At 37.0% G+C, this 144,179-nt stretch overlaps 1 protein-coding gene across 1 annotated transcript; it reads right to left on the reverse strand.

The window, feature by feature from the left end:
- Positions 1-14,511: 14,511 nt before the first annotated feature.
- On the reverse strand, positions 14,512-78,399 carry LOC145984063 (uncharacterized). Its single transcript, XM_083117441.1, has 7 exons — positions 77,804-78,399; positions 66,490-66,628; positions 52,493-52,626; positions 39,561-39,738; positions 33,273-33,423; positions 27,846-28,009; positions 14,512-18,148 (listed from the first exon to the last, which is right to left on the reverse strand). The coding sequence occupies exons 1-7, from the start codon at positions 78,004-78,006 to the stop codon at positions 17,831-17,833; spliced, it is 1,287 nt and encodes a 428-aa protein (XP_082973567.1). The 5' UTR covers positions 78,007-78,399; the 3' UTR covers positions 14,512-17,830.
- Between the last annotated feature and the right edge of the window lie 65,780 nt (positions 78,400-144,179).

The following is a 144,179-nucleotide window of genomic DNA, read 5'->3' on the forward strand; positions in this document are numbered from 1 at the left end:
ACTAAAGATGATTTTTATACAGAGTTAGAACAGGTCTTTGATAAATTTTCTCAGTATGATATGAAAATTCTGTTAGGTTACTGTAATGCACAGATTGGCAAAGAAGAGACATTTAAACCCACGATTGGTAAAGAAAGTCTTCATGAATTAAGTAACGATAATGGTATAAGATTAATTACTTTTGCAACCTCAAAGAATTTAATTGTGAAAAGTACCACTTTTAAACATAAAGATATCCATAAATATACCTGGTCTTCTCCAGATGGTAAAACTCATAATCAGATAGATCATATTCTCATTGATAAGAGAAGGCATACTAGTATAATTGACGTTCGTACACATAGAGGTGCTGACTGTGCCAGTGACCATTATTTAGTAATTGCTAAATTAAGAGAAAGACTCTCAGTGATAAATCATAAGCAATAAAATCTAAAAGTTATAAAATTTGATACAGGAAAGTTTACTGATGAAAGAATTAAGAAAGATTACCAAATTAAACTGTCAAATAGATTTGATGTTTTGCAGGATTTAAATGATGATGAAAATATAAATGAAACAGACGTAAATAAGAATTGGGAGCACATACGTAATGCAATAGAATCATCAGCTAAAGAAAGTATAGGATACCATAAACCGAGAAAAAGTAAGCCATGGTTTGATAATGAATGTCATAATCTAATAGAAATAAGAAATCGGGCTAGACTTAGGTGGTTAAATAACTCTGATGATACAAATCTAAACAATTATAATAAAATAAAGCGAGAAGTTAACTGCACGTTTAGAAGTAAAAAAAGAGATTACTTGAAAAGCAAAATTAATGAAATTGAAACAAACAGCAAAAATAAAAATATCAGAGATTTATATAAAGGTGTAAATGAGTTTAGAAAGAGGTGGCAACCTAAAGTAAACTTGATAAAAGATAAAGATGGTGATTTTCTAGCTGACCCAAGCGATATTCTAAATAGATGGAAGAACTACTTTAATGACCTTTTAAATGTCCATGTAGGAGATAAATCAGAAGTAAATGAAGTACACACAGCAGAACCTTTAGTTCCAGAACCTAACTTGACTGAAGTTAAAGATGCTATTAAAAGGCTAAAGAATAACAAAGCACCTGGCATTGATTTAATACCAGCTGAGTTAATTAAATATGAAATTCATTAATATGTCAAATTCATAAATTAATTTGTTTAATATGGAATAAAGAAAAAAAAACCTCAACAGTGGAAAGAATCCATAATTGTTCCTGTGTTTAAAAAAGGTGATAAAATGAACTGCAATAGTTACCATGGAATTTCTCTACTCTCAACAACATACAAAATATTATCTAACATTCTTTTAAGAAGACTAACCCCATATGCTAATGAAATTATAGGTGATTATCAATGTGGATTTAAACGCAACAGATCAACTACAGATCAATTTTTTCACATCAGACAGACACTTGAAAAAAAGTGGGAATATAATCAAAATGTCCATCAGCTATTCATTGATTTCAAAAAGCATATGATTCGGTCAAAAGAGATAAATTGTATAATATATTAGTAGAGTTTGGAATACCTAAGAAGCTTGTTAGTATGATAAAAATATGCACCAGTGAAACCGAAAGTAAAATTCGTGTGGGTATTAATATGTCTGACAAATTTACAATTCATGATGGGTTAAAACAAGGAGATGCATTATCTCCATTGCTCTTTAATTTTGCCTTAGAATATGCTGTTAGGAAGGTAAAAGGAACTAAAGAAGGACTAAAATTAAATGTTGTGACTCAGTTGTTAGCATATGCAGATGATGTAGACTTACTGGGGGATGATGTGAATACAATTAAGAATAATGCTAAAATATTTTTCAAAACTGCTAAATTGATAGGTTTGGAAGTTAACAAAGAGAAAACTAAATATATGCTTACAGGCCGAAACCAAGTGTTAGGTAATAATCAAAATCTAATTATTGATAACAACTCGTTTGAACCAGTTTCAAAATTCAAATACTTAGGAGTAATATTAACAAATGAAAATTATATTAAAGAGGAAATAAAAAGTAGGCTTAATTCAGGAAACAAAAGTTAAAATATACAAAACAGTAATTTTGCCTGTAGTATTATATGGATGTGAAACTTGGTCCCTTACATTGAAAGAGGAACATAAATTGAGAGTATTTGAAAATAAGATCCTTAGGAAAATCTTTGGACCTAAAAGGGATGAGGTGACAGGTGAGTGGAGGTTACATAATTTAGAATTACATAATTTGTATTCATGTCCAGATATTATTAGAATAATTAAATCAAGAAAACTTAGGTGGGCAGGCCATGTGGCACGAATGGGAGAGGAAAGAGGAGTTTACAGGATTCTTGTTGGGAAACCTGATGGTAAGAGACCTGTAGGAAGGCCAAGACGAAGATGGAGGGACAACGTTGAGATGGACCTAAGGGAAATCGGTAGGGATGGAAAAGAGTATATAGAACTTGCTCAAGATAGGGAAAGATGGAAGGCCTGTGTTGCTGCAGCCATGAACCTTCGGGTTTAAGAAGGCTAGGGAGTTAGTTAGTTAAATTAATTAAAAGATTCTTATCAATGTCTAAATTCAAAATATTTCTTTCAATATGTCGAAAACTATTGTTCTTCATTTAAAACTTACTTGTAGGTCTGCATACATTTTGCAATTAATGCAATTGATATCCCATGGCATATTCACCAAAATGATTCCCTAGAAGCAAGATTATACAGGGGTCATTGTACACCACCAACAAACTTTCAAATAATGTAGAAGAGGGCATCAAGGCAATTTACTTTTCAGTAACAGATGATTTTAAAATTTGACTGTTTGCAGCCACTATGTATTTTTAGCTTTTCTCTAATTGTATATAAGATTATAAGGTAATAAATACTTAGTTTTGTCAACTTACATCAATTACCGTAATACATATAATATCAGTAAGTTCAACAGCTTTTTCATCATCATACTTGTAAAGAAGTTGACTGTTTTTGTAATGTTGGCCTTTTGTGTAACACAGTTCAACCCAGTGCCGGATCTACAAATCTTGCCCCCACCCCCTTCCCCTGCAAAATATTAGCAAAGACCCCCTCTGCCTACCTACCTTCACACACACACACATTGTATGTGTGTGCGTCTCTCATTATATATATATATATATATATATATTACACCGCACGAGGCACCTAAAAGTACCACGAAGAAACCAGAAACAGTAGCGATGTGAGGTTTGCGGGAAACAATAATATCAAATGGGGCTCGTAAATCGGAGGTATGGGGTGGGTCGAAAAATATCGACAAATGGGGCATCTGGAGCAAAGTCATATTTTTTTAAATGGAACGATATACAATAACATGCATAATATAAAAGAGCACACGCAGAGAAACACAACGCCGTTGGTCTCATGCATCTACTGCACATAGGAACGAAGATATGGCCATGTGAAAATATGTAAACAAACTAACAAGTGGCCCACTTGACCATCAGTACCACTATTCATGAAGTTGTGAGTGGGTTAGGGTACAGAATGTTGTGTGCACGCTGGGTCCCAAATCTGACGAACACAAAACCAAACGACTGGGATATGCACTGGAGTTTCTTACTCGCTACGCAGAAGAGGGAGATGCATTCCTGGACTCCATTGTGACAGGTGATGAAACATGGGTGTTCCACCATATGCCTGAATCCAAGCAGCAGTCACTGCAGTGGCACCATACCCATTCTCCAAAAGCCAAAAATATTCAAAAAGTCAATTTCAACCCGCAAGCTGATGGCAACCATTTTCTGGGATCACCATGGCATCCTGCTGGTGGAATTCATGCCGCCTGGAAGAATGATTAATGCTGAAACCTACTGCCAGACTTTGAAACATGTTCAACGTGCAATTCAAAACAAACTGAGAAGCATGTTAAGTGGAATCTGCTTTATTCATGACAACACCCGCCCCCATGCAAGGAATGTCACTAAGGATCTGCTTGCACAGTTTCAATGGGTGGCCCAGGGCCTCCCCGATGGCACAGTGGTAGCATCATCGCCTTGTAATCAAGGGGTCCCGGGTTCAATACCCAGTGGAGGCACAAGTGGTTCAGATCCCACTTTAAACTGTAGGTCCAGTCCCGATTAGCCTTACTGTGCATAACGTGGACACCAAATCAAATCAAATCAATGGGAGGTCTTAACCATCCGCCATACAGCCCCAACCTTGCACCCAGCGACTACCACCTGTTCCTGTACCTCAAGAAAAATCTTGGTGGAAAACACTTTCACAATGAAGTCAGGGAAGAAGTCGCAACTTGGTTCCAGATGCAGGCGGCAGATTTCTACGATTCAGGGATACAAAAACCTGTTCCGCGTCTGAACAAATGTTTGGACAATGGAGGCACTTATGTGGAGAAATAGCCTCTGTATCAGTGTATCAAGTGTAACTTTAGTTGCGAGCAATACATTTCTTTTATATCTTATTTTTGGTTTGTATCTTTACTTTCTGGACAAGCCTCGTACAAAAGAAAATGTCTCAGCTGCGACAAATTTTTCTCCTCAGAATTAATGCCAAGTACCGCCTCTCTTTGCCACTCATCTTTCTCACAACTCGAAACTGACCACCGCCATGCCCGCCTATCCTGTTTCATATTTGAACCTCGCCTTTTGTGTTTGTAACAACAAGAAATTTATACTTCTGTGATATTGTAACATGTTATGGAAATTAGTACGAATAACAACGAATTATGTATAAATGTATTAACCCATCCACATACCCAGTCGTCGAATCAACGGCCTGTCTGGACGTTCACTTGCCGTACCTAGTCGTCGAATCGACGGGTTCCCGATTTTCTTTTTCATTCAATAGATGGCAGAGGTTGTATGATCTTTCGAATCTATGACGTGTATGTTTGTGCTGCTAAGTTTTTCATACCATTTCAAGCGTGTTTTGTTCAGTAATTTCTCATGTAAACAAACCTTCATTTGTTACGTCTTGCAAACATGTTGCGTAAGAATGTTGTAGAAGATTCTGCGATTGAAAAGTTGGTTTTCAATAGCGATAAAGAGGAAAAGTGGAGATTTGGAAGTGGAGATGAACACAGGGATTCATTTTGTGTTAGTGAAATTGAAGAATGTGGTGAAACAGAGGAAGAGGTGGCTCTGGCAGGAAAATAATAAAAGGTTGAGGAATGGAAATGGAATGCAAAGGATGTGTGTGATGAAAATTATTAGGCGAGTTTCTATTTATGTTTCAAGTAAACTGCATATGTGCATACTTATTACTGTAATTCCACTTCAATATATACAATTTTCACGTAAATCGCTTCAATAGTTTTCACAATATTTGACATCTTGTCTTGCTGTGCAACCTTCACGGGAGATAGCCAAATTTAAATGGTATTTCATGACAAAAAATTTGGCATTTAAATGGTATGCGGATGGGTTAAGTACAAATAAGGTTTAATTAACACGTTTTTTAATTATATTTTGCGGGGACCTACAGTAATTTACATATAAAACAGAATTACGCAGAACTGAGTTATGTATAAAGCAGTCTCAACTGTATGTTCCATCTTATGTATTAGCACAGTATTTGTGTTGACTCTTCTGAACTTCCTTTTACTCAACTCCCACCCTCAAGAAAACAAGTCGGATAGATGAAAAATGGGAAGATATGATTATTAAATACATGAAACCATATCCCCCTCCCCTTTTCAAAATTTCTGGCCACCCTACTGGCAGGGCATGCCCGTCATGATCTTCAGGAATTAAGAACTGGATATACTACCATAAAACTGCAATGCATATTATGTGCTATAAAAACAAATAACAAAATTGTGAAATTATAATATATATACTAACAGGAAACATTCAATATCCCTGTTGGGAAAATTATTTATTTTATGTTCCTTTTTCAAACTGAACCCAATTGTTCCAGAAATAATATTTGGCTTAAACTTTTCCTCATTACTACTACGCCTGGCCTTTAATGGGTGTTGTGAACAGAACTATTGTGTTCTGCACATGCTCACCAAAAACTACTTGCAGTACAAAAATAATAACATGTAGAAGATCAAATTCTGCTAAGTTTTTGCACATAAATGACTGAATTAAGACAACCTGGATACATTTGGCAACTTTAAATTCACATGTGATTTATGTGATCTATTACCCCTAGTAACTGTGGATCCTTCCTGGTTCACAATAAAGTCGATGACTTATATTTCAAACTTAAAGACCCAAGTAATCAAGGGGTCCACATACTGTGTGGAGCCACATACTGATTTGGATTCCACTTTAAACTATAGGTTGAGTTCCAATTAGCTTCTGTGCTTAATATGGACTTAAAACAAATTTTGACAAATTTATTAAAGATAAAGAGTATAGTATTACACTCCTAATGGATCCAGAACAACTACCAAAAGTTTGTCAAATTACATTTTTATGATCAGATAGGCTAATCAAGACTGTTTTAAGTGGGATCCAAGTCACTGTACGTTGTGCCTCAACTGCAGACCAAAACTGGGATCCCTTGATTACAAGGTGACAGTGTTACAAGTGCCATTGGAGGTCCAGTACAACTATCATTTAAGATGAAAAGATTCTCTCAGGCTATCAGCCTAGTGAGTTGTGGAAAAGAAGTAGAAGTCTACCCTGAAGATGAGAGTAATGTTAGCTCTCGAAAGCTTGGAATCTTTTCCACAACTCACCTGGTTGATAGCCCGAGAAGATCTTTTCATCATTCATCACCAGGAAAGAACATACCATATTTGCTGGCATATAGGATGGACTTTTTTCATTTCAAAATAGATTTGAAAAACAGGGTGTCTCTTATACGTCAATACTCAGTTATTGATTACCTTCAATCACACCATCAGGAAGAATGAAGAGGTCTAGCATTTCATTAGTTTTGTGAATGGGTCAAAGCTTGAGGAGATGCTATGAAAACTAAGACAGTGGTTACATTGTTTAAGAAGTGTGGCATTAGTAATGTACTGGATGCTACAGAGGACAATTTGTGGCACGAGGTTCTGATTTAGAAGAGGTTTCAAGTGATTCTTCGTTTACCTCTGGAGATGAATGTTTTGGTTTTGATGAAGATTAAAATGTATTCTTTCCTAGTTAGATTAGGTAAGTTATTTGTTCAAGTACACCTTATATGCTGGCAAATATGGTAATTCAAATTACAAGATTCATACAATTCAAAACAAAGAAATATCCTAATATCTTACCTGCTCAACGTTTATTTGACACATGATAAACATGTACTAACGGGTGTCCCACTAGCTTTCGAAACCGAAAAAAAACATTATCATTTCCGAACAAACATACCTAGGAAAATAAAATTCACAATACACGTACCTTGTTTCATGCTGAACACGAGGCAGGGTTGAACATAAGCACGCGCATCAAAACAAAGACGGTAGGTGGTGCCAGGGCAAGTGCTGCTTGGCATGGTGCATGTGGGTTAGTGTGACGTGAGTCCCTGCATCGCGAGGATGGATCGGTACACCGTACCAGAACGCGTGTTCATTGTAAATAAATATTAGACATCGAGATCGTTATTAGAACATTCAACATGAATTTGGATGCCGTAAAGGACCACGGAAATCATCAATACATCATTTGGTGAACAAGTTCGAAACAACAGGAACGTTGCTTATGGGACATGGAGGCGCGCATCCACAGATGTCTGAGGAGACAATACAGAATGTGCCGCAACGTCTTTTGCAGTCTCCTAAGAGCAGCCTGCATCGATTATCACAGGAGGCAGGGATGTCAAAGTCAACTGTGCAAAGAGCCGCCAAAAAAGCAAAGCTGTATCCCTATCAAGTTACAGTCGTCCAGGAGTTGAAGGCTACAGATTGGGAAAAGCGTGTGACGTATTGTTGTTGGTTGCAAGCTTTGCTGCATGACAATCCAGGAATCCTAGATTTTACTTGGTTCAACGATGAAGCTTGGTTCCATCTCTCTGGATATGTGAACTCTCAGAATACCCTGGTGTGGGCCGCCAAAAATCTGCATGTGTACCACGAGACTTCACCTCATCCCTTGAAGGTGGGAGTTTGGTGTGCAATTTCCCGACAGCGTATCATTGGACCAATCTTCTTTGAAGATACAGTAAACACACAAGTTTACTTACACATCTTCAGTACATTTGTGAATCAGCTGCATGATTAAGACCTGCGTAAGCTCCAAGTCGGAGCAACAATACTTCCATGTCCATGGTAGAAATCGAGTCCTTTTTTGGTGACAGAATCATCTCCAAAGGATTGTGGTCACCAAGACCCCCAGATTTGCCACCTCCAGATTTCTTTTTATGGGGTTTCCTTAAAGGTTGTGTCTACAGATACAAACCATGATCACTGCAAGAGTTTTGAAACAACCTCAAGAATGCGATTCATGAGACCACACCAGAGACTCTACATCGGACTTTTCACAATATGGAACACCGTGTACAAACATGTCTGGACATCCAGGGAAGACACTTGCAGCACCTGCTGTGATGATCATGTATTCAGCATGAAACAAGGTACGTAACTCGATTAGATAGGGCAGTTAGTATTCCCGTTCCATGGAGTGTGGCAATTCATCTAAATACTTTAATTCCTGTATTGTGAATTTCATTTCCCTACGTATGTTTGTTCGGAAATTATAACATTTTTTTCGGGTTCGAAAGCTAGTGGGACATACTGTATATTCGGAGTAGTTGATAAAACCAGAATATAAAAGAATTTTGACTTAGCTTCTAAGTCCATTTTATGCACAGATAGGCTAATTGGGACTAGACTTACAGTTTAAAGTGGGATCTAAACCACTATTTGCCTCCACCAGGTATTGAACCAAGGATCCCTTGATTACAAGGAAATGACATTACCACTATGCCACTGGGGAGGCCCAGAATATAAGAAGTGTACTAGAATGAAAAGAGGATGATGTGGCACAATTTCACACACAATTTAGGCAAATAAATGAAGAATAAATTACTGCCAGATGAAAACAACAAAACTTTACAAACACACAAAATAAAGAGAAATGAATAATCATGGTAAAAGTCACAAAATAGTTTTAATTGACATGAATCAATCATATTATGATCTGGTTGATAAAGACCAAATGCTCTCCAGTAGAAAACTATAGAAACAGGATCATATTACAATATTTTACAGCAAGTGTATATATAGTCCAAATAGTAATCACTACCAGTTAAATGTAATATACAAAAACCCTGAAAGTACAACACAAAGGCTTTTCACTAGGGATGAACTGATACCACTTTCACCAGATACCAGTACTCTAATATTAACAGCAGCTAATACTCTTAGCAATTCTGACACCATTGCTTGAAAATTGAAACAATTACAATTGTTCAAAATTATTCATTTATATTAATATGTATATATTCCACTGCAATTGTATGCATCAATTTACCACAGTTTCACACAAAACCGGTGCAAAATAAATGAAAACTTTCAATTTTTCATAATTTCCAGGATATTAAGACTCCACAAAAGTGTGCCATGGCATTTCCATGGACTCCACAAAAGGAACCGACTGGCATCAGCTGATAATGATGCACTGGCATTGTTAATGGCTCAGCTCTACTTTTCACACTATCTTTTTACTTTAATAGACAAATCATGGTTAGTATTTATTTGACAGAGACTGAGTGATTTGCTCTCTGTATCAGTTCCCTGTTTGACTTCTATCATGACGCACACTGTTGAAACATTTGTTTTAAGAGGTAGTCGAGAGTGACATGAATAATTCTGTGGAGGGGCATTGCTAGTGTGAACGACATGACCAATTGTGAAATAAATAAATTAATTAATTAAATGATTAAATTTATCATTCAAACAACACTTTTTATGAAAACTATTTATTTTAATGAGTTTGTTTTTAGGCATTTTTGTTAAGAGTTGTTTCTAAAAGAGTTCATTTTTCAGTCTGTGTTCATTCACAATGGTCTTCCTAAATACAGGGTGTCCAGACTAGAGGTATACAAAAATAACTGCTTATAAAGTGACAACTACTACTTATATTGTCTCATAGTGAAGTTCAGTCGATGGACCATCGATCCCAGATTTCAGTAGTTCACTTGTATGATCAATTGTGCTGTTGAGTCACGCATGAGCAGAAACTGCCTGGCCACCAAGATCCCCAGATTTGACACCATTAGACTTTTTTGCATGGAGCTTCATTCAAGATGTTGTGTACAAGAGGAAAGTTCACGATTTGGGTGATTTGAGACAATGTATCACTGCATTAATAAAGCCTCAAATGCTGGTCAACACTTGGCACAAGCTTGAGTATTGTTTGGATATCTGTCAAGCTACAAAAGGTGCCTACATTGAGGTGTACCAGCGTGCATAAAAACTTTCAGAGTTACTTTGTACAAAACCGGGACAAGAAAGTTAATAAACTTTACAGATGCTAAAATATATGTGTATTGTGGTGAATCGGGACTTGTTTATCCCATTTTGCCACATTCTTCGGCCCACCCTGCATAGAGGAATTAGACCCGATGCGTGGGATTGTCACTTCGCTGAGAAACTTCGTTTGTTTCCCAAGAAACTCACATGGGGGCGACGAGACTGCCACCTAGCGGGCTTCTCGGGGTAGATGTTTTCCTTGTTGGGCGAGCCAGTGTTCTCTCCCAGCCGACCCCGATAACATCAACTCCAGCAACGGCGCTCCACGACGTGATAGCCGCTGAGTCAATGTGGGCGTGACTCAACTCTTATCTTCCCGTACACCTGGGACGTCGACTAGAACGTGGAACCTTTGCGGACATGGAGTTAAGTATTTTTACTAAAAGGGTTTAGTTTACCGCGTTACTTTAATTGATAATTTTGAATCTTTCACCTCCCTTTCCCCCCTTTTTTACTTAAAAGTCTAGAAAAGATCGTGACTTCAGTTGCAAATAATTTTCCTATCGCCGGGGCTAATTCCTGCAAAATACATAAGTAGTTAAAAGAAGGAATGATTATGGACATAGTTTTTTTGTAAGCACAAGTGTGGTAAGAGATAGTGGAACAAAAAAAAAAATGAATGGTCGACGTTGATCGTCATTGTAAAGGTTTTTTGTGAAAATCTGTCAAAGGGGGTAATTGCTAACAGATTTCTGTGTGAAGCGACTTATTTATAGAGAACATGTTGTTACTATTGTTGTTGTAAGAAATGAAAAAAAAAACTGCACTTGTTAAGGAAATAAAAAGCTATTGAGAAAATACCCAATCTTACTGTTCACGTAATTAAGCAGAGCGCTGGGCGCAGTTTAGGATAAGTTCACCCTTCCCCCGTATAATTTCTTGGGTAGCAGATATATTTTTTTTTTTTTTTTTTTTTTTTTTTTTGGAAGGGCCCCAAAAAAAGCAGTTGCAGGTTTTCAGTCATATACATGTTAGTTCGTCGGGAGTGGGACTAGACGAGCCCGCTACAAAACTCCGGACCAGCTGGTGGTATATGCGAGAAGGCTTGGAGCGACGCACTATTTAATACCTTAAAAAAAAAAAACTGGGATTTAGTAGTTTGACTTTTGCCCATTTTGATTGTCTGATCCTTGGTTTTCTCCCTACAGCACGCAAACCACCTGTGATAGAGAAACTAAACATACAGGGAGGTTATTGCAGCATGACACCGCAAGAGCATCGGCCGCTTGCCGGCCCAGTCATGCAACAGGTGCCGGCAAATTGCGTAACAGATAGCCCGTTACACAAACCGCTTGTTTTGTAATGTTTCCACTTTTCACAATTATAGTTACAATTACAACTTAAATAAGCACGTACCTTGTCGTAAGGATGCTGGAAAAGGTGTCCTCTAAAATACAAATATTTCTGGCACTTTATTTTTGACATGTAATCTTTCTTAGACACCGCGAGAGCGTCGGCCGCTTACCGGCCTTGTCATGCATCAGGTGCCGGCAAATTGCGTAACAGATAGCCCGTTACATAAACCGCTTGTTTTGTAATGTTTCCACTTTTCACAATTATAGTTACAATTACAACTTAAATAAGCACGTACCTTGCCGCAAGGATGCTGGAAAAGGTGTCCTCTAAAATACAAATATTTCTGGCACTTTATTTCTGCCCATATCGCTTCTGACAGCAATGACTCATCCAACATAAAGGATTCAATTTTTCATTCTTGTCTTGCCTTCGAATAAACAAAACCGTGACTCTTATTTTGCAGATAACACAAGATTAATCCTTTTGAACACTAGAGTCAGTGGCGTGCCCAAGATTTTCGAGGGGGGAGGTTACATATACATTATTATGCAAAACGAAAGCGTAGATAAACGAATTATTTAACAGTGTCACTTAATTTTAACGTGTGAATATTTTTGAAGTAAAGTAGCGATCATACACTGTGTGCGTTTTTCTTTCTGAGAGCGCCATTTGAAATAAGCACTTTTCCCCTTTTGCTACTATGGGATAAACTGAATATAAAAGGCTATAACTGCTCAACAACTGCATCTTTTTAAGAAATTTAAATTCTAAATGTAAGAATGAACAAAAAGCAACATTTTATGTAAATTCCGACAATTGTGAGTCCAGGGGGAAACGGGGGCCAAATCCCAAAGTTCTATTTTCCCCGTAATTACGCAAAATTTCTGAACGTCGTAATTTCCATATTTTTTTTTTTCAAAGTTGCGGCAGGAGCATTACATATCCTCATAGAGTAGTCTTTTGTTGTGCTTCCCTCAAAATTTGGTCCATCCAGTGTCTATAGAGCCGACGCTAGAAGCGAAATTCCTCAGATGTCGCAAGAGCGTCAGCGGCTTATCGGAGTAGTGGTAAGCCGCGAGAAGCCTCTCGATACTACGCGAATGCGACAGCTGTCGGCTACCAGTTGTTTAGACGTGTTCACTTCGGTTTGCGTTTATCAGTACTCGTGTTGTTTATACTGTGTTATTGAGTTTGTGTGCTATTCAGTGCTAGTGCTTTATCGTGTGTTAATTGTTATTCATTCATTAGTTATGCCGCCAAACAAATATAGTCTTGAACAAAGAGTTTTTATGTACGATACTTACGTGAAAACGAACTCTTGCAGAAAAGTAGTCAGGCGATTCGCAAGAAAATTTCCTGGCAATCCTGTTCCGGACAGACATACTGTTTACAACCTCGTTAAAAGATTATGAGAGACAGGATCTCTTGAACCTAAGAAACGTGTTTCCAGACGACGTGTTCTTACGGAAGAAAAGCTAAACGAAATTGGTGAACGACTTGAACATACTCCAAAAAAATCCCTCCGTCGGCTTGCTCAGGAAACAGGCATTTCAAAATCCTCAGCACGAAATGCCACTAAATTACTTAGATTAAAACCCTACAAAATTACAGTGGTTCATGAATTGCAACCGCGCGATCACGCGACTAGAGTTCGATTCTGTAACTGGATGCTGGATAATATTGTTGCTGGCAGAGTAAATCCAGAATTAATCATATTTTCAGACGAAGCTTGGTTCGAATTGAATGGCCGAGTTATTTCACAAAACAATCGCTATTGGAGCTCAGAAAAACCTGACCTTGTGCATGAAGTTCCGCTCCATCCTGCAAAAATTGGTGTGTGGTGTGGTTTGAATGCGCACAGAATAATAGGGCCTATTTTTTATGAAGGTACTATCAATGGTGAAAGGTATCGAAGAGACATACTACAACCTTTTTTTGAACAATTAACGGACATTGAATGCCAGCAGTCATTTTTTCAGCAGGACTCTGCTACTGCTCACACTGCTTATGAATCACTTAATTTTATTGCCGAGATTTTTGAGGACAGAATTATCAGTACTGAGTTGTGGCCCTCTCGTAGCCCCGATCTTACTCCTTGTGATTATTATTTATGGGGAACATTAAAAAACAAAGTGTATCAGAATAACCCGCGTACAATAGAGGATTTAAAAGAAAATATAAGAAGAGAAATTGCCAGAATCACACCTGAGGAGCTTATGGATGTTCAGAGGAATTTCATACGCAGATGCCGGAAATGTATTGGTGTTGAAGGAGGTCATTTTCAACATCATTTATAACACAGAAGGTTAGTGATCATCATTATTATTAGTTTTAAATATAATTTTACACTTTCGGTTTGCTTTATGCGCCGCGATGCTGTCTTCCCTTTCTGTCAACCGAGGATAAAGTAGAGATGTCTAAGAAAGATTAGATGTCTGAAATAAGGTTGTAATTGTAACTGTAATTGTGAAAAGTGGAAACATTACAAAACAAGCGGTTTCTGTTACGGACTATCTGTTACGCAATTTGGCGGCACCTGATGCATGACAAGGCCGGTAAGCGGCCGACGCTCTCGCGGTGTCTAAGAAAGATTACATGTCAAAAATAAAGTGCCAGAAATATTTGTATTTTAGAGGACATCTTTTCCAGCATCCTTACGACAAGGTACGTGCTTATTTAAGTTGTAATTGTAACTATAATTGTGAAAAGTGGAAACATTACAAAACAAGCGGTTTGTGTAACGGGCTATCTGTTACGCAATTTGCCGGCACCTGTTGCATGACTGGGCCGGCAAGCGGCCGACGCTCTTGCGGTGTCATGCTGCAATAACCTCCCTGTATATATATATATATACACACATGTATGTTTTTTTGGGGGGGTGTGTTGTTTTTATTTTTTTTATTACAGGGAGATAACCAAGGAAACGCACGTACTTCCAAAATAATAAAAAAATGGGTTGTGACGGATTGTCAAGAACAAAATCGAATTTGAACAAGACGTCACAGTATTTTTGTATACCTCTAGCCTGGAAACCCTGTATGTGCATATTTATTGACTATATGGAAATATTAAAATTTAACGATAAACCAAAATTCTCTTTCACTGACAATTTTCCCATATCTTACTCTCAACAATGTTGCATTTCCAGCAGTTGGTAGCCGATTGACTGTTATTTAGTTTCTTCAGTGTATTTCTCCTTTGTATTTCTTTCCACCTCTTGCTGACAGTATACACAGAAAAATTCTGCAAAGTAAGATGATCTGAAATTTTCAACCCTTTTTTTTTTAATACATCGTGAGAGTAAGGCATAACACATCATTTTGAGCATATTTTAAACACACATTCCACAACTTCTTTCCAAATGATATTCACAGTTAAGCAGAACACAGAGTATGAAAGAGCACAAACTGAATACATACTTATGCAACATGAAAGGTAATCAGGTATACTATATGAGCATATGCAATAATAATAATAATAATAATAATAATTAAATTTCCAAAATGCTGCTAAGAGGGCAAGTGAACAGGAAGGTTTGAAAAAGTAAACTTTAAATAGCCAAATGGTCACAGTGCATAAGTTATTGGAAAGGCATACTAAACGATTTGGATATGTCAATTCACCATCCTGCTCTGACCTTCCTCCTATAGATATTCCCTTTGAAGTTACTGCAAAAGTATTGTATACACTAGGAAACCTGCCACAATGAACAATCATACCTGATTGTTCCAACAGGCAACGTTAATCATTTCAAAATTGAGTTAGCACTGTGTGAATCCTTTGAAAACATGATGATTAAAAGAATTTTAAAAGTTTTAAGAGCAAACTATTTCTACTCAAGGCAAATCTATCTTGCATGTAAATCATTCGTGCAGCAGTAAAAACTCTTGATAACAAGTGGGTGCCTATTTTAATTAAATTTTGAAAAAGTCCAGCATTTCTACTCAAAACCTTCAAAATTTGAAACATTAACTAATTGAAGCAGGTCCTGTTTATATTTCTTGAATTTTAATTACAAACATTATGCAAGAAAATGAGTATAAAGAACATCAGTTAATACAATTACATTTTCATACAAAGTTATGGAGTTCTACATAGTATACAGAGTAAAGACTAGCATATATAGCACCAACCTAAGGCAGCATTCTTGCATTCAGATATGTACCTTATAACCAAATTTTTAAATAGATGGTTCCTACACTATCAAAGATGAGAGCCAACTGTAAAATATATAAGCCAAAAATTCATGTAAATAACTATGTATTTCGCTAATTTTATGTACAGTGTGTTATTTTATAACTCACAAGGAGAACACAACTGTTCCACATGAGTGAGGTGAACTATAAATACATGAAAACTTTAAGGGAAGATGTTTTCTTGAGCCTATCATTATAAATGATGATAACTTTCCTTTCTACTTATCTCTACATACATTCTAATTTTAAAAAGCAGAAAAAAAGCACGTTTGGTTACTGCATGAAAAAAAAAGTACAATTCAACACCTTCTCCAATTGTTAGAATGAACTTTAAAGTTCATATATGAGGGTTGACAGATAATAATCCGGACTTTTTATTTCAGAGCCATGATTGCAGTCAGGCAACTGATACTGACATATAGTGGTCTGTATGGTGTCGCCATCCAGTGGAGGAAGTTGTAACCGTCAGCCTCAATTTCCCGCCAAAATATGCAAGATGGCGGAGAAGGAGATCTCAGTGTCAGTGGAACAGCATATAATCATGAAATTTCTTGTGAAAGAGGGTGCAACCACCTCAGACATTTATCGACGACTCGTGGCGATCTTTAAAGATGACACAATGGCATGTTCATCAGTGTTTGAATGGTGTAAACACTTTCGGGAAGGCCTTGAAGACTAGACGCCTCCACCCAAAAAGTTCAGAACACAGCCATCCGCAGGAAAGGTCACGGCATCTGTTTTCTGGGACTACCTTGGCATCGTTCATGTTGATTTCCTACACAAGGGACAAACTGTTAATGCTGCATACTACTTTAACTTGCTTTGTGGCAGTGTTCGCCATGATATTCACAAGAAGAGATCTGGACTGTACACCAAAGGAGTCATTCTGCAACATGAAAATGCACACGGCCACACACCGCCAATCTGACCATCTTCACCATCACAAAACTGGGCTGGGACATACTTCCTCATCCTGCCTAGAGTCCTGACCTCGCACCTAGTGACTTTCATCTGTTTGGCCCCCTGAAGGAGCATTTGGGAGGACAACATTTTGAGGGTGATTATGAGGTTCAGAGTGCAGTTCTCGAGTGGTTCAGGACCCAGTCCAAAGATTTCTTTACTGAGGGAATACGAAAACTCATGGACCATTGGAAGAAATGTGTGGAAGTGTTGGGGGACTATGTTGAAAAATGAAATGCCGACCATTGAAATACATGCCTTCATTGTGGAGAAATAATATCTGTCCGGATTATTATCTTTCAACCCTCGTATTTACACACACACACACACATATTACATATACCAAATCCTAAATGATGATGATGATGATAATAATAATAATATAAAAATAAATTATTTTTTCATGACTAGTTTCTCTTGGAAATAACTTTGCAATGAAAAAAAGAAGTGTTGCATTTCATCATCATATACAAAGTCACTTAAAACAAGTGCAAAAAATTTTAACTGCGATGTGTCTATGCCAGAGAAGCACAATAAAGTTGTACTTTGAAAATAATTCAAAATTCTTCACCCATAATCTTCACATGCAAATTTCTATAACAGCACATATTACTTTTATTATCTTCCACAATCAACAAACACTATGTAATTTTTTTTTACCATGGCATAAAAATGGAAATGATCCATGGATAATGCAAAAGTATTGTGGTATCAGCACGAAGATAGAAATGTGAACTATGAAGATAATACGTACCCACAATCTTGCAGTGCTATGTATCTGCAAATACTTGGGATATCAACTATTTGATATCATTAATTAGCACAATAAAACAGCATGTACACAATCTTAACGCAATAAATTCATATAAACATCACTGTTATCTTACCTGAACTCTTCAGTGACTGAAGTCGACAGTCAACTTCATGTACCAAATGCTTTTTCATCCAATTACAACTATAATTTCTAATCCTCACGTGTATGGGACTCTAACAAATGTAAAATTGTCTAAACACCTATAATCATAGTCTTTATAGTGCATAAGGTTGCCTGCTCTCGAAATGCAAACATCATTATATATTTTCCTTGTAACATCCGTTAAAGGTTCAATTTCAGCTTCTTTACATAAGCTGTCAAAATAGTCCCATTGTAAAGATGCTAATCTGTGTGCATATCTTTTGGGCATGTTCATTTCTAACTTCTTGTGGAAGTCCTTGGCTTCAGCATCTTTCATCTCTCTCTGACTTGGCAATTTGAAGGATTTCTCCAAACTTTTCAGGAAATATTTCACCTGCAAAAGTCATGAAACATTCATAAATGTAAATTTATATAAAGGCGACATAGAGGCAACATGCAGGGTGTCTTCCATTTCATAGAAACAAAATTCCCTGACATTTCCAGGTTTTCCAGAACAAGAACCAAAATTTTCCAGACAATGCCATTAGGGCAGTTCTTGTATTTAAACGTATGTGTATGAAGGTCACTATATTTTAACTAAACATCACACACAGAATCCCACTTAACTAAGTTGTTAGAATATTCACTTCAGATGTTAAAAGTAATAACAAGAAGGGAAACTGAACTGTCTTGTGTGTATCAAGGGTATGTAATACTTGCTACATATTGCAAAGATTCTTGTTATATAAAAAAATCATAACAATATAACATAATAATACATAAAAATATAGTAATACATATATATAATGGGCATTTCATAAATACTTGAGGGGTTACAAATATTTATTGTAAGTAAAGTATTGAACTTACGTTAATGAAACCAGTCCAAAACGAACAAGAAACTCAGGTTTTTTTAACATCTACAATTGTTCAATGTATGCACCACGGGTGACGCAGCATGCATCAACACAACAGTCTACTTCTTGCAACACTCATATCAACATGGGCCTGTTGATAGTGTCCATTGCTGCAATGATATGCTCCCTTAGGACTGCGATATCACGCATCATCAGTGAGACGAATACTCCATCATTCATGAAACCCCACAAAAAAAAAAAAGTCGCACAGTGTCAGGTCCCGTGATCTTGAGGACCAAAACATTGCACAAAACACTGAGTGATATGGGTGATTTGAGTGTCACCTAGCGGCAGGGACATGAACTCTCAGCTTCATGAAACATGCACGCACAAACTGTATGCATTCCTATCATGTTGATGTGTGCTGTGTCACCAATACATTGAACATTTGTAGGTGTTAAAAGAAAATGTTTGAGTTCCCCTACATTCTGGACTGGTTTCATTAACAAAAGTTCAACAGTTTACTTGCAATAAATTTTTGTAACCCCTCAATAATTTATGAAACACCTCACCTAATATTTCCAAACACAACCCAAAAACTGTAACAAAAAAGTGATTAAGCCCCAATAGTGGATTCCTATTAGTTATAAACATAAGCCCTTTCCTAGAGTATTTACTACAAGTATAAAATTTCCACTGTAACTACCGGTAATACACAATATATCAAACTGAAGTATGGGTTGTCCACAATCAAGTTAAAATTTCTTGCTTGACCTATTTTTCTTTGTTCAGAAACCTACTCTTAGTGCACTCCTACAAAAATGTTTGATTTTTCCAGAGAAACAATATATTTCCCTGACATTTCCAGAAAAAGTAAATTCCCTGAATTTTCCAGTATTTCCAGACTGGTAAATATTCTGAACATGTTAAATCAGGCAAGAGTTGACCCTCATGGTAATTGACTTTGATGATATTTTAGAACACAGCTTAGCTATGTTCCAAAACAAACACACGTGAAAGGATTTTGCTGAAATCTGATTATTATGCATTGTGTGAGGGTTGTATAAAAACTAATTTTGGAACATGTTGTCCCAAAAATTCAAATTTCAAGTTTGAACAGCCAAAAAAACATTCCTCAATCAATTTTTTCTCATCTTTGAATATTTTTAACTGAGAAAGTCTTATCATTGTTTTTTCCACATAAGTAAGAAAAGTGAGATTGAAATTTGTGATGCACCAGCAATGAATTAAACTGTAGTGAGCCTGTGATGACACTTCTCATTTGTGTCATGCCAAAGGAAGTAAATACTTACTGTACAGGGTCAACATGATGTTCCACTTGATTATTGACTTATTTATATTATGTTATTATTATTACTAATGTATACATTGCTGTATCCATATTTTTAGCTAGGCTCTTGTGGTGTGAGATACTTGTTTGTGAAAAATGAGTTTATGAACAACCTTCACAAAATATGCAATAATCACATTTTAGCAAAATCTTTTCACATGTGTCTGTTTTGAAGCAAAGCAAAGCTGTGTACCAAATATCATCAAAATTGGTGAGTATGAAGATCAGTTCTGGCCAGATTTAACTATGACTATGTACAGTCTAAGCAAGAAGTATTTGAATTTGATAGCAGCTATACATATACACTACGTGGAAGAAAGTCATTGGACACACCGGTTTCAACTCTGAAACGAACTCCTTGTGGAAAAGAGAGTATATATGGGTATATATACGGCAGCAGGAGGCTTCTCAGATCATTCGCTGATAAAATGACTGACAGGAAAGAGGGATCATAGTAGGCTGCTCCATAGGAGGCATGGGTATACGTAGCATAGCTGATGCCAGACACGTCCCTAAATCAACTGTAGCTTTTGTCATCAAGCAGTGAAAGGAAAAGGGACACTGCAGCAATGCACCACAAAGTGGAAGACCCACGAAATTGGATGACTCTGACAGGAGAGTGCTGAAGAGGGAGATTCAGAAAAACAGGATCCATCCGATGCATTCGATTGCAGAAGAGTTTCATAGTACGACCAATTTGACTGTTTCGACCAAGGAGGTCCATGCACTTGGTTATGGTCGAGCCCTGCCCACAAACCCCTGATAACAAAAAACGTGGTGGGGGCATCATGTTCTGGGGTTGTTTCAGCTGGCATGGCATGGGTCCACTGGTACCGGTGTATGGCTACATGACGTCTGCATCCTACCGAGATATTCTCGACAACTCCATGCTCCCCACTTTGTGGAGTTTCTATGGAAATGAAGAATGTGTGTTCCAGGACAATAATGCGACTTGTCATGTTTCCAGGGCTACCATGGAGTGGTATGCAGAAAATAATGTCACCCAACTGGATTGGCTTGCTCAGAGTCCTGATCTCAACCCTATCAAACATATATGGGACGAACTGGAGTGCCGATTGAGGTCGCGATCGCCTCGCCCTTCTACACTTCCAGGGTTGGTGACTGTACTGCAGGAGGAATGGCAGAATATCTCACTCTGTGTACTACATGACCTTGTGGCCAGTTTACCACGACCAGTGGCTGCTGTTATCACTGCAACAGGTGGACCAACCTCCTATGATTGCAAGAAAACTCATGGTATCCCCTGACACGTTGTGTCCAATGACTTTCTTCCACATAGAATGATAACAGAATGCATGGCATATGCATACAGTATATGCTGGATAAAAGTACAACAGAGTGAAAGAGATATGTGTATCCATACATACATGGTATAGAAGTTTCATATTACTATGTAAGCAAATTTTACACTTTATTTTCTTCATTGAGAAAAGGCAAAAGCAATTTACACAGTTAAAAAAAATATAAACTGAACAATTCATCATGAGCACTTAAAAGTCACAGTGAGCATTCATTCATCACCGTTATTAATTGAGACTGGATCTACAAAGCCACCATGCAATGTGCCTAAACCAGGGATTGATTACAAGGTGAGGTTGTTACTACTATGCCACCAAGGAGGACCAAGACTTCAAATTTATATGAAAACTGGACAAGTTGCTCGTTCAAGTCCTCTTACCATGAATTCTTATAAGGCAAAGACTGTAATTGGAGATAAACTTACAAGCCACTTTTTTTGACCTGTTCAAGGAAGCAACAGGTATAGGACTTCTCCTTCCTCCAATTAACACATCTTCTACAACCTTAAAACACAGTTCCACTACAAACGAAGTGGCATCAAATATTGGATGACTGTGTGCTTCTGCAGTTTGGCAACACCCTTGACCTTGGCTCCCAGTCTACCATCCTGGAACAGTCCAGGAACTATGTTTGTTTAGCCATTATTTGAAATATATTCATTGTTGACTTTTTATTAAATCTCATATTTCAGTAAAGCACAATAGTTATCCTTATCCATGCAACCATTAATGGGAATGTTTTTGGTTACATAGTACATTGAAATCTCAGTTATACGTTTTATGGGGGGGGGGGGGGGACAGAAGCGTTTGTGTATAATGCGCACCCAGGTTTTTGATGGGGAAAAGCAACAAAAATTTTTATCTCGTGTATAATGCGCAGTATAATCCAGGTTCAAGAAATGGCTTTGTTAGTTGTAGGTCATAAAGCTGTTGCTATGCCAATCAAGAGCTAGTGACATCATACCTATTCAATGAGTCACCTATCGCTATGGGGACCAAGAGGAGAATATCCTCTTGTGTAAACAGTAAGTCACCAACCCAAGCCACACCCCCTGTCTCCCTCCTCTGTGTTCAGCACCCGAAAGCTTTCACTCTTTAACCATTATATTTATTCTGTAATAGTAGAAAAGGAGATCAAAATTACATTATGGATTTGCAGTGCTCAGGAAGTTATTTTCTGTTATTTCTCACCCAACAAATACCGCTGATACACATCCCATGTGATGGGAGGTGCATACTCGAATTCTGAACATTACATTACAAAGTGAAAAATCGTGGAAGATGGCCTTTAAACTTTTATGCATGGTTTTGCTTATTTTCTCTTTACTTTTTCTGAAAAAACCTTCAAAATGTATACTTTTTCCATGCCTCTCGTAACATTTATAAGAGGCCTATTCAGGACCCTCAAACTAGCAGTTAGCAGAACAAGAGTTCTTTCATTAAGGCATTTACAAACTCCATACATGTCATATTATTTGGCCAGTATTACATTTTAATTATTATTTTCATTCTCCTTATCTTTTCTTTCATCCAAAGTACCACAAAAATCAGAACGTTCCTTCATTTTGTGATGACCTTTTTTTCAACTGCATTGCACATTACTATTCCCACTTTGATTGGAATACTGTTGCCATATTCAGAAACTACAGAATTCAAGCTTTACAATGATATATAACATGATAGGCTTTCGTAAACATGAAAAAAATTATTCCGAGCACCACAGTTTTTGGGTGCAAAAATTTTCGAAAAAAGTACGCATTATACATGAGTAAATACGGTAACTGAGAAAAACGTATTATTGAAATATAATTAAAATGGTAAAATTAAGTACACAAAGAAAGAAAAGGAGTACTACATATACACCTAAGTTTGCTGTATTGCAAATTTCGGAAAAATTCGAACTTGGGATTTTGCCCGATTCCCCCCTGGACCCTTTAATTGTCGGAAGTTACATAAAATGTTGCTTTTTGTTCATTCTTTCATTTAGAATTTAAATTTTTCAATAAGATGCAGTGGTTGAGCAGTTATAGCCTATTATCTTCAATTTATCCCATAGTAACAGAGGGGAAAAGTGCTTATTTCCAATGGCGCTTGCAGAAAGAAAAAGGCACACAGTGTATGATCGCTGCTTTACTTCAAAACCATTCACACATTAAAAATAAGTCACAGTATCCAATAATTCATTTATCTGCTATTTTATTTTGCATAATAAAAAGTACTGCAACTTCTATCTTCACCAACCGTATTATTTTTAAATATGACAGTAATAAGACCCAGTGGAACTGGCCCCTGCAGGCCACTGTTGACTCCCCCTCCCTTTCTTCAGCTTGTTTGTAATGTTTAAGACAGGATGGGAAGTGTGGTGCCAGTGACCTGTCTGACAGTTTGAAAGATATCAATCTCCGATCTGCTTCAGGAAGATATGACTTGCCGAAGGCAATGCAAAGAACAAAAGCAGGATTATTTAGCACAGGCCAATCTTGTTCAAGGGTGCATAACTACTCCCCTTCTCTCCGATGCAAGGGACAAAAATAGACTTCCAAGTCGAGGGTCTGGTCCCATGGTTGCAGCTGATAAGAAAACCTATATGAAATGGGTAGCAGATGTTATCAGCACGAAAATCTTGAACTCCAAGAGCAGCATTCTTTCGAGCAAGTAGAAACTTATAACTGAAGATCGTATATCGTGAAACGTATAATTGCAATTTCACTGTACTTCTATATATCAGCAGCGCGCATTTTGGGCATGCAAGGTACGAAATGTGTACCCACAGCACAGTAAGAAAAAATGAACCATTTCCTTTCGCCTTCACCGAACATGAAAATTCGACAATTATCGCTCCGAAGCCTTTTTTGCTGCAAGAAATTCCCTTTCCATATGAACACGCTGCTGCCTGCTTTGTGTCGTCTGCCCTCCTGGACGCAGTCCTGAATTATCCCGTTTGTAACTTCGGTGCTGTCTACACTCACCTGATCTGCGTGTCTGCTGATTTCCGTGAGCAAAAGCTGCCGCTTCTCTCTGGTACCCAAGAAATTCGGAAGGCAACCTCATTGGCTCAGATCAGCCCCGACCATGTGTTTGTGTCTGCCCACGCTCGCCCCATCCTACGTTTCCCTGTTCAAACCATAGAGGTCTGGGAAGCCAGGGTACCAAAGATTTTGACAGCATCTTTATTGTTGGCAGTAGTCAATATATATTTTTTTCTGGAATGTTTAGCTTACTCACATTTAGTAGTCACGCGTATATAGACCACTGTGCTGGGTTGTAATAAAAACACATTATAAAAAATGATTGGATGGGTGTTGACTGTTCACCCGACAATATGAATAAATAACAAAACAAGAAACATAAGTAAACACAATGCTACTAATCTTACAAAAGTAAGATTCTAATAAGATATGTATTTTTATGATTGTAGAAAACTTCTTACATCACGTGCCGGCAACATATTTGTTAAAACACTAAAATCACACACTAACAGCATGATAAAAAACACTTCGGAGTTCTTCCAAGCTTTCGACTCCTTCACGCAGTCATCTTCAGGGCTGGTCGAGGACAGACGGAGTAGACGCGGTTGTCGTTGCACTGACGTTACTTCCTGTGTCTGTCGGCAGATGTCCTTGTGGTCTTGCAGTGTTGGTAAGTCTTGTTGAGTTTGGAATGTTGGTTGGAGGAGATGGATTTTTGAGTTTTACTGTGTTGTACCAAGAAGAATAAAGATTTCCGCATAAATTGTCATTGAGATTATTAGTGTTTTTGATCATGTGTACCCCTTCCTTAACGTCCCGTTCTATTTTTCCTTTTGCATGTGCGATAAAGGAAAGGCAATCCTGTGGAAGTTGATGGTTGGTTTCTAAGACGTGTTTGGATAATCTCGAAGAACTTTCTTTTCTGCGTATATATCCTAGGTGGTAGGCGAACCAGTCTTTGATGGGTCTTTTACATCGTCTTATGTATTTTCGGTTGCATGCACATTTGATTCTGTAGATGCCAGAGTTTGTTAAGGGGTCTTTGTCGTACGTTTTGAAGCCTGATAAGTTTTGTCCTATGGATTTTCTGGGTTTATGTTACGTTTTTCCAAGATGCGTCTGAGTTTGGTGGAAAGACCTGGTATAAATGGTATCCCTAACCATACTCGTGGATACTCTTCTTCATTTGTGGGAAGGTGGTTTTTGGTTATTTTCCCGGTTTTTTCTTCTTTTTTCAGGTTCTGGTCAATTACACTGGGGCTGTATCCATTAAGGGAGGCATGTTGTCTTAGGATGTCCAATTTTTCTTGCAGCACTTGGTTGTTGGAACTTAAGTGCATATACGCAGAAAAGAAATTTCTTCGGGATTATCCAAACACGTTTTAGAAACCAACCATCAACTTCCACAGGATTGCCTTTCCTTTATCGCACATGCAAAAGGAAAAATAGAACGGGACGTTAAGGAAGGGGTACACATGATCAAAAACACTAATAATCTCAATGACAATTTATGCGGAAATCTTTATTCTTCTTGGTACAACACAGTAAAACTCAAAAATCCATCTCCTCCAACCAAAATTCCAAACTCAACAAGACTTACCAACACTGCAAGACCACAAGGACATCTGCTGACGGACACAGGAAGTAACGTCAGTGCAACGACAACCGCATCTACTCCGTCTGTCCTCGACCAGCCCTGAAGATGACTCTGTGAAGGAGTCGAAAGCTTGGAAGAACTCCGAAGTGTTTTTTATCGTGCTGTTAGTGTGTGATTTTAGTGTTTTAACAAATATGTATTTTTGTTTGGTCTCATCCCATCCAAATGTAATGCACTAGATTTAGAATTTCCTCCCTACTGTAATGTGTTGATTTTTTTTGTTAAGTAAACCTGAATACTTCAAAAAATACATATTTATGTATGAAGCTGAAATCAGTTTATTTTTGTATTATCTTTGCACATCATGGCATCTAGACTCGAAAAATTCTGTTTTTATTTTCCATATTTGTACATATATTAGGTTTTGGCTCATATTTTACTTATTTTTACATATTATTTCTATATTTCAGGACATTTCTCAACATATACTTCATATTCACACAATAACTCACAAAGTCTGAAGCTCACAAAATCTGAAGCAACATTAAAGAAATGAAAGTTTACAACCTTTTTTATACCCTCCCATTGTGTTGATTACAAGTTTTCTGTCATCTGAACAATAATGTTTTGTTTTTTTTACCTCCCAACTGTTTGCTTTTCCATTTGGAAGAAACTTGAAATTCCTGTTTATTTACAATTGTTGTCAACAGTAGAGAATGAGGGCTCAAGCATCGGCTCCTGCTTGTTACACATGTTATTTTGGCAATGTTGGAAGAGTCTCTCCAGTCAAGCAGCCCATTGCTAACCCCACCCTCGCTACTTAGTTACATGCCTGACAACAGTGCCAGAAGCAACAATTTTGACATGTATGGGATTCGTTTCTGGTTTTTCTTCAAGGCAACCATAGTAATAGTCACAATGCAGAGACTGCATTATATGTAGATTGTGTATTGTATTATATTATTAGAAAGTAGGGATGGGCCGATATGAAATTTTGGCTGATACCGATAAAGTACAGATATAAAATTTACCGATACCGATATTCTACCAATCCGATATAAAATTAGAAATGGTCCTTGAAGAACCTGAAAGGTTCATTGACCTCCTTAATAAATGTGTGTTTCAAGGTGATTGCAGTGCAAAAGAAATTGCATATTTAGATATTTACTTTTTTTAGAAAGTAGGGCATGGAGATTATCCATAAAAATTACAACAAAACGGCAGAATTTTGCACTAAATTATCAGATATTTATCAATATATCAGATCGGTAAAATAATCAATAATTTTACCGATACACAGATATGCCTATAAGGCAGATACCGACAGAGTACCCTTTTAAAAAGTAAATTTTTACAATTTTAAAGTCCATATTTAACTCCTTATTTTGGTGAAAATAACTAAATATGTATATACATATTTAACACATTTTTATTGCATATAAAACCATTCCCTGATGATGAGGACTCAATCATATCAGTTGACCTTGATGACATAAATGGGGTGAAAGATGATACTTGTGCAATCTCTGATGATCTCGCAGGAGGGATAATAAATGAAGCCCATAATGATACCATCACTAGAAATCATTACAAATATTCTTGTCAACTGCTGGAACCAACTGTTGAGCTAGTGCTCTTTCTTACTCTTAAAGAAACTAAAGAATAATTTACGATCATCTATGTTGAAAGATTGACTGACAAGTTTTGGTGTCATTGAAGTTTGACATTACCCAGAACAAAGAAGAATGAATTTCCAACAAAGAAAGCACTCCTTGCCTGACTAGTACTTTGTGATTTCAATATATATGCATGTATTATTATTATCAATGCAGTTAGTTGATAGTAAAATAAATTCATTTAGAAACAAGAGGCAGCAAAGTTTTCACCACTGCTGTCATAATATAAGAATGTCAAAATGAGTATGATATTAGGCACAATTCTCTGTACAGTAATATCTATACACATAAAAAATTAATTTTAAGTTAAATCATACATTACCTGTAAGTGGAATAGTGGAAAAGGGAGAACAGTTGTTGGTATTCCTACAAAGCAGAGAGTTGGAAATTCAATATGGACTAAATGTTGGTACAAAGGTGTTATTCGGCGATCCTCTATTTTCAGACGACAATCTTCTGACAGGAATGAAAAGTTATAATTGTAACCTGTACAGTGAAGAAAACAAACATAAAATTTTACCTTCTTATCAAAAATATTAAAGAAGAAATTAAATTTTACATGAAATTACAAGTATCCCACGAAACTTGCAATAAATTTTATGTTATACAAAATTGTTGCATTTACTATATAAACATTTTATACCTGGGCATTTTTGATTTATGCAAGGCTATTATGCAAATAAAAACTTTCTCTATCATGCGATGAAATAACGTTCTCTTTTTGTAGAATAACAAAAATTCCAGCAGTTCTAGGGTATCGTTCACGCTAATTTTTTTATAATAAAAACTTTGCAATATAATGCATAATTTCAGAGATGTATAACTAAGGGTTCAAAATGGGGCAAAGTCACCAATTTTGTGACAATGATAACTGTAGCAACAGTAGAAGTTTTAAGCTGAAATTCATGTAGCAACTATACCTTGGACAAGTGATCTACTATTGCATTCGAATAAAATCAGTAAAAGCATTTCAAATTCTAATATTTTAAAATCTCCATTTAGTCTATATTTTCAGAGATTAAAAAGTGTGTCCTGCAGCAATTTTAGGACATCACTTAAGCATTACTTTGATAATGTAAATCCTTTAACTGTGGTGTATTGTTGGGGAGGATCAAATGGCCACAGTACAAAGGCAAATCACCAATGTTCTGACCACACCAAATTCTCTAAATTTAGATATTTTGATCTTAAATTTTAATAGCAGCCAAATACTTGGAAGGACTGTTCTGAAAATCATCAAGGCAATTAAATATGGTAAACTTATAACCTATCATAACAAAACTTTGAATGGCATGGTTGATGCATGAAGAATTATTTTTAAAAAGATTTGAAGGTAGTTGATTGAGAAAATAAACAATTACATGAAATCTAACCATCAATAACTGGATTGAAAATGACCTGAAATATATGTGAATATTATTGGTGTTATAATGCTGGTAGACAATCCAAAATAAGAACAAACAAACAAACAAATACACCGACAAAAAGAGACTGTTCAGAAAAAATAGAGAAACTTGTAGCTATGTATATGACAAAGCTAAAGATCAATTACAAAACTAAGCATAGCATTACTTGCACATATATCATCCAAACCACATCCTATTGTCTACTTTATGTTCAAATGTAGGACATATTGAGATTGAGATCTCGTATAAATATAGAAGGTAAAAAAGAGATAATTTTGTTAAGGGATTCTCATGGCAATGAGAATTAATGTGTTGCTCCTCATCATATATATTATCAGAGGAGATATTGCTTCCCATCATTAGGTATATATGTGGCCATGTTCCTTCTTGGTTCCCCTCAACATACAACCTGCTCCACAGTTTCCTATATTCACAATCAGTTCAGAAGCTTAAGCCTGAATCACAAGGAACTGGATCTCCAGTAGGAATGCTCTAGTTGGCGCTGGACTAGCTACCCATTTGCTACTTTTCGCCTCACATGATACTTGCTATCGTACTTGTCGATAGACGAGTGAACATGTAATGGTGGCTGTGTGAGATGTAAACAATGTATCACTTCACATTTTTAAAAGCCGATAACTATTGAACCGAGAGGAATAACGTCTCATATAAAACGTTATTAGGTATAAAACAATGGCACTGCTAAAATACATACTTGATAATGGTTACTGTACACATATGGAACAATATTTTACTTGTTTCAATTGTAAACAAATACCCTGCACTCAGCATAGATGGTGTAATTCATAGCATTTATGCTAGCAAAAATGTTAAAAGGAAATGCTTTCGTCTAAAGCTGGCTTAAAGATGGACGATCAATTTGAAGAATGTTGTGCTTTTATCAAAAATTAAAAAAAGAAAAGTATGGACTAGAGATTGGCTCAGAAAAAAAAAACCGGGTATGCACATCAATATTCATACATGAGATTCCCAGAATTCATTCCCAAATTAAAAAAACCAACAAAAAAACAATAATTTAATACACTTGTAATAATAAGGATTTTCATTTTCAGCTAATTTTATACAAATGCACTGCATGTTATCATCTCGTTGCTAACAAAAACAGCCAACACTCGGGAAAGCACAGACAAACAACTCCCTTTTGCAAAGTCACAGATTATCTTCACATGCCCAAACTTGGCTCCGATTGGCTGTTCAACAGTATCTAGTCGAGGAAAGCTAGTAGCAAGTAGAACATGTCCTATTCCTCAAAACCAGTCAAGCAGTCTGCAAGGCGGCCATGATTTCTACCTAGAAAGTCAGTTCAGCGCCAACAAGGTCATTCCTACTAGAAATCCAGTTCCGTGTGATAGGGGCTTTACTTTACAAATTTAAGTTCTTATCAATTTAGATTCGATTTGAAAAAATTATGTTTTTCCAATGAAAGAGGTGAGTATTGGGAGGGATACATTTTGCCTCTGTCAAACTTTTAATTCATATTCTTAACTTATTTATCCTCTATTTAATCATTTGACACTATAGGTATCATTTTTGTGTCAAGATTAGATCTTTCTCTCCTAACTCATAATTTTGAACTCATCCTTTGAGTCTTGGACACTATTTTGATTATTTATGAAAAACATATCCTTTTTTAAAAAAAATACAGCATCTTTGCATGGCTTTCAAACAGAACAGGTACTCAGAACACAACATCAACAAAACATTAAAACAAGTACTGTCCAAGCAGACAGAGATGCCAGAGATTCCGGACACTCCAGGAAACCCAGACAAAGCTGACCAGAAGATAGCCATCCTTCCTTACATCAGAAATCTCTCTGGAATTATAAGCCGAATTCTCAAGAAACCAAAAAATAAGTTGGAATAACCTTCGCTGCTTCATTTCTCGTGAAATTCTAGCCTGATTTGATATTTCACATCACCCCCTTTCCTTTGAAATTTTTGCGTTGAATTCAATATGGCGTTCAACAATATGCCGGACCTGCGCTTGAAACGCAAAGCTAGAGATATCTCTGTGCCTAACATATTTCTTTCATGACCAGGATAACTCCTTTACATTTTGCAGGGGGTGTTAAAGGACTTTTGACTCGTCATAGTTCATGTAATGAGGCTTTTATCAGTCACATAGTTAAACGTATTATTTTGTATCTTCTGATCCCATTGCAGTCCCAGAATGATTTTTTGATATGTTTTAGAGTATGGCATGAGGGACCAAATATATTTTTTTCACGATTTTTGGTGATGACATGTTTTGAGATATTCAAGGTCAAAAGTCAAGGTCACATGACAAAATTATATTTTTATCGAAAGGTGGGCTTGTTATATATCACTGGAAAGCTTGTTCAATTCCCTGTACAACAAGCTTTATTTGAGCTTTCTAGGCGAAATAGTGGCGGAATTACAGCACATTTAGTATAGCTAAGCGGGCTCAAAAAGGGCAATTTCTGCTAACTTTGACCTTGAATAATTTAACAATTACAAGACGCACGAGACTAAAAATTTTCATAGTTACTAAGTTCCATGCATAGTTTCAACTCCCCAAATTTCATGAAAATTGGGGATGGTCAGGTTGGAATTTGCACATATCTGTGTTGATTTGGCATGGAATGACTCAGATGTAACAGTTGCAAATTACACACCACAGGGTTAGTTTACTTTATATGATATAATTGCTAGATAACAGAACATGCATAAAACACTTACATTAATGCCCCTTTCATTCCTACATTCACTCTCTCATGCATACTTCGGCATTTCAAAATACATCATTAATTTATACAAATTTAGTTTCGGGTGATGTTTAAAAACAGTAGCATTGATTACATCTTTTCTTATTTTTACATTCACATTTCTGTTTCCGGGTATCTTATGTTCAGGTAGGAGCTTAAGCATGGATGAAAACACTACTCCTTTATGCAGGTATAATTGAATGTTATTAGGTTTATCTTTATATTGTTACTTTTGAGGTTAAATTTGATCACCGTTATATAATTACAGCGACAATCTATAGTGTCGGACAATCTGAAGGTTAAGTACTTTGCCTAATTGACTGATTGAAAGTTGTACTCTGATTTACATAGTAAAATTATCGCTTGTACGATCTAATCACCATAATAAGCAATGTCAATGAGTAATTTATACGTAAATATGAGAGTTCATTGGGCGTTTAGTTACGACGGGCGAACGAAGCTTCTCCATTTTCACTCGGTTTACTTTTGTCAGATATGTTTGATGTAATCCTCTTGGAGATGTTGATGCTCTTGGCGGCGTGATGAATGAGATGGCTTCTAGATGGTAAGGCTTCACACTTCTGGATCTCAGAATCTTCAAGGGAGGCAAGAGGGTGAACGGCCCCACGTGAGCTCTTTCTCACTCTCTACTCCTTCGTGATTGTAAACAACCCCAGGCGAACTAAACACAACACTGATTGGTTAGACACACGAGGCAAGTACTTGCAAGTGTGGAAGGTTCCCGAGAGGTTGTGTAAGATAAACTGTGTTTTCCGCTTCCCCGCTTGTCTATTTATGTGCTATTCCAAATGTTCATTATGATACCCTCTCTGTCTAAGCCTTGTTAAATCGTACTCAAAACCATGGCATCCTACCCTTCTATCTTTGCCCGTGTAATTTGAGTTCCTTGACCTATCTCCAGCGACTCCTCAAAGGGAGGCTACCCTCTCGCCGGATCCATTATATTGTCATCAACTCTCGCTCTTTAACCTTTAATATCTCCCTTAATTCACCTCTTATCATGTTGTGTTTTTGGGATTTTGCCGATCAGAATCTGATACTGGGCTGTTTTAAATTTCAATCGAATCAGTTCATTGACTCGAAAGTTGAATTTTTATGTTTTTTTTTACCAGAGGATCGGTCTCTGTCCTCGGTGAAACTGGCTTGTCCTCTGTATTCCACAATGCAACTTTCGGCGAACAGCCACAGTCCAATTCTTTTGATTGCTTATTAGGGTGATTAATCTATTTACCTGACAGTTGGCAAGATTTGATTGTTATAACATTTTAATAATATTCAATTATAACCTCATATGTACACCCAATGTAATAGCTGATAGCTATTTTCAGAACAATAATTGAATATTGTATTTACTGCTGAAATCAAAGCAAGAAAGATTTCTTTCTTCCCTGCCAGATCATCTAACTTAATTCTTTAGCTATGACTTGCTATCAAAGTCTGCTTCTGATTCTGACATTGTGCAGAGTGCTTCATAGAAAAGTGTACTTTATTGGTAATGAATTCAATATCTGGGCTAGATACTTAATTGACAATTATATTTTTCTGGGTAAAAGGCACTTAGACAACTATACATACCTGTACAATATATGAGAACATCAACTACAACAGATGATCCATCAGCCAAGATAAATCCAGTCTCATGTGCTGATGTTACACCATGAACCTCAACAACATTTGAAGGTAGTTCAGATTTGATGTTTTCAGATAGCCTATGACTCAAATATACCTAGAATATAAAAAATAAAATAGTAATTAGAAGGCAATTTAAATAGCTATCAGTTTTTCAATCTAAAACAAAAATTATGTCTGAAAATAACAATGTTAAGCTTTTATGCACATTTTAGTGGCAAATTAATATCAACTGCAATTCCAGACATCCGTGAGAACATTCTACACATTTCAAGGTTAAAGAACAACATAATATGCAGGAAGTTCATTTTGGAATAAGATGGCATACTGGTATTATTGTTGCCTCGTAATCAACGGGTCCAAGGTTCAATACCCAGTGGATGCACACAGTGGTTCAGTTCCTAATAAAGTGAATGATTGATTGATTAGCTTTATTTTACTTTGCTTTTTGTGCCACTTTTGGCTAATTTGCGAAGATAATTTGTGATGATATAATGAAATTGATGAATGGACACTCCCAATCTCACCAAAATAGATTCTGTTCTCAGTTTCTTTCTTGCAATTGTTCGCCATAGAATACCTTCCTTTCGACATGTATCCAAATCAGACACCATGGCTGCTCTGAATATTCACACTCCATCCTTTCGTCGTGATCTAGCTGACATGAAATTTTTATACAAGATAATAAATGGCAAAATCAGAACAGATCTCCTAATCAGTGAATTCACACTTAGGGTACCACAAAAGCTAACACGCAACCTGCAACTCTTCCACAATACAACCACTAAGCTATCCCTTCTACAGCGTTCCTTGTTTTACAGGCTCCCAGAAATCTACAACAAACTTTCCCTGAATGTAGATATTTTCCTTCCAGAACATAATTTTTGTATATTACTGACGAAGAACATGTAAATCTATCCCATCTTGTTATTGTTTTTATCTTTTGTTATTTTTTATTTCTGCTTTATGTTGTTTCAGTGTAAAATGGCCAAATAAGGCTGTATCTGAAACTGTGAGTAAATAAATAAATAAATACAGAAGGTTGTTCAGGATCTCTGGTGACGATTTTGAAAGCTGTTGGCGGCGCTGTTATCAACGGCAGTCCGTCCAAATGGTGCATGCTGAGTCACGTCAGTACCGAGAACGCGTGTGCAGAGTGTTGTGCCATTTACCTACAACAATTCCGAAGAAAATTGAACCATACTGGGAGGGCTACATAACAGCCCTTTCCGATGCTAAATATAGCTATTCGGCAATCAAAGGAATGTGCAAGAAGCGTGGTTTTGTGATATCAAAGAACGGGATCGGTGCGGTATTGAACAAAAAAGGCAAAGGCCGACTGGGCCTAATTCCACAGGGGAAGAAACAGGCAAATCCACGAGCATACACCAGACATAGCGAGAAAAGTGAAGGCCCTTGTGCCAGGTGGTAACTCTGCCCCCCAAAGGAGTATCACACGTAAGTTGGGAATGTCTGTATCAACAGTGAACACCATAATCAAGAAGAACCTGCAACTAGAAATGCGGCATAAGTAGCGAGGTCACAAGCCTCGTCACATTGCGGAACGTCGCACGAACGCTAGAAAGCTCTATGAGACCTATCTTGCAGGGAAAAGATGGAAAAATGTGGTGACATTAGACGAAGTATATGTCTACCTTAGTGACTGTCACAAACCTCGCACGATTTACTACCGCCCTCGCGACAAAAACAATTATCAAACATTGTATCGAGAATGTCAGGAAAGTTTTCCACGGGGTTTCATGATCATCGCTGGATACTGCTATAATGGCAAGCTAGCAATTCGCCGTGTAGCTAATAATGTGAAGGTGAACTCCACGTACTATCAGGATGAGGTTTTAACACCCATTTATAACAGATATCCCGGCACTGTATGGGGGGGGGGGCCAAAAACCAGGTCTTGGTGCACCAAGATAAAGCATCCAGCCATACCTCCCTTTCGACTCGTCTGTTCTTACAGCGAATTGAGGTGGAAACTGGCATCCGTGCAATTCCTTACAGCGACATTCCGGTCAAGGTGCCAGATGGTTCACCCATGGACTTCTGTGCATTTGGACTCCTAAAACGGGCCTTAGGAAAGAGACGTCCACGCACTCTCAATGGCCTCTGGAAAGCCTGTCAGGAGGAGTGGGAAAAGTTGGACATGATAACTCTTCGGAAAAGTCTGTTGCAATGGAAATTACGTTGTCGGGCTATAGCGCTGAATGCTGGTTTTCTAATTGAGCATGATCGTTGGTGGCGACATGAGTTTTCATGAACTTATCGCCCTTCCAACATTGTCCTCAGAGATCCCGAACGACCTTCTGTAAACATCCATACCCAGACTGGGATTCGAAGCCGGGACCCCTGGCATCGTAGCACGATTATGAGGGCTGGCCCTAATAAAGTGGATGTAAAAAAAAACCAAACACTTGCAATAAGGCCATTTGAAAACAATTTTTAATAAGTTCTAATAAACATATGGTTGGAAATGCTAACTTTACTCAACTAAAATGCATTTTATAAAAATTTCATCAACTCAAAAATGAAAATGAAGTTCACATATATCTAGGACTCTTTGGTGCTAAAGTTTGCAACTTAGTATGCAGGGTATTTACTTCAAGGGGATAAAATTCCAGGCTAAAAATTACATGTTTTATAATAAATTTAATTGACATTAACATTTTACACTAATGTACAAAGTACGTAATTTATAGATATGAAAATTGTGCTTAAGAATTTCATGGAAAGTTCAATAAATTGTTATTTGTGTTTGTTGGTTCACATTAGCAAGCAAAAACTTGAGATAGACTGTGGGTGAACTAGCAACTCCCCCCCCCCTCAAGGAAATTTGTGAGGCCCCATTATATACCTTACCAAGAAACGTAAAGTTGTTTGCGAACTGACAGGCTGCATGTTAATTAGGGGAAGGAGAGATGATCACATGTCTTTTTCATGTTAACATTGAAATTTATTATGGTAATGAGTGTTGGCCAACAGCAATCAACACAATCTTGTTACGAAATTATTATACACATGTATTTACCTGATTTTAACCCTAGACCACTAATATGTTGTGAATTTTATGATACTGATGAATAAGTTGGGATTTCAATCCACTTCCATGCATGAGTAGTGGTTAACTTTTTACTTAGTAGTCCCAGTTGGCAAGCAGCTGTATTTTTGTCATATGTAGGCTAAGAAATGATTATTCTAATTATCTGTGTTCCTATTTTTATACTATGTAGAATTTTAAGTGAAAAATGCAGGCTCGACCAGGACTCGAACCAGGGTCTCTGGCATACAGTGCTATTGCCCTACTACTGAGCTACTGAGCCAGCCTGTTTTGCCTTATTTTTTGCTGCTGCTGTTTTACCTGTGCGGAATTGTCACTCCCAGTGCTACCACAATGGGATCTGTTGCCTTTGAAAACACTGTAGATGTTGACGTTGCCTGATGTGCCTAATTTAATGAATTAACATCTCTACACTGGGAGGAACCATGCTATGTCGACATATAAAGTGCTTCAAAGGCAACAGATCCTGTTGTGGTAGCACTAGTAGAGACTATTCCACACAGGTAAAACAGCAGCAGTGAAAAATCAGGTGAAGCCAGGCTGGCTTGGTAGCTCAGTGGTAGAGCAATGGTACGGTATGCCAGAGACCCAGGTTTGAGTCCTGGTCGAGCCTGCATTTTTCACTGAAAATTCTATGTAGTACATCTCCTGTGTGTGCCTAATTTTATGAATTCCTATTTTTGTGAATTAATAAACATTTATGAAAAAAAGGGTGTTGATATTTGAAATAGTCAAATTTCCAAATGCTTAGTGATAGTGTACTAAAAACATATTAGTGTTCTAGGGTTAATTTTGACTGTGTACAGAATATAATCAACATCATTTGCCACCTAGAAGTCTGATCGGTAAGTAGGACAGGGGTGTGGGAATCTCAAAATATTTATTCAATTAATAAATAAACATTTATTTACACAGTGAATTTCATAAGTTTCTCTTGGATTTCAGGAGTTGGTAGATCAGGGGCCAACTCACTCACAGGGATGAGAGCATGTCAGTGAAAAGAGTAAATATCAAAATTTTTAACCTACCTTACAAATGTTTGATATGTCCTCCCTTGGTGACTCGATACACAACAATCTTGTAATATAGCTCCTACACATGCTACAACATATTAATGTTGATGGCAGCAACTACATACATGATTGTTTGTAAAATCTATGGGAAACCTCTTGGTAAAGGAGGCTTGTAAACACAATCTTTAGCATAACCCCAGACAAAAAAAGTTACATGGAGTGAAGTTGGGTGAACTGGGAGGCCAAGCAGGGTGACCACTCTAGGAATATGATAAAATTTAAGTATAATTCTCGGTTTTCAGGGAAAACTTTCCAAAAATTCAAGGCTACAAGCAGATGTTTTCTCTATTTCAACCTTACCAATTATTAACACCTCTCACCATCCACCCACACACACGCACACAAATATAGCAACATTATAAAGGGTCAGTGACATTCCAGTATCCAAAAATTCTAATTGAATTCAATTAAACAGTATACATATTTAAGATATTTAATTTAAGGGTGAGAAGCGCTTCTTAGGGGACGAGAAGGAGTTTATATTTGCCATTTCACATACTCAGACTAAATACATCTACAAACATAAGTCACAAATGTTTCGGGATATACCAATTTACAAAAAATTGTTAATTGTACAAGAATTTCAAACTTAAATCTACCTGATCAACTTCAAGATATCTTATCTTGTAATAATAATTCATTTGTTAAATAGATTGTTCTGCAAAGGACACTAAAAAAGTAAACGGACTGTTTTATTTTCCACGCAGCTTTCTTTTCCTTCATTGATAAGAATAAAAGCTAATCTGTGAAAACTTGCCTCAGGACATTTATATAAATTCAATGGGATTTGGATTAATCAAGTTGTAATTTTTCACGTCTACGGAGAAATATTCATGTAGAATTCATGCATAATTCCTGGAGACAATAATTCATGCATAATTCCTGGAATTCAAGGATTTCCTGGTGAGTAGCCACCCTGCCAAGGCATAAGTGTTGAGTTTTTGTCCGACTGTTCTCCAATCCAAAGCTGAGGCAAAATGGCATTCAAGGTAGTCCCGAACTTCCAAGTGAAAATGCGGAGCAGCTCTGTCCTGTTTTCACTATCCTCCTGTAACTGAGGCATTGCTGCAACATGTTCTAGTGAAAAACTACACAAGGGGCAAATTACACAAAACCTCCTATCAGTTTTCTTGCTGTGCTAATTTAAATTTTTGCCATTTCATCACTTTTTCAGGTTTTCGAACTTTAATTGTGATGCGACAATAAAAATGGCTAATGAACTCATGGTAGTGATGAGGGACAGTCATAAACATTCATAGTGTACTCAGAATTTGAATTCAAGACCTTTTTTTTCTGTGTGCTTATTATTTTCAAAGAGTGCTCTCAAAATTCCTTTCTTCTTTCTCTCTCTCTGTGTGTGTATGTGCTTGCATAGGCACAAACAGAAAGCTTTTGAGGTCAGGTCTAATTTAACAAAATTTAAGTCCAAAGGGGGATTTATGACCATCATAACACCCCTTTCCAGTTGACATTTGTTTACTTAGCATCTCTGTTCTATCTATTTAATTGTGATGTGAGGACTTATCTACTACGTATAACGTTAGATGCAAATGTTTAATCTTTGAAGTGAAACTTTATAGAGGATTCGGGTACTTGCAGATGCAGACAGAGATATATAAAATTCAGGTTTCATGCTGAATTATCACTTACATGAAATAGCTACATTCTTTCATCTGTATTGAAACAGCACTGCAATCTATGCATTTGGAGGAGTGTGTGTGTGTGGGAGGGGGGAGGGGGGAGATGCATGCACGATGCTTTGAAGATTACCAATGATCAGTTGCTATCCTAAGTGCCAAGGTAACCACACTTCACTGCTGGTAAATGATTCTCATATGTGGTCCACAGTCTCGGGCGATGTCCCCAGCCTACATGTGAATTGTTACAATGCAATGTGGTTTTCAAACCAAGTATCATAGAGAACCACCAATACACAGAACAAAACAAACATGCCATTGATAAAAAAAGAAACATCAATGAACTATAAAAATGTAGAATGCTCTTTCATGTCCTGTTGTTACATTTTAACATATTGAAATCTTCAAGTTACACTAATTGATGCTACATCTCTCTTAATACAAATTTTACCTTGTCTGCTACTTTTGCAACTTCTAATGATATATCCAAACCAGATGAAGCAGCTCCCAACACAATTACATTCAATCCAGAATATTTTAGAGGACATCTGTAATCATGACTGTGTATGACTTCACCTGAAAATGTCTCTATCCCTGGAATTTGAGGACTGAATGGATCTGAATAATGGCTGAAAATATAAAAAAAAGAAACAATAGGCACATTAGATTGTAAACAAATATTTACCTACATTATGTCAAATGCAGTCATATAATTAAATTTCATACTATTTTATAATGAATAATAGGACTACAATATACGCTGAGGAATAAAAATACAAATATCAAAATTTCGGATTCCTACATGTCATGTTAATTTTTCTCTTTTCACATATGCAAGTCAACAACATGTCGAGTTGGACTAACTTTTCTTTTTCACTTTTTAATGTTTTGATTAGTGCTTTTTTGTTTTATATACTCCACAATTTCATCACAGTTGTACCTGAGGTACGTTGATATATTTAATTTTTGACGTAATCATGAAATGTGAGATTATGCACTGAAATGTTCATGTTTGATTATTTTGAAAGGTGTGAGGTGCATCTGAATTATCCTGTGATTTGTGCAAAATCAAGTAATATTGATTAAATCTGAAGAAAAATTTGAAATTGAAAATACACAGAAATAAACTTAATATGCCATCAACTACATAAATGAATTAAAATATAATTTTTAACAAAGTTCTTCTAATCAGTATTTAAAGTATACATGTTGGGAGGAATCAATACCAGTATAGTCCCAGAATAAAAAGTACTTAAGATTTATTTTCTCATTAAAAGGACAAGAGTACTGCACTTGAAGAAAATTGCCCAAATGTTTTCTTCAGTGACATAAGAACTTTTTGAATTCCTCTATCAAATAATCTAAATATAGGTTTTCTACATGCAGTATTATTCTGTCAGTCAGCATGGAGTCAGGGAATCTTTGGATTTTTACCTAGTTTCATTTCACATAGGTGAAGGTTATACATTTCATTTCAGATATTATTAGAATAATTAAATCAAGAAGACTTTAGTGAGCAGGCCATGTGGCACGAATGGGAGAGGAAAGAAGAGTTTAAATGATTCTTGTTGGGAAACCTGATGGCAGAGACTTGTAGGAAGGCCAAGATGAAGATGGAGGGATAATGTTGACATGGACCTAAAGGAAATTGGTAACGATGGATTGATCTTGCCCAGGATGGGGACAGATGGAAGGATTGTGTTGCTGCAGCCATAAACCTTCAGGTTTAAGAATGCTAAGAGTTAATTAGAAGGTTGGTTACAAATGGAAAGTGAAAATCCTAAGAGAAAGATTTTATCCTGTACTGAACACAAACAGCTTTCTGTGCCCTGTGGGAAAAAGTGTACATTAACCTCTAGTCGACAGATGGGATATGACATACAAGGGTCTTTCAAGGTTGACCAGGACTTTTATTTCTGCAGAGGAAATAGGTAGCAGAAGAAACACCAAACTATGTCAGTTTTTCAAAGTATTCTCCGTGCACGCCGAGGCACCATTGCCATCGTTCTGGCAGCTCCCGAATTCCTTTGGCGTAGAAAGAACTTGGTTGTTGTCGTAGCCACTGGAGGACATCGCTCCGCAGTGCTTCGTCTGTCATGAATTTCTTCCCTCCCAGATGGTCTTTAAGGGGTGCAAACAAATGATAATCACTGGGGGCTAAATCCAGACTGTAGGGGGGATGGGGCAGAACTTCCCAGCGCATGTCGGTCAGAGTTGTTGTTGTCACATTGGCCGTGTGAGGGCGGGCATTGTCATGGAGAAGAATGACATTTCCAGACAACATCCTAGGTCTTTTCTTGCGAATGGACTTTCGTACAGCACCACTCAACAATGTGGAGTAATACTGGGCATTAATCGTGCTCCCTTTGTCCAGAAAATCCACATGGATAACGCCCTTCATGTCCCAGAAGACACTTGCCATGATCTTTCCAGCGGACGGCTGCGTTTTGCTTTTCTTGGGGGGCGGGGAACCTTTATGCCGCCAATCCATGCTGCGTCTTTTGTCTCTGGGGTTGAATTGTGCAACCATGTTTCATCACACGTGATGATGGATTGCAACAATTCATCACCTTCTGCTCGAAACCGATTCAGAAGCTGTTCACAGACCGTCCTGCGTGTCCACTTCTGATCGAATGTCAGCTGGCGGGGAACCCACCTTGCACAGATTTTGCGAAAGCGTAAGTGGTCGTGAATGATTGTCTCAACACTCCCGACACTGATATTCACCTCGGCAGCAATATCCCGCACTGTTACTCGCCGGTTCTCAAGAATCATTTGCTCAACACGTGCGATATTCACTGGTGTGACTGCAGTCGGGCGAATGTGTCCATGCGCTTCATTTGTCACCAGCTCCCGTCCTTTGCGAAACTGCTCACACCATTCGTACACTCTTGTCCGCGACATCGTTTGTTCACCATACTGTGCTTGCAATCGTCTGAAAATCTCTGCTGGTTTCACTTTCTCCTTCACGAGAAATCTGATTACACGCCGCTGCTCCACAGCCACAGACACACTGCTTGCAGCCATGTTCACTGCAACTGCTGCGCATGCACGAAATACGTCATGCTGGGCGCTAGTTACTCGCGAAGGAATACATTACGTCACCCGCACGTTTCATCATGATCCGGCTATTCATCGATTTTTTACGTACGAAAATCCCGGTCAACCTTGAACGACCCTTGTATATGAAGTGTGTAAAGAAAGATTGAAAGAAAGAAAGAAATTATTGAAAGAAATCTTGTTAACTGCTAGTTTGAGAGTCCTGAATGGGGCCTCTTATAAATGATACATTAGTCATGTAAAAAGTATATATTTTGAAGGTTTTTTTTTTATAAAAAGTAAATAGAAAATGAGCAAAACCATGCATAAAAGTTTAAAGGCCATCTTCCACGATTTTTCACTTTGTAATGTAATGTTCTGCAACACAAGAAAAGCAGTGCTGTTCTGGCAGAATTCGAGTATGCACCTCCCATCACATGGGATGTGTATCAGCGGTATTTGTTGGGTGAGAAATAACAGAAAATAACTTCCTGAGCGCTGCAAATCCATAATGTAATTTTGATCTCCCTTTCTACTATTATAGAATAAATATAATGGTTAAAGAGTGAAAGCTTTGGGATGCTAAACACAGTGGATTGAGAGGGGGAGGTGGCTTGTGTTGGTGCCTCACTGTTTACACAAAGAGGATATTCTCCTTTTGGTCCACATAGCAACAGGTGACTCATTGAATAGGTATGATGTCACTAGCTCTTGATTGGCATAGCAACAGCTTTATGACCAACAACTAAGACAGCCATTTCTTGAACCTGGATTATACTGCGCATTATACACGAGATAACATTTTAGTTAATTTACTTCATCAGAAACGAGGGTGCGCATTATACACGTGTAAATACGGTATTTCAGTTGTGTTTTTTGTTCATTAGTAACATAAAGGTATGGCATATTCGAATTACAAAACAACACATCCATTGTACTAGCAAGCAGAATTTGTAAAAGTAATTTGTTTCCCTCTGAGTATCATGGGATAGATCTATATTCTCAAACAGTGGTATTTTGTCATGCTTCCCTCCGGATTTGGTTCATCTAGCACTCATACAGCTGACACTAAGAGCGAAATTCAAGAAATTCTGTTTGCAATCTGGCAACACTGCCACTGTTATACATTGTTGTTATTTTACCCCCAAGAAGTATGAGCCTATTTTCAACAAAAATTTGGAAGATTGTAGGAACGCAAATACTACATTTATTTCATTCACTTTGGTCTATTGTAGTGGCCACAACTGTTTTGAAAAATTTCATTTTTCTGATACTTCTTCCTTTAACACTCATTATTGGGAGATACAATGTATAAATTTCACCCCCGCAAAAAGCCCAGTCATTCCTAACAATATATATATATATATACACACACACACACACAAAACCAATTTCATTTCTCTATGACAATTAGACCTTGAGCTACGAATTTTTGTACTTTACAAGTTTGAAATGCATACACTTAAAACTAGGGATGTGAAAATTTACTGATGCCGATATTTAACCGATTCCGATACATAAGATTATTAAACAGAAATGGGATGTTATTTTCAGCATGAAAAAAATAAATTTGCTATGTACATTTCTATTGCATATCATATGTATATACATATATATTCTCAAGAGATGCGAATGTACATTTGCATCTACAAAATGTTATGTGAACCTTTAAGAAGAACATGGATTCTCAAGAGATTAAACATTAGTACACAAGCAGTTCTTTGAAATGCAAAATGAATTCCTGTTTTGCCAGATTCAACTTCAGAAACACAAGATTTGGAAGTACTTCAGGAAATAACCTACTTCTTCTCTTATCTCAAATCTGTTCAGCAACACTGAACACTCAATCACTGAATACTGATGCAGCAGGTATGCCCAAGTATTTTCTCAGGACTTGCTTCAATTTTGAATATTCATTTTTGAATTTCCAATACAACAGCAGATCCTGGTTCAGCAATGTACTGTTTTATTTCAGATTTATAGTTAGGTTGATCCTCTGAATGAGTTTGCAATAATTTTATTACAAAAACTCTACAATAATGACGAATCATAACCAAATTTTCAACAAATCTTACAAAACTAGAATATAAAACTTATTAGAAGGTTAAAACTCTAGTATAATTTAACCGGTTTAAATATCGGATTTTTGCCGATTCCGATGCCGATGTGTCAATTTTGGCCGATTTTCATACATCTGTAATCGGCTTCGGCACATCCCTACTTAAAACATTCCTGTCTGGCTCTGCTGTGTGATGCTTCCATGTTAGATTGCCATAAATAATTGTTTGTTTTTACTACTTGATCTTTTCTAAAAATGGTAAGGTAAATATTTTCTGCAATTCAAAGGAATAGGCTGTGCCCTCTACCAGTTCTTCTGTAAATCTCTTTCACACAGATATATGCATGCAGTAAGAAAAGCACAAAAAATTACTACCGCTCGCACCCGTGTGCTTTGCTTTTGGCAAGAGGGTGTGTGTGGTGTATATGACCTGCCAAGGTTCTGACGAGTTCATTTCCTGTCTAGGGTTAACTCAGCATTTTAATAAAGGTGCCTGCCTGTCCCCCCGACAGGATATTGGTAAGAAATATATAGTGCGGTCGGGGAAAGCTCAGTTTTTGTGGAATAGTTATGATAAGACAGTTTTATAGAGAATTGCGAGAGAGAGTTTTGTGATAAGACAGTTGCGATGAACAGTTTTGTTAGACACAGTTTGTGATAGATGGTTGCAATAGACAGTTTGGTGATGGACAAGGCAGACACAATTGAAGTTCAGTAAAAATGTGTGTGTGTGTTTCCAGGGGTCACATATAGTCCAAAAAATTTATTAAAAGGGTTTCTGCTAAGTGTTCTTTTGGCAGTGCTAATTAGGATGGTCATTCAACAAGGACTGTCCTAATTAATATCATATAGTGGCTACAACCAGCATCAACATAATTCATGCTTCATTTCACCATCACCCACTGATTGTGAAATTTCTTACAAGGGAGGTCAGCTAAGTGTCTCCCTACAATTTCCATGAAACGTGGCATGTGTATAGAGGAGCCCAAAGGAATTGAAGTGGGGATCTGACTGCTGTGTCCCCCTTCAATTTCCATGACACTTGACAGGTGTATAGTAGGGATGGCCAAACGGATCCGGATCCGAAAAATCCGGATCTGGATCCAAAAGTTACGGATCTGGATCTGGATCCGAAAATTCCGGATCCGGGTCTGAAAGTTCCGGATCTGGATCCGGATCCGGGTCCGAAAATTCGATTTTTTGGATCCGGATCCGAGAGTTTCGTATCTCAATCCCATTATAATATTACCACACCTTAAAAGGTATTATGATCTTCGATTACAAAGAAATTTTTCATTAGTTAGTCCTACAAGAATTTTTTTCAAGTGTTGTTCCTAAAATACTTTGCTACGCATCGGCTAACACACTCGTGCACAAAAATAATCTTACTTGTTTAACATAAAATGTCAGAGGTGATTTTGTAAATGCCATTGAAACGAATATGTATTCATTCGAATGTATTGGAAATGAAAACATACATAAATGTGACATTCAATTCCAGGATGAAACCTTTAACACATATAACAAGATAGAAATGTTATACAAAAATTATACAATTGTTCTACAGTTACAGTTTTACAAATTAAAATAAAACATTATAATATATGCAGTGTTATATAATTACAAAGTGTAAGACTAACAAGGGAGGTTATCTAAGTGTCCCCCTCCGATTTCCATGAAACTTGGCAGGCGAATAGTGGGACCCAAAGGAAGAAATACGTGTGTTTTTGTTTCAGCTAAGAAACAGTTTTAGGGGGCAAAACCCCTTCAAATGTCAAGATGAGGACAAATTGAAGTGAGGATCTGACCCCTGTGTCCCCCTCCGATTTCCATGATACTTGGCAGGTGTGTGTATAAACGGGCCCAAGGAAAGAAACACGTGTTTTTTTTTTGCTTCAGCTAAGAAACTGTTTTAGAGGTCAAAACCCACTCAAATGTCAAGATGAGGACACATTGATGTGAGGATCTGACCCCTGTGTCCCCCTCCGATTTCCATGATACTTGGCAGGTGTGTGTATAAACGGGTCCAAATGAAGAAATACGTGTTTTTTTTTTGTTTTGGCTAAAAAACTGTTTTAGGGGGCAACCCCCAACCCTCCTCAAATGTCAATATGAGGACAAATTTAAGTGTGCATAAGACCTGTGTGTCCCCGTCCGATTTCCATGATACTTGGCAGGTGTGTGTATAAACGGGCCCAAAGGAAGAAATACGTGTTTTTTTTTGTTTCGGCTAAAAAATTGTTTTAGGGGGAAACCCCCTCAAATGTCAATATGAGGACAAATTTAAGTGTGCATTTGACCTATGTGTCCCCCTCCGATTTCCATGAAACTTGGCAGGTGTATAGTGGGGCCAAATGGAAGAAATAAGTATTTTTTTGTTTCAGCTAAAAAACGGTTTTACAGGGCAAAACCCACTCAATTGTCAAGATGAGGACAAATTGAAGTGGGGATCTGACCCCTGTGTCCCCCTCAGATTTCCATGAAACTTGGCAGGTGTGTGTATAAACGGACCAAATGAAGAAATACGTGTTTTTTTTTGTTTGGGCTAAAAACCTGTTCTAGGGGGCAACCTCCCCTCAAATGTCAAGATGAGGACAAATTGAAGTGGAGATCTGACCCCTGTGTTCCCTTCCGATTTCCATGAAACGTGGTAGGTGTATAGAGGGGCCCAAAGGAAGAAATACGTGTTTTTTTGTTTCAGCTAAAAACTGTTTTAGGGGGCAAAATCCCCTCAAATGAAAAGATGAGGACAAATTGAAGTAAGGATCTGACCCCTGTGTCCCCCTCCGATTTTCATGAAACTTTGCAGGTGTATAGAGGGGCCCAAAGGAAGAAATACGTGTTTTTTTTGTTTCGGCTAAAAAACTGTTTTAGGGGGCAAAACCCGCCTCAAATATCAAGATGAGTACAAATTGACGTGGGGATCATCTGACCCCCGTGTCCCCCTCCGATTTGCATGGAATTTGCCAGGTGTATAGAGAGGCCCTATGCCCCCTGTTTCTTCCTATGCCATATTTACGTGGTTTAGGGGTCAGATCCCCACTTCAATTTCTCCTCATCTTGACATTTGAGGGGGGGGGGGGGCTCTATACACCTGGCAAGTTCCATGGAGATCGGAGGGGGAGACTTAGACCTCCTTTGTAAGTGTATTAATTAATTACAAATCGCGCACGCGGGTACACACACTATATATATATATATATATATATATATATATATATATATATATATATATATGTATGTATGTATGTATGTATGTATATTATATATATATGTATATTAGCAGGTAACAATATGTTATAAGCACATTCTTACTTTCCAACGAAGCGCATGTGGGATGGCAAAACGGATCTGGATCCGAAAATTCTGGATCCGGATCCAAAAGTTCTGGATCCAGATCCGAAAGTACTGGATCCGGATCTGAAAATTCCAGATCCAAAAGTACCCGATGCGGATCCGAAAGTTTTGGATCCAGATCCGAAAATTCCAGATCCAAAAGTACCGGATGCGGATCCAAAAGTACCGGATCCGGATCTGAAAATTCAGGATCCGCGGATCCGGATCCGAAACCAACCGGATCCGGATTTCGGATCTGCCAGGATCCGGATCTGGCCATCCCTAGTGTATAGAGGGGCCCAAAGGAAGAAATATGTTTTTTGTTGCAGATGATAAACTGTTTTACGGGGCAACCCCCTCCCCCCTTTCAAATGTCAAGATGGGGACAAATTGAAGTGGGTATGTGACCACATAACTATGGCATAGGAAGAACACGCACATATAATGGGAACACACACAGCACAGAACTGAAGGAATGTTGGTACCAAACGCAAGTGCTATCGTGAAGGACGATGGCGGTTGAAGTTCTGTGCTAATAGTACTGGCAGATACACAAGTGGGATACTTGAGATATGAAGTGCATATCACTGGCAAACACAGCTATCACCGACCAGACAAAGGAAGAGAAATATGCCACGCAATAGCATACAATGTGACAAAATGTGTTACATAACACACGAGACATGGTTGACACAAATCATGTGTAACACACCCACCATGATGTATCACCTATGGGCAGTCTGTCAGGAGATACCTCACAATCAGGGGAGATAAGAGTAAGGAAACGTGAAATGGTGCCAGGAGGCCACAGTTAAACACAATTATCAGGTGTGCTGTAGTGGGATGGGATGTACGATAAGACATCATGAATCCAAATTCCGTATGTGTGACCCCGTATATAAAGGATCACAGAAGAAAATAAGGACAACAGTTCTGTAGAGAGGTACCATGTTGAATGTAGTGAATGTGGCCACACTGTTAGTACAGGCATTTAATGCCAGTAGCCCATCTGTTTTAACATCAGAGGAGGCATATGTCGCAGACATTGTGAAGGATATCAATGAAAGATGTACCAAAGATCCTGCGTACATCGTGGAATTTGCTACTTCCTTGGACTTTGACCAGCAAGACGATACATATGCACAAGCTTTGGAAAATACAGATGATGACACAGGAGACTATACTGACCATTGTTCACCACATACTGTATAAACGAAGACCAGTTGAATTTTGGAGGAGTGGACAGAAGCGAGGTTTGTATCTTACCACCATGCAAAGTCAGTATAAGAAGGTTACCTCAACATGGCAACTACGAAGATGGGAAGAGCAGTTACGTGCAGGAGGAACGCGGAAAGAAAAGCTGTGTCAGGTTTCCAAATACATTTTAGAAAACTTTAGTGATGCCATGCAAGCACAGGTTGCAATCCATGACATTGATATTCGGAGATGGGCTCTGCAAGCTAAAGCTGAATTGGACGTTTCTCGGTTTACAGCGTCACTGTTTTGGCTTTGGAAATTCAAGACAACACATCACATCATGTCCTGGAAGGTAACCAAATTCATTACATTAACATCTGTTGGCAAGGGGGAACATGTTCAGAACAAACATGACAGCTTTGTGGATACTGTTAAATCATGTATTGCACAGTACTCTGTCGCAAATGTGTTTAACTCTGATCAAAGAGGTTTCAATTTAGAAATACACAGTAGTCCCACCATAGCTATTAAGGGAAGGAAGAAAGTGGAAACTATTGTGCAATCTGTTGCATCCACAACATACAGTTACACCATTCAACCAATTATTTTGGCCACGGGAGAGGTGTTGTCTCCTCTCTTTGTTGTTCTGAAGGAACCTGGAGGTACCTTTCGACCCTATGTCAACCAAACACTGCTCCGTCCAGCAAATGTATTCATTGAAGCCTCTACATCGGGAAACTGACAACAAATCACTTTAAGACCTGGCTCAAGGAGGTGTACTTCCCAAACACAGGTGATTTTGGTGCTCTGCTATTGGATTTGTGGAGTGGACATAGTGATATTGTGATGCGAGAGGTGACACCACGGGACAAAAACATTACTCTGTTGACAATATCTAAAGGATTGACTGGCACTTTCTAACCATTAGATGTGTATGGATTTAGGATTTGGAAAAATTTAGTGTGATGCTTTTCCGAACTTGTCCTGTTACTACACAGTGACATTAATATCCACCTACGCAATAACATTGTCAAACTACAATCCCTCACTGACATTAATATCCACCTACGCAATAACATTATCAAACTACAATCCCTCACACACAATCAGTTGTCCTCACCTAGGTTTCGACACTTGGCAGGTATATAGAGGGGCCCAAAAGAAGAAATATGTTTCTTTGTTTCAGCTAAAAAACAGTTTTAGGGGTAAACCCACCTCAAATGTCAAGATGAGGAAATTGAAGTGCGGATCTGACCCCTGTGTGCTCCCCCCCCCCCCCCCCCCGATTTCCATGAAACTTGGCAGGTGTATAGAGAGGACCTTGTTTCGGCTAAAAAACTGTTTTAGGGGGCAACCCCCCCCCCCAAATGTCAAGATGTGGGAAAAATTGAAGTGGGTATCTAACCGAAAGGCCACCTCCATTTGAGAATCCGGTGGCATTCTGTTTTGGTGGTGACAGTAATCCGATATGTGATGTTTGTGGTGCAGTGGCAGTAATCAGATGTGCATGGTGTAACCGAACATTATGTTTACATCATTTTTTTTAGGAGTACCATTACTGTGACGAGTATGTATGAGGGGCAGTCAAATGAAAACCGAACACCCGCTACAAAGTGACAATGGAGTTTGTCTTATTCAAAAGTAAGACATTTATCCCACTGGGAGATGAGATGATCAATTCCAGTCTTGAAGAAAGAGGTAGGTCTCTGACTGATCCACAACCTCCCCCAGTGTTGTACTTCCTCGTCCGAATGAAACTGACATGCACGAATGTCTTTCTTCAGGTCACCAAAAATGTGGAAATCACAAGGGGAGCTTGTGAGCTTGGAGCTTAACGGAGGATGTTCAAGCATTTCCCAGCCAAATGTCTGAAGCTTATCCCTCACCAGATTGGCAGTATAGGGAAGGGCATTATCATGCAAAAGGATCATTCCATCCGACAGCATTCCAGGGCATTTTGACTTTATGGCACGTCGCAGTTTCTGCAACGTGTCTGCATAGCGCTGCTCATTGATTGTGGCTCCATGCTCTAGGAAGTCGACAAGCAGAGGGCCCTTGCAGTCGAAGAAGCAGCTCAGCATGACCTTACCGGAACCCGTATGGACAGCCTTGGGTTTATTTGGCAGGGGAGAATCGATGTGTTTCCATTGTCGGCTTTTCCGTTTGCTCTCAGGCTCAAAATGGTGGCACCACGTTTTGTCCCCTGTGACGATACGTGACAGAAACGCATACACTTCCTCATGGTACCGCTGCAAATGACTCAGACATGCAGTCATTCTGTCAATCTTTTGTCCCTCCGTCAATTGATGCAGAACCCACTGCGTGCAAATTTTTCGGAACTGCAGGTGATCTTTGATAATGGCATGCACAGAGCCATGACTAATGCCAACCTGAACACAAATTTCTTCCTCTGTGATTCGTTGGTCTTCCTGGATCAGACCATTGATCCTCGCAATCACATCAGGCGTAATGGCTCGATGGGCCTGTCCCGGGTGCAGATCGTCTTGCAGTGATGTGCGTCCTTCACGGAATCTCTTCTGCCACTCGTGCACACTTGTCAGGGACATGCAGTGTTCGCCATACACTGCAGACATGCGACGATGAATTTTACGTGTTCCAGCACCCTCAGCCACCAAGAAACGAACCACACCTCTCTGCTCTTCTTTGCTTGCCTCCACTTCCAATGCTCGACGAACACACTTTCACTACGCTCACCTCCTGAGCAATGACGAAGCCAATGTGTGGACCTGTGCGTTTTCACTATGCATTTCTCCTACCCTATAGATGGCAGTATCGAAACGTAACAAGTGTTGTCAACTTTTGCAAGGAATGTGTTTTATGGTGAGTGTTCGGTTTTAATTTGACTGCTTCTCATACATTGACACCGTGGAAGCAACAATGGGGGAGGTTTTCAATGTGATGCATGGGTGCTTGTCTGTACTTTGTGTTGGCAGATCGGTTACCATAACATTGTTTCGTGTTACTTTCTGGTGGTAGTAAATGTTTTATACATGCTGTGTATTCATCTATGGAACTATCCTCTTGTGTCCTTGGCTATCACCTATATGATATCAAGGTCATGTTTGGTAGGGTTATGGTTCCAGTGTGTGGCTATTTTGATGCTCTGTTACCCTGCTTTGGCCTGTCTATTGTTATGCCCATGCCTATCCAGGAACAACGGTGTCTATGAATTCGGCATCTCTCTACAATTGCACTGCGTTTGGTACCGACAATCCTACAGTTCTGTGCTGTGTGTGTTCCAATTATATGTGCGTGTTCTTCCTATGCCAAATTTACATAGTTTCGGGATCAGATCCCCACTTCAATTTGTCCTTATCTTGACATTTGAGGGGGGTTTTGCCCCCTAAAACAGTTTTTTAGCTGCAACAAAAAAAAAACATGTATATCTTCCTTTGGGCCCCTCTATACACCTGCCACTTTTCATGAGAATCGGAGGGGGACACTTAGATGACCTCCCTTGTTAGTGTCCCTTTCATTCCATACCCTTGTTGGACAGAGTGAATAAAAAATAACATGAAGAAATAAAAGACTATACATTTATCACCAATGAGAAAGTTTAATTTTTAGGAAAATTTTGATAATTCCTCACAAAGTATTTTGTAATTTGGGATATAATACAAAACTGTTTGCATTTTAAAGCAACACCATGAGTAAATTTGGTTATCCAGTACAAAATATCATTGCCTGGGCAAATGCTGTACACCATACATTTGTCAAATTTCCACACTTACCCATTGCACACCATTACAGCATCAAATTCATGAGTTTCCTCTACATCAGTCTTCAGGTCCTTTACTTTCACAATCCACTCCACTTTTCCACTCTTCATAATTTTTGGCCTAATGCTTTTCACAACAGTTTCAAACTGAAATAATTAATTAGAATTTAATAAAAATGACAGAATGAAGAGTAACAAACACAAGTAAAAGTGAAAAGTGACTAAAGAAATTTTCCTGCTAATTTGTATTATTCACATATCTGTGTTCACTCTCTCATTGTGCAGACGTAATGTACAACACATGTAGGAAGTGCACATTTTAAAGCAATGAAAGAAATGTCTATTATTAACAGACGTTGAAAAGAAAGTGTGAGCAATGTCAGACAACATAATGGAAACATGTATTTATTAATTTTCCTATTTTATGCATTCAGCATTCTTTTTTGCCACTTTGATGATTAGATGACACTGGTGAAGGAACACTCATGCCCTGTCTGGGATCTCAACCTGGAACCCACAATGGCAAGATAATTAGTCCACCACGCAAGATGATCAGCCACCAAGGCAGCACAAAGGAGACAGGTGATAAAAAAAAAGAAAAGGAAAAGAAACTGCTGCTACAATTTGTACCAGATTCTTCCTTCAAAACTTAATTTAAATTCTTGTTATTTGACACTGCCCACACGTTTTTTTTCTTCTTGCTAATAACATTTTTCTTACAATAACTTTGACAAGAAGGCACCAAACTGTTGCAGCTCTTTTTAACTGTCATAATCAAGAGCTTGATTCTCAGTGGAGGCATATTGCACAGTGGTTTGGATTCCACTTTAAACTGTAGGTACAGTCCCAATTAGCATACTTGAGCATAAAGTGGACTCTTTTTTACTGTTTTAAAAGGTGTCAGAGGCAGTTACTGAGGTTACACACTGTGTTAGACTTTTTAATGTTAATAACAGAGAAACTATTCAAGATAACTTGACTGGCCCTTTTGTATTTGAAGCTGCAATATCTATCTACATTGAGTGTGTGTAGGCATTTTGTAATATTTAGTTCCATCACAGCGAACCAGGCATTTGTGTACCCAAAGTAGCAGGAGTGAGCAATTTTTCTTTTGAGCAACGTAAAAGTGTCAAATAACAACACAGATGTCCAAATTTAACACCATTAGATTTCTACCTCTGGGTTTGGTTTGATTTGGTGTTTTAAGTCCACTTTGTGCACAGTAAGGCTAATTGGGACTGGACCTAGTTTATAGTGGGATCTGAACCACTATGTGCCTCCACCGGGTATCGAACCCGGGACCCCTAGATTACAAGGCAACGATGCTACCACTGCACCATCAGGGAGGCCCATTCTCTACTTCTGGAAAACTGAAGAACGATGTGTACCCCCACACAGCCTTGGTCTCAGAATGACATGAAACATGCGATTGACACTATTTGTCCTTCCCTTTCTGTAGAAACCATATCTGTTGTTTGTTGATTTGTCAATCTGTTCTATAGCATTGCAGACAAAGTATTGCTGCCAATTAACATCTGTAACTTTAAGGTATGTGACATGCAAAAAAGTTCATACTTGCTGTTATTTGTGTTCCCATTATCCACTATTTTTGGACACACTGTATTTTACACAAAATAAGAAAATAGATTCAGACCCACAGTTCAGCCTCACTAATGGAAACTTATACCACCCACAATTTCTAGATGCTGAGGATGGTTTTGATGGATCTGACAAAAAAAAGTTAAGCATGCTGCACTACTGCACTGATTGCCATGGCAACTACATTACAACAGAGTACACAACAGGAGACAGGGTGGCTCTGTAACGTTTTTAATATTCAATATTATAAACTCTACAAAAAGTGAAAATTGACGTAATATATAGTACAATTTTCAGCCATCAGAGGCCTCTGTCCTCGATTGCTCGACCGGTGTTGCCTCTCGCGGAGCACTCGGTATATACGGGCAGGACGTAAAACCGCACACAGTGCAACAGAGGAGCTGATACTGACTGGAACGGAACTCGACCACTCCCCCTTTGGTCACTAGAAGCCAGCGAGAGACGTACCTAGCCTGAGTCCTGTGAAGACGGAAGCCTTCATTGCTCGCCACTCGTAAAATGGACTGCATCTAAAGGGAATAATTACGGTGATTGGAGTGCGGCATTGCAGGACCTTTTTGAGGCTGAACTTTTCTGTTATATAGGTACATAAACTCTCTGCTGTGCTACAAGAACTTTATAATTGTGCCAACGTTCCAGATCGTTCCCCCCCCCCCTTTTTATCAAAAGTAAAGTCTATACTAAATCTTTTTGCATTAGTCCTGTTACCCCCTTGTTGCGACGCCTTTTGGGTGCTGCGAAGGAATTACGTGAAATAAGGATAAGAAGTGTTCGCAAAAATTGTCGAAGAGTGAATTGGGTGATTTATTAATTTGAATTTTGATTCACATCATATTCCCGTCGCCCAAAGACTTATTGCGTTCGAAAAATTGAACTTTTAACATGTGCGCATTTACTTCCTTGAATCGACGAACATAACAATTGCATTTTAGTCAACGTGGTAATGTAATCGTTTCACCCATTTGACGTTCCGATTTTACGAATTAAGACTTTGGTTAAATTTTCTTGCATACGAACAAAAGAAATCTACGTGTCCTCTGCAACGTATATCACCTTATGCGGGACGCATGTTCCTTCCCTCCTTTACACCTTCCTCGGTAGCATTTAAATCAGGAGAATTGAGTTAATGCTAATGAATGGCAAAAATAATGCCGTAAGGTAAATCAGGGTAAAAATCTAAATGAAGACTTGTACCGCAATTAACATACTTGGGAAAAAATTGGGAAGTATTTGTTGATTGTCTAATGTGGATTGTTTAATTGGATTTAAGTAATAGACGCATATGCATTTTTGTTACGCATGATTAAATAATGCTCGATGACTGTTGTAAATTAATTGTACATGCAGGACATGTTTGTAAATTTGACGTGCTCTCACGTCATTCATGTGAATAGTGTTTTTGGGCTTACGCTGATTGTTTTGTTTTGACTCTTTTACGAGCTTTTTTTGCTGTTCTTGAAATACATATAGTAATTGATTAACGTAGTTGTCTTGTTGATAATTCACAAATACAAATTGACCTTTTGCCTTACTTGAACATGGTAGTAAGCAAACAAAGGCATGCCTAAAACGCAAGACACGAGTCTAAGACATGATTGAAATCCAAGGTTCCATTTTGACAATTGTAGATATGGTCGACAAATAGAATTAGTGTTATAGAAAATTGTGAGGACAAATTAACGCAACGGAGAAAGCACGGTGTGCCATTCGTTGGTGGACCCTTTTGACCTTATACATACGCTTGTATATATGTATCTATTTTGTGTGTATATGGTATTACAGGGCTTTGTATCGCGTTTCTCGCCGGCATTGCTCGTAGACTCTTGCACTGTCGATCGAGAAGGGTGACACAAATTGTAACTTGTAATATATAGTGTGAGGCTTCAAATATTGTCTAAAGTTGTGATTGCCGTGCAGCCGCTTTCCAGTTTAAATATCGCGAGCGATCACACCTCACCCCACTATATCATTACAGCTCTCGGTTGGTAACATTCTAAGGTTTCAGTTTCGGTCCCAATCTTTTCTGACCACGGGGTGACAAGGATATTACTGTCAATACTGTTTCTTGAATAGGTTCAGAAGCAGTTACTTCATGATTATTTATTTTACTGAGTATTAAATTATCTTTAATTTAACATGTAAGTTTCTGCAAGAAATAATAGCAGTTTTATTCTGGTAAATATGAGTATATCCCATCATGAAAAAAAAGTAAAGAGAAATTTTTGAGAATATGGAATAGTGTAATGATTTTTGAGAGGGTTTTTTGGAAATGAAATTACTGACTCAGGCTGACTTTGAGACATAAATAAATAATAATTAATAATGTTTCAATGTGGTTATATTTAAAGTACATGCATGTTTTTACATTTTTGTTCTGGTAAAAATACTATTGCGTTAATGGTTCTCTGTGTAACATATGGGCTTTATAATGATAAAACAAACAGTGAAACCTTGATTTTACGTTCCTGGATTTTACATTTTCCCGCATTATACATTCAATCTTCATGGTCCCAACATAGCAAAAGGTTATAACATTTACCTCGATTTTACACTTTCCCACATTTTATGTTCTTGCAGATTAGTCCCCTGAAAAACGTAAAATAGAGGTTCCACTGTATATGTTCGGGCAACACTAGTGTTGTTATCGTAAGATGATGGTAACTTACATGTACAATAAGCAACTTACGTAGTGTCCAATAAATAGCCTAAGTACTGGATAATGTGTTTGTTAATAATACAAAAACATGTAAAAGTACGAAACATGGTGTCAGGCTTGGGGTTCGACAGTTGAAATAAGTGGATGCATTGAAATACATAAGTAGAAAGTTGACCTTATCTTCGAAAACATGGAGACGTTGAACACACCACCTGTTTTTCAATTCTCAGGAAACGTTGCTGAGAACTGGCAGAAATGGAGAAATAAGTTGGACACTTATTTAATCGCGCCCGAAAAAAGTGAGCAGCCAGACAAAGTAAAAGTGGCAATATTGTTAAATCTTGTAGGAGATCAGGGACTTGAAGTGTATATTACGTTCAAGTTTGAAAATAATGAAGACAAAGACAATTTCGAAATTGTGGTAAAGAAATTTGATGAATACTGTCAACCACGCAAAAATGTAGTACAGTATTGCTACAAATTCTTCTCATGCAGCCAAAAAGTCGATCAATTATTTTACAGTTGCCTAACGAAGCTAAAATCATTAGCAGCCACATGTGAATTTTGAGACCAAGAAAGCAGTCTAATTCGTGACAGAATAGTGCTAGTTCTACGAGATGCTGTTCTACAAGAAAGGTTACTGAGGGAGCCGACCTTGACAATCAAGAAAGCAGCATACTATGTCCGAGCAGCTGAATCAAGAGTTCAGGACTCTGCGGAGTAATGAAGATGTTCCAGTAAGTGTAGACTCTGTAGGAAGAAAAAATTAAGCACAGGTGAGAAGAAAGGAAGAAGCAAGAAAGAAGAATGTGCTCCATATGAGTGTAAAAAGTGTGGTAAAATTCATGTGAAATTTAAGTGTTTTGCATATGGAAAAGTTTTCAATAAGTGCAAGGCTAAAAATCACTTTGCACTGAGGTACACTGTTACAAGAAACGAGAAGAAAAAGCAAGTGCTTCAGGTGTAAACACATAGTGAATCAAGTGATGAACATGAATCATGCTTGTATGTTGATATAGTGCAACAAAGTGTTAATTTAAGTACCAGGTGAGAAATCGCATAATCTTACAAGTCAGTTGAAATTGTGGAAAAAAGAAATACAAGTGGCAGCTGGACACAGGTTGTGAAACTAATATATTGCCTCAGAAGCCTCCATGGGGCTTAGGGTGACTCGAGCCCCCCCCCCCCCCCAATGTTAACGATGTGGGGGCAGAGCCCCCCAAATAATTTTGCTTAAGATGATCTAATGTATTTTGCTTCTCTTGCAAAGTTTACTCTGAATTGTGCCACATGAACTTAACTTTAAATAAACATTTGAAATGTTCTCACATGACATTCAGAATGAGATCATTGATATTAGGGAGATCTGTTTTGAGCTCCGTGGTAGCAGATATTAAAAGTTGGGAATTTTTGCTATTATGGTTGACGAAACTTGTGACATAGCCATCCATGAACAATTGACATTCTGCATTTCAACTGTGAATGAAAATTTTTATATTTTTGAGGAATTCATGGGCTTTTATGAGATTCCGAAAACTGAGTCCAAAACTCTTTTTGACATTGTAAAATACATTCTGGAGCATCTGGACTTGCCCATACAGAATCTGAGGAGACGGTGTTACGATGGTGCCTCTTGTATGAGGGGAAGATTTAAAGGGCTGCAAAAGTTAGTTACAGATCTGCAGCCACAGGCTATTTATGTACACTGTGCAGCTCATAGCTTGAACTTGGCAGTTGAGGACAGCTTGCGTCACCTGCTCCGTATCAGAGACATAATGAATTTAGCCAACGACTTGTTAAAGACTGTTAGGGAATCCCATAAAAGAATGCAAATATTTAGGAATATTTTTGATGTGAACGAGTGGACTGGCCATATTGGACTGCAACCACTTTGCCCTCATCGGTGGATGTTGAGAGCCTCTAATATCCAACAGATCTTAAAGAACTATGAAAACCTTTCATTATTTTCGATAATTTTTCTGAAGAAGATTCTACTGACACAGCATCAAAATGTTCTGGATTCGGAGACAATGCATCACTTCAAGACATTTTTCTTTCCCTCCCTCTACTGCTATGTGATGAGTCCAATAGAAGAGGTAAATTGTAAGATTCAGTCTCCACGCATTGGTGCTACAGAAGTGGAATCAAAACTAAAATACTTGACTGACATCTTTCAAGAAAAGCGAATGGGTTTTGAGCAGTTCTGGCAGAAATGTACAGAGGGCAAACCCAGCCTCGTTGATGAGCCAGAATTGCCCCGGCAATGTCATGTCCCTAAGAGACTTGAAAATCCTGATGCTCACAAGTTCTACGCTTGTGCATAAATCAATATACACTGAAATGTGTGACACAGTAAAATCATGTGTTAAACAAAGACATGAATCTACAGGACCACAAAAAGTAACAGCCGTAGAGAAAGAATGCATATCAACTGTGAACAGTTGCACAACAAACTTTGAAGAAACGCGAGGATTCATTCTCCAAGATAGGCTCTCCTTACACCTGTTCATGCTTGGTGATATCGCCAAACAGAAGAAAGTGGTTCTAAATACCATGCATGACATAAGGAAGTTTCTTTTGGAAGACAGCACCCTTCAGGAGCTTCTGCAGTAGTACTCTGCTCAGAAGTACTATAAAACATGAAGTGCAAGAAAGGAATTGAACCATTGAAAGAAACCTGAACATTGCTTGCGTCATATGGATGTACCACAATAAAACCTGTAGGTATTACTACTATGAAGCGTAAAATAGAGAAAGGTATAAATGTTCCTGTAGAATTTTACATTGTGCAAAATGAAACAATAGCACTGTTAGGTTTAAAAGCATGTATAGATTTAAATTTGGTTAAGCACGTAAATTTTGTTAGTGATGTTAAATCATTTTTTGAACACACTATGACCAAAGACTATGCAAATGTGTTTAGAGGATTAGGAAAATTTCCAGGAAAACCTCACCACATAGAATTGAAGGAAGGATATGTACCGCATATCAGCCCTCCTAGAAGAATACTGCAATCAGTGCATGATAAGCTGAAGAAGACATTAGACAAGCTTCAGTTCAAAGGCATCATTAACCCATCCGCTTATCTAGTCGTCGAATCGACGGCTTGGCTGGACATTCTGTTCCCATACCTAGTCGTCGAATCGACGGGTTCCCGATTTTCATCATGTAGTTCCTTTTTCATTCAATAGATGGCAGAGGTTGTATGATCTTTCAAATCTATGACGTGTATGTTTGTGCTGCTAAGTTTTTCATACCATTTCAAGCATGTTTTGTTCAGTAATTTCTCATGTAAACAAACCTTCATTTGTTACGTCTTGCAAACATGTTGCATAAGAATGTTGTAGATGATTCTGCGATTGAAAATTTGCTTTTCGATAGTGATGAAAAGTAAAATGTGGATTTTGGAAGGGGAGATGAACACGGGGGTTCATTTTATGTTAGTGAAATTGAAGAATGTAGTGAAAGTGAGGAAGAGGTGGCTGTGGCAGGAAAAATATAAAAGGTTGAGGAATGGAAATGGAATGCAACGATGTGTGTGATCAAATTTATTAGGTGAGTTTCTAATTATCTTTCAAGTAAACTGCATATGTGCATACTTATTACTATACTTCCACTTCAATATATAAAATTTTCACGTAAATTGCTTGGATAGTTTAAACAATATTTGACATCTTGTCTTGCTGTGCAACCTTCACGGGAGATAGCCAAATTTAAATGGTATTTCATGGCAAAAAATTTGGCATTTAAATAGTAAGCGGATGGGTTAATAAAGTGGAAAAGCCAACAGAATGGGTCCATAATTTAATGATTGTTGAAAAACCAGGTAAATCATTAAGGTTGTGCTTGGATCCACAAGAACTAAATAAAGCTATTAAAAGAGAACACCATGCCATTTCATTTCCAGAAGACATCCTTAGCAAACTGGCAAGAAAACAAGTGTTTAAAGTTCTAGATGGAAGGATGGATTTTGGCAGGTCACACTAGATGAAGAAAGTTCAAAATTGTGTATGTTTAACACACCATTTGGTTGGTATTGCTTTAATAGATTGCCATTTGGAATTCCGTCTGCTCTGGAAGTATTCCAGAGAAAGTACTTTGAAATCTTTGGACATCTACCAGGTGTAAAGATCTACTTCAATGATTTAATTATAACAGGAAGAGATTAAAAAGAGCATGAGAATTTAAAGAGTACTAGAATGTGCCAGAAAATGTACCGTCAAGTTTAATGAAAATAAGATACAATATAGAGTGAATGAAGTACGGTATCTTGGCAGAATAATATAAAAAAACAGGTATAAAACCAGATCAAAGTCATGTAAAGGCAATTGTTGAAATGGAACCACGAAAGGAAAATCAAGCACTAAGAAGATTGTTGGGAATTGTTAATTTATAGGGCTGAGCTGATACCGATGCCTACGTATCTGTATCGGCCGATTCCGGCAGTATCGGCATCAGTGAGTATCGGTTGATTTTCTTTTACCATTACCATCTGATACCAAAGATTTTCAGTGGCTAGAAAAAGAAGCCAAAGGCATCAGCTCGTCTCAACATTTGTCCTTTTTAAAAGTTCATTCACCCTTCCTTGTGACAGACTGGGAGGCCAGCACATGAAGTTCCATAGATTTTCCAAGAAACCCTGGATAAAACCCCACCCTCCTGGGAAGCAGATGGCAAGATCAAATACATGGGTAATTGAGAACTGAACCCAAATGTGACTATGAAGGCATGTAACTGCTTAGTTAACGCTGTGGGAAATAAACCATTCATTGTCAATTCTTGCTTGAAGATCGTGGTCGTAAGATAAGTGGATGTTTTTAACCCCCCGCTGCACTAATGCAGTCAGGTAGTTGCGGAGTTATTGGAAAAGAGGGATGAAGTTCACTGTGAAATTAGCCTTGCTTTATTTACTTTCAAGCGGGAAAGCGAATCAGCAATTTATTCTTATCCTCTTCCCTTTTGTCTTTCATGTGACTACCGGTATCGACCAATGAGGATTATGTATTTCCACCAAAAGCCGCCCAACCGGTTGGAGTGGTTAGCACATCACCCTACTACGCCAGGGTTCAAATTCCAACCTGAGCATGGATGTTTGTGTGTCCATTCATCAATTTCATCATAACATCCCTCATCCCCATCTTCACAAATTAGCCAAAAGTGGCACAAAAAATAAAGTAAAATAAAGCAAATCAATCAATCAATTATTTCCGCCAAGATTAGATTGGAAATATATGGCTTTGAATGACAGTAGTAAGGAAGATAAGCTAATCGGGACTGGACATAAATTTTAAAGTGGTACCCGAACCACTATGTGCCTCTACTGAGTATCGAACCCGGGATCTATTGATTACAAGGTGACGTCATTACCACTACACAATTGGGGAGGTCCCTCTAAAGATTTATGTGCACCACAACTTACAATAATGTACATAACATATTTATCAGGAACTTTACTTTCATCAAATGGACGTACCATCATTCCCTTTGTTATTCAATAAATATTCAATTTTTTTACTTCTTTGACATAAATTTCCCTTTCCAGGAGAGTTATTTTTACACAAATTTTAGCGGTCTTAACTAGATGATAAATATTGGTTATTTTTCTCTGATTTCATAGTCTCTCTACTATTTATGTAATAACAATATTTTTTAGTCAAGATAAAAAAAATAGATATTAATGTTGTCTTTCCTCCGTTTCTTAGTCTGTGGTTACATACAACAATACTCCATACACATCAGAGAAATTAAGTACTTACTAATTAATTAATTTACATATTATGAATCAACCTATAATTATATTAACGAATTAAATAGAAACACTTTTATTATTACATTTCTGAGACACTTGGCTCGGACTGGCTCCCCAAATTATATATTTCTAGATACATACCTAGTGATGTGATGAGTTAGTATGACTCTGAAACTAGCCTTTGTTATTTTATACTGGAATTATACAAGTAGTATTAGTATTGGCATCAGTATCGGTTCAGCTCTATTAATTTCCTATTAAAATTTATACCAAATGTGTTAGAGGTACAACTCCTTTACGGAATTTACTTAAGCAGAATGTAAGCTTTCACTGGTATCAAGAACATGCAAAAGTGTTTGCAGAACTGAAGATTTTATTAACTGATGCTCCAGTACTTCAACCATTTGATGGTAGCAAGAACATTACAATCCAGTGTGACAGTACCAAAGATGGACTAGGTGCTCATTTAATACAAGAAGGATATCCAGTATCATGTGTGTCTAGACCATTAACTGTGAGAAATCGTATGCACAAATTGAGAAGGAATTATTATCAGTTACTTTTTCATCATTTTGTGTATGGAAGCAGGAATGCCCACACAGGGCAGGGGGGGAGGTTGTTTCTTTGATTGACTTGTCATTGATTTTTAGTTAAGGTTATTATGTACAGTTTTTCTACCTACTTGGTGATCGCGGCGATGGGGTTGAAATGAAACACCACCTCTTATGCCTTTAGAATCAGTTTGGATTGGGGGGGGGGGATGTGCTGTTCGCATTAATATGAGGTTAGTCAAGCAGACAAACTGTAAAAAATAATAAGGTTCAGTACACTAATAATGGCAGTGAGCCTGACCAGTTTTGTATGTTTAATGTTAGCAAACACGAAAGCCTAAAATAAACATATATTGCTTAAATATTTCTGTATTATATTGTTCCGCATATTTTGTCTGACCAAAATAATTTGAATAAATAATTGAGCATAAGGGGGGAGGGGCAAGGAGAATGTTCTATTTGGGGGGGAGTGCATCATAGGCCTTGGGGGGATGGACATCCCTGTATGGAAGAAAGATATTAGTACAAAGTGATCATAAACTATTGGAAGCAATAGTATGCAAATGAATGCTTCTTAAGTTACTTAACCTTTTGAGTCCCAAGGCCATTTTTACATGTAACTCCCTTGGTCACGAGCCAATTTTGAGCAAAATGCAGAGTTTCAATTAAATGAGTGTAGATCGGAGGCCAATTGCCCTAGAGAGATGAGTGATATACTGTTGTACGCAGAATGAACCAGAGATTCAGACTATATGAAATTTATGCAAATTCGGCATATATGTGGCAGGGGGGAGGGGGCTAACTCTCAAAATTCCAAAATTGCGGGGAAAAAAATGGGGTCCCGTCCCCCATTCCCCCAAGGAAAAAGTACATGACAGTGTCGACATGCACATGGAAATGATTGCAGACATGTAAGGAACATAAAAATATTTGCATTATCATCATATGACCAATGTAACGTGAGTTGTACCCCCAAAAGGAATGGTCAGCACGCCACTGATTCAAGCTTCAAAATGCAGCAGTACCTTGAAATGACTTTAGCTCAGAGACTATTTGCCCTGGAGATATGAACGATATACCGTTGTACGCAGAATGAATCACAGATTCAGACGATATATAATTTATGCACATTCGGCATACATATGGAGGGGGAAAGGGGAAAAATCCCCTGAAAAACTTTCTTTTTTTAAAGTATTCACGAGGTCGCCACAGAAATCGATTAGAAAAGCTTTGCGGGAGCTTCAAGTGCCAAGGAGTACAGTGCATAAAGTGGTTCGGAAACATCTTAAATTGTATGCATACAAGGTCCAAATTTTTCAGGCATTACAACCAGATGATCGCCCGAAATGTGAACAATTTGCTAACGACATGCTGAACTGTTTGGATGAGGACAATGATTTCTTGAAGCATGTGTGTTTTTCCGATGAGGCTACATTTCATGTCTCTGGATCAGTTAACCGCCATAATGTCCGGATCTGGGGATCCGAAAATCCTCATGTCATACGAGAACACATTCGGGACAGTCCAAAGGTTAACGTGTGGTGTGGGATAATGCGTGATCGGCCCATTTTTCTTCCTTGAAAGCAATGTAAATGGATATGTTTACCTAGACATGTTGGTGAATTATGCCGGTCCCCAGCTACAAGATCTGCAAGACATTGTCATCTTTCAGCAAGATGGAGCTCCCCCACATTGGGCTCTTGAAGTCCGCAATTTTCTAAATGAAACCTTCCCCAACCGGTGGATTGGCAGAAGTGGCCCAATTCCATGGCCCCCGAGATCACCTGACATTACCCCCTTAGATTTCTTTCTTTGGGGGTATGTGAAAGATATTGTGTACAAAACAGCAGTTCCTGATATTGTGACCTTGCAACAACACATCAGAGATGCCATGGACACAATCACACCAGACACGTTGCAGAATGTGTGGCAAGAGATTGAATTCAGTCTTGATATTTTGCATGTTACCAGGGGTGCACATGTTGAAGTGGTTTAAATGTTGAAGTGTATTAACTGTATTAAATGTTTATGTATGGTTCAAAACTTAATGAGTAGAAGCATATGTGGTATAATGCATGTTCCATTTACTGTATCCAATTAAGAGTTACATTGTTTTGTTATCAGGGTAAACATTTATGGACACCCGGTATTATTCTAAATGGATAGAAGTATTACCTTTACAAAGTAAATCAGTACAAGAAGTAATAGCAAAATTCAAATTTGTGTTTGCCATGTTTGGTGTGCCTGAATTAGTAATATCTGACAACAATCTGTTCAACAGTGCAGAATACAAACAATTTGCAGCAGAATAAGATTTTCAGTGTGTATTCTCAAGTCCTCATCACCACAGTAGTAACAGCATGGCAGAAAGAGCAGTTGGTATTGCAAATCAAATAATGAGGAAAGCAAAATATGACAAGGACTGTTATCTGGGACTTATGGAATATCGAAACACAAGATTAGCAACCATTAGATTATCACCAGCTCAATAATGTTCAGTAGAAGGTTAAGAACTAAATTACCTGTGTCTAACAAATTGTTGAATCCTGAATTGTTTAAAGGAATTAGATATGTATTACATAAAAATCAGGTAAAGCAGAAAAGTTGGTATGATATAAAAACTCAAAATCATTAAACCTCTCAACCAAGGTGATAATGTAATGATCAGAAATCTTGATAGAAATATTTGAGTCAGGAAAGATATCTGTAGATAACAATCCAAGATTATATATTGTACAGAAACATAATGGTAAGGTAGTCCGTAGAAATCATGTTCACCTTCAGAAAAACAAAACAAATGAACAATTGTTAGAACAGAAAACAAATAATGAGGAAAACCAAAATTATATCAATGGTAAAATTGATCAAAGCTCAGTCAAATCATTGTAACAAGGAAAATGTAAATAATGAAACAGACAATGTAACTAAATCAATTGTACCTAATATTACTTTTAATGTCAAGTCTGACAGAAATGGAAATGTATACACTTGATCAGGTAGACTTATAAAGGAACCAAAATTCTTGAAAGAATATGCAACTGATGTACAGTTAATTATCGTGTTTGTAAAAGGGTGAGATGTAATACATGGGCTTTATAATGATAAAACATATATGTTCTGGCAACACTAGTGACATTGTAAGATGACGATGACTTACATAGTGTCCAATAAATAGCCTAAATACTGGATAATGTATGTTTGTTAATAATATAAAAACACGCAAAAGTACAAAACACTCTGCATGAAGTAGTAACTGGGCTCAATATTTGCTACAGTTAAGAGACAAGAGTTGTGTTGTAGCAGACTGCACACACTGGATTAAAAAATTTCAAAATTAATTTATTTATTTTTAGTATATACCAAAAACATTGTACACTACACAACTACAAATAAGAGGAAACCCTCATTGATAGTAAAACAAATTATAGCAATACCTGAATGTACTGGTATAGATCATAATTGCTTGCATACGATTTCAAATAATTTAGAACTTCAGTGTGATGAATGAAAGATTTCCCACCATCGTGAAATGGGAAGTCTGGAAAGCCCATTATTTCTTTAGGTAGATTTGTTCTGCAAAAGGAAAAAAAAATAAATTAAACCTTATATCAAACAAAACTGATATTATAGATAGTCAAAGTTTATTTAAATTGGGACTGCACCCACTGTTAAAACTTAGATCAGACCATTGGGAACCAAAACTGCTACCCCTTGATTACATGGAGACAGCATTACCGCTATGCACTATTACAGTCATTATCCATATTTCAACAAACCATAAACAAAAGCGTAACAATATTTCACACCTAACGTTACCCTATCTTCCTTTAAAATTTTCAGTCCTTCACATATTGAAGTCTATCAGAAGGTCTTCTCTCCCTGATTTATTTCCTAATGGCAGCTTCTACCTTCCCTGATGTTGCTCTGGTCTCTCCGAGGATGACGCTGAACTACAACCTGCCCCATTATCCAATTACATCACCTGGATCTGGGAAATCCATCAATAGTTCATTGTCATAAAATCTTGGAAACATTGATCCAGTAGAAGTTCCAGGAAGCTCTTGCCACTTATAAATTTCATTTTCCTCAGTACACTTTCTTCCATTCGGCCACTTCAGCTGGTTTTCGTGCACCATTCACCTCTTTCTGTCCACATCTACCGTGCGTCCATTTCGATCTTCAGCCGAGAGATCGGGAGAAGCGTGGCGGGCGGCGCTGATGGTGATGCTGACATTTGCGGCCTGTAATGCCCGCTTATTTTTATGGACATATGCAGACATTTATATAAATATTGCAAAACAAGCACTAACCTGTGTTATAAGAGTTGTTCAAACTGATATCCACCAAGTGCCAAGTGTGTAGACTTTCGGGGAGAATACGTTGAATAGCCTGAAACTTTCGTTCCTGTAGCTAAAGTCCTTCTGGGTCGGGCCGAGAACTTATCAGCCTCCCCCCCCCCCCATAACGTGAACCTTGCGCTGGCATTCCAATCCTCTCACTGACACAACACACATACACACTGCAATAACACAAACAAGTAAAGGCAAGTAACCAATAATAACATTCTTGCGCACAGTACGAAATTAACACGCTCTTGGTTTACATCTGCTCGCCACTATATTCACAGCTCTGTCGCGAAGGAACAAAAAACTCGAGCTCGGAGATTTCGGATTGCAAGGAAGCTCACGAACACCACTGACTTTTAACGGTTTCGTCTACAGTGTAATCTTGATACAGTGTTGCACATTCGAAACCTCCAAACGATCCCCATCGGCACAAAACTCTTTCAAGGATATGAACTTAAGCAGGGCGTTACTGGTCAAAACTATGATTAAAATGTTTTATCATCATTGGCTCTTAACATTATTTCTAAAGCGTATTTTGTTGTGTATATAAGGGCAGAACTTGGATGAATTACAGATGATAAATTATAACACAGGTTAGTGCTCGTTTTGCAATATTTATATAAATATCTGCATATGTCCATAAACATAAGCGGGCATTACAGGCCGCAAATGTCGGCATCTCCGCCAGCGCCGCCCGCCACGCTTCTCCCGATCTCTCGGCTGAAGATCGAAATGGACGCACTGTACCATCCAAGTGACATTGCTGTTTCTTCTCAGTATTCTGCCCTGAACATATCTCATAGTGTTCTTTTTGTCTCTAATGGTAATTTCACCCACACTACATTCCTTCCTAAATTATTATCATCATTCTTCTGAGTTTCCTTCCTCTGTTCACAATCCTCTTTAGATATCTTCTCCATATTCACGTCAAATGTATTCACCGGTGTATATGAAAAGATAACTTGCTGTGAAGACTTACCTGGCATTGTACCACATTCATTCTGCATGGCCAGCAAGACAGTTTGTAGCAAATGTGGGACATCAAAATGCATGTTCTTATTTAGGCACTCTCAAACTGCACAATCCAATTTAGTTTTAATTGTCTGGACACACCTCTTTACTTGGACATTGCTCTCCGGGTAGTAGGCCAGTGAGTGGTATGATGTAATGCTGTGCTTTTTACAGAAAGCTCCAAATTCTTTGGATGAAAATGGCAGCCCATTATCACAAACTGTGTGTTTTGTAAAACCAAATACAGCAAAACTCTTTACTAAATAATCTTTCACTTCCTTGAAAAATGTGGAAGAGACTCTCGGACAGGCTATCCATTTACTATATGCTCTACAATTATGATTTACATACTATTGCTGTATGAGAAGAAGTCAATAAGCATTCTTTTCCATGGATATTGACAGTTATCCCAAGCGCTACATTCTCTTAATGAATTATCCAGTTTTATTGCTGCGCATATTCCACAATCTTTAACATGTGCCTCGACAGCCGCGTCTATTCCTGGCCACCAATACTTTTGTCTCAACATCATCTTCATTTTGACAATGCCACTATGATCATAGTGTGCTTTCTTAAGTATTATTAGGTTCACACTATTTTGGGTACCACCAATTTATAACCTCAAATTAACAATCTTTCAACCATGCTCAATTCTCTTTGCCTCCTTTTAAAGGCAATAAATTCCTTTAAATCATCTCCATTATAACCTTTTATCTCATTAGGCCAACCATGTTTAACGAAGTTCATTACCGTGCTCAGTATTCTGACTTCACTTGTACATTTTCTCATAACTTCTTGCACTTTATGTGTCAGCTTCACCTGATAAACTAATTCTTCTTGAAGTGGATCTTCATGACATATGTATGCTAACCTCAACCTAGACATGTCAGCCAACTCCACTTTCTTGGTATATATCAATTTGTATGAAAATGATGCTAGGAACAGAGTTTGAATACGTGGTGACGCAAGAATGGGTATTGGCTTATCTAGAGTAAGTAGCTGTTTCGCAGGTTGAGAATCTGTCCAAATTTCGAAGAACCATACTTGGACATACTTTTGAAACCTTGCTACTGTGAATACAATGCACAATGCTTCCTTTTCATGCACAGGATAATGTAATTCATGTTTGGTTAATGTACATGATATGCATTCTATTGTATGCAGCTGCAGTGGCATAACTGTACTCCTAGATCATTTTGTGCAGCATGGCATTGCACTACCAAATCTTGACCATACACATTTGTCTCATTTAATTTTAACGTTGTGTTCTTTTAAACGCCACAGAACTCCCAGTGTTCATACACAAGTTTCATGCATTCCTTTCCCTGAAATGAGCAAATCGTCTTGATATGGTATGACATAATTCAATCTTCAATTGTCTTCTGAAATATTTGGGAAGATACACTAACTCCAAATGGTAATCTCGTATGTTGAACCAAGCCCCATGGGGTATTGCTTGGCCTGATCGTCTAATGCAATTTGTAAATAAGCTTTCTTCAGGTCCAAAGAAACAAATGTATCGTGACCATTCACCTTAGGAAAAATATCATCAGTTCCTGGCAAAGAATAGGCTATGTTACATTTTCCACAAACACAACATAAGCATACATTACCATCTCTCTTTGCAACTACAACCATTGGACTCGCCAGTCACTAGATTCCACCTCTTCCAAAATACTTTGGTCAATCAACTTGTCCAATTCTTCCTTCACTTTATCTTTCATACTTTTCATAGGTATCTTTGCTTTATAACCTATTATGGGTTGAGGCAAATCTTCATTAAATAGTTCATTGTAAATCACTCTGATTAAATCAACAAACCCTTGTACATTTTTAGTTTTGTTCAATTGTTTACATTTTTCGAATATCCGCTGCATTGTAACATGTACCTGGACATTTTGCAATAAGTCATTGTTATGTACAGCAATAAAGTTAGATTCACAACTTTTCTCATCAGTTGAAATGTTTAACCGAGATAAATAATCATGGCAATTAGGTATAATCTGTCTAATCCACTGACGTCCCATTAAAGGATATTTCATTTTACAATCAACTATGTACAATGTGTCGGACAAAACCTACGTATTTTCAGATGGCAAATTTGAATCTGCAATAAAAAAATAGGGGTTCCCTTTTAACATTTCAAGGTTGCCCCCTGCCCCACACCACCGGGGGTTGGTTCATTGTAGCATAGGTGACTTGCCCCCACAATAGTATTATACAGTGCTCGAAAAATTTTCTTCAAAGCTAGGCGCCAGCTCTGAAAATCAGGTGCCAGGTAGCAATTGTGCATACTACAGCATGTTTCAAAAGTTGTGCAATCCAAACTTTGAAAATGTACATCATGAAAATCATTAAGAGATATTTACCTGGGTTTTCTGCACTAAACTAATCCTGTAGGCTATCACTGGGTTCATAAATGTATGTTAGCATTTATCTAAATAAATGCAATTACATTATTTTAAAAAAAAACATTGTTAATTTGCTGAAAACATCTGAGAACTGATTTTCAAAAATAAATACCAACTCAAACAATTTGTGGGATCATTTGTTAGTGTTTGACTGGTTGTAAAACAGTTGCTTTGTGAGGTACAGAAGAAGCAGGGCATTTTTTTGGAAAACCTCTTGCACATGAGTGTAAGAATGAGTAGTAAAATACTCTTCAGCAATGCACACGCACTGCTCCAATGAATACGCCTTAAAAAAAACACACACAGTAGAGGACAGTAGAGGCAAAAGTGAGCGAAGAGAATTCAATGTAACCAGGGGCAGGCTAGGATTCTCTCAAGAGTACTTTTTCGGCACAAAATCTTGATTTACGATTTTTCACGTAAATGTATAGCCACTACTTAGACACATGTTGCATGCGACTGTTGACAATATTTCGACCTGCTAGTGTTGCCATATATGGAGATATGTCCCAAAAATGGCACTTTTCACTCAACCCATAAAATCACCAGTCAAAAATTCATCAAATGTTGCACATGACCAATATTTGTCACAAATGACAGACTGACATCAAATGTCTAATTATGACCCTTCGATCATTTCTTACATGTTTTTCTTACTCAGAAGTTCAGTTCTGGAAAAATTTGAATGCTGCTTTCAGTCAGATATTAATTTATATAATTTTTGTGTGGAGTGAACTGAATTTTAAGTATTGAAAAATATCTCAATGGATGAGGCTTTATAATGCAGAAAGCCCGGTGTCAATATCTCTTACGGTTTTCATGATATACATTTCCAAAGTTTGGGTTGTGCAACTTTTGAAACACACTCTATATGATGCTGAGTATCACGGTATTCAAAACATCACTAAATTATTGGAGGAAGCAGGAAATGGGGTGTTGGGGGCACAAAGGGTAAGAAATTGTTACTGACTGTATGGAATGTTCAGAACGTTGATAAAAGAAAAAAAATCATTTGCTAACTTAGGCTCTACTGCAATTTGAACTTAGAATCATCAAAATTTCATAAATATTACAGCAAAAGATCACAGTCGCCATGGCGACCGGGATTTTTCGAGCTCTTCTATTATACTTTCATATGGAACATTTGAGTTTTTGCTGTGAACTACTGACGAACTTTCAAGGCATGTAGAGGACTTCAATGTTAATGATTTTTCTTGATAACATTTTGTTTGTTTAGGTCTCATTATATCTACAAACCCACAAACCCTCCTGTATGCTTACAGCCACACATCGCATTCAAGGTTGTCACTAGCATTTTCTTTCTGCCGGCAAAATGACAAAATCTTTAGTATGCAATGGACTAATAGGAAAGAATCACTATAAGAACATGATTGTTGATTTAGTGATTTTAAGCCCACATTATGCACAGTAAGGCTAATTGTGACTGGACCTACAGTTTAAAGTGGGATCCGAACCACCACATGCCTCCACCAGGTATCGAACCTGGGACCCCTTGATTACACATCAGGACATGAATATCTCCAAAAAACTTAACGAGTTTCTAATCTAAGGGTATAAAATATAAGCAACAATGAATGAATTGAGCGAAATGATAAAAATCAGAGGTTTGATCTTATCAGCTATTCTGTTAGCATGATCTCGCTTCCATAGATTACTAACATCCTTAGTCTGTTACCTGACAGAAACATAATGTCAGTGGCAAGAATGTATCTGTATTGGATGACTACATACACACAGGTAAATTATTGTCTCTTGAGGGGTGGTGGCACTAAAACAAAGACCTCATGTATAGCAAAAGGTTAAGAAAAACTGTTTGTCGTGATGTCCTCTACATGCTGCCAAGCTTTGTTGGTGGTTCATGCAAAATCACTTGCGGAAGGGGGGTGATTGAGTTTCAGTTGAGTTTTAAGTTCATATACATAGGCTAATTGGGATTGGACCTATAGTTTATAAAATTATATTTGAACCATTACTGGTATCCTTCCTAGAACCCTTGATTACAAAGTAACAAAATCATCTATGCCATCGGAAGGCATGAAAGGTGTGTGTGGGGGAAGGGGTGATAATTACATTGATGTAGTGTAGAATTTTACGAGGCATTGAAGGTGTACATATTTTTAATATTCATAATATTATGGCCTCATGAGTATAGTTCACATGGGGCCTCGCATTTGCTAATGGCGGCCCTGAATAATACACTATTATGATAGATACAAGTATTCAGCAACTTATTAGTTACTGGTTCAAATCTGCCAATGTATTTTGTTTTGATTTCAATGCAAGCATGCTGAATCTAGTCATATGTACTGAGGCTTTGTCCCTGCTCACCAAGAAGTACTTTTGTTACTGCCCTTTTAAAGCAAGTATCTTCCTGCATTGGTAACAGTTTCATATGTCGGAGACACATTTCTTCAATTTTACACAAGAAACTACTTACGGAAATGAGTTTCTCCAAGGTTTACAACATTCGTCGAGGTATTTTTTTCATCGTGGAATATATTTGACCGGGAAATCATGTATTTCTCAAGAGAAATATCTCACCGACGCAAAATTGCCATTGCTTTCATTTGCCTGCCCTACGACAACAGGATGTTGCATACGTTTTATGACGTAAGCCCTGTCAGTGTTTCAACCCCCTTTTTATTTACTATACTTGCCTAACGTAAACAAACCTAACCTAACCTTATTGGAAATGGTTCGTGGGGCTATCCGTGAATGGTTCGTGGGGCTATCCGTGAATGGTTCGTGGGGCTATCCGTGAATAGTTCATGGGGCTATCCCTGAATGGATCATGGGGCTATCCGTGAATGGTTTGTGGGACTATCCGTGTATGGTTCGTTGGGCTATCCATCAGCTACCCATGCATAATGTATAATTTCCACCAGTGACGAACACGATAGTAGGTATTTTTCGGTGAAGAACGTTGAAACACTGCATACCCACAATGTGAGTCAAGATGTGCCCACGATAATGTGTTACAGAAGCGAAGAAAGGAATAAAAAAAAGGGGGTAATTATGCGATATCGCCTGAACACCTGTCACTCGTTTATTTAGTTAATTTTAGCATTGATACTTACCTATTCTGTATCGCAGAAGATTCTTTAAGGTTAAGTTATGCCTTTTTCCATAAAATAGTGTCAACTTTTCATATTACAAGTCACTATTTGTCTTCCTTGTTCCACTTGGGTAACAGACAATATGGCGGGCACTTGTCATGCATCATCGCACGTCGTGCTTGTGTTTTGTCGATTTGGAGTGGGTATGCAGTGTTTCAACCTTCTTAACCGAAAAATACATTCTTTTCTGTTCATTATGTCATCACAAACCATTGACGGATAACCCCAAAAACCATTCACGATAGCCCCAAAAACCATTCATGATAGCCCCAAAAACCATTCATGATAGCCCCACGGACCATTTCCAGCAAGGTTAGGTAAGCATAGTTAAAAAAAGGAAAAAAAAATCTGAAAAAAAGGCACGTTTGGAAACACTGGCGAGACCGCGTGACTTTCAACGCTCGTGCCATCTGCAGGTACATAATTGAAACAAAGGCATAATGTTGTCGTTTTACAGAAAATTCAACTTCCTCACATAAAAAGTGATTATTTCTTGTTCTGCAGCATTCTATGGTGAAGTTTTCAGTTTCCGCGAAAGAAAATACCTCGAAGAACTTCGACAATGCTACAGAAACTGATTTCAGTAAGTAGTTTCTCCTGTAAATTTGAAGAAATCCGTTCGGGCGATATCGCATATTTACCAAAAAAAGCACTCAGAATGTGAAAAATTGAGTTTGTTTTCATGTAAAAAGCATAATGGCACCTTGAACTATGTTCTGCAATACACAATTGGTAAGTACGAACCATGCGAAACACAAAATATCCAATTTTCATGTGTGTCTGATCTAAGAAACTGTTACTTCCTGCATTAGCTATGTGATGCAAAATTAGTATTAGTATTGCTAAATTAAAGTTTCCATTTAAACAAAACACATTTTGGTTTGATTTTCTAAAACAACTAGGGCAGTTTGATTTTGTATTTTTAAGCATGTGTTGGAATGCTCCTGGTGAGGATACATTCATATTGAGGAGTGAGTGAACAATTGAACAAACAGTAAAAAAAATATGAAAGATTTCATTTGGAATGTTTCTCTTTGTTGTCTATTGGGTACCCTTGACCCTCTGTACCCCCTAGAGAAAGTGAAATATCTTGCATGGTTTATGAAGATTTTGTTCTTTATGAACATTTTCAGTTTATTTTAGCTCTTGGAAATGTGTTATTGTTAAATAAAGTAAGTCTGTTACCTTAACATGTTACTTTATCATGTAGCAGAACAGCCCGAAGGCTTCGCACAAGTGAATATAGCACCCAAAACGACTTTCCACAACAGTATCTATAATTTTACGTAGTTAGGTTAGGATTGTTAGGTTTGATACTGATAGTTATTTTCGGTGTGTTCTTTCGCTATTTTAGTGTACATACAAACAGTTGTTACTAACAAAAAGGGGAGAAAGTGCTCCGAAATTGCAGGTTTTAGCTTACGTGGGCCATATTTTGGTATCAAATATCACCACCATTATTCGTGTTTTCCTAATAAGGAAACCACTTTTACATTATGTAAAACATTGAAATCTGTCTATTAAAAAAAATTCGACGTAATTTTTGAAGGGGTATGATGGGTATTGTCAATATAAAAGGAACCTTACTTTATTTTCAGAATGATGACCATAAATTAGAGTTTATTCACTTGTGTGGAAACTACATACAATCCATATTGTAAATTACCCAACAAAAGACAACTATTGTGTAAATTTCCACTGTATCAATATTATTAACCAGAAAAGTTAAGATTCACTCTTCCAGCTTAAATAATATTTCTCGTATTTGTAAATCCCTAACAGTCATTTAGCACACACAAAAAGCTTGCATTTTGGTGGAACATTGGACTGTTACGATGACAGATAAGCTTATCTTACTCATACAAATAAGGTGGCCCTGAACTTACTACAGCTTGTTGCAAAACTGAGATGTTCTTTGCATGTTATCTCCAAATTCCACATATCTTGAAGGAAAAAATAGGCCTGTATGGTTTATAATTTTGTGAAGTAAATTACAGGTAACAGCGCAATCTCCACTAAACGGATTTCTTCATTTTTACAGAAGAAACTACTTACAGAAATGAGTTTCTGGTGCATTCTGAAGGTTCGTGGGGGTATTTTCTTCCATCGTGGAATCTATTCGACCGGGAATTCATGTACTTTTGAAGAAAAATATCTCTCCAACGCACAATGACCGTTGATTCGTCTACGTGAGCTGGAAGCTCCATATGTTTCATGACATAAGCCCCTGTCAGTGTTTCCAACCACACCATTGTTTTGCAAGAAGTGAAGGTGATTTTTTTTTCAAAACTGTATCGCATTGTTTTACCAACAAAATTTTAACTATGCTTGCCTAACCTAACCTTGCCGGAAATGGTTCGTTGGGCTATTCAGGTATTTATCAGTTACGAAGGTTGGAAACACTGCATACCCACATGATGCACGACGCAACTCAAGCTGTACCCACCATATTGTGTGTTACGGAAGCGAAAAAACAAAGAACAATAATTACTGTTAATGTGAAAAATTGAAATTATTTTCGTCAGAAAGCAAAATGCCACCTTAAAGAATCTTTCGCAATGCAGAATAGGTAAGTACGAATGTTAAAAATTATGAAATAAATGAGTGAGAGGTGTTCGGCGGAGATTGCACTGGTACCAAAATAACTTTAAATTCCTGTTGTGGTTACTAAGTTGGTCTGCAAGAGTACTGTATTGAATTCTAATTTGAAATGGTTAAATTTGGGTTAGTTTACATTGCTTTTCTACCTTGTGTACATTGCTTCTCAAAACCACACTTAGGGGCACATGGCTGAAAAAATCATATCAGTCAAATTATAGGACTATGCAAATACAAAACCTTAATGAAACCTTCAGGAAATGTTATTAATTTTTTATAAGCTGGTACACTGGACATGTCTCTCTTGAAAAGGAAAGTTATTTATTGTATAATGGAAAGACAATTGATTTCTTTCTCACCCAGCTGACTGATGGCAATCTCCATGGCAGAGCATGCTATGATGCCAAGAACCCAGGTCTGGGCATGGGTGTTCTTTGTGAGTGAATTTCATCATATCATCACTCATTCTCATCTTCATAATTAGCCAAAAGTGGCAGACAATTGAAGTAAACTAAACCAATTCAATGAATCAATTGAACAGCTGACATGTAGGTTTCTCAAGTTACAATTAAGAGAAAAGTATTAAGGTATTCCTAGTTTGAAGAGAACCAAATTCCGATATTATAAAACATGTCCATCCATATAATTTGTTCATGGTTAAATCGGAACAAACTAGAAAATTGATTTCAGATTGCTTAACCGGTAACGGTTCAGATTGTTTTAGGATTTCTTCTAGCACAAAGACTAATTATCGTAGAATTTTGGAAATCATTGTCACACGAAATTTGAACCTTCCTTAAAGTAATGAGCACTGTTTGGACTCGAAAAAAGTTATTTATGTTGAAAAAAAACAACTTGAAAATTACCTTACGCACTTCTCATGGACAAGACATTCTCCGCCGACAAGCGACAGTAAATATCGTAGAAGCGTGGGAACCTTAGTAGAATGCATTTAGGGACTTTATTTTAATGCTAAGGGAACCTAACCACGATAGCATATATTGAACAAAATATTAAGTGATCGCTAAAACTCCGCAGTATGTGTTAACAGACATAAATCGAAATCGAACCATGTAAAAATTGCATTCGTAGCATGATGAAATCGCAATAAATCAAAAGGAACTTGGGCCCTAACCTGTGTTATAAGGGTTGTTCACGTGCTAGGCGCTATCTCGGCCCAGAGCACATTGGATTTTTAAAATATCATACATTATACGAATAGCCTTGCACTAAAAATGTACTTACCGCAAATGTTGATACATACTGGAATGAATTGGCAAACCATTGTCATCAAGCCCTGTTCTTTCTGTATATACCCAAGTTCCTCCAACTTCATTTGTCTGTTCGAAAACGGCACAAGAAAATCTGCTTTCTTTATCAGCCAAGTGTCTTGCAGCTGCTAATCCTGCAGCTCCAGCGCCTAACACCGCAACTCGAAGTATGGACATTGCAAGTGTTACCTGTTCACAGTGTGTGGCGCTTACTTATTAAGCACTCGCATATCTTCATCCATCTGCAACATATGACTTCTGAACTCTGCAGTGTATATTCAACATGATATGTATAATCATTCCCCCAATCATTTTGCACGAATTAATCTCCACTCTTACTTTTGCACCGTAATAGAAAAGTCGGAACCGCAACACGCGGAGGAAGTGTGATTTTGCAGCATGATCAGTATTGTTTCGCAATTTAATAATCGGTTACGTTTTTCTAATTCGGTTATTTCTACCATCAAAATTACTAGTTTTGTGTGCAATTCTAAAACTACTCAACGTCTTAAAAACTATCACTTTTTTGGTCTCACCGCTGCGGGAAATGAAGATCAAACGAATCGCGTTTTGCGCTTTACGTTTGTTACTTGTTTCTTGTTTGCTGCTTCTGCTGCTACAAAAGGGAATACCCGTACCGGTACCAAATCAATAGAGACGTTTTAGAAATGACATGTGATTGTAGATCCATTCAATACTATTTCTTGTTTTGCAAAAAACAAAGTAAATAACATGTAACTGTAACTTAACTGAAATTATGGGCAGCGTCGTCAACCTCCCATAAAAAAAGAAGAGGAAAGCAATGCAAGCAAGTTAAAACGTACTTAGAAAACTATTGGTTTGTTAGTAAACTACACCATCGAGGAGGAGGGTAGAGGTAACGTCGTCGTCTTGTAATCAAGGGTCCCGGGTTCGATACCCGATGGAGGCACATGGCACAGTGGTTCCGATCCCCCTTTCAAAACTGTAGGTCCAGTCCCGATTAGCCTTACTGTGGATGAAGTGGACTTAAAACAACAAATCAATCAAAAACCATCGAGGAGGCACAAAAGTTGTAAAAGAAAGAATGCATTGGCGTCCCGTGAAATTATTTGCGCATTATTAAATCAATATTGATTACAGCCTGCAAGAAAATTGGATCCAAAAATTTTCTTGCTCGCGTCATTGTTCTCTGTAATGCATTGTAAATTACTAGAACTACTATGTGCCTGAGTGATTGGTATTCATTGATTGATTGATTGAATTGGTGTTTTAAGTCCACTTTATGCACAGTAAGGCTAATCGGGACTGGACCTACAGTTTAAAGTGGGATCCGAACCACTTGTGCCTCCACCGGGTATCGAACCCGGGACCCCTTGATTACAAGGCGACGACGGTACCACTACGCCATCGGAGAGGCCCTGATTGGTATTCATGTTTCACATGTATAGTGTTCTTTTGTGACTGTTTTAGTCACAAGTGCTTCTTACGAAGATAACAGCTTTTTCAGTGTCTAATCCATGAAAATAATGAAAAATGTTCAGCACTTACTTTGATTTGGTTTAATTTATTTTACTTCGCGTTCTGTGCCACTTTTTGCTAATTTGCGAAGATGGACATGAGTGATATGATTAAATTGATGAATAAACACTCTCAAACATACATTCCCAGGCCAGGAATCGAAACTGGGATTCGCATTGATCCCAATTGATCCCTATTTTGTATTTTGTTCTTATTTGCCTGCTTATTTTGCGAGTTTTTAGTGCCTATCAATCCTCATCAGTAGTTGTATTTGTGGTACTATAAACTCGAGAAAGTATGAACCCCCCCTCAAGCAGATTTGCTATACTTAAAACTATCTTAACATGAGCATATGAGCTTTTTGCTCAAGTGTGAAACCCCCGTATAATCCAAGATTTTTATGAAAAAGCCCTCATGGATTCCATGAGAAAGTATGACCCCCTCAGATTGATGAGGCTACACTTATAAAAGCTACTTCTGTGAGATTGTTATCCATAAATTTGTTAAAAATATGCCCCTCTTGTGGCCATACTTAAAACTAGGCTATCCACATACATACACATGCATACACCTACATACATATACACATACACACACACACACACACACACACACACACACACACACACACACACATACACACACACATATTTACTTCTGGTTTAAGTTCAATTGGAAACCAGCTTCAATTTGCATATCTAATATTAAAACAATGTAATTCTTCTAGAATTGCTCCGTGACAACAGACCCATCTATGTGCAAATGCCTGAACTCGGTGAATACTTGGGAACAAGTCAATTTTTTTCATTATGTCAATATTTTTAACTTCTTTTGCCAGTAATAGGGAAATGGTAGCAAGCAATAAACAAAGTACTTTGGAGCTGAATATTCCTTTCTTAGACGTCGTATATTACTAAAATATCTTTAATTCACATATTTTCTCATACCGCCGTATCTTGTTCTATTAGGCCTCTTTGAGAACATTGCCTATTAGGACTCTTCAAGAACATTGCCTATTAGTAAAATAATAGGACAAGCATACGGCGGTATGGGGATATGTGAATTGTTGGTTTCTTCAATTCAGATAAAAGGATTGAATAGAAACTGGGATATTTTGTATTTGTTACATTCAGTTTCTTTGTTGTAATCTGTTCATATATAAAATCAAGCCCCGAGAAAGTATAAGATCAATACTTGAACAATATGTGCGCATGACGGCCCCAAAGCGGTGGGATCGATACTTTCCGCACGGTGCACAGTTCTATTTGCCCGCATTGAGTCTTATTAGAGCGAGCTCCGGCAGTTTTATTCTGATCGATTAGTTCCAGAGTTGTCCACCGCAGCGCCGGGAGGCAATGGCGCTGCGGTATGGATTGCATCGATTAGTTCCAGACAATTCCGCTCCCCTAAGCGTGGAGGCGCTGCGGCACGGATTGCATGTACGCTCAGCAGAAAAACGGGAGGTGCATTCAGAAGAAAGTACTTCGGCAAAAATGTTAGAGAATAGCTCATGTTTCTGAATGCACCCCACAGTGTTTCTATTGGCTCTGTAAAACTATAAAAGCCAGGGCACAGGGCAGATTCTTCACCATTGCTGGATTGGAGACTTGAAGCATATAATTTGGCGGAATAACCCAAGTAATGTCATATATACATACACATACAAAGCACAGTGCTGAACCCAACTGATCCAGCATAGAGTTTTTGATTTGAATCCCAGGAAATTGTATATAATAAACAACAGCAAAAATATTAAGTGTATACACACATATATACGTACATACATACAAAGCACAGTGCTGAACCCAACTGATCCAGCATAGAGTTTTTGATTTGAATCCCAAGAAATTGTATATAAATACCAAAGCCAAAAATATTAAGTGTATACACACATACACACATACACACACAAACAAATCACACAGCTGAACCCAACTGATATTTTTTATTCAGTATAAAGTTTTGAATTGAAACCCAAGAAATTGTATATAATAAACAACAGCAAAAAATGCCGAATCAAAAATATTGTAATCAGTGCAATAAGAATATATCCAGCCCCAATTGGGCCAAGCATCAAAAGATTTGTAACCCGGACAAATACAGAACTCCTACAAAAATTTGCCCCAAATGCAATAGAAAATACAACATGGAATATTTCACATATAAACATAAAGATACTTGCTCTGCACAACCATCTACATCTGGTCTGAAAAGAAGGCACGAAGTACCTCTTAATGCCAGAGCAGCAAAGCAGCCACGCTATGAACCTATCCGTAGCAGTTTTAACGGCCAATTAAGGGATCACCGGTTTGTATCAGAGCCAAGATGTGGCATTGAGAATTTCTTGAACAGTATAAATTCTGATCTGCAGGCAATTCTTAATGCACAAAATGGCTCTTATAAGCTATCCCTCAAATTGTTTGTACAATATAAGAAGCCAAATGACACAAAATTTACACAGCCCCACATAACAGAAACTGTACCTGTATACTCAAATGCAAATTCAGACAAAATAATAGGCAATTTGATAGATCAATTAAATATCAAACACTCTGAATTTGCAGCAAAAGAGTCTGGATGGAGCCTATGTGGCTCTCCGCACAAGTTATATGTTAATATTTCTGAATTCAGCCCATTACAAGGATCTACATATGTGCCATTACCTGCAAATATCAAAAACAGAAGAGCCGTGGTCAATATTGAAAATACCGACCAGAAATGCTTTTTGTGGTGTATATTAGCTGCTTTGTATCCAGTTTCAAGAAATCCTGAGAGAATAACTTATTACAAACAACATGAACATCTTTTTGACGATGCAATGGAGGGTTTAGAATATCCAATGTCTGTTCAGAATATTGATAAATTTGAAAAAAAGGCCCGGGAAATCAATGGCAAACAATTATCTATTAATGTATTTATTTGTTCCACTGGCAATTGCTTGATAGCACCTCTCAGAATCAGTACATTTGATGATGATTCTGCTGTTCCGATTGATCTGCTCTTGATTGAAGGGGATGATACATACCATTACACTCTGATACATAATCTTGAAGCTTTGGTGAGAACACAACTAGACAAATATAAAAAAATATTCAAGTTGTGCAGAAGATGCTTAACTGTATTTGATGGTCAAAAAATGGTGAAGGGGGTTCGGGAAGAGAGTGCAGAAATTGCTAAAAACAAGTTAATTGAGCATCTGAAATACTGTGGCAACCATAAACCTGTTCATATGGTGATGCCTAATCCAAGTGAAAATTGCAAATTCAAAAAGTATGAAGCCTTGTTGGAACACCCAGCATATATTGTCTGTGATTTCGAATCGAACCTCAAACCTATTGCATTCTGTAGCCCAGATCCAGAAGAATCATCAATTACACCGTACCAGCAACATGAACCTTCCAGCTTTTGTTATACAGTTATACGGGATGGTGTAGCTAGTGAGCCGTGCTTATACATGGGACCAAATGCTATTAAAGAATTTGCACATAGAATAGAAAATGTGTGCCGTGACATAGCATCTAACATCTTATTAAAATCAAAACCCATGTTGCCTTTAACAGAGGAACAGATTGAAGATTTCAACAAAGCAGAAAAATGCCCGGTATGTGATTGTGAATTTTCAGATACAAATATCAAGGTGAAACACCATTCTCATACAGATGGTCGATATAAACAGGCCCTGTGTAATAGCTGTAATATTAAGATCAAGAGACCAAGATTTATCCCCATATTTTGCCATGGAGCATCCAATTATGATTTCCATCATCTGATCAGGTACGAGGGGTTTGAGAAGCAGAATTTAAATATTTTAGCTGAAAATGATGAGAAATATATATCTATTAGCAAGATAATTAAAGTTGATGGTGTTCCTATTCACATAAGATTTCTTGATTCTTACAGATTTTTACCTGCTAGCCTGGCTACACTGGCCACTCAATTACCTGATGATGACTTGAAAATCACACGTGCCTCGTTTCCAAATCAGGACCTGAAATTAATTAGGCGGAAGGGTGTATATCCATATGACTATGTTACAGATTTTTCTAAATTTGATGAGTGTTCCCTGCCACCACAAGAAGCATTTTACAGCAAAATCAGAGGATCTGGAATCAGTGATGAAGATTATCACCATGCCAAATTGATGTGGAAGAGTTTAAAATGCAAGACATTTCGTGATTATCACATGGCATATTTGAAACTTGATGTGACCCTCTTAGCTGATATATTGCAGGCATTCAGAAAATCTTCGATGCAAAATTATGGACTGGACCCAGTGTATTTTTACAGTGCCCCGGGCCTAGCATGGGCCGCAACGTTTTTGAACACCAAAATGCAATTGGATCTGATCCACGATCAAGATAAGTATCTGTTTATGGAGGAATGTATAAGAGGAGGGATGGTGCAATGTTCCCAGAGATATGCCAGAGCAAATAACAAGCATATGCCTGATTATGATCCAGCACGGCCATCAAATTATATACTGTATGTAGATGCAAACAACCTCTATGGTTATGCTATGATGGATAAACTGCCATATGCAGGGCTTGAATGGGTTGAAGATTTCAATATTGAAGATCTTCAGGATTTTGATGACAGTGAATATGGCCTCTTCTTAGAGACTGAACTGATATTTCCAGATCATTCGCACAACAAATTTTCTGATCTGCCCCCAATTCCCGAGGTTCAGTGCTCACCTGGCTCTAAACAGAAGAAGCTCATGATGACTCTGGAGCCAAAACAGGGTTATGTCATATATTATAAAAACCTCCAGTTCCTGATGAAACATGGTGTTCAAGTAACCAAAGTTGGCAAAGTCTTGAGGTTCAGGCACTCAAGATGGTTGAAACCATACATTGATACAAACACGGAGCTTCGAACATCTGCAAAGAGCCAATTTGATAAGAGCTTGTTTAAATTGATGGTGAATTCAGTGTATGGCAAAACTATTGAAAATGTCAGAAAACATACCGATGTTAAAATAATTACTGACCCCAGCCGGAGCAAAAAATTGGTTGCAAAGCCCAACTTCAATTATAGAAGAATTTATGATGAGCACATGGCACTTTTCAACATGATGAAAACAAAGATCAAGTTTGATAAACCTATTTATGTAGGGGCTGTGATATTGGAATTGTCCAAATTACATATGTTAATATTATATTATGATGTGCTGAAACCTTTTTATGGTGATCGTATAAAATTATTGTACATGGACACGGATAGTTTTATTCTTGATATTCAAACAGAAGATGTTTATCAAGATATGTCACAGCCTGAATTGTTTCAATACTTTGATACCAGTGAACATACAAGAATTCAACCCCACAACAAAAAGGTGCCTGGCAAGTTAAAAGATGAGACACTTGGTGATGTTATTGTGGAATTTGCTGGGTTAAGTGCCAAGATGTACAGTTTTAAAACATGTAGTGCGGTTGTCAAAAAAGCCAAGGGAATTGGCAGAGTTACTGTTGAAAAAGAGCTTGTATTTGAAGATTATAAAAATTGCATCAAATCACAGAGTTCAATCAGAACATCAGAAAATAGAATTCAGAGTGAGAATCACTTGCTGACTAGCAATATTGTAAGAAAAGTGGCTCTGGACCCACATGATGATAAGAGATGCATTTTATCATGTGGCATACATACTCTACCTTGGGGGCATCGTGATTTGAAAAGTGGGAAACAATGCCCAATTCCAGAGCATGATTTGAAATAAATAAACATGCCTATGAACTTATTTGGGTTCAAAAAACAGGCTATTATGGACCTGCCAACACCACAAGCCTCTTCTGATATGATATCTAAACTGAGTGGCTTGTTAATTATTCATCTGAACAGCATACTTACAGATAATAATGATGAAACAGGCAAAACATTGTACATATTTAACAATAATTTAAATCATTACCAATTACCTGTAGGTGGGCAATTGCAATTTATTACAACCCCTGAGGGCAATGTCAAGATTTCAGTAGGGAGAAATATTTATAGAATTAAGCACTCAAACATGATTTCTGGCACTGTATATACTGTTTCTGCTGGTGACTGCTTATATATTGAGGTCCCGGGATCATATGACAAGCTTATACCCTTTTTTATAGAATTAAGAATCAGATACTCTATAATAAATAACCAGTAAAAGAAAATGCCTAATGATATATTTGGCCATACAAGGCATGAAGATCACAGTGATGAGATTCTGATGCTTGATGTCAGAGTCAAGAAATTAAGAAGTGATTTACAAGCTTTACAAACCACACTCAATGCCAGTCTTCAACTAGAAATTACAAATTTACAATCACAATGCATGGACCCTCTTCTTAAAATTGATTCTGAACTCAAAGTGCTGCTTCAGAAATATACTGACCTGGCCACATTAGATAATTTTCAAAGTTTAGAAGAAGCTGTAGCAGCTCTTCAAGCCAAATTTAAGACCCAGGCCACCAACTCCGAGCAATTGAAACAACAATTAGAAGAACAGATTAATAATGTCCAGGCACAGCTCCAAACAATTGTCAAAAGCATAAAATCACAAGAAGATTTTGATCTAGTGATTTCCACTCTAAAAGAACAGATTCAGTCACTGCAGATACCTAACCTGGATCCTCTGCACAATGCCATAGCCGAGGTTAAAGAAAAAATTGAGACACTTGAAAATTTTATGAACAACTTGCCATCTTCTGATGCTTTGAATGCAATAACTCGGAGTGTTGCCAACATTAAGCTGCAACTTGAAACATATGAAGATTTTGGAAAAATTCAAAGTACCATAACCCATCTTGAAGGTACAATAGCAGCAGTGCAAAGTGATTTGGCAAATGTACAAGAAACTCGCCTGCCCGGTATTGTAGATACTCTTGTCAGTGTCCAGCAACAAATCACAAAGCTTGAAAACCTCAACACTGAATCTGAACTATCTCATTTTCATCACTTGATCGATGATATCCAAACAAAGCTTGAAATTTTACAACGATCAACACCCACTCAGGCAGATATAGCCCTGCTCCAAAATGCTATGCAAAATGTGGCTGATGCTTCTGAATTAAACAATGTGAAATTGGCGCTTGAATTTTTGCAAAATACAGTATCAAATCTTCCCACATCACAGGAACTTAAAAATATAAAGAGGGCAGTGAATAGGATATTGAAATCAGAAGATATCAAGAATATCCAGGCAGAGATCAAACATCTCACTCAGACAGTGGCCACTCTACCAACAAATCAACATATTAATGAACTGCATGCCCTGTTTGATGATATCAGAAGGCAAGTCCATGATCTTACTGCTCAAAATTCTAAATTGGCAGTTGTTGAAAATTTGCAACAAATTGTAGCTAATATCAAGCAGCAGCTAGGGACCATGGAATCCAATCAAGCAAATGCTCTGTCTGCTTTTGCCACCCAGCTTCAAGAGATTGTGCAACAATACAAGAAACTTATTGTGGACATAAAAATCAAGCCAGGCCATGATGATGTTGTTAGGACCATCAATGAGCATCTTGAATCTCTAACAAGCAGATTGCTTACAGCAGAAAAAGAAATAACAGGCATAATCGAGAATCCAAAACATACAGTAATTCTTGAATTGTACAGCATCCCCAACAAAGAATATGATTCTCCATTTACACCAGGTGGCAAAATATATATGCTGTCCCCTGCACAATTTTATTACCAGTTTTTTGTTGGGGGCACATTGAGACCAATCAAGATCAAATATTGGCATCAGCCACAGGCACACCACTACCCTACCTTATCAATAACAAATGCTGAGAACAAACCGAAAATTACTAGTGTAGAGTTGGAGGATTTTACAGACCCCAATACATTAGAAACAGCCTATACTGAAGATGATGGCTCTCTGGAATTTAAAATACAAATAGGAGACAAATTATATTTAGAAAATTCTGCAGTCTCAGCTGCTGAACACCCCATAGTTGCAATATTCTTGTTTACATATTATGTCTAGACAAATTATTGTTGATGAATTACACAGACAGGCCAGACATAATTATAAGAGACTCCCAGTAGTCACAAAGGGCATAGATGATTTATGGCAGAGCGACTTGATTGAAATGGCAACTGGACAGTTGAAAAACTTAGACAAAATCAACAAGGGCTACAAATATCTACTCACTGTGATAGATACATTTTCAAAATTTGCCTGGGCTGTGCCACTCAAATCCAAGACTGGAAAATGTGTTACAGAGGCCTTCAGGACAATCATCAATCATTCGGGAAGATCCCCGCGCTATTTGCAAACAGATAATGGCAAATAATTTTATAATTCAGTGTTTCAACAATTTATTAAAAGCCAGGCAATAAAACATTACTCGAGTTACAGTGATCTCAAAGCCTCAATTGTAGAGAGATTCAACAGAACCTTAAAAAATCTTATGTATAAACAATTTACACTTCAAGGTAATTATAAATGGCTTACAATCCTACCAGAACTTCTACATAAATATAACAACTCTGTCCATTCCACAATCAACATGAAACCCTCTGAAGTAACTTCATCTGATGAGCAAAAATTGATCAGGACTGTTTATTATCCTAGATACCAGCCAACAACAAGAAAGGCCAAATACAAGGTAGGTGATCAAGTAAGAATAAGCAAATATAAGCACTTATTCAAAAGAGGCTTTACTAGAAACTGGAGTACTGAATTATTTACAGTGGTTCAAGTTAAACCCGGGACCCTTAACACATATATAATAAAAGATCACCGAGGAGAAATTCTCAAAGGCAGGTTCTATGAACAAGAGCTCAGCAAAACTAAACAGCCTGACACATATCTCATAGAAAAAATCATCCGCAGAAAAGGCAACAAGTTACTTGTCAAATGGCTAGGACTCCCAGAACACAGCTGGATCGAGGCAGACAAAGTGATAATATGAGCACCTGGGATGTTATAAAAAGGCTGCCAGAACCTGAACAACAGAATAAGATAAATGGAGTGCTGCTGCCTGATAATATTAGGTGTCTTATTGTTGGGCCATCTGCTTGTGGTAAAACTACACTAATGGTTGATAATTTTTTATTGGCACCCAACTGGTTAGACTGGAAAAACAGGCACTTGTATGTCTTCTCTAAGAGCTTGGAACAATTAAAATATCAGCAGCTGATGAAGCTATATGATGGATTGGATATTGCCACTTTTGAACCAGATGTTAAGCCACTTTACGAATGTCTCGATAATTCTGTTGTTGTGTTTGATGACATTATACTGGATAATCAAAACAAGGTTAGAAATTTCTTTACACAGGGCCGACACAAAAACATTGATTGCTTCTACCTGGCACAGACTTTTTCTAAAATTCCGAAGCAGCTGATCCGAGACAACAGCAATTTTATATGTGTGTTTCATCAAGATCATACCAACCTCAAACACATACATGATGAATATGTAGGTGGGGACTTGAGCTACAATGATTTTTCCAAGTTTTGCAGCAGGTGCTGGAACCAGGACAGTTATGGGTTTGTCACAATTGATATGACAAGAACACCCAATAGTGGCAAATACAGAAATAAAATCAACGATTTTCTAGACGTTGAAACATATATAAATAACCATGAAACGACCAGTCATTGATGATCTTAAGTTAAGAGATTATCTTGTAAAAAGATTTAAGGGATGGAAATCAGAGAACCGGGGAATTTATGAAAAACACAAACAAACAGAACAGCCTGTAATTGATGCTATTAATAATTTAGGTAAGAATATCAAAACTGTTACAGAGCAAAATCAAGATTTGATCACAGAGCTTGTACCAGTAGCTGCTAGGAACATATTAGATTATCCATTCACCCCACTTTCCAGTATTCATACACCTAGTCCTGTTGCTCCTAGAAGAATTGAAGCTACTCAGGATCCTATTGAATTGGGTCTTCTTGCTCAAAAATATTTAACCACACCTAAAGACAACAAAGATGAGGTGTTTGGCTTATATGCTGACACAGAGCTTGATGGGAGCATCATACATAGAATTGGCAATTTCAGAGTAACATTTATGGGGGATGATCTGATTGTTTATTCAGAATCTCGTCTCGGAGAAAAAGGTGCTTTTGTTAAGTACCCTGGAACACCTGGGTTGTGGGAACTGATGACTAGGAAAAGGCCTGGCAGCTATACAGATCAAGATTATGAACATTACAAAGAAATATTAATAAAATCAGATGCTCTATACCAGAACAATGATCCCACACAAAAAAGGGTTAAGTCGAGCAGTGGGGCAAAATACAATAATTTAATCAAGCCCATATGGTCACAGATCAAGACTGGCAGTGGAATCAAACAATACAACACTCTGCCTAAAGAATTTGTGTGGGTTGATGATGTCAGGAAACTTGTAGATAGGCTATTGGTGATAGCTGGGGAGGAAAATGCTGGGAACCACAATTTTTACAATGAAAAGGTTGGAATTATGGACATGATAAGCACAAAATTGTCTAATTTTATAGTCAATGACCCTAAGGGGATTGGATATCTCATAAAAATTATTAATACTCTACCACCTAAATTCTGGAATGTTTCTGAGGGTCGGGGCCTTGTTAATGATATTATAAACAAGCTGCCATTTGAACTGCATATTCCAGGCTATCAGTATTGTGGTCCCGGTACAAAATTGGATCATAGATTAAACAGAGGTGATCCTGGTGTTAATCCCCTAGATGCTGCTTGTAGAGACCATGACATAGCATACAACACACATACTGATCTTGACAAGAGACATGTGGCAGACAAGAAATTAGAAGAGGCTGCATTTGGTAGATTTGTAAGCAAAGATGCTTCTTTGAGTGAAAAAATAGCAGCATTGGGAACCACCATAGCTATGAGCACCAAACAAAAACTGGGGTGGGGGTTGTGAACATGTATATAATAAACCTACAATGAAGGCCAAGGGTGTTATGTATCAAATACCTTATGCAGGTCTCAAATCTCTTAAAACTATTGATAGCCTTTTGACCAAAAAGCAGCGCAAGAAAAAAAGCTCTTGTCTTGCAAAGGGACATGGTATGAAATTGTTGCTTAGCACCCCCCAATTAAAAAAATTACAGCAATCCAGGAAAAAATCACATGTAGGGGGATTCATATTTACCATCCCTGCCATCTTAGCTGCTCTCGGGGCTGTGGGGAGCTTGGCTGGGGGATCAGCTGCCATAGCAAAAACAGTGATAGATGCCAAGAAGAATAGGGCAGAATTAGATGAGCAGAGGTGCCATAACCTGGCCATGGAGAAAAAAGGCAAAGGTGTTAAGAGAGCCATGAGTAAGTTTAAAAAAAACAAGAGCCGCTTACAAACCAAGATATTGAAGCTTTAATCAAGCCACTGGGCATCAAACATTTTAGAGGTGTGTACATGTCTGATTCTTTGCCAGAGCAACCACTCAACAAAGAGTGTGGCATTGTTAATTTGGATGAGTACAAAAATCAGGGCACTCACTGGATCTGTTATCTTAAATATTTAAACAATGATGCATTTGTGTTTGATTCATTTGGAGGTGTTCCACCTGAAAATTTAGTAAAATATCTAAAATCAACTAATCTTTATTACAATAGTGCCCGTGTTCAAAATTTCAAAGATGTTAATTGCGGACATTTGTGCTTATCTGTTCTTAGATACATGTCTCAAATAAATAAACCATCAATTGAAAATTTTCAAAAGGCCCTGTGGTATCTGAAACATCATGGGGGTATTCCATCTCACCAGCCAAAATTCAATATTGAAACTCAAATTGCATGATGACATAGTGTATCCCAAAACAATAGCTCTCAGAGCATTTTACGGCATGTACTTGATCCCTAATATTACACACCACAACAATACAATTGCAGTAGGGGATCAAAAAATTGTCATCACTCCAGGGCAATATAATCTGTCCACTCTAAATGCTCACTTACCCAGAGGTGTGGTGTTAAGTCAAAATTCTGTCACTCACAGAGTAGAGATTGTATCTGCTACAGAAACAGTGGATCTGGGTACTATAGGAGAGCTGTTAGGCTTTGAGAACAACACAAAACTTGAACCGGCCATCAAACACACTGCTATTAATATACCCAAATTCTTAGCCATAGAGACTCTGAATATTCACTGTAATGTGGCTGAGGGTATGATCACCAAATCAAATGGCATAGGCACTCACAAACAAACTGGCATCATTGCAACATTCAAACCTAATTCCGAATTCATGGAGCCAATCATCTACAATCCATCCCCAACATTATATTTTCCTGTGTGCCACAACAGAATAGATTATATTGAATTGATGGTCACTAATGAAAAAGAAGAATTAGTTGATTTTGCTGGAGCCACAACAACTGCTATCATAGAGATTAACATTTAAATAAAAATACATACAATGGAAAATATTGAGAGTTATGAGCTACAATCATTCCCCCCAAACAGGAGGACATTTGCAAATTTAAATCAACCCAACACAGAAATTGAGGTTGATCTTGATGTAGGGGATGGCTTTATACACCCCCACAGAGCAGATCTATACATCAAATTTGATGTTGTAAAGCTCGATGGAACAGATTACCCGGCAAATTCAAATATAAGATTGGTGGACAATTTTGTGCCACATCTGTTCTCTGAAATTGAGATCAGAAAGCATGGCGTTGTTATAAACAGAGTAGATTATCCCGGTATTACCTCCACAGCTTTGGCCACTCTAAAATTATCCAAAACCGAAGCTTCTTACTACAAAATCGGTGGATTTGAGGCTGGTGATAAGATATTATCTAAAAACCACACAGTGCTGTTCCCTATGCGCCTGTTGCCAGGATTCTTCTCGGATTACAAAGAAATTATGTGGAAGGGCGGGTTAAGAATTACATTTAGAAGAGCTGCCAATGATAATAATGCTTTGATGAGGTACAGTACATTAAACACTACAGGGGAAGCTCTGCCCAATACCCTACCAGATGCAGGCAAATGCATTATTCAGACTATGGAGCTAAGAATCCCTGTTGTTGAATATGAGGCCAGTTATGCTCTTAAATACAAAGCTGATATAATAAAAAATCCACAGATTCCTCTTCAATTTTACACATATCAATGCGTACAGAAGCCCGCATCTGGTACCTATTATGAATTTGATGCTACAAATTCATTCTCCAGTATTCAATATGACATGCCTGATTTTGTAGTGGTACTGTTTCAGACTGGAAGACACAACAATCAGGAAAAAAATTCAAGTAGATTTGATAACTGCAACATCAAGAACATATATCTTAAAAATGGCAGAAATGAGGTCTTTCCTAGAGAAAATTACAATTTAGACATGTCCAAGGATGATTTTCTTAAATTATATGAAGCTTTTTCGGCTTTCAAAAGGGTCACTACTGGCAGTACTGATATGTATTACTCACCAGATGAATTCAAAGCACGGAGACCCATGTTTGTCATCAATGCTTCAAAAAGAAAACAAGTTGTGGTGAATGACAGGACAAACATTAAAATTATCTGTGAATTCCATGAGGCTTTACCTGATGACACCATATGTAGCGTTATTCTCATAGGTGAAAAATCATATGTTTATGATGTAAGAAATGAGAGAGTCACGGAGCAATTCTAGAAGAATTACATTGTTTTAATATTAGATATGCAAATTGAAGCTGGTTTCCAATTGAACTTAAACCAGAAGTAAATATGTGTGTGTGTGTATGTATATGTGTGTGTGTGTGTGTGTGTGTGTGTGTGTGTGTGTGTGTGTATGTATATATGTATGTAGGTGTATGCATGTGTATGTGTGTGGATAGCCTAGTTTTAAGTGTGGCCACAAGAGGGGCATATTTTTAACAAATTTATGGATAACAATCTCACAGAAGTAGCTTTTATAAGTGTAGCCTCATCAATCTGAGGGGGTCATACTTTCTCATAGAATCCATGAGGGCTTTTTCATAAAAATCTTGGATTATACGGGGGTTTCACACTTGAGCAAAAAGCTCATATGCTCATGTTAAGATAGTTTTAAGTATAGCAAATCTGCTTGAGGGGGGGTTCATACTTTCTCGAGTTTATAGTACCACAAATACAACTACTCTCATCCTGTTTATAAGCCCTTATTTAACCTCACTTAGATTGGTAATAGTGATGACCGTGGATGGTGTAAATTATATAGGACACTGAAAAGTCTCATATAAAGATTATGTAACATTTTGAAAACAGTTAGTAATTAAACTTGCGAGAATTCTTTCAGTCTTTAATGATAAAAACTTTTCTTAATCGCAGAGACTTTATTTCTAAAAAATAAAAAAATGTAACAGGCAAATTAATGTGTGGGTTCAAGCCCCACAGGCTCATTTAAGTTGACGCCACTGACACTGTCCCCTATTTTTGGTTTACTAAACTACAATAATTTCTTTACGCTGGGTGTACTTCTGGCTTCATGGCAATACTGGCGTCGAAAGCGTAGGGACGGGAGGGCACGGCCCTTAATAATTAAGAAAAAATGTTTTGGAAGGTGGCGGATCGGACTCTCAGAGATGCCAATTTTTACTATAATGACCTACTATGTTTTGCAAATTCATTCCTACAACAAATACAGTTACAATAATTAAAGTGTCAATTACAATTATAATCAAAATAAGCACGTACCTTGTCACGAGATATGCTGGAAATGTTGTCCTGATGCATCAACACGGATTTGACATGTTTTTCGGAAATATCCATTTACACGCAACAGTTCAGCTTCTGAAATTGCTACAGTTTCTCTCCTGATATTCTTCTTCAGTTCTAATGTCTGAAGGTTTGTTGCATTGACTTTATTTTACAATTTCCCCCATAGATAAACACCTTACTAACGCTAACCGATAAGTCAGGGTGACAAAAGAGGAATGGGAGAAGAAGCCACGTTAGTTTAGGGATTGGGATGTCGCGGGTTCGAGTTACGAGATGAGTTCGAAACACTTACGCCCATATAATAATAATAATATAATATATCTTTATTGAGCGGGCGAGGTTCAGCGTACGCTGTTCTCCCACCTAACCCTTGTCAGAATACAGTCTACAATTACAAAAGGTATATATATCCAATTAGAAAAAAAGAAACAAAACAAATAATAATAATAATAATAATAATAGTAAATAAGTAAGAAAGATGAAAGAAAAACGTATGGACAATTTGAAATCAAATAAGAACTGTAAAGATACAATTAATGAGTATATGTATACACATAAAACTACATAAAACTAAATTCTAAATACAATTTTAAGTATATATATAGGCACACACACATGTACACGTAAATGCATATTTGTTAATCTTTGATGGTGCAAAAATAGAAATATTTGACATGAAGTAATATCAAATTCTTACATTGACATTAATACATTGTGGGATGTATTTTTATTCGTGTGTGCTTCTAGATTCAAACTGTTTACATAGTAGATAGTCCTTTGCTGTGGATTTAAGAGCATGCAGTGTTAATTGGTTAGTTATTGTTATGGGTAATTTATTCCAGGTTGAAACTGCATTTACCGAGAATTATGATTTGAAGGAGGCGGTACTGTAATGACATGTAAAAAGTTTGTTATGCCCTCGCGTGAAGTGTGAGTGTATTTGAGTGCCTATTTTAAGTTTTCTAAATGGATAATCTGGTTTACTTACTTTCAAAATTTTGTTTATGAAGGTGATATAGTGCAGATGCCTTCTTCTGTCCATTGTTAATATTTTCTTTGTGTTCAAATGAGGCAGGATATGTTCATATTTTCTTATGTTCATTGCATATCGTATACAAGAATTTTGCATCACCTGCATTTTCCTTTTATCTCTGACTGAGACCCCAGAACCATAAACTACACTCATGCTCATAAATTAAGGATAATGCTAAATCTTGTACAAAGAAATATTTGATGTTCACGTTTCAGCTTGAAATGATGTCCGGGTACTGGACCAAAGAACCTGTGTTGACTATGACGTTGATCCAGTGTGTGGTGGCGCTGTAAGCAGACAAATGACTCACAGGAGCGAAACTGCTGACCAGACTACAGTGCCTATAGGAAGTGTGCAGTTGTGTTCGGTTGTGCTAATGGTGAGTGCGTCTGTGAAATGGCTCAACGAACACATATTGATGATGTAATGAGGGGAAGGATACTTGGGCGGCTAGAGGCGGGCCAAAGACAGCAGGTCGTGTCACAGGTGCTCCATGTGCCACAAAGTGTCATCTTACGATTATAGCAACGATTCCAAGAGACTGTAAACGTGTCTCGGCGCTATAGCAGTGGACGTCCACAGTGTACAACACCACGAGAAGACAGGTATCTGACCGTAAGTGCCCGGAGACACAGACGGAGTACTGCCGGGGGCCTTGCTCGAGACCTTGCAGCTGCTACTGGAACAGTTGTTTCCAGACACACTGTGTACAGACGACTCAACAGGCACGGTTTATTCGCCCGGAGGACTGCAATTTGCATTCCACTGTCACATGGTCACAGAGTAGCCCGTAACAACTGGCGTAGAGAACACAGGACATGGACAATGGAAGAATGGTCTCAGGTACTCTTCACTAACGAGTCCAGGCAGGGACGTCGTTAGGGGGGGGCCTGGGGGGCTTTGGCCCCGGCAGTTGTAACTCTGGCCCCCGCAAACAAAATTTTGATCGATTAAAAATTATCCTAAATTAATACTACATATTATTTTCTGGTAAATTTGTAGCAGAGTTTGAAACACTGTTCCGAAGAAAATCTTCGGAAGCAAATGTAGGACAGTAAAATTCCATCCTTTCGTTGCTTACCAGTTTATAACCAAAGGCATAAAATCTGCCTGCTTTGAGGTTATTACCCTTGCCCTACCCTAAGTTTGTGAAAACCTTTTGCCTTTTGTTGCAAATGACCCTTCCGTTACAGATAGAATCAAAGACTCCGCCAAGGCCGAGCGGTCAACAGTAGGGGGTCGAGCGACATATGGAGAGAGTTCTCCAGTACTGACATTGTTCTGAGATTTAAAATTTCTCCTTTCTTCAGCTTCAGAGCCACAGAGTAGCTTTGTGTTCTTGCTTGCGAGCAAGGTCTGCTATCGGGTTGCTACGGTCACTGTGTATTTGTTCGTGTGTGGGAAGAGTTCTAGCGTTGTTGTGCATTTCCATTTTGAATGGATAAATTTATCAAAACTGGATATTTTAAAACTATCTCAAAACATGTGGAACATGACGACAATGAAGATGATGTTGATCCAAGTTCTGACGTTCCAACGTTAGGCAAACAAGTGAATGTACTAATGTGAAAATAATTACTGATCTTGGGGTAGATAATCCTAGGCAACCACTTTTGCAAAACTATCCAAATACTACGTTCGGAAAGCGAAAGCGATTATTTCAAAAATACTGGTTTGCATCTGCGCCGTGGCTAGAATATAGTGTGGAACTTGACGCATGCTTTTGTTTTCCATGCCGTAAATTTGGCACAGATTCAGGATATGCAGAATCAAGTTTCAGGAAAATAGGGATTCGCAACTGGAAGAAACCATGTGAAAAAAATTAAGGAAAACGGAGGAACGTCCTATCATCTAAAATGCATGGCGAATTACAAAGTGAGTACCAATCAGTTTTGTAAAACAATTATGTGTGTGTGTGTGTGTGTGTGTGTGTGTGTGTGTGTGTGTTCGTAGTTTAACTTAAATAATGAAATATGTATATGTCTGTATATCGAGTGTTCAAATTGAAAAAATGCTGAGGAGAAAAGTCATATCAGCTTCCCTTTTCAAATTTTGAGATTTGTACCTAAAACATACGGACTGATGGTTCAAAGTAAATAACACAAATTTTCCAATTAATGTACAAGAGTTCAGTAATCACTGATCTCGTCTCAGTGGACTTTTAATTCATATCAGAATTATTTTTCTTAGAGGAAGGCAAATTAATCAGGAAATATTTTCTCATCAAATACATATTGTAATTTGCAAACCAACAACAGTATTAATTTTAATGTAAAATTCAGTACAGAAACTGACAATTTATATGCTGATATTAATGTAATATTTACTTGAAGTTGAAAGAAATGATTATGTCAAATTCTTAGCAATAGCAAAATATGATCGAGAATATTTAAGAGGAAAATTCTTTACCTGGTCAGGAGTTAAATTAAAAATTTCAATTTGAACACTGGATGTACTTTGATTTTCGTTTCCTGATTTTACATTACTTTACTGACACTTCTGGCTAATGTCAAAGATATGCAACGGTGATACAAGAAATTAATGCATGGACAGTAACAAAAAAAGCGCCTGCCTCTCCAGGCGAGGACATCGCGTAGCGGTAATGTCGTCACCATATAATTAAGAGGTCTTGGCCTGGGTTCGATATCTAGTGGACGCACATAGTGGTTGGATCCAACTTTAAACTGTACGTCCAGTCCCGATTGGCTTATCTGTGCATGAAGAGGACTTAATACAAAAACTCACGGACTCGAACTTAGATCAATTTGGGACAAAATCGTAATTCGGTAGCTAACGTCCTCAGCCACTGAGGCGGCTAGATTTCAATAGGTTTTCATTTTCGCTATTTTACCCTTGTTCCTACCTCGTAGGTTAATTTTTAGGACAAGTCAATGTGGATGGATGAATGATGGACGGATGGAAAAGTGATGGGAGCATAGACAAACAGAATGAGTCACCAATAGCTGGTGGAGGTTTGAACGTGAGATCTCTAATTTCGTAGCCCTTCACGCTTACCACTCTGCCACGTACACTGGCATAATTAAATAAGTAATGCCATTGTTTAGAATGGATGTCGCGGAGAGTGGTAGCCTAGCTAATAACAATGTACACTAATGCATTGTTGGCATTGCCAGCAGATGTTAACGGTCTACCGATACCTCACACAACGGAGAAATAATCTTTACCTATATTTGCATTGTTTTAAAAAATATATATAGCACTGACGAACGAAGGAACAAAGCTAATCTCTATGGTAAAAAGGTAAAGTGTTCCCCTGTGCTTAGCACCACGCCATGAAGGCGTATAGGGGGTGTGGGGGTAACGCCCCACACTTTCTTGATCCGGTCGTGAGTAGGGGTGATGTGATCAGCATCACGCCCCTGACCGCCTTTACCCCCCAGGGTTTCCCCCAGGTACCCATGTTATTCGACGCTGGGTAGAGCAGGAATTTCCAAACTTTTTCGTTTCGCCGCGCCATTAGTGTTTCAAGATTTTTCCACGGCGTCCAAATCAGAATGTAGGCATATCTAATACTTGCTGTGATTGATTGATTGATTGAATTGATGTTTTAAGTCCATTTCATGCACAATAAGGCTAATCGGAACTGGACCTACAGTTTAAAGTGGGATCCGAACCACTATGTGCCTGCACCGGGTAACGAACCCGTGACCCCTTTATTACAAGGTGGCAACTCTAACACTACGCCACCGGGGAGGCCCTATCTAACACCTGTAACGCTCTGTTAGTGTGTATAGGTTGCTTTCCTTAAGTTAAAAAATAAACATATATTTCAAATTCAGAAACATTTTTTATGTAAAATGTTCTAAATAAGAACATGTATTTGGAACAATCGTATCAATGACTGAATTTTAGTGAAAATATTGGAACATCTCGCGGCGGCCCCGTACGCCTACCAGGGCGCCCCAGGGCGCCGCGACGCACACTTTGGGAACCACTGGTCTAGAGATTACAATTTCTGTAAAACTGAGTCCGAGGTTTGAATCCTGAAGGAGATATTATTTTCTTTCACTATTACAATAACTGATCCCATTGTCGTCGTAATCAAAAATAGTTTAAAGTCCATTTTATGCTCAAATAGATTAATTGGAACTGGATTTATAATTTAAATTTGACTCCGACCCATTGTGCAATGCGTCTCCATCGGGACTTGAACCTGGCACTCTTTGGTTACAAGGCAACGTGGTAAACCACACCGAGGAGGTCCGCCGTGGTAAACGTGACGTTATAATAAATATGCAATATAAAGCAAAAACATGAATTTATTCTTGAGAATGTTAAAAAACAACAACAACAAGAAACAGAACATTTGAGTCGCCAATAATATTCTACATATTACATATCATAATTGTGATGGCGATTTGTGAGTTTTCCTTCATTAATTGCCATTCATGATCGTCAACATTGCGATTAACTAAAAATAACAGAAAAGCGGCACAACATTTTAAAAAATATAATATACGTAGAATAAAAAAATAGGTGTGAAACTGAAAAAGAAAGGTAATAACAAGTTGATATTTACTACCTATTTTTTGTGCTTTTTGAAGTTGTCAAATTTTGTCATTTTTGGCGCCAATTTACTTGTCTATTTAGCATGCTTTGTGGCTATTATAAACCCGCTCCCTACTGATAACACGAACTCAGACGGAAATAAACAAAGTGTGAAAATACCTACTTCAGTGTCTTCGTGCATGATACTTGCACAAACCATCAACGTCGTTTTGCGAGAATGCAGGGTGCAACTTAAGAGGTGCACAATTTTCGAAATTGCCGCAAAAAAAGTGGCACGCTTCTATTTTTCCTACTACATCTCGAGGCACTGGTGTACACATGGGGGAGCTGATGCGGCTATAACTCTCCCGAAATTTCTGTCTTTGAGCAACTTTCAAAAGGAAGCTTAAAAGTGGTTAATTATGAAATATGTTATACTGCCTCTCTCCCTCCCCTCTGAAAAAAAACCTGCACACGTTAGTGTCTAGAGGAGAGTTACAAATCAATCGCATAATTTAAAGTGCTGTTTGCGCTGGAATACTACTAAATGTGCTAGAATTTAAATTTGACAATAATTTCAATGTTAAAAGCGTCATTATTATTATTATTATTATTATTATTAATATTAATGTTTTTATAACGTCCTATTATTGTTATAATTACGTCCCTGCCTAAATTCACAGCCAGAAATAAGATTGATTGATTGAGTTGTTTTAAGACCACTTTGTGCACAGTAAGGTTAATCGGGACTGGACCTACAGTTTCAAGTGGGATCCGAACCACTATGTGCCTCCACCGGGTATCGAACCCGGGACCCCTTAATTACAAGGGAACGACGGTACCACTGCGCCATCGGGAAGGCCCAGAAATTAGAATAAAACGCGATCTTCTTTCTTCAGGAAAGCAACATCTTGACAGGCGGCCCTAAGACCAGCACAAAGCTTGAATGGAGACAGTACAACAAGCTTGTTCAACAAATGTTGGCGAGATGGTTGCGGACAACCAAAGGCGGCACTGCGTCCCAAATACTCTCTGAACTGCCCGTCATAAAATGTTCCTGCGAGACCTATTACTAATCTGTGGTCGTCACTGTACGACTAGACCCCTTTGTGTCGAACCTGACAAATTGCAGGGAGCGGTCTTTCTTGCTTTAAGGGATTAAGGGAAGGGAATGGCATTCAAATGGCAGGGAAGACTTATCCCTGGGTTGAGTTATTGTACCCCTGCTGTTTCAGTGCACCGTTTCTGTAAGGCAATACGCAAATACGGTTAAATTTTCCCTTCACCAGTAAACCTTTGTTTTCGATTCATTCTGCTAGATTTTGCTTCTATCCAGGGTGCCAAGTACCAGAACAGTCCAATGACCTCGCTGCCTTCGAGCAAGCAATAACTTTAGTGAGGAGGTAGGAGGGCTTGGGGAGGGAGGAGGGGCAGATGCAAGAGGACGAAGAAAATGTAGCAGTTTACTTACATGATGACTCGTGAAAGTATTTGTTATTGCCTGTTTGAAAGAATGAAAGGTATGAAATTAGTAATATTTTTCTTGTTCGCTTCGCTTTCAATATAAGCGTTTCTCATAAGTAACAAGTTATAATTGTCACCCCAAAAAACTGTGTATATGTGTGCGTGTGCGTGTATGTAATATGATTTGTTAATGATGACGTACTGGATACCAAATAATGAAAAAAGTAAAGTAATGTGCTCCCCTGTGCTTTTCGCTGTGCATTAAAGCGTATAGGGGTGTGTAGTTAGGGCTCCACACTTTCTTGATCATGGCCGAAGGTGGAGGTGATGTGATCAATCAGCACCACGACCCTGGCCTCGTTTACCTGCCAGAGTTTCCTCCATGTACCCACTTTATACGTACGATGCTGGATGGGCACCGGAGCCGCTCGAACAGTAGAAAAAAAATCCCGGTATCCTCCAGAATGAATAGGAAAGATCCTACACAGAATAATTTATCAGTTTAGCACTTCCACAGGGGATATAGTTTCGATAAAAAAGAAGAGGTTGTCATGGAGACAAGCAGAAAGTAAAATACATTAAGGAAAACTGTAAAGTAATAGTTTAATAGTAATTACATATACGTATATTATATACACTTCTTAGTAGTTTAATATACCAATGCACTATATATGTAGCAATATTATAATGTAATATAATATTATATATATATATATATATATATATATATCTGTGTGTGTGTGTGTGTGTGTGTGTGTGTGTACATTACACACACAGAGTTATTTACCTTTACTGTCTGGAAATATTTACATAGGAACAAATTTCAGATTTGGCCCCCCCGAACTGATCAACCTAGCTACGTCCCTGAGTCCAGGTATAGTCTCAACACTGATTCTCGTCGTGTAACCATCTGGTGTGAACCAGGAACCAGATACCGACCCGGTAACATCATCGAAAGGGACCAGTATGGAGGTGGTGGTGTCATGGTGTGGGGTGGCATTATCCTGGGTTCACGTACAACCTTGAATATCTTCGACAGAGGTACTGTAACAGGTCAGGTGTACCGGGATGTTATTCTGCAAGACTACGTTCGTCTTTTCAGAGGTGCAGTCGGTCCTACGTTCCTCCTGATGGATGACAATACCAGGCCACACCGAGCTGCTATTGTGGAGGAGTACCTTCAAACAGAAGACATCATACGAATGGCCTGCCTATTCCCCCGACCTCAACCCAATCGAACATGCTTGGGATGCTCTAGGCCGACGTGTCGCCGCACGTCTTCCGCCTCCTCGGACTCTTCAGGAGCTCCGACAGGCACTGGTGCAAGAATGGGAGGCCATACCCCAGCAGCTGCTCAACAAACTCCTCCAGAGTATGCCAAGCTGTTGTACTGCATGTGTCAATGTGCATGGGCATCACATTCCATACTGAAACCTGTGCACATGCTCAAAGAACTGTGGAACAAAAATTTACAATCTCCCTTGCTTTTTATCATATGTGCGCTCTTTGGTTTTTCTCACGTCTTCTGCAATAAACAGGGTATGTGGATGTCTTTCTTGTGTGTTCAACATGTGTCTGTGCTCCCACAACTATTTTGTTTCAGTGCTGTATCGTGGGGCATCAAAACCTCTATTATCCTTAATTTATGAGCATGAGTGTACATCACAGTAATCAAAGAGTGACCACAAAAAGAGCTCAACGAGCTTCAGATTAACTTTTTCTGTTAGATAATTTTGAGACCTATATAAATTTCTGAGAATGTAGAATGATTTTCTACACAGTCCATTGATGTGTTCTGTCCAAGTAAGAGAACTATCAATCACCAAACCCAGGTTTTTAGATGTTGTTTTATGCGGTATGCACGTCCCACGTATCTTCAAGACTATGTCGTTATACTTGTCGTTCGTAATTGTTTGTCTGTTCCCCAGTAACATGTATGTGGATTTTTTGGGATTTAAAATCAGTGCATTGGAATCACATCAGGTGGAAATTCTTTCTAATTCATCGTTGAGGACCATAACATCACGTCTAACTGTAATTGGCGTGGTAGGTAGGTATATCTGTGTGTCATCAGCATAAAAATTATATGTACATGTTTGTATTGCTCTCGATAAGTCTGCTGTGTATAAAGTAAACAATAGTGGCCCCAATATTGATCCCTGAGGCACCCCAGTTTTTATTGGCACAGATTTTGAAAATGATAGTGGAGTGCCAGGCATTTGTACTTTCTGGTGTCTGTCTGTAAGATACGAGTTGAACCACTTGATTGCTAATGGGCTGAAGTTATAATATCTGAGTTTAGCTAAAAGTAGATCATGCCGTACACTATCGAAGGCTTTGCTGAGGTCAAAGAGGACTAGTATGACTGCACTCCGTTCATCCATGAAATGAAGGAAGTCATCCACTACTTTTGTGAGTGCAGTGGCAGTACTATGTTTACTGCGAAAACCTGACTGTAATTCTGGTAATATATTGTTCGCATCAACAAATTTGGTGAGTTGCTGACACACTACTTTTTCAATAATTTTGGAGACAACAGGCAGCAAGCTTATTGGTCTAAGGTCATCAAGACTGAATATTCTTCTTCTTTGCTAGTGGGATTACGTGAGCTTCCTTCCATATGGAGGGAAATTCTCCAGTGCAGATAGAGAAATGGATGATTTGTGTTAGTGCAGGCAGTACAAAGGGAAGCGATAACTTTAACATTTTAACTGTGATTTTACCAGCTCAAGCTGCATTTGAGTGTATACTATGTATTGCCTTATATATATCAAGTTCTGTTATTGTTTTAATTGTGAAACATAAATCTGTGGTATTCTCATTCTTGTTTGTCATGAAGTAATTGTACTGTTTTTGGATAAGTGTTTCAGAAAAATTGAAGTTCTGTGTTACGCTAACAAAGTGGTTGTTTATAACATCTGCATCCCTAAGATTAGATGGAAGGGCATCAATATTATTTGTAGTTTTATCAACAATACCTAAATCTTTTAATTTTTGCCAGGTACCACGTGTGTTCATATTTCTGCTGTTTATATGGGATGTGAAATATGCTTTCTTATCCTGCCTTGTAATTGACGTTGTGAAGTTATGGGGATCCTTGTATTGTAGCCTGTCGTGTGAGTTATTTGTTCTTTTAAATTTACGTAAGGCATTATCCCTGAGTTTCATTACTAGTTTTACATTATCTGTGATCCATGGAGTATATTTTTTACCTACCCTTGCCGTTTCAGTAGGTGCATGAATTTCAAAGACGCTGATGATTTTTGAATTAAAATAGTTTATTTTGTCTTCAATATCATGGATAGGTTTCAGCAATTCCCAATCTACGGCTTTCATATCATATTCAAATTTATCACTATCAAAATTAGAAAAGCCATGCACACTGAATCGGTTGATTTAGCTAAATTTGGCGGGTAACAGGGAAATGGCACAACATACATTACAAATGTGAGATAAACATTGCAGAAATGCGAGATTGTTAAAGAAAGTTAAATTTAAACATGGCTGCAAATCTGAAACTTAGAAAGTACAACAATGGAACAAAAGCTCTCTCTCATTGATGAAAAACGACAGATGAAGGAAGACACTTCTTGTTATCAAAATGTGATAAAAGTATTGTAGACCAGTGAGTTATTTTCAAAGAAAATTAAATTTGGAAAAGGCTAGATATCCCTTTTCATAACGAGTTCAACAATGAACGAAAGATCCCATTGTTGCTGGGAAAGGAGAGTTAAAGTCACAGTGTGTGATCAAAATGTGATAAAAATATTGGAGGATAGTGAGCTTTTTTCAAAGAAAATTAAATTTAGAAAAGACTAGATACTTTCTTCAAAACGAGTTCAACAATGGACGATAGGTCCCATTTCTGCTCGAAAAGGAGAGATAAAGTCACAATTTTTTTTTATCAAAATGTGATAAAAGAATAGTTTCTTTTCAAATACAATTAAATTTAGAAATATAGGCAAGATATCCTTATTCAAAATGATTTCACAACGGAAGTAAGGTTCCATTGTTCCCTGTAAATGGAACCTTGCTTCGTTAGAGAAGAATATTATTCGTGGATCAATTACTCCACCACTAACATTCCCCATAATTCATTTACAGAAATTTAACCGACTCTCGTTCTCAATTTGTTCACAAGGTTTCGCACGGTATTTCTATGTTGAACACGCACACTTGGGAATTCTGTTGAAAATCGTTTACGAACATCCCTTCAAAAATTTGTAATCAGATAAGAATCATACATAATTTGAATTTTGAATTTGAATTTAAAATTTTGGGTGCGTCAGCACTAAGGCTATTTTGCACCCGTCATATTATACGGGGTCCAGCCCCTTATCGTTGCACATAACAACTCTAACGTTGCAGAACTAAAATCATAAAATATTAAAATCTTCTGACTTTTCTTAAAAGCTGAGGCTGTAAAGGAGCACTCAGCACAAATAAGGACAAAACACAGGACGACACAAACAAAATTATACTGGCCATGGGGCCAGTCGCCAGAGCCTCGTTAGTCTGCAGTCCAGGGTGTACTACGTGGAAGTGAGGTTGACTATTGGGTGCATTACGTGGAAGGAGCACCCCTTACACCCCAAGAATCGTACATAAAAACGTTTCGTTGTATTGATTGATTGAGTTGGTGTTTTAAGTCCACTTAAAGGCTAATCGGGACTGGACATACAGCCTAAAGTGGTATCCGAACCAGTATGCGCCTACACCGGTAATCGAATCCGGGACCATTTGATTACAAGGCGCCATCGAGGAGGCCCTACGTTTTGTTGTAATGTGTGCGTGTGTGCCATTATTAAAACTATAGCAAGACACAAATAACACTTGGAACGCTATATGCTTAATACAGGCCCGTAGCTAGAGGGGGGCAGGGGGGGCAACTGCCCCCCTGGGAGCCTACTTTGCCCCCCTGCGAAATATACAGAACACATTCCTACCTGGTATTCTCACTAATCTTTAAAATTATATCCTGTATTACTCTAGCAACATAACAAAGACACTTATTGATTTTGTAATTTAATGAGGTGTGTGGGATTCCGAATACTGTCGTACTAGGATTGGGGGGGGGGATCCCTTCCTGATTCAGACTTCGGGAAATTATTTCGTAATTTTCAGTATCTAGAACAGTTATGACATTTTGAGAAGTCTTATATTAAAGGTGCCTAATGTGTTTGGATGTTTTTCTTGGATGTGTTGCTATGAAGTTTGAACTACTTAATTTTTTGTTTCCCAAGTCTACCATTTAGTAATCGCGATTTATGCAGTAGAGAGAGGGAATGGATATTTAATTTTTGTTACTTAGCTTTGGTTTTCTGCTACTTCTAGCTAATCGCGACAATGAGTGATGGCGTGAAATTGATGAAGAGGCACTCACAAACAGTGCCCAACCACAGGGGGCATTGTCATCTCAACCTTGAACGGAAGTCCATTCTAGTGGGGGGGGGCAAACATTTAAGTAAAATAAACAAGACTAGCAGAATCTAAGAATAGTAGGACAAATGGATACTCAAGATGGAATTAGTTTTTTCTTCCAGACGGCTAAGGGAACTTGCAGTGGGGGGCACAGAGGGTAAGTTGCCCCCATTGATTTCAAATTTTCGCAAAATTTTCTTGCTCGCTTCGCTCGCAATATCTGCTATGTCAGGTCCATAGCTATGGGACCAAAACGGTCTAAATGAAATAAAAAATGTGTTAATGAAAATGCCATGGCGCCTTCTGAAATTATTTGCACCCTATTTTCAGTTTGAAAAATTTGGGTCTAAAATTGTCTTACTCGCATTGATCCCAATATGATTGTTTTCGGTAATGCATTCTAAATTACCCGAGAGAGAAGTAGCACCAAATATGTAGCTACTTCAGACTGTAGCTGCTAAAAAGTTTTTTCTCAAATGTACGAATAATTCTTTTGAGGAAAAGGAGACAAAATTTGTATTATTTTTACTGTTGATTTGTTATGAGGCGGATGAATTGATTATGTAATGTATTCTCATAAATAATATATATATTAAAGAAACTTTGAATGCATACATGATATAACGGTCAAATATTGAGTGACAAGTAATTAATCTAATTGCCCGTTAGTAGGAATTAATTGCAATTGGTAATATTAATATCCGTCGCGAATACAGGTGTCTAGCGAACTGTCTTAGCCAGCACTAGCTTGCTCAACCACCGTTTTTCGCCCGAATTCGGATTTACATGCAACTTAAGAAAAATGCAACTTCTAAACCAATGGACCGAATTGGATGAGATTTTAACCAGCGGAAGACCACGTCATGAAAGTACTGATTCCAAGATTTGAGCCTAATCAGAGCAGAACTACGGGAGTTATGAATTATTAAAGATTCATCGCTGGATTCAATGGGAGACGGAACCCTACTGAGTTGGCCTCTCTGAACGTGTCGAATACAATGGAGGAAGAGTTAGCCTAATCTCTGCGCGAGGGGCTGCTACCAGAGGTTAAGGACCGGAGTGAGCATTGACCAGGATAGGAGGACAACGGTCAAAGCACCAGAAACAATAAACAAGCACCTGATCATAGAGGGTAGAGCGTCACCACGTTCAAATCTGGAATAAAAGGGATGATTTGGAATAGCGAGACACAGTTTTGCCTACAATCGCCACCGGAGTGTGAGCTATGCGCGACCTGGCTGCGAGCCTCAATCAGACCCGTGGTCTGGATTTGTTTTCCTCGAGTGAGTGTTTCAGAGCCATGGAGTATAGCAGAATAGAACCAGGGGGTCGTTCTCCCCCTCGCCGTCAACGCATCCGTGCACATACGTGTGGTTATGTGAGTATAACGCCAGACACGTCCACCTGTGTCAATCGTCCGAAACAACGTCCTAAGTAGTAAAAGTTAATAACATTTGATATCCATGTGAAACCGCGAATAGCTCATCGCGTATGTCGTCTCATCGCCCAAGTCACGTATCTGTACTTACGAGTGACCGCGAAGAACTGACCTATTATTGCGCAAGTTGTCGTATGGAGTCGACAGTGGGCGTGTACCGTCCTGGACGTCCCTGCGAAGTGAACGAGTGAAGCCAGGATCCGAGGATGCCAGATGGAGCTGCCGACTGATCCACTTTCGCCAACCAGGATAACCGTGAAGTGCAACACTGGAGTGTGGAGGCCTTCCAAAACTGTAGGACCACTTTCACCCAACCCAGGTCAGAGGGAATGCAGCGAAGGTAAGATCCAACCATGTGCGTGTGTGAGAGAGATGACGACTATCTACCGCGAATCTGCGTAAATCAAATCATTGCATAACTTAAATCAGTGCTATGGCATCCCTAGACATCGGTATTCCGGCGGACAATCAAAGTTACAGATCAGAGTTTATGTTTACAGCTAAACAATAGTTCATTGAAATATATTTGTACCTTCAGAAAAGATAGAAGGGGTTCGCACAAGGAACAATTATTCACTTTATACTTAAAATCCTAAACGGTAAATTGTAAACGGCAATGTAGCCAAGACATAGCAAGAGTATGGTCAAAGTAGTAATTAATCTAACCTTTGTAATTGTCATATTGTCGCCATATGCCATGGAATGAGAGTATGAATGTGAGATCGAGTGAAAGAGGGCAAGATGTACTGTCTATTTATATGTGCTTTAATATATGTGTATATTCAGAACTAACTAACTAACTAACTCTCTAGCCTTCTTAAACCCGAAGGTTCATGGCTGCAGCAACACAGGCCTTCCATGTTTCCCTATCTTGAGCAAGATCTATATACTCTTTTCCATCCCTACCGATTTCCCTTAGGTCCATCTCAACGTTGTCCCTCCATCTTCGTCTTGGCCTTCCTACAGGTCTCTTACCATCAGGTTTCCCAACAAGAATCCTGTAAACTCCTCTTTCCTCTCCCATTCGTGACACATGGCCTGCCCACCTAAGTCTTCTTGATTTAATCATTCTAATAATATCTGGACTTGAATACAAATTATGTAGTTCTAAATTATGTAACCTTCTCCACTCACCTGTCTCCTCATCCCTTTTAGGTCCAAATATTTTCCTAAGGATCTTATTTTCAAATACTCTCAAGTTATGTTCCTCTTTCAATGTAAGGGACCAAGTTTCACATCCATATAATACTACAGGCAAAATTACTGTTTTGTATATTTTAACTTTTAGTTTCTTAGATATTAAACGAGAAAACAAAAGTTTATGAAGAGAGAAGTAACATGCATTTCCTGAATTAAGCCTACTTTTTATTTCCTCTTTAATATAATTTTCATTTGTTAATATTACTCCTAAGTATTTGAATTTGGAAACTGGTTCAAACGAGTTGTTATCAATAATTAGATTTTGATTATTACCTAACACTTGGTTTCGGCCTGTAAGCATATATTTAGTTTTCTCTTTGTTAACTTCCAAACCTATCTCTTTAGCAGTTTTGAAAAATATTTTAGCATTATTCTTAATTGTATTCACTTCATCCCCCAGTAAGTCTACATCATCTGCATATGCTAACAACGGAGTCACACCATTTAATTTTAGTCCTTCTTTAGTTTCTTTTACTTTCCTAACAGCATATTCTAAGGCAAAATTAAAGAGCAATGGAGATAATGCATCTCCTTGTTTTAACCCATCATGAATTGTAAATTTGTCAGACATATTAATACCCACACGAATTTTACTTTCTGTTTCCCTGGTGCATACTTTTATCATACTAACAAGCTTCTTAGGTATTCCAAACTCTACTAATATATTATATAGTTTATCTCGTTTGACTGAATCATATGCTTTTTTAAAATCAATGAATAGCTGATGGACATTTTGATTATATTCAGAAACACCGTAGTATTATGTAACGTCATTTCAGGTATTTAAAATCAAATACTCCTAGGTTTATTCTCGGTAACTCCGACTGTTAGGCACTTATCCTGACCGTATTATAATTCATGTAATGTTTAATTCGCCCAGCAGGTGAGGCGAGCGATTCTTCGTTGTTGCGTTGCTAAGCTCAGCTCAGTTGAGTTAGTTGAGTTAATTAGTTAGTTATTAAATTAGCAGCCCGTAACAATGATTTAGCGTTAACATGTTGCATACTTATGTATTTTCTTATTTTACGTCGTTCCATGTTGCATAAGTAAAATATATGTTGTACGTACATGAAGGAATACATGTCATATGTACAAATAGAATTATGTTCATCATGCATTTTGTGTCTTTCAAAAATACAGTTGTGTGCTTGTTTTCCAGTATTAGCTAATGTGAAATTGAACGTGTTGGAAAAATATTTTCAAATCATTTGTTCCATCACAAATGCTTTAGCAACGACTTCTAACCCCTTCGTGCGTGATTTTTAATAACGTCTTTGATGCTACGCTTATTAATTCCACTACCACCACTATATTACAATTATTATTATTTGCACGTTTGTCCTGGTACTGGCCCTCTCCAGACAAAAATTTGTGGTTGCGCCCACTGGCGTACGCAGGATTTTTTTTCTGGAGGGGCTGGAATTGTATAGGTGGATGCTTTCAGTGGCTCAAACTTATAGGGGTCCGTGGGAACATATCGCACCTAAGAATTTGTCGTGTTATTATTATATTTATTATTGTTATATATTTTCGTATTAAAATCAATAAATAATATTTTTAGAATAGCGAGTATGGTGCGTATTAATATCATAATACATGGAAGGGAGAATTTGTGATTTTTTAAACTTATAAGAACCCAATGTTTTTCAAAATTTGGCATCCCTGACTGCTTTCTAGTGGGAGCATACACAATAAGATATGTCATATATTTACAACTTTCCTCTCTCAAAAATGTCAACTTGGGATAATTTTATAGGTCTTGAATTTACCACTCTGGTTTTTCCCGAGTTTATGGTGATTTTACTTGAAATTGTCGATTTTTCAAAATTTATGAGGGGGCTGTAGCGTACGCCAGTGGTCGCGCCTCTGCTCACAAAGAACACTCATGCCCAGGCTCGAAACTGGGACCCTTGGCTTCGTAGTGCGTTGTGTAACCATCCCACCCTAGAGGTTGGCTGTTGAAAGATGTAGGACAGCTAAGTTGGTCAAATTATTATCAAAGAAAATGAAAATGTGATTGTGTTTCACATTTATTATTTTGGTTAAAAAGCGACAAAATTTGTAGTTGGATTCTCATTAGATTCCTTTGTGGGTAAAACTTTTGCATACTGGAAACTAGAGGGAAACATTATGAAGCACGATTTGTAAAGGGCTCCCTTAATCAGCTCTGCAGAGAGGCTCAAAGCTGTAGGTACATATTAATCGTCTATTAACATTATCGACCTGTAAATATCGAGTAGATACAGTCCCTACTAGACTTTATCTTTGTATTCTTTGGCAGCCCGGAAAGGTCATTATCGAAATACTGTTATTTGATATTGCTCGAACTTTTTTTGTTCGTTGGAGTTTCAAGATATCATCCCTTTCCTGTTACTTATAGCTTTTGAAGGAGGGGGGCAAGTGCACCCTGCTATATCTGCCAATGCGACACAATATATTAAAAATTTGCCCCCTCTGGGATTGACTTTGCCCCCCCCTACTAAGAATTCCTGGCTACGGGCCTGGCTTAATAACAGTGGCGTGCGGTGACATTTAAACTAGGGTACGCAACATGGGCCAACCAAAATGGATTATGGGGGCCAGAACCCCCCCCCTGGCCATCATGTTATTCAGAAAATAACTTCTTTCTACAATTTTATAATGGGAAATTTCTCATCCTTGTATCAATATCCAAATGTAACGAGGTAAAATATATGTATGATATTTTATATTCGCAAATATATTCTGATAGTAGCTACGTAGAGTCCAACAATTCAACTTCGATTATTTCCTTCATGCAATGCGATGAACATTGAACGATAAGGAAATGGCATTATCATTTTCCTTTCCAATTTCATGTAATAAATTTGATAAATTTCAGTATCCTCTACTATTTCACAACACCTTTTGCAGAGGAAACCAACGAATAAGGCCAACAATAAAGTTTCACTTTTTATACTCAGTCAATCACTCTGTAGAGATATTTTTTCTTCTTCTCAAAAATCAAAATGCCTAATATACTGCTTACCATCCTTCACAACTCCTGCCTGAAACAATTCTTCCAACTCAGGAACAGACCTTCCATTTCGGATTGTTTACACTTTTTTCGTAAATTCCGAAAATCCCTTCTCCAGAATGTCATCAATAACTCCCGTCCCCCCTATTTTATCACTTCACAGCACCGACAAACAATAGAGATCCTGTAATGTAAATAATATGAACGAAACACTCGCTCCAAATTTCACACGACAGAAGAAAGCAAAAGTCAACCTCCCATGGTACAGTGTGTCCGGTCCGCTATGCCCGAAAACCACGAATTCTTGTGGACGAATGAATCGGAGTTGCCAGTCGACAAAGTATTTTGTAGAAGGGAGATAATTAAGGACAAGTAGAAAATTCGTCAGCATACATCCCAGAACACTTCAAAAGCTAAACTACCGTACATAACTTTGCAATGTCTGGAGGGAGGGAGGGGGCTCATTCGAATCCCATTGTAAGCATTGTGTTTTATGATGTTTTTCTTTTATCATTCATTCATATCGTCGGGTCAACAATCAACACCCATGCTATGGAACTCAAAGGAAATGTTTATTCCGAAAGGAGATAAACAGATACTCTCATACTCTGATAATTGTGCGAAACTTGCAAATTGTTCACATATTTTCCCCTCGACACAGTGACAGTCCATTCTGGTCCTCACCTCCCTATACGAAAAAAAAAACTTGCTAGTGTAACTTTAACCTCACATAAATATTTTATATGTGATAGTTTACGCGTATATTAAATATGATCTTCCACCACTACATATTCTTGCCCTCCTCTCTGATTCCTGTATCACTTTTTATAATGTATTTTTATTGCAACCCAACAGTGATCTATCTACCCGTGGCTGCTAAATGCTAGTAAGCTAAGCATTCCAGAAAAAAAAAAATGTTGACTACTGTAAACACTGCATACGCTGTCAAAATCTTGGGTACCCTCGATGCTTAGAACCGGGAAAGAAGTGAGAGAGGGGGTTAGGGGTTAGCGCGGGCAGCCCCAAACACGTGGTCGGGGCTGATATGAGCCAATGGGGTTACCTTCCGGATTTCTAGGGTACCAAGCAGAAGAAACAGCGTCTTTCTGCGGAAATCGGCAGGAACGCGGATCGGGTGGGTGCCGAAGTCACAATCGGGATCATTCGGGACTGCCTTCAGGAAGGCAGCAGCTTGTTCGTGCGGAAATCGGAATTTCTTGCAGTGGAACTGCTTTCGGAGCGATAATTGTTGAATTTTCATGTTCGGGGAAGACGAAAAAATGTTTATTTTTTCTTGCTGTGTTGTGGGTACACAGTGCGTACCTTGCGTATCCCGAATGCACGCCGCTGCTTAATAAGCACTGTATAAAACAATAGAAAATCACAAGAACACTTGTAACACGTACCCACTTTCAAAATACGACTGAACTGAGGATCGGAAAGTTACTGAAATGGAATGGGGTTAAGAAAGAAATCCACAAGTTATGCTCAAAGCCATGTTTTTCAGTTATCACTCTGGCGCCACGAGGTGTTAGGAAACTTAAGTTCCCTTTTAGCGTGTCTTGTTACCAAAGCTATGCGAAATTTCCTAAAAACATGCCAAAAACGAGTGGATGCACGAGGACAACATTTTCAACATACCCCGTGACAATTAACGTGCTTATTTCGAATGTAATTGTAACTATAATTCTGAGAACTTGAAATCATTCCGAAGCTAGCGGCTTTTATAGCGGAGATATTGCACGGGATTTGACGGGTGTTGGCGTCCGGGCGGGCGTTAAGCGTGACGCCGTCAAGGCGCCTAAGGCTGCACGGAGGACCCTGTAGAATGTTACATATGGGTCTGTAGGTTATAATCATTCATAACTTGTATGCATGTTATTTTTGTCAAGCAATTTTGACCTGCAACACGTGGGGGGCAAAGCTTAAAGGAGGTACGGTGATCGAAGGTCCACCGTCGAATGTCTGGGATTTTTTCCCCTTTGTAAATACTGAGTACTTTTGAAACACCACAGAATTATAGAACTCGGAAATTTAGTATTTAGAGAGTTATATTGGCTACATTGTGTTCTGAAACTCTAACTTGCAATGAGACGGTAAATTTCATTTTTCAAAAGGCAGTTTTCGTGCTATTTCACTTGGCCATAATATCACCAAGAGAGAGTCTCTGAAACAGACTGCCCATTGAACTGTGTGTGTGTATATAGACCGTGTTAAAAATGTAAACATAAACATTGGTGAGGTCTTGCCCGGTCCCCCCGGAACTTCCGGTTTAGGCCATTCCCCGTTCTTGCCAGTGCAGATTCACCAGCATACGAAGTAAGAAATGAGCACTTGTTTTCATCAGTTATGCGACGATAGTCAAGAAAGGTATTTGTTAAACTTCTACTATGAAGGAGTGGACGTCTAGAATCCGTCGGAAGGTCAACTGCAGAGCAGATTATTAAAATATGACGTGTCTTTGTGGCCGCCAGTTGTATAGCACACTACGTACTACAGAATCTACGTACATACAAGTATCTCATGTACACGCACGACGAACGTTTAAATATATTGAATTATTTTGTAAATGGAAAAGTGAGAGAAAGATAATTCTATAAAACAAGTGATATTATTATTTTATAAAGTATGCTTAAGTGAATCTTTGCCAACAAATCTGCAGAAGTAATGACACAAAACAAATGCTAGTAAATATATGTGCTCTCAACGTCGCCTTTCCGCCTGAGGAAAACCTATGATATGGCATGCCACTTTCTCTTGCACGAATTTACTTCAAGCAACAAGGGAGTTTTCAGATTGAAGCGACAAGCGATATCGGGGTTTCGCACAGAAGCATTCGATCTAAAGCAAACCATTCACAAGTCACGCTTGCGCAAATAACAGGCCGGGGCAACACAATGCACGGTATTGATAAAGCGGCCCAGTCCGAGCGACAAGCGACACCTGCAATTTGTCGTTCGGAAGGTATTGTTTTTTAATATTGATTTCGCTGCAGTCTGAAAGCTTCCTTACGTGTCGCTTGGACTGGACTGTTGTTTTCTCAGTACCATACATCGTGTCGACTCGCTCTGTTGTACTCGTATGCAAGATGAATTGTTTCCTTTAGAGTAAAGGGGCTGTTGCTTGTCGCTTCGGTGTGTAATCTCCGTGCCACTTAATGATCAATGAAATTTTTCGAAACGAAGCGATACGACAAGCTGCACGTGTCGCTCAGAATCCCAATGGCGTGTATTGTGCCGCCTGAGACTTGATTTCCCATGAGTGGTAAATGCTTATTTATAGACTAAATGGGCCTGTGTCGCTTGTCACTTCGGTACGAACCACTGCTGTTGCGTGTCGCTTCGGTTTGAAACCTCACTAAGAGGCGTGCTTTTCACCACAAAAAACGATTAAACATGTTTGTAACAAAATGCAAGTCGTAAAAATCCTTTCCGGGTACCAGTCCTTTCTCGTTCTGCTTGTAGCAACAGGTTTCGTCTCTCTACGTCCTTCAGAAACCTACGAAGTGATACTTGACTCAATAAATTTGTTCCCGATCGAACTGTGCAACCATATGCTACACAGCCGACACCCTATTTCCTTGTAAAAGAATCACTACTTTGCCCTTTCGTAGTAACGTCCATAGAATCCTAAGCGTAACCGGATGTTTGAGGGGGACCAGACGAGTGCGCATGCTCCGCAGTAGCTCCGCCTTTAACACCGTCTATAGCCTATATCTGGAAGGTCTGCTTCATGGCGCAAAAATGGAGTCATTCGCTCGCTCTGTTGTGGTGAGGCAGACGATTTTTTCTAATGTACTATTATACTGATTGTAGAAATCAAGCAAATGATAATTTATTATAAAACATTGGGTAATTCCAAAATCTTAACGAAACGAATGAAAATAACTGGAGATAACCTGGTGAAGCCAGTTATTTTACAGACTTATGGGACCCTCTAGGTGAAAGCGCAGGTATATCGTTTTATTTATAGAAAGTTTCCATATGGTGTCCAGAAGGCATGTCCTTCTGGCAGAAATTACGGCATAAATTTACAATACCGGAAGTATCTCCAATTTGTTTGAAATTTGGCATACTCACTAATTTTGGCCTCCTAATCACGAATCTGCAGTTAAAATTTGGCGGTCACGTCTAGAAATTGCAAAATAACGGGCAGAAATTACCGCTCTGATTGTAACCATGTTTAATAATATGAACAAGTGACATGCGAAAGTTGCTCAAGTGGTGTGCAATAAGTGAGACCTGTTGATTTGCATGTGAGAAAATGGCGTCTTGCGTAAAAACGAAAAAAATGTTTGGTCCACGAACCATTCACGGTAAGGTTAGGTTAGGCTAGGCAAGCATAGTTAAAATTCAGAATCATCATGAACATAGTTTTTAAACGCTAATTATTGCAAAAAATATTTGTTTCCTTCATAATTCAAATGTGTTCACTCCATTCACGGACCCGCTTATTTCGGCTTATTTTGCAATTTCTAGACGTGACCGCCAAATTTTAACTGCAGATTCGTGATTAGGAGGCCAAAATTAGTGAGTTTGCCGAATTTCAAACAAATTGGAGATACTTCCGGTATTGTAAATTCGCTCCGAAATTACCGCTATTGCTACTGATATTTCAATAACATTGTAAGGTCAGTTAAGGCACACTCCTCTTGTGCATATCCCTCTCTGTTAAAATTATAATACATTTCCAAACAGTTTGAAGCCATCATGCACGTGCATTACCTGAACAAACCAACCTCCTGGCCCGTGCATATCGTGCGAGAAAGAAGTTCATGCATTGCACGAAAGTACTTATTGAACGGCCAGTTGCCATAACTCGTTTAACATGTTAAACTCGTGCAACTTTTGGAACGTGCCCATTAACAAAGAGTACCTCACCTATATTCCAACGCCACGAGCAATAAGATTAAAATGTATTTTTAAGAGATTCTTAGTAAATGTTGATTAATATTGAGGATTTCACAGCTGCCACTGAGCTACATAATCTGCTTTAAGGGGCAAAAGTGAAGCCATTCATGCCAGGCCACATAGATTTGGTTGATTTGCATTATTTTCTTCACCTTTTATGCCACTTTTGGCTAATTTGCGAAGATGGGAATGAGTGATGATTAGGGCCCGGGACTTTATGTTATAACATATTTTTCAATTGGCTTCCGATCTATTATTGGGGTGAGATCTTTACATATCTGATGAAATTCAGCCGAAATAGACAAACTTGACAAAGCATATTTTGACATATTTCACCAATTTGGAGTTTTTACAACATATTTCTTCAATTTTGTTGTAATATGACATATTTCTGTATAATTTCGTAATTCTCTCGCACATAATCGGTTATTTCATAATTTTTTTCTTCGTAGCTTTAGCACAACGGATAGTTCATATTGTCGATGGCAGGATATGGAAATTACGGAGGAAGAAAGGTGCCGTCTTTTCTTAGTGCAGAACAATATAATACCCCACTTTTTTTTTATCCCGCCGACAATTGATAAACATGCAAACATTATTGAGGCAAAATGTTCTCTCTCATTGTTGCACGGGAAGTAAAGAAGTTTCGTTCTCATTTCTTTGCCTTTTTCGCTTTTCACAAAAATCAGTCAAAAGTAAAAATAACATTAGGTACATTACAGCCCCTACTCTACTCTATCGGGTATGGGATAAATTCGAGGTACTGTTGTGCATATTTTTGGCTTTACTGGGAATATTTCTGCATTTTCAGACATATTTGTAATTTTTCATGACATATTTTCCAATTTATATGACATAATTACATACATATTTTACAGTTTTATAGGACATAAAGTTCCGGGCCCTAGTGATGATATGATGAAATTGATGAATGAACACTCACAAACATCCATGCCCATGCCAGGATTTGAACCCGGGATCCCCTGGCATCGTAGCGCGATGTGCTAACCACTCCACCACAAGGGCCAGGCCACATAGAATATGTATTTCCTTATAATGGCACTATGTATTAGTATGCATAATCCTTCAATAAAATCTAGCAGAAACGTATTGGAAAGCATTATCAAGCAATATCTCACCTTTCTTTATATATATCACATCATCATTAAAACAAACCATAACTGTTTTTAAGTAATCATTATGAACTTGTGGGCTCCAGCAGAAATGTTCAAGCTCCAAGACTTTCACTGAGTACCCCATGCCAACTACGTATCTGGAATAAAATTTTACCATGCAATACCTTCAAGCATGAAGAGAAAAATTCACAGCAGTAAGGTAATATCAGACTTTTTTTTTAAAAAGAATGCCTCTCATTTTCAAACCTCTGTGATTTTCCAAGTCATACTTTTTTCCTTTTTTTGACCTTCCTGCACAGTCATGGACACTTCTGTGGTTCCAACAATCCCATTACTTTTCAATGGAATTGTTACAACCCAGAAGTGTCTCTTTCAAACCCAAGCGACATGGGTAGGATGACCGGAGGTCCTCTTTTATCCAGACATGCCCTCCTTTTTAGTATTTGCCCAGTGTCTGGGCGGATATTTTAGAAATCAGTAAATGTCCTCCTTTTTTGGAAAGATTATAACATTAACCCTAGCAAATCTGCTGCATTGAGAAAATTTTCACACATAAGGATCATCATTTCACTTGGGGCATGTTAAATATTAGAGCAATGCCCACCTAGCATTTGGTAGCTGAGCACGATTACTTTCCCGACTGAGTCATTAGTAGGGGTGTGCGGGATCCAGAGAAGTTGGTACTGGGATCGGTAAAAAAAAAAAAAATCCCATACTGATCCCGACTTCGGGAATGATATCCAGACTTTTCGGGATGCTGAGCAGTCCGGAACTTCCAAATGGTCATTTTTAAAAGTGGTAAATTTTTTATGTTTTCTGCATTGTACGTGTTTTGACACTTCTCGAAAATTGTTAGATTTATTTCAGAAATTTCAGAAAAAAAGGAAAAATGACGTCGTTTCCACATCATCGGGAAATTGCGAATTTTTCCCATCCCGCACGTCAGAATTTTTTAAAAAAATCCTGTCCCTAGTCATTAGTATGTATTATTCTAACTCGTTGCTTCGCAATCTGAGACTTTCAAACACACTGAAAGTATAATCTGAGCAATTCCTTTTTGATTGATTGATTGATATGGTTTATTTTAATTTACTTTTCTGCCACTTTTGGCTAAGTGCGAAGATGAGGATGAGCGATTTTGATCAAGGGACACTCACAAAGAACATCCATGCACAGTTTGGTATTCGAACACGGGACCTCTGGCATTGTAGCATGGTGTGCTAACCACTCCACCACAGTGGGCGACCACATCATTTTCGAGTCATACATACACGATACGGAAACGCGTAGTCAGGATTTTGCTTTTATGATATAACAAAGCGAAAGTGTAAATTCAGCAATGATCTCGCAAGAAAATATCTAGCTTTTAAAGGATGGAAGAAACAAATATGAGGTAAGGTGGCTGTCACTTTTCCCTGCTGTTGAAAGAGTGCTAGAAATGTTTGTGGCATTAAAATCATATTTCTTGACCCAATCTAAACTACATAAAATTTAAATTCGGTTTTTGGAAATAAGTTAAAGCAAGGCTTACTTGTTACATTTGCATTCACTTATTGGGATATTGCATTCTAATATCCAAGAATTGGAAAAGGAGTAGCATTCTGTGCTTCAAACTATAGATATTCTTAGTTATGATTGTCATGTGTTAAATAATAGATTAGGAGTTTACTTTAGCGCACAGCCCACAGGGGGATTTCATGACACACCAAAAAATTCCCATGACCCGGGTGTGTCATGAAATCCCCCTGTGGGCTGTGCGCTAAAGTAAACTCCTAATCTATTATTTAACACATGACAATCATAACTAAGAATATCTATAGTTTGAAGCACAGAATGCTACTCCTTTTCCAATTCTTGGATATTAGAATGCAATATCCCAATAAGTGAATGCAAATGTAACAAGTAAGCCTTGCTTTCATTCGTTTCATTGACTTGTTATTGATTTTTAGTTACCTGTTGGTGATCTTAGCGATAGGGTTGAAATGGAACACCATCTCTTATGCCTTTGTCGAGCAGACAAACTGTGAAGAATAAGGTTCAGTACACTAACAATGGCAGTGAACCTGAGCAGTTTTATACGTTGTATGTTAGCAAACATGAAAGTGAGGCTAAAGTACCTAAAGTAAACATATATTGCTTAAATAGCTATGTCTGTATTATATTTTTCCGCAAATTTTGTGGGGGGGGGGGCAATTTTTGGTATAAAATTCATATGATAATCATTATTTCGGCTGTGATTTTTCTGTATCATTTGGAAGTCGTATGGTATTAAGTGGATTTTACTCTGGATTTTTCGCTAAGCGGATGGCGGAGGAGGGGTGTCTTTGTTCCTACACTCCTAACATCAGATACATGAAAGTAGTTAAGTAAAATATAGCATCGACTACAAAGAAGCAGTCCACGGGTAACTATTTTTGTTATTTTTCATCGCTTTTGTGCCACTTTAGGAAATGAAGATGAGTAATGGTTAGATACATTATTAGGTACGGGCAGGGGCGGCGCCAGAAAGTTTTGACCGGGTGGGCAGGAGACAAATACTGATAAATTAGGGTGGGCTTTCACACACAAACATGGCCGCACGCGGGTGATCCGTTCGCCAAAACGTGTGATCAAAATTCTCTCTATCCACTCCTTCCAGAAAACAGTAGTGAAGGAACCCGATGTCGTCACCTACTGTAAAGCCGCTTGGCTATCATTCCTATCTTTCTTGATACAATCTCCATGTTTTTCTCATTTAAGTGTCCCTTCCCAGTCTATGACATTCAACTGCTCATTGTGTACTTGCTTTGTACAGTGAATATTTATTATTCCTTTAAATTAAGATGGAATTTAACATAGCCTGTATTTTATTAGGTAAACGAAGAAGATTAGATTAATTCATTTTATTGATTTGTTTCATTTAACTTCGCTTCTCTTCCACTTTTGGCTAATCGTGAGGATGAGGATGAACTATGATAAGATTAAATGGATGAAGGGGCAATCACAAACACACCTGGGCAGATCACAACACAGGCTCCACAAAGAATTATACTGGCCGTGAGACCTGGCACCAAAGCCTCGTTGGTGGAGTGGTTAGCACAGCGCGCTACGACGCCAGGGATCCCGGGTTGGAATCCCGGCCAGGGCATGGGTGCATTTGTGAGTGTCCCTTCATCACTTTCATCATATCGTCACTCATCCTTATCGCGAGGTAAGGCCTCGCACTTCATGGAGGGAAGCAGCTTAGCAGCAAAACTATTTGAAATAGAATGTTAGCGCTTTGGAATCGGAAAGAAAGTTATGCCAAAATTCCACATTTACAGTTGCGCAAGTTTCAACTGGCTGCTTTATTTGCTACTGTTAACGTACTTTTCAAAACGAAATAGCTTGTTTTTTCCTTGCAACACCACAATATTATGTGTCCCGTATATTATATAGTATTGAAGGATGATGACAGATCACCGACAATAGTCATGAAATCCTTTTTGGTTTTCTCTATGAATATACAGTTTTTATAATATCATGAGTTACTAAATAAAAAGAGCACTTCGTTGAGAATTAATGAACAATCCTCTTACTTGGCTCACAGATGTTCCAAATTGATACATGTAGTATATAATATGAATATTGGTTTTTAATTAATGTTTTGTTATGAACGTTTTAAAGAACTTTTGTTAAGTGTGCATTAAACTTTCCTCACAGAAAAGGGACTTTTTACACAAGTATAACTAAAAGTTGTAAAATTAAAGGAATTTGTGCAAAATTAATATAGAAAAATCGATGTCATTAGGGAAGCTATCACTTGCTGAAGTAAATCTTGGCCTGACCGATGCAGGACAAGAGATGCTTCATATGGTTCTATAGAAATATGTATAGAGATTGAGAAAACAAATATGTTTACATGTATTATAGATTTAGGCAAAAGAAAAAATGAAATTTGTTCATGGTAGCTATGTAGCAGTTCTTCTCTTATTCACACCATACCTTCATACAAATGGGATTTCTCGTTTTCATAGCCCTTTCAAACTCTTGGAAACAGTTTCAATTACCACGAGGCGAAATAAGTCATCCATTACCCAAAAATCTAGGTTAAAGACGCCTAGTCATGAATCTAAGTTCTTTTACATACCATATGGATGTAACGCAAATATGTTTTTATTTATTTTTTTATATATTTTTTTATCGTAACCTGAATGATTTTGTACTCCTACCTCGTAAAAACTGCACTTTGGCGTAGATAGATATTGCTATACTCCTAGCCACAGAAATGTTAACTCGATCACGAGTCTTAGTTTTCAAGTTTTAGGAAAGGAATTAAATTGATTATAAATAATAGGTATTATCCGTCACCATACTTTGCTACGATTTTCTCTATCTTACTCGGTAAACTAACGTAAATTCAAAGGCAGCGATACATCTTATAGAATGATAATGTGTGAGCTTTTCTAGTATCGACAATATTCGTAAGAAAAATATGCACGGAACTAACACAAGAATATATTTTTATTGAAGCATTCGAATCTTTCTAAACACTTGTTAATACTTCTTGAATTTGATCATGTGGGCAATCGGGTGGGTGGGCAGAGGAATTTTTGATGGGTGCTTGCCCACCCGCGCCCACCCTTAGCGCCGTCCCTGGGTACGGGACAAAGCAAAGGGGTCGCTACAAGCCCAGAGGCAAAGTGGGTGCTGAAGGAGCAAGAAGAGATAAAATTGAAAGGAGTAACGGTCTTGTGAAAATATTGACTCCTTATTAAATTGTTGTATTGTTGCCAGTTTCGTAATAAATACCCTAAACATTTTCTTGCTCGCTTCGTTCGCAATTCTGCTCAAGGTTTACTAGGGCGGATTAAACGAAGGGGGCATAGAGCAATGGAAGTGACCTCTCCTGAAAACCTGCATAATTTTCACGGTTCACATTTTTTGATAATATGAAATACGAAAAAGTTATTGGAGTTTTCTATTTTCTTGCCATTTACTTGATATTGTACCACTTTTCCACCCCAATTTCTTAGTGATTCAAGCTTTTCGTGGCTGGCGCCCATGAGCAAATGGAGAAAAAGTTGGGAAAGATTAAATGTCAGGGCAGTCTGTGAAAGCATGGACGCCAAATTAATAGGTATAAAAATTTTCCTGATTGCTTCGCTCGCAATAATTGATAGATGATTGTGAAATATTATATACTATAGCTGCATTATGATTTGATTTCATTTGAGTTTGGTTATTTGTCAATTTTCATCCACTTTGGGTTGATTGCAATGATGAGAATGAGTGATGATGCGATGAATTTGATGAAGGATCACTCACAAAGAACACCTATGCCCAGCCTGACGTCGTTACGCACTGTGCTAACCACTCCACTACGAAGGTCAGCTGCTGCATTACCAGACACAATCAATATTCTTGGTGTTGACTAATGACATCAGATTTAAAAATATAAACCTTATTTTGATTGATTTGCTTTATTTTACTTCGCTTTTTGTGCCACTTTTGGCTAATTTGTGAAGATGGGGATGAGTGATGATGTGACGAATGGACACTCACAAACATCCATGCCCAGGCCAGGATTTGAACCCGGGACCCTTGGCATCATAGTGCAATGTGCTAACCACTCTGCCATGGATGCCAGCTATAATCCTTAGTGTTTGTATACTACTATACGAGGATTGTTGAATATTTTAGTAAATTTTCAGGAGATTTGTTGAAGTTCCTTAGACTTTACCAACAGCCCAAGAAGTGATTCTTCAACAGGTAAACGGACCGTTCATGTTGTTCTCTTAGAAATACTACTGTAATAATTGTACCAAATATACTACATAGTAACGCATTGTAAATAATCCGATACAACAGAATAATAAATAATGTAAAATGTGCATTTCTCCTTGTCGAAGAAAGTGAATTTTGCACTTGAGATAAAATACAGAAAATTTTGACTATAAAGTACTTGAAACTTCCGGCCCTCGGGCCCCCAGCATCCCTTAATGCCTTGGTCCCACTTACAATTCATACTTGAAATTCTATCTATTTATTTGTAGTTATCCCATTTTCCCTTTTCTCCTGAAACAAGACCCGACTCATCCAAACTTCACCACATTGACCAATTTTCCCTATACAGGTATATATTCCATTAAAGTGTAGGTGTTGTGTCAACTAAGCAAGCTGATTGATAGGTTACTTCTGAAGTACAAAAATATCTTGCCTGCTGGGGGAGGGCAGCGTGCATACTTTCTGTCACCTAAGTAGTATCGGAATTAGATAACGGATGTTGCTATTTAATATTCGGAATTCATTTGTATGTACTTATAAGTAATTTGCACGGGTTTTAATTAATTTGCACGTACTTAGAACTCATTTGCAAGTACTTAGAGTACTTTACATTTATGTATTTGCATGTTTATAACTTTATATGAATATATAATTATTTGTTTTATGAAAAATATGTATATAGAAGGTAATTAGAGGTACTAAACGGTATGCATATGGTTTTATATTCATTACTGCAAAGTATGTAATGTAGGAATCGATAATAATTAATGTTTATAATATTGAAAATAAGTTTTCTATGGTTTATGAACCGCTATGAACGGTGGTAATGGTACGAAAGAAGACGGTCCCGGTACTCGATCCCGCGATATGTAATATTATTAATTAGTACTATGTAATAATGTATGTTATTATTGTATGAAAGACGATGGTTTCACACGCCAGACAGAATACTGTCTCCGAATCTCGACTCGGCGGTGAAGGTAGAGGAGAAAGGAATTTGGGGGAAGTGCGTTCAAGGTCAAATGACGTCAGAACAAAGGAAGAACCTGATTGACCAATCAGAGATCGCGTCGGTAGGTTTTCAGAACCGGTTTTTTCCAAGGTTAACCAGTACGCAAGAACAGGGGAAAGCTATGCAATACTGTAGGGCAGGGGAGGGATTGAACCAGACAACAAAGGATGTCTGAAATGCGCAGCAAGGGTCAAATCTCTGAAGCTATGCGTCGCTTGTAGAACCGGTTTCCGCCGCCAATTAATATTCCGCTCAGGTTTGCCTTCAAGGCACAGGACGCTTTAGCGCAGGTTTTTTTTATCTGTACTATGAAGAAGGGAGAGCTATTAGGGACGGGGCCTACAGTTTTCACCATTTGCTTTTATCACGGAGTAACGAACCTAGGACCCTTTGATTATTGATTTAGGTAGTAAATGTATGTTACTGTGTGCTATTTAACTTTTACCAAACTTTGACTTTATGTCAAATATTTTCACAGCTTATCCTTATTTTTACAAAAATAATACTATTTGTACTATTCAGGCAACATTTTTTTATTAAATTTTGGACTCGCAAAGATATTTTTACAACTTTTTAACTTATTATTTTACAATTTTATGTTAATTTTTTACCAAAATAACACTATTTGTACTATTCAGGCAACACTTTTATTAAATTTTGGACTCAAAGACATTTTTTCAACTTTTAACTTATTATTTTACAACTTTAAGTTAATTTTTTACCAAAATAACACTATTTGTACTATTCAAGCAACATTTTTTATTAAATTTTGGACTCACAAAGACATGTTTTCTACGTTTAACTTATTATTTTACAACTTTAAGTTAATTTTTTACCAAAATAACACTATTTGTACTATTCAAGCAACATTTTTTATTAAATTTTGTATTTACAAAGAGATTTTTTCAACTTTTAATTTATTATTTACAAGTTTATGCCTATTTTTTTACTCAAATAACACAATTCTATCTGTTCAGGAAAGAATTTTAGTTACATTTTCGACACACAAAGTGTGTGTTCTCAACTTCTATCTGTTTGTTTCACAAGTTTAGGCTTATTATTACCAAAATAACACAATTCAATCTGTTCAGGAAAGACTTTTAGTTATATTTTCGACACACAGAGTGTGTGATCTCAATTTCTATCTGTTTATTTCACAAGTTTAGGCTTATTATTACCAAAATAATACAATTCAATCTGTTCAGGAAAGACTTTTAGTCGCATTTTCGACACACAGAGTGTGTGATCTCAACTTCTATCGGTTTATTTCACAAGTTTAGGCTTATTATTACCAAAATAATACAATTCAATCTGTTCAGGAAAGACTTTTAGTCGCATTTTCGACACACAAAGTGTGTGTTTTCAACTTTTATCTGTTTATTTTACAAGTTTAGGCTTAATATTACTCAAATAACACAATTTAATTTAGTCAGGAAGGATTTGTTATTATATTTTGGATGCACAAAGAGATGTTTTCAACTTTTATTTGTTTATTTCACAAGTTTAGCCTAATATTTACTCAAATGACACTATTTATATTATTCAGGCACCATTTTTATTACATTTTGGACTCTCAAAGAGACACACACACACACACACACACACACACACACACACAGAGAGAGAGAGAGAGAGAGAGAGAGAGAGAGAGAGAGAGAGAGAGAGAGAGAGAGAGAGAGAGAGAGATATTTTTCCAAGTTTACAGGATTATTCTCCAAGTTTACTCAAATAACACAATTTAAATGTGTTTTGAATTATATTTTGTACACATGAAGTGTGTTTCGTCAAGTTTTACCCTTTTATTTTACAAGTTTAGGCTTAATATTACTCAAATAACACAATTTAATCTAGTCAGGAAGGATTTGTTATCATATTTTGGATGCACAAAGAGATGTTTTCAACTTTTTTACTGATTTTTTGCAGGGTATGTATTAATTTTTATTTATTTTGTTTTGTATCATATATACATTTACAAATTTTTAACTTAGAGTTTAGTATTTATTTAATTTTTTCAAAAACACTAAAAAAAAGTACTTTTAGCTAAAATGTAAGCCACAGAATATATTATTATTATTATTAGGGTTTACTGATTTCCACTATGCTATTTTTGGTTCTGTATTTCTATATGTATTTATTTAGGGCAGGTTACGCCTGCCACGTAGGAAAGTTTGTTTATTTTAGAGTTTGCTGAGTATTTTGTTACTGCTATACTAGGTAAAAGTTTTCTAAATATACCAGATAGAGCTCTATATACTTTTGTTTTTGCTATTTTGGAGATGATGCGATCAGCACCACTCTCCATCTGCTTTTTATTTTATGTACCCAATATTATTTTGAGGCTTAGTGAATTCTAGAGCCTATTTATGCAGGAGAGAGGGCTTGAAAATTTTGATCTCAGATAACCCACAATTATTTGTCAGAGTATTTTAAAGGATATTTTATACTTATTATGGGCCACTAGAATATCTAAGCTTGCTTAATTTTAATGCCTGTAACGCTGTTATTGTATTTCTAGCTAAGGCTTACTGGATAAAGTACACGAAATGTTTAACATTTCGACTATTTGCTTTTATACGAGGGCAATTTTTTAGTGTAACGAAAATTATTGTGTGTCTATGAGGTCTGAAATGCCTTTACCGAAGGGTCCACAACTGGACGCTTACCAACATTGTTTCTTTTTTTAAAAAATATAACCATTTATCAATATATTGACAATTCACAGGACAAGACGAAGTTCACAGACGACTTACTATATGGACCATAGGTTCACTTGCTAAATGTTTTTTCTATGCTAGAAGAATAATTTAGCCTTATAACCTTTTTCAAGGTATTTTTTAAGTATTACTGGATTTTATGGGTGCATCAACATTTGGGTTATTTCCATTTGGCTTATTATCACTATTTGAACACTGAAATTCTCTGATTGAAACTAAAAGCTTAGGCTGTAACTAGGGACTTAGTATGTATATCGACAATTTATAGGACAACACGAACCTTACAAAGGATTATAGGTGACGTACGACCACACGCCAGAGCTTTGTTAATCTGCAAGAAGCAGTTGCAACTAATTCTATGAGGATATAATGTTAATTTTTCATTGTTTCACAAGGAGGCTATTTTTTACACAACCAATATTTTCTTTTTCAAGTAACTACATGTACCAGAAGCACACATGCCAACACTAACTAGATTTTGATTTATACTATCTCAGGTGCTAAATGTATCAAGAACACTGATTGTATATATTTTTGAGAATCCAACTATATCAGGATTTTTCTATGTAAGTATATTTTTATTGACTGGCTTATTTAACAGATCAAACAGAAAGACGGCAAAATTCACTAAATGTAGGTGATTGCATGAAAATAACTAGATCAAGGGGTGACCAACAGTGAGCTGAATGTATATATAGAGGGTTGCGCTCTATTATTCTCACCTTCGCTGGATTGGCGAAGGAACGCACTTGTGGGCGGTAGAACCTGAACGGGCTCCACCATGGCATCGGAGACTCGAAGCAGATGTTTTGGAGGATGAACCCAAGTAGGGTCATAGGCGCTACGACCAATTTGGTCATTGCTTTTTATATGAGGAACCAATTTGGCCCACTCCCAAAATTAACTTAGATTGCTTATAACTTATGAAATTTGAAGTCTGCACAAGATCCGATGACAAAATCTAAAATTGTAACAACCCTGCCAGGGACTTGAACCCTGGACAGATAGGTTAAAAGCCTAGCGCTATACAAACTAAGCTACCTGCATTTTTAAAAAGTTAGTTATGTTAAGAAATATATTGAAACACCTGAGAACACTCTTGGTCTGGTTCGACAGAGAAGGAGACAACATTTCCAAATTTTTACAGACTGGGTGTATTTTTCCACTATAGAGGCCTTCACTATATGTCATTCGAAATGCTAAAGTTCAGCTAGCTTCCAAAATTGAGGTAAAAATTGTGTTTGGCGAGATTAACAAGTTACAATTATATCCAGTTACGGACAAATAAAGCTAAAAGTCTAAGATTTGCTGTACTAGCCAAGTTTTAGTAACATTTTCTTAACTTTAGTACAAATATCAAAGAAATAGGTATATTTTATTTATAATTTGACAAAATGTACTAGTATTTAATTCACAAAGTTAGGTAAAAAACAGTATTTTTTAAAAATATTTTTACTGCCTTCAAATTTTATGTTATTTAGCCACTAACAACTGGTTTACACTGCTTGGCATTTTTTAAATAGGAAAAGAAGAAATTATTTGTTTAGTATTTTTACTACTTTATATTTATTTAAGAAAACAATTCTACACTTTAACTTAATTTTAACAAATTGTTACTAATTTATATATCAAAGTTATGTTATTTAGAGTGCATAAAGGCGTATAAAGTTAATATTTGTACTTATCAGTTCAACTAACAATTATATTTTACATTCAAAAGATACAGTTAAATTACTTGAATCAGAGAATAATATTTTACAGTAATTGATTCATTCAGCACTAGTCAGTACTTTTATGCATCAGAAAGTTTTTCTTAATTTTCTATTACGCATGCTATTTTGGGCTATTCTTAAAATGTATTTCTAGGGCAAACTGGTTTAATTTTCTGCTTATAATGCAAAGTTGACAGTTTTCGCACAATGCATTGTACATTTGTTATATTCTCTACGTACAATCCAAATATTATGCTTATTTAATGTATAACTAACTAACTCTCTATCCTTCTTAAACCCGAAGTTTCATGGCTGCAGCAACACATGCCTTTCATCTGTCCCTGTCCTGAGCAAGATCTATATACTCCTTTCCTTCCCCACCAATTTCCTTTAGGTCCATCTCTACATTATCCCTCCATCTTTGTTTTGGTCTTCCTATTGATCTTTTACCATCAGGTTTCCCAACAAGAATCCTGTATACTCTTCTTTCCTCTCCCATTCGTACCACATGATCTACACACCTAAGTCTTCTTGATTTAATCATTCTAATAATATCTGGACATGAATACAAATTATGTACTTCTAATTTATGTAACCTTCTCCCATGGCCGTATTTAGAGGGGGGGTTTCTAGGGTTCAAACCCCCCCCGAAACTTCTGACATGTTGGATTAATGGAAGTTCAGAAACCAAAATCTGTAACATGGAGACAATGTTGAAACGATCGAGCTAGAATTCTCATACATTAGGAATTCCGAAACTTGAGTGAAACAGGATTTATTCTCGGAATCGTAACCCACCCGCGACCCCTATCACTTCTGCTGTCATCTTTCCAGTGTTGCTCCTGCGTCACAAGGAATATAGACTGAAAATTCCCTTATGATTGTCCCAAAATTCCCTTTCCAGCTTTTAAATTCCCTGTCCGATAAAGTCGAAAATCCCCCTTGATAGGAGTTCAAACCTAGGATCTCCAGTTTTGTATCGCATTACGTTCGCGATTGAGGTTACAATCCATGCACAAGGCTAAGTTTTTAAAAAGAATAACTGGTTCCACACTTTTCAAAATTCCAAAAATTTAATTTTAAAGTCAAACAACAAAAACTTTATGACTAAAATTTCCATGTAACTTTTAAAGCTTTTCTCTTGAAGGTATCTAAAGTTTAATGACGAAGTATAATAATTGTGGATTTCAGTACACACTGTATGAAACGTAAAAAAAAAAAAAACTTGTGCTGGATATTCACTCATCTGCTGGATTGAGTAAGCCCCCTCAAGGCTATAACAATAATATAATAATAATAATTATTAGTATTATTATTATGGAATAAAATTGTTTTATTATTATGAAATTTTAATTATTATTGTACAATTATTGTTATTATTTATATTATTCAAATTTCTGGCGACGCCCATGGGAACAATTATGAATGAACCCACCCCGAAATTTTTTCCTGCCTACGGCCATGCCTTCTCCACTCATTTGTCTTCTCATCTGTTTTAGGCCCAAATATATTCCTAAGGATCTTATTTTCAAATAGTCTCAATTTATGTTCCTTTTTCAATCTAAGGGACCAGGTTTATTTACTGTATTTAACTTTTATTTTTTGTAATTAACAAAAATTAAAAGCTTATACTGTAGTTATTATATCTTTTTCTATCAGCTTATTTTGAAATTAATATTATTAGTTATAGTCTTTGATTTATAACTATATTGCTTTTTTATCAATTTATCTAAGAGTACACGCAGACAAACACATGTGTACACACGTTTATGTAAATAGATATGCCTTTTTTCAATATTTTAGTATGAAGATTGCACTTTAGCTATTTAAGCAAGGGTAGGAAAGGTAGGATTTCTGAGAATTTGTTGCAGGATTTTGTTGTCCAAGTATAGATGAGAACTGAGCTGGGAGACTGTTTTGAACATTTTCATGAGAGTTTGCATGTGAACTGTATGCAAATTGAGCACTATTGACTGTGCATGCTTCTAAGTTTTGCTGTTATTTCACATCAACTTTGTGAGACTGTAGACAGTTTTCCTATTTCAAGTAGTTTTTATTGATTGTATTTGTATATGTTTTGGGGACTTAGCAGTTTTATGTTATGAGGCAGTTTGTTGTAGAATATTTTTACCGGATTGTTTTGAGATATTGAGTGTCTGCTGTTTTACTTGTAATTATTTTCCTTCTTGTGTTGTGTATTTGACTATATTTTGTCCAAGTTCGTAGTATTTAGAATAATTGTTATTGACTTGTAGATGTAGGGAGTAATAATCCTTTGCAAGATGCTCTATACTTTAGTCTGAACATTATTCTTAGTGTTCACTTTTGAAGCCTTAGTATTCTGGTAGTATTATTAATGTAGAGGTAAATTAGGCTGAAATGTAGGCATTTTTCTGATACATTATACTCACTTAGTTGTTTCAGCAGGTAGAAGTTGCATGATGGTTTACTGCTGATGATGTTAATTTGCTCTTCTTATGTACTACGTATGATGTAGCTTACTTGAGTAATTGGAATTTTCTACTGAAAAAAGGATTGCTTGTCTATTTTATTCCTATGTTGTTGAGTTTGTCCATAAGCAAGCCATGTTTTTACTCTATCCTATGCCTTGGAAGAATCTAGATATATTGTGTTGGCAGTTTTATGTTTCTCTAAGGTTTCAGATATGTAGTTTTTTAAACTGTGCTATGGGTGTGACTATTGATTTCTCTTTCTGGATGCCATGTTGGTTTCTGTGTATTCCTTTTGCTGCTTGAATTTGACTTAGGTTGTTTGCTTTTTTTCTTAGATCTTTATATGTTTATTTGTTCAGTATTTTTTATTTTTTTAATATTCTTTTACATAAAAAAATCAAAGTACATTGTTAAAGTCAAAGTGTGTTAAAATTCAATTTTTCAAAGTTAAAATTTTAAAAATACAATTTTCTAAAATCAAAAGTTATAATAGTATATTTTTGTTAGTAGAAGTTTTTATACTAGGGCAAATTATTTTGTTGTTAATGTAAAATTTGTTAGTTAATGTAAAATTAAAGTAATTAAACATCAATTTTTCAAAGTTAAAGTTTTAAAAATACAATTTTCTAAAATTAAAAGTTATAATAGTACATTTTTGTTAGTAGAAGTTTTTTTACTAGAGTATATTATTTTGTTGTTAAAGTAAAATATGTTAGTTAATGTAAAATTAAAATAATTAAAATTCAAAAAAATAAAAAATACTGAACAAATAAACATATAAAGATCTAAGAAAAAAAGCAAACAACCTAAGTCAAATTCAAGCAGCAAGAGGAATACACAGAAACCAACATGGCATCCAGAAAGAGAAATCAATAGTCACACCCATAGCACAGTTTAAAAAACTACATATCTGAAACCTTAGAGAAACATAAAACTGCCAACACAATATATCTAGATTCTTCCAAGGCATAGGATAGAGTAAAAACATGGCTTGCTTATGGACAAACTCAACAACATAGGAATAAAATAGACAAGCAATCCTTTTTTCAGTAGAAAATTCCAATTACTCAAGTAAGCTACATCATACGTAGTACATAAGAAGAGCAAATTAACATCATCAGCAGTAAACCATCATGCAACTTCTACCTGCTGAAACAACTAAGTGAGTATAATGTATCAGAAAAATGCCTACATTTCAGCCTAATTTACCTCTACATTAATAATACTACCAGAATACTAAGGCTTCAAAAGTGAACACTAAGAATAATGTTCAGACTAAAGTATAGAGCATCTTGCAAAGGATTATTACTCCCTACATCTACAAGTCAATAACAATTATTCTAAATACTACGAACTTGGACAAAATATAGTCAAATACACAACACAAGAAGGAAAATAATTACAAGTAAAACAGCAGACACTCAATATCTCAAAACAATCCGGTAAAAATATTCTACAACAAACTGCCTCATAACATAAAACTGCTAAGTCCCCAAAACATATACAAATACAATCAATAAAAACTACTTGAAATAGGAAAACTGTCTACAGTCTCACAAAGTTGATGTGAAATAACAGCAAAACTTAGAAGCATGCACAGTCAATAGTGCTCAATTTGCATACAGTTCACATGCAAACTCTCATGAAAATGTTCAAAACAGTCTCCCAGCTCAGTTCTCATCTATACTTGGACAACAAAATCCTGCAACAAATTCTCAGAAATCCTACCTTTCCTACCCTTGCTTAAATAGCTAAAGTGCAATCTTCATACTAAAATATTGAAAAAAGGCATATCTATTTACATAAACGTGTGTACACATGTGTTTGTCTGCGTGTACTCTTAGATAAATTGATAAAAAAGCAATATAGTTATAAATCAAAGACTATAACTAATAATATTAATTTCAAAATAAGCTGATAGAAAAAGATATAATAACTACAGTATAAGCTTTTAATTTTTGTTAATTACAAAAAATAAAAGTTAAATACAGTAAATAAACCTGGTCCCTTAGATTGAAAAAGGAACATAAATTGAGACTATTTGAAAATAAGATCCTTAGGAATATATTTGGGCCTAAAACAGATGAGAAGACAAATGAGTGGAGAAGGTTACATAAATTAGAAGTACATAATTTGTATTCATGTCCAGATATTATTAGAATGATTTAATCAAGAAGACTTAGGTGTGTAGATCATGTGGTACGAATGGGAGAGGAAAGAAGAGTATACAGGATTCTTGTTGGGAAACCTGATGGTAAAAGATCAATAGGAAGACCAAAACAAAGATGGAGGGATAATGTAGAGATGGACCTAAAGGAAATTGGTGGGGAAGGAAAGGAGTATATAGATCTTGCTCAGGACAGGGACAGATGAAAGGCATGTGTTGCTGCAGCCATGAAACTTCGGGTTTAAGAAGGATAGAGAGTTAGTTAGTTATACATTAAATAAGCATAATATTTGGATTGTACGTAGAGAATATAACAAATGTACAATGCATTGTGCGAAAACTGTCAACTTTGCATTATAAGCAGAAAATTAAACCAGTTTGCCCTAGAAATACATTTTAAGAATAGCCCAAAATAGCATGCGTAATAGAAAATTAAGAAAAACTTTCTGATGCATAAAAGTACTGACTAGTGCTGAATGAATCAATTACTGTAAAATATTATTCTCTGATTCAAGTAATTTAACTGTATCTTTTGAATGTAAAATATAATTGTTAGTTGAACTGATAAGTACAAATATTAACTTTATACGCCTTTATGCACTCTAAATAACATAACTTTGATATATAAATTAGTAACAATTTGTTAAAATTAAGTTAAAGTGTAGAATTGTTTTCTTAAATAAATATAAAGTAGTAAAATACTAAACAAATAATTTCTTCTTTTCCTATTTAAAAAATGCCAAGCAGTGTAAACCAGTTGTTAGTGGCTAAATAACATAAAATTTGAAGGCAGTAAAAATATTTTTAAAAAATACTGTTTTTTACCTAACTTTGTGAATTAAATACTAGTACATTTTGTCAAATTATAAATAAAATATACCTATTTCTTTGATATTTGTACTAAAGTTAAGAAAATGTTACTAAAACTTGGCTAGTACAGCAAATCTTAGACTTTTAGCTTTATTTGTCCGTAACTGGATATAATTGTAACTTGTTAATCTCGCCAAACACAATTTTTACCTCAATTTTGGAAGCTAGCTGAACTTTAGCATTTCGAATGACATATAGTGAAGGCCTCTATAGTGGAAAAATACACCCAGTCTGTAAAAATTTGGAAATGTTGTCTCCTTCTCTGTCGAACCAGACCAAGAGTGTTCTCAGGTGTTTCAATATATTTCTTAACATAACTAACTTTTTAAAAATGCAGGTAGCTTAGTTTGTATAGCGCTAGGCTTTTAACCTATCTGTCCAGGGTTCAAGTCCCTGGCAGGGTTGTTACAATTTTAGATTTTGTCATCGGATCTTGTGCAGACTTCAAATTTCATAAGTTATAAGCAATCTAAGTTAATTTTGGGAGTGGGCCAAATTGGTTCCTCATATAAAAAGCAATGACCAAATTGGTCGTAGCGCCTATGACCCTACTTGGGTTCATCCTCCAAAACATCTGCTTCGAGTCTCCGATGCCATGGTGGAGCCCGTTCAGGTTCTACCGCCCACAAGTGCGTTCCTTCGCCAATCCAGCGAAGGTGAGAATAATAGAGCGCAACCCTCTATATATACATTCAGCTCACTGTTGGTCACCCCTTGATCTAGTTATTTTCATGCAATCACCTACATTTAGTGAATTTTGCCGTCTTTCTGTTTGATCTGTTAAATAAGCCAGTCAATAAAAATATACTTACATAGAAAAATCCTGATATAGTTGGATTCTCAAAAATATATACAATCAGTGTTCTTGATACATTTAGCACCTGAGATAGTATAAATCAAAATCTAGTTAGTGTTGGCATGTGTGCTTCTGGTACATGTAGTTACTTGAAAAAGAAAATATTGGTTGTGTAAAAAATAGCCTCCTTGTGAAACAATGAAAAATTAACATTATATCCTCATAGAATTAGTTGCAACTGCTTCTTGCAGATTAACAAAGCTCTGGCGTGTGGTCGTACGTCACCTATAATCCTTTGTAAGGTTCGTGTTGTCCTATAAATTGTCGATATACATACTAAGTCCCTAGTTACAGCCTAAGCTTTTAGTTTCAATCAGAGAATTTCAGTGTTCAAATAGTGATAATAAGCCAAATGGAAATAACCCAAATGTTGATGCACCCATAAAATCCAGTAATACTTAAAAAATACCTTGAAAAAGGTTATAAGGCTAAATTATTCTTCTAGCATAGAAAAAACATTTAGCAAGTGAACCTATGGTCCATATAGTAAGTCGTCTGTGAACTTCGTCTTGTCCTGTGAATTGTCAATATATTGATAAATGGTTATATTTTTAAAAAAAAGAAACAATGTTGGTAAGCGTCCAGTTGTGGACCCTTCGGTAAAGGCATTTCAGACCTCATAGACACACAATAATTTTCGTTACACTAAAAAATTGCCCTCGTATAAAAGCAAATAGTCGAAATGTTAAACATTTCGTGTACTTTATCCAGTAAGCCTTAGCTAGAAATACAATAACAGCGTTACAGGCATTAAAATTAAGCAAGCTTAGATATTCTAGTGGCCCATAATAAGTATAAAATATCCTTTAAAATACTCTGACAAATAATTGTGGGTTATCTGAGATCAAAATTTTCAAGCCCTCTCTCCTGCATAAATAGGCTCTAGAATTCACTAAGCCTCAAAATAATATTGGGTACATAAAATAAAAAGCAGATGGAGAGTGGTGCTGATCGCATCATCTCCAAAATAGCAAAAACAAAAGTATATAGAGCTCTATCTGGTATATTTAGAAAACTTTTACCTAGTATAGCAGTAACAAAATACTCAGCAAACTCTAAAATAAACAAACTTTCCTACGTGGCAGGCGTAACCTGCCCTAAATAAATACATATAGAAATACAGAACCAAAAATAGCATAGTGGAAATCAGTAAACCCTAATAATAATAATAATATATTCTGTGGCTTACATTTTAGCTAAAAGTACTTTTTTTTAGTGTTTTTGAAAAAATTAAATAAATACTAAAATCTAAGTTAAAAATTTGTAAATGTATATATGATACAAAACAAAATAAATAAAAATTAATACATACCCTGCAAAAAATCAGTAAAAAAGTTGAAAACATCTCTTTGTGCATCCAAAATATGATAACAAATCCTTCCTGACTAGATTAAATTGTGTTATTTGAGTAATATTAAGCCTAAACTTGTAAAATAAAAGGGTAAAACTTGACGAAACACACTTCATGTGTACAAAATATAATTCAAAACACATTTAAATTGTGTTATTTGAGTAAACTTGGAGAATAATCCTGTAAACTTGGAAAAATATCTCTCTATCTCTCTCTCTCTCTCTCTCTCTCTCTCTCTCTCTGTGTGTGTGTGTGTGTGTGTGTGTGTGTGTGTGTCTCTTTGAGAGTCCAAAATGTAATAAAAATGGTGCCTGAATAATATAAATAGTGTCATTTGAGTAAATATTAGGCTAAACTTGTGAAATAAACAAATAAAAGTTGAAAACATCTCTTTGTGCATCCAAAATATAATAACAAATCCTTCCTGACTAAATTAAATTGTGTTATTTGAGTAATATTAAGCCTAAACTTGTAAAATAAACAGATAAAAGTTGAAAACACACACTTTGTGTGTCGAAAATGTGACTAAAAGTCTTTCCTGAACAGATTGAATTGTATTATTTTGGTAATAATAAGCCTAAACTTGTGAAATAAACAGATAGAAGTTGAGATCACACACTCTGTGTGTCGAAAATGCGACTAAAAGTCTTTCCTGAACAGATTGAATTGTATTATTTTGGTAATAATAAGCCTAAACTTGTGAAATAAACAGATAGAAATTGAGATCACACACTCTGTGTGTCGAAAATATAACTAAAAGTCTTTCCTGAACAAATTGAATTGTGTTATTTTGGTAATAATAAGCCTAAACTTGTGAAATAAACAGATAGAAGTTGAGAACACACACTTTGTGTGTCGAAAATGTAACTAAAATTCTTTCCTGAACAGATAGAATTGTGTTATTTGAGTAAAAAATAGGCATAAACTTGTAAATAATAAATTAAAAGTTGAAAAAATCTCTTTGTAAATACAAAATTTAATAAAAAATGTTGCTTGAATAGTACAAATAGTGTTATTTTGGTAAAAAATTAACTTAAAGTTGTAAAATAATAAGTTAAACGTAGAAAAAATGTCTTTGTGAGTCCAAAATTTAATAAAAAATGTTGCCTGATTAGTACAAATAGTGTTATTTTGGTAAAAAATTAACTTAAAGTTGTAAAATAATAAGTTAAAAGTTGAAAAAATGTCTTTGAGTCCAAAATTTAATAAAAGTGTTGCCTGAATAGTACAAATATTGTTATTTTGGTAAAAAATTAACATAAAATTGTAAAATAATAAGTTAAAAAGTTGTAAAAATATCTTTGCGAGTCCAAAATTTAATAAAAAAATGTTGCCTGAATAGTACAAATAGTATTATTTTTGTAAAAATAAGGATAAGCTGTGAAAATGTTTGACATAAAGTCAAAGTTTTATGACAATAAAAATATTACATTGTCATAACAACATTTGAAAACGGCTAAGTTCAAAGTTCCACATTTGTGCAATATTTATACCAATTTAGTCATAACAGTTATTTTTGACTGGCAATATGAAAAACAAATATCTTCAATCATATGTGTTCTTTGAGACAAGAAAAATATGATACATTCAAATTTATAATTAAATTTATTGAAATTGTGTACATTTGCATTGGCTTCAAGGTTTATATACAAAGGTCAACTCTTTAAAATTGTTCAATGTACATTGTGATGTCATACTTGGTATTTTGTATCAACATTCAAAAAATGGTAATTGTAATCATTAGATAAGTATATTGTGATATACATAGTAAAATAGCTGTAACAGAGCAAATATGTACATTTGCAACACAAACATTCAAGCTGTTAAGCACTTATGGACAAAAATATAAAACAAAAACAATTGAAGATTGCACATACTAAAAGATCTGGCTTGAACTAGTTGCTCTGATACTAGTTGTCTGTGACTTGGTGTGGAGCTCAAGAGGGAACAAAGATAAGGACAGATATATCAATATGGGATGGTGATATATTTGTATAATAATTGTTGCTTTTAAAGATTAAACTTGGCAACGTTATAACTTGGATGTTTAAGTTATATAGAAGCCTTTTATGACTTGAATGAACTTTGATCATGATATAATCTTATAAAGATTCGAAAGTTATGGAATGACACTGATATGTATAAAAGATGCCATGTTGAATTGGAAGCAGTGAATAAGTATCTGTTTTCATCTTCCTTAAGGGGCTGGCTTGTGAATGTTACAGTTCCTCAAATGAGTGCTTGGAGGAAGGTCGCATAGAGTGACACTTATATGTTCTACGTTTGGAGGTGATTTGAGAAGATGATGAATTTCAAAAACTGAAGCTCAGAATTGTAGATACAAAGACTTGCTTTATCCTGGAAGGAGATAACAAAGATATATATATATATATATATATTTTCTTATGTATAGCATTGATATCTTATAAATATTCTTGTAAACAAAGGCATAATTTGATGCTATTGTAATTTTGGTTGTTTCTAGTTTTTTCTTTCATTTTTATCAATATAATAATTATAAAGTTATTCGTATATGTAAACTTAAATTTCCTTTCCAATATAGCAACATAGCTACTACCTATTGTGCTGATACTGAGTTTGAATTATACTGACTTACATTGTTAAACTTAGATTATGAGGACTCAAATGGTACAATTATTGGATAGGAAAGTATAAGTTATTGAGTTGTGAATATTCTTGTTTCTGATATTAGTTTCAATACCTAACATTATGGAGAAGGAGATCACATTGGCTGACATTGTGATGATGCTCAAATCGCAGCAGGCAGAAATGAAAGAAGGTATCTCTGCAGTGCAAGGTGAAATGAAAGAAGGTATCTCTGCAGTGCAGAGTCAGATGAAAGAAAGCATTGAAGCCAGTAAAGCTCAAAGTAAGGAACTTAGAGAAATTAAGGTAGATATTTCACAGTTCCGTAAGGAGTGCTTAGATAGAACAGAAAAGTTAGAAAAGAAAGTTCAATTACTGGATCAAAGGATGAATGATGAGCTAGTTTATCTTGCTGCGGATATGGATAAAAAATTAGACGATACAGTTAGTAATTTATCCAAACAGTTCACTTCTCAACTGGATCAATGTCTTGAGGTTTGTGCTCAGTGTAGTGTATCACTTGGTACATTAAGTAATGATCTAATTAAGTTAAGAAGTGAAACCAAGTATGCTCATTCAACTGAACCACAGGTTGATGTCAAATCTATTGGCATACAACATGATGAGGTTGATAAAGAAGTTATGTCTAGCAGTGCAAGGCATATTATTATCACTCGCGTTCCAGAGAATGATGCAATTAGGAGTGATGTTGATAGTGATAAGTCGGTGGATATTAGTACAAGGCACAAGTATTATAGAGATGATGAATTGCATAAGTTGCATGATGTAAATAATAATGGCAATATCAACTCTTCTTTGGAATTAGGTGTTAAGAATGCACTTCTACAAATAGAAACCAATATCATGAGTGTAGTTAATAATGCATTAACACCATTATCAACTCATGATATAATAGCAGTTAAAAATACAGCTAAAGCACAGAGTGACTTTACACCTCGAATGAGTTCTCACACTGTAAATCGGAGACAACATACAGTTGGGAATAAAGATGAAGTTTGTCATGGATCACCAAAAAGTAGTCTTGTTAGACATAATATAGGAGTGAATACTGAATCTGAGATGTATAATAGTACAGATTCAGATCATGATAGAGTAAGTATGCTTAGTGGTCCATACCGAAATACAAGATTAGCATCTAAGCGTCGAAAATTGAGGAAGAACAAATCAGTTGCTAATAATAATGTTGATGACAAAATTTCATATGCACAACATGATGCTGGTCATATGAATAATGTTAGTCATTCAGTAGATGTTCCATTGACTAATTGTAATAAGAGTCAAATTAAAGTTCTCATTAAACCACAGGACTTGAGGCATTTCCCTCATTTTGATGGGATATCTTTAGAGTTTGCACCATCGGAATTCTTAGAAAAAGTAGAGGAAAACCTAGATATTTATGACATCAAAGAAAGTCAATTCTTGAAGTACATACCAAAACTTCTAACTGATTGTGCTAGAACTTGGTACTTAGAAGTAAAGAATCAGTTTACCACTTATTCTGAATTTAAAAAGGCTTTTTTGGCACATTATCAGAATGACCGCTGGAAATCAGTAAAGTTGACTCAAACTTTGAATTCTCCTTTTACAAAAGAGAGTAATGTAAGCCTGTTACAATATGCGAATAAGAACTACAAAATTTTGAAGTCTACTCAGCCTCATGCTGAAGAACCTCATTTGATAGCACAATTAGCCTCATTATTACCACACAGGATTAGTGAACACATGGTGATTAATAACGTACGTACATTGCACCAAACGTTGCAAGTAATTGAAAATTTTCAATCTTTAAGAAATAATCCTGCACGGTTCAATGACATGAACAGAAATAATTATAATCCAAAGAATAAGGCTAGAGTAGCAAATGTTTCATGTGCTAATGATCAAAATAGAAATAAGGATAGGTATTCTAGTAAATCCTATAGAAATTCTAGGACTTTTAATAAAAATAATAACAAACAATCATCTTCTGATGTTGGTAATAGAGTTCAACAGCAGCATGATAAACAATCATGTGATATAAGGGTGCAAACCACAGTATGCAGAGAGAGCAATAACAATGGTCCTGGTTATGATAAAATAGAATATTACCGATCAGATAGTGACGGTGGCCGAAGCAAAACTAGTGACGGTAGCCGTAGCAAAACTTATAGAAACTCTGCTTATACTCGGAGTTCAGCTTCTAATTGGAGACTCCAAAGCCAATAACAAAATTAAATTTAGGAATCAAATTAAATATTTAAGTAGGCATATACATGATATTTATTTATTTATTTTGTAATGTAAAATTAGTGATCTTGTGCAGAAGTTTCTTGCCCAAGTTAGACAAATGCAAGTTGATGTTTCTTTAGCTTCTATATCTTACATAGATGTAGTAACTGCTTAACACATCAACTTATAAGGGTGGTTGGTTGGGAGTATCTTCTAGACTGTTGGTCTAGGGAGGTATATTTGGCCACAGTACTACTGTTCATTTTGATGGACAAAAATACAATATAATATTTTGAAGTACAAGTTTGTGATTTATTTTATGCACAATTTAGTTGCATGATCACTATATTTAAGTTTATTAGACTTAAATATAACTCCGCACATTTGTGGGAAACTTGGCATTATTATGCACAACAAAAGCAAATTTTAAAACACTTTAATAGTTCATCTATGTAACAAACTTGAATAGCTGGTGAAAGATATTACCCAAGAGGTTAGTTAAGCAGTGGTAGTGTACCAAGAATGTAAGTGCATTTAAAATTATTATATACGAGAATTATTTTATTTGCTATTAGGGAATTGTTAAGTCAATAATTCCTGAAGATGAATTGTTTCCTCGTATATTTTATGAAGTTGACATGTAGAGAGCAGCCCTTGGCTGAACCTCGCCCGCTGAATAAAGAAAATTTATTATTAAAGAAATTTATTATTATTATCCACTAGATGATCCAAGCTCGTCACTCATAATTCCATGCTACAGTTGCATGAAAGCATTGTGAAGTGTTCACGTAAAGGCAATAGTAAGTCCTATTGTGACACTTAATGTAGAAATATTTATCACATGAATATATATATATTTCTTTATATGATGCACATGTATCTTTGGTGCTTTATCAAGTTTGGATTCTTCCAATAGTAATCGTGTAGTGCTGATAGGTTAGGTATTTATGATTTCAAGTACACTTATCAAGCTAAGCCACACGATGATGCTGCTATATATATATATATATGATGATTGAAGGTTGACTATTTCCACATCTTAGGGGTATAAATTTATGAAGGAAAGATACATATTAAGACCAGTTATACTAGTTTTTTCAGGGAATGTAATGTTCCATTTATGTTATAATATAAATGTACTTAATTACATAAGTGATTACTCTGAGCCACGTGTCTTATATTGATAATGATCGTAAATATCAAGTATCTTTTGAGATAACCATTCTTACCATGTTTTCGATTAAAACTATGTTAGATGTATTTTTGATGACTTCTGAAATCACACATGACTACGTTAAAAAGGTTTTAGTCAATTAAGCCCCAGGGATATGTTATTTTATCAATGCACTTGCTGGGATTGATAAAATATTTATACAGACTAGGATGACATTTTGTTGGTATGAGGTATATTTTAGTTGTTTTATTCTAAATGAATAACAAAGTTAATTTGTGATTTATTTTGACAGCATATTAAAGGACTTTGACATGATCATATAATATCTTTGCACTTGAAGATATTATAATAATGAGCTTTCACAAGGTAGTGTCAGTGTGATGTAATTCTCTATAAGTGTGATCTATATTAAGAGTAGACACAGATTGATTAATTATTTGACAATTTCAGATAGTATTTTCTCAATTGCAAACTCAAAGCAATTCTGATAATAATCAAAAATTGATTCATGTTTGTAAATTCTTTTAAATATACACATGTATATGTTTGACAGTGTTATACATCTGAGATTATATATCCAATATATATGTTCATACTTCACAAATGTATAATGTAATATTTTCTTCATCATTGCAAAACATGATAATGATTTCTTAACTGATAACATGTTGTTTATTTTGTTGGTTTGAAGAACAAAAAATACTGCTTTGTTTCACAACCATACCCATGGGGGTTGGTTGGTTGAGTTCTTCGCTTAGACTGTTGCTTAAGGGTGTTACATTGAGTCACAGTACTTTATGCACAATTTTTCTTTAGTCAGATGTCAATGTATAAATTTTCTCATTTTTCGTGCTTCTTTCCTTGAGTCTGAAACATTAGTTCAGGTATAAAGTATTCATCTGTAGAGTTTGCCTTAAGTTGATCTTCATAATCCAACATTGGTCCTCATTCATATATCTGGATCCTTAGTTGTGATTAGCAGTGGAAAAATTCAATATAACAAATATTCTTTGTTATGTGTATTTTGGAGTGCAAAAAATGTATAATATAATATGATAGCATGTGCATAATAGATTTTAATGCTAAGATTTAGCTGTGGCTTAAAAACATTTTATAGAGCTCTGAGATTCCAAGAGTTGAATTGTAGGCTCAAATAGAAATAAACTTGACAAGAAGCAAAGACGTTTTGATCTAAGCTTAAGTCAAGTAGTAGGTTCCTTTAAAATG

This window comes from Lepisma saccharinum, chromosome 2 (genome assembly GCF_977018435.1).
Source record: "Lepisma saccharinum chromosome 2, izLepSacc3.1, whole genome shotgun sequence".
NCBI classification, from domain to species: domain Eukaryota; kingdom Metazoa; phylum Arthropoda; class Insecta; order Zygentoma; family Lepismatidae; genus Lepisma; species Lepisma saccharinum.

Coding starts and splice junctions, on each gene's coding strand:
- LOC145984063 (XM_083117441.1), bottom strand. CDS start 78,006: ATGTCCATACTTCGAGTTGCGGTGTTAGGCGCTGGAGCTGCAGGATTA. Junction 33,424..39,560: donor TTGCAAAAGTAGCAGACAAG/GTAAAATTTGTA, acceptor TTTATATTCTAG/GTATATTTGAGTCATAGGCT. Junction 28,010..33,272: donor TGTTCTCATATATTGTACAG/GTATGTATAGTT, acceptor TTCACTGTACAG/GTTACAATTATAACTTTTCA.